This window comes from Nomascus leucogenys, chromosome 24, assembly GCF_006542625.1.
Source record: "Nomascus leucogenys isolate Asia chromosome 24, Asia_NLE_v1, whole genome shotgun sequence".
Lineage (NCBI taxonomy): Eukaryota > Metazoa > Chordata > Mammalia > Primates > Hylobatidae > Nomascus > Nomascus leucogenys.
In genome coordinates this window covers 22594779-22735119 of record NC_044404.1, presented here as the reverse complement: position 1 = coordinate 22735119, position 140341 = coordinate 22594779, and the positions used below count along the sequence as shown (strand labels likewise).

At 53.8% G+C, this 140341-nt stretch overlaps 4 protein-coding genes across 6 annotated transcripts; all 4 read right to left on the bottom strand.

Annotated features, from left to right (window-relative positions):
* Positions 1-11488: 11488 nt before the first annotated feature.
* Positions 11489-19651, bottom strand: C1QB (complement C1q B chain). The gene is made up of 3 exons (XM_003271583.4): positions 19551-19651; positions 13479-13682; positions 11489-12309 (listed from the first exon to the last, which is right to left on the bottom strand). The coding sequence occupies exons 2-3, from the start codon at positions 13663-13665 to the stop codon at positions 11735-11737; spliced, it is 762 nt and encodes a 253-aa protein (XP_003271631.1). The 5' UTR covers positions 13666-13682; positions 19551-19651; the 3' UTR covers positions 11489-11734.
* Positions 19652-24794: 5143 nt separating this feature from the next.
* C1QC (complement C1q C chain) lies at positions 24795-29621 on the bottom strand. 3 transcript variants are annotated; one of them, XM_003271580.4, is made up of 3 exons: positions 29513-29621; positions 29020-29216; positions 24795-25687 (listed from the first exon to the last, which is right to left on the bottom strand). In XM_003271580.4, exons 2-3 carry the CDS (start codon positions 29201-29203, stop codon positions 25131-25133), a joined length of 741 nt encoding a protein of 246 aa, XP_003271628.1. In that variant the 5' UTR covers positions 29204-29216; positions 29513-29621; the 3' UTR covers positions 24795-25130. The 3 variants fall into 3 exon arrangements, with proteins under 3 accessions (XP_003271628.1, XP_003271629.1, XP_030661159.1); XM_003271581.4 differs by having other exon boundaries at positions 29490-29597; XM_030805299.1 differs by lacking the exon at positions 29020-29216 and having other exon boundaries at positions 29513-29591.
* A 4073-nt stretch (positions 29622-33694) lies between these two features.
* C1QA (complement C1q A chain) lies at positions 33695-36804 on the bottom strand. Its single transcript, XM_003271579.3, has 3 exons — positions 36608-36804; positions 35528-35697; positions 33695-34471 (listed from the first exon to the last, which is right to left on the bottom strand). The coding sequence occupies exons 2-3, from the start codon at positions 35688-35690 to the stop codon at positions 33897-33899; spliced, it is 738 nt and encodes a 245-aa protein (XP_003271627.1). The 5' UTR covers positions 35691-35697; positions 36608-36804; the 3' UTR covers positions 33695-33896.
* A 33168-nt stretch (positions 36805-69972) lies between these two features.
* On the bottom strand, positions 69973-110537 carry EPHA8 (EPH receptor A8). Its single transcript, XM_030805395.1, has 17 exons — positions 110308-110537; positions 104676-104740; positions 97275-97938; positions 87601-87756; positions 84918-85253; positions 80690-80814; positions 80454-80616; positions 78639-78732; positions 77804-77871; positions 76506-76670; positions 76141-76326; positions 75790-75851; positions 74953-75162; positions 72758-72907; positions 72480-72670; positions 72095-72268; positions 69973-71931 (listed from the first exon to the last, which is right to left on the bottom strand). The coding sequence occupies exons 1-17, from the start codon at positions 110399-110401 to the stop codon at positions 71817-71819; spliced, it is 3018 nt and encodes a 1005-aa protein (XP_030661255.1). The 5' UTR covers positions 110402-110537; the 3' UTR covers positions 69973-71816.
* Positions 110538-140341: the final 29804 nt, after the last annotated feature.

Genomic DNA, 140341 nt, shown 5'->3' with positions numbered 1-140341 from the left:
CAGGGGCAGGGGTGGTGGGCTGACAGGGACGGACCTGGGGCCACAGGGAAGTTAACCCTTTCAGGGTCCTGGGATGGAGCTAGGAAGGGGCGAGGCCGTGGACCTGCCGTGCGCCAGATCCTGAGCCATGCGGTTTGGATGGCTTGAGCACTTTGAACCTGGGAAGGAAGGGTTGGCTCGTTGGAAAGGCACTGGCTTTGAAACGGGGGGACCTGAGTTTGGTTCTTGCTAGCTATGTGACCCTGGACTAGTGTGAGCCTGTGTGAGCCTCAGTTCCTTATGCATGAAATGGGGATGATGAAAATGATATCTATGCCCTTCCTAGCACGGTAAGAATTGAGCAATAATGAATACAAAGCACTTAATACAGTGCCCAGGACACAGCAGTCCCTCGATCAGAGGACCTGCCCTCACGACTCTGATGCTGTGTGAAGCTTGGCAGAACCCCTCGAAGCCCCCCCAGAGCCCCTCAAAGCCCCCAGACATCCTTCATAGGGATCTCCCCACCACCCAGCTGTGTTCTGGATGCCTTTTCTTGTCCCAGGACCACCTGACGGACTTTCGTACCATTCTACACAAGCCATAGCTGTGTCCTGTCTCCTGACATTTGCTTTAGCCTCTACTCAGAGTTTCTGCAGAGGGGGTCCTGTCCAGCCTGGTGGCATGGAAGGGGCCTGGGCCCTGGGTCAGAATCCCAGCTCAGCCATATTCCGGCTCTGTGACCAAGGCCAGGTGCTTAACTTCTCTGGGCCTTCATTTCTTCCTCTATGAAATGTGAGTAACAAAGTGCCATCCTCGTAAGAATGCCGTCTCAGTTAATGAAGATCATTTCTGTAAGGAAGCCAGCACAGCACCTGTTACATAGTAGGTGCTCATTAAATGGTGCTCTTCATCATTGATACTTTAAGAGAGTGGCTTCAGTGCCAGACTGTCTTAGTCCATGCCCCAGCTCTGTCGTGGGCTAGCTGTGAGGACTCGGCCAAATTACTTCCCTATACCTCACTTTCCATATCTGTGAAATGGGCATAACAATCGCACCTGCCCCATGGGGATTAAATGAGTGAAGATGTGTAAAGTGTTTGGAACAAAACCTGGAACAAAGGAGGAGCAAAGTTGGTGCCAGGCTATTCTCTTCTTCTGAGGTTCAGAAGCAATTTGTGAAAAGGCATCTCCAGTCCTCTCCCCTGCCCTCATCCTGCCATTGGGCCTGGGAGACAGGTCTCCCAGGCTACCTTTCTGGAGCTCGGGTTGCAGCATGGTGAGCTCTGTCCCTGCCCTGGGTTTATATTTCTGCCTCCCTGAGGGACTCCTCCAACAGCATCATAGGAATGGCAGGAGCACTGGTCTCAGAGTCACCTACGCGCTGTGTGTCCTCAGGTACATAACCCCACTCTCTAGAATGGCTTCTCCTGCCATGGGATTCTGCCCCTTCGTTAATCATGAAATCTCCCTTTTCCGTGCAGCCTAGTCCCGACCATTGTTTCACTTCCTGGAAGAAATTCCATGTGCCTGAGCTGAGGTGAGCCAGAGATCATCTGGTCCAGTCCCGTCATTTTACAGACTGGGAAACTGAGGCCAGGTGTTGGCCTCATCACAGTGCTCCAAAAGGAAGAGTCCGGCCAGGCCGGGGATTTTACAGATGAGGAAACCCAGTTCCAGAGACTGGAGTCACTGATCTGAGGTCACACCGTGAGTCAGTGACTCTGGGAGCAGTGCTCCTGCACCTTACTTTGCCCCCAATTCCCTACTTTCAGTGTTGTTTCACTGAGAATGTCAAGGTCTCTCCCCACTTGGATCCAAGGAAAGGGCCATTCATTGAGCACCTGTGTCTACAAAGTGGGCGGCTCCATTCCCCAGTGCGCCCCTTTTTGTGTTTTCCTGGTTGCAGTGAGTGCCTGCTCTGGGAGAGGGACTACCCTGGGCAGCTTACAAAGGTGATCTTTATTTCTTAAGAACCCATGGGCACATATATTATTGTCCCCATTTCATAGATGGGGAAACCGAGGCTCTGAAGGGGAGAAGTGACTGCAGGTCACACGATAATCAGGCCTGGCCTGGCTGGGGGTTCAATGGGAGACTGTTCTCCCACTCCCCACGCCTGGCGGGACCCGCGCAGGCTTCCACCACGGTGGACTCGCTCTGTATGAAGCCATCATGGCCTAAGCTGTAAAACAGAAGGAATGAAGACATATTTTTCAGGTCTCCTTCCCCGGAAACCAGCTGGGGCTGGAGCCCGGCGAGGCTGACATTTATGTACTGTCTTTAATCACAGTAGCTGACGTATTCCAAACAAGGTCTGGAGACACCTTGTTAACGAGGGCCCAGCTGTCTCTCCTGTGGATACCTGTGCTGGCATGGGGAGCCCGCCCTGAGATATGCTAACTCAGGCCTGGAGCCTGCGGACAGGCCCGCCCTGTGGCATGGCTCACGTGCTGCCGCCGCAAGCCCTGCAGAGGCAGGGGCTTGTTGGAATGGCTGAAATCCAGGCTGGAGGGAGAAGGGAAAATTTGTCCTAAGGTGGGCACAGGATTTTTGCCTCTTGTGGCTCACCTGAACCTCACAACAACCAATAGTCACATTTCACAGGTGAGGATGCTAACATTTGTTGAGGGCCTACTATGTGTCTGGGGGGGGTGTGTGGTTCTTTGTTTTGTTTTGTTTTGTTTTAAGACAGGGTCTTGGTCTGTTGCCCAGGCTGGAGTACAATGGTGTGATCATGGCCCACTGCAGCCTCTACCTCCTGGGCTCAACAGAGTTTCTCACCTCAGCCTCCCGAGTAGCTGGGACTACAGGTGTGTGCCATCACACCCAGCTAATTTTTTTATGTTTTGTAAATATAGGGTCCCATTATGTTGCCCAGGCTGGTCTCGAACTCCTGGGCTCAAGCAATGCACTTGCCTCAGCCTCCCAAAGTGCTGGAATTACAGGCGTGAGCCACCGCGCCCAGCTTTCTGTTTCTTTATAACAGCCAGATTTTATTTTGTGTCTACTATGTGCCAGGTGGGTGCTTTACATACACTAGCTCATGGAATGCTCATAACAATAGTAGCCAATAGAGTTCCATTTTGCAGCCAAGGATATAAAAGCTCAGAGTCGAGGCGACTTGCTTGTCAAGGTCATCCAGCTAGAAGGTGGCAAAGCAGGAATGAACTTGGTGGGGCTCAAGCAAGAAGCCAATGAGGGAACCTACACAATGCACCTGGCATGGCGCCTGTCACATCGGAGTTGCCTGGTGCATCCTGCTTGGTTTCCTTTGCCTTCTTTTTGCTGGTTGACTTGTTTACGTCCTCTCTTGCTCCACAGATGCTGTAAGGCAGATTATAGGGAGAAGTATGTGATGAAGCAGGGTGCCGTGGCTCACACCTGTAATCTGAGCACTTTGGGAAGCTGAGGAGGGCAGATTGCTTGAGCCCAGGAGTTTGAGACCAGCCTGGGCAACATGGCAAAATCTCATCTCTACAAAAAATAAAAAATTAGCCCAGCATGGTAGTGTGCACCTGTGGTCCCAGTTACTTGGGAGGCTGAGGTGGGAAGATCACTTGAGCCTGGGAGGTAGAGGCTGCAGTGAGCCATGATCGTGCCACTGCACTCCAGCCTGGGCAAAAGAGCAAGACTCTGTCTCAAAAAAAAAAAAAAAAAAAAAGCGATGAGAAGACATAAATGAGAAGAATCTGCAAAAGCAATGGGAAAATGTGGTGGGGAAGGCAGGAAGACATAGACAGAAATGAGAGCGGAGGCTACAAAGAAAGTATGGGCCAGACATGGTGGCTTATGCCTGTAATCCCAGCACTTTGGGAGAACGAGGTGGGCAGATCATTTGAGCTCAGGAGTTCGAGACCAGCCTGGTCAACCTGGTGAAATCCCGTCTCTACTAAAAATACAAAAATTAGCCAGGTGTGATGGTGCACACCTGTAATCCCAGTGACTTGGAAGGCTGAGGCAGACGAATTGCTTGAGCCTGGGAGGCAGAAGTTGTGGTGAGCCAAGATCACACCACTGCACTTCAGCCTGGGAGCCAGAGTGAGACTCTGTCACAAGAAAAAAAAAGAAAAAGAAAGAAGAAAGAAAGAAGAAAGAAAGAAAGAAAGAGAAAGAAAGAAAGAAAGAGAGAGAAAAGAAAAGAAAGGAGGGAGGGAGGGAGGAAGGAAGGAAGGAAGGAAGGAAGGAAGGAAGGAAGGAAGGGCAGGCAGGTCCCTAAAGCCCTGCACACTCTCTGAGCCCTAGTGGGTCTCTCTGGAGGTTCTCGGGCCTCAGTTGTCCATTGGGTCCTTGCCTCTGAACAGTGGTAATGATGCCCACGTCAGGGGCTGCTGTGAGGATGACATGGGCTAATGTCTGTACAACGGGCACGTTCATGAGGCTCAGTTTGGCTTCTCCCTGCCTGCTTTCCTTTCCGTCCAGATGCCAAGCCTTCCCCTGGAAATTGTCCCAAGGGCTTAGGAAACATTATTATTATAGGCCCTATCTTTCCAGGCAGGACATGATTTTGACAGTCCTTCCATCTTGCCTTTCTTCATTCCGTTTGGCAGCTATTCACTGAGCATATATTATGTATATCTGTCTCCAGGCCCTATACTCTCTGGAGTCGATCAGTCAATTAATTAATTAACTAATATAGCCATGCTTTCATGCATTCATTTGATAAACATGAATCTTCCAGGCTCTCCGGGCTGTGAGATGTCAGTTTCAGCTTCCTTTGTTCCCTCCCGGGGCCTGGCTGTGTTCTGCGTAGCTGAGGATTCTGGATAAGTGAGGTGTCATCGAGGGACTGGGCTACTGCTTTCTCACTGGTTGGTGACCTTGTCATCATTCATTGCCCTTTTCTTGAGGGCGTCACCAAGCTCCCCTAGTTCCTAATCAATAGGCTCGGGGTGGGCTCGAGACTATCACAAGCTCCCCTGGTGAGTCTGATGCAAGCCCCTCTTTCTGTGGGATAGTCTGAGGCTCAGAGAGGGTTAGCAACCTGTCTGAAGTTGCACAGTAAGTCAGGTTCCGAGACAGCCTAAAACTGGGAGCTCTTTACTTCCCATCCAGGGTGACTCCTGCTCTGCCAGGTCCCCTCGCTGCGGATGTCCCTCCCTGGGTGGGCTGCTGGGTTTCTCAAACAAACACCCCCTTTTCTCCTGCATTTAGTCAACAGGGTTGTCTATGAGAATGCCTCCTGGCTATGCACAAAAATAAATGCAGCTTGCTGCTTGCTCTGAAAGGATGGCATGTTTGTGTGTGTGTGTTGGGTAGGGGGGCGGTTTAAGGCAGGGCACCTGGTGCTCCATTGTCAGCAGGAGACCAGAAAGGCAAGGGCATGGAGGAGAAACAGGAGGGAGACCACAATGCTCAGTGTTGGGGAAATGATGATCCACTCTTTATCCTTTCTTCTGCCTGATCTTGAACTCCCACATCCTCACCATCAGAACATCATCACAATGAGCACAATAGCAACAATACCAGTAACGTGTTAATTACAGAGCACTTGCTGTCTACCAGCCCCTAGGCTAACCAGTGCCTGTGGATGACAGAATTCAACTTCATAACAAATCAAAATGCTGAACCACCGGTTCTAACTCTGGCTACCTAAAACGTGGTCCCAGCTCAGCAGCATCAATGCCTCCCAGCAACTTATTAGAAAAGCAAATTCTCAGGCCTCTATCCCAGACCTACTGAATTTGAATCTGCATTTTGACAAGACCCCAGGTGATTTCTGTGTACATGAAAATTTGGGGAACCTTTGCACCACCATAGCACCCTGATTCTAATAACAACCCATCACCATAACGACAGCTACTACTTATGGGGAGCTTTCTGTGTGCCAGGGGCTTTGCACACAGAATCCCATTTAACACTCATCAGCTTTCTGGAGTAGGTCTGATTATTGCCCCAATGTGACAGATGAAGAAACTGTGACCCAGAGAGGTTAAGTAATTAGCCTGAGAACACACAGCTTGTAAGTGGTAGAGGTGAGATTTGAACCCAGCCTCTCTGAGCCCCCTAGGCTTTTCTTCTTCGCTGCATTTCTCATCTTTTGAAGGTGCTGACAGACAAAAAGTCTTCTTCCCATTTTTCTCTCCCCACATAGCCACTGGATTCCTGGGGGAAGAGGTTGTGTCTACTGCTATTCAAGCTTTCATGTTCATTAGCCCAGCTCCTGGCTGGAGGTGGAGGGCCACCTTGAAATCGATGCAGGGTATTCGAGAGAAGTGCAGATTCCCAGGCCCCTCCAGATCTTGTCTAATCTGATGGAATCAGAACCATCAGCACCTCTGGGATGGTGGCTGCATGCTAGCAAGTTTCCAGGGGATCTCATTACCCAGTAAAATTGGAGACCCAGTGCCTCACATTGCACAGAGATTGCAATGCTCATTTTACTGTTAAAGGCAGTGAGACCCAGAGAGTTTTTCTGCCAGTGTCCCAAGATTGGGACAAACTTACAGGAAGGAGCACTGGCTTAGGAGTCAGGCAGTGCTGGGCTCAACTTCCTGCTCCTCTTTTCCAAGGTTAGAGCCATATTTGGGTCTACAGCAGGTTGGCAAACTATAACCCACAGGCTAAATCCGGCCCACAGCCTGTTGTATGCAGCCTGCTAGCTAAGAATGGTTTTTACATTTTTAAACGGTTGAAAAAAAACAAAAAGAAAATATTTTGTGACATGAGAATATTACGTAAAATTCAAATTTTAGTGTTCATGAAGATGTATTGGAACATAGCCATGCTCACTTATTTATATATTGCTCATGGCTGTTTTCATGTTACAAAAAGAGGGCTGAATACTTGCAACAGATGCTGTATGGTCTGCAAGGCCTAAAATATTTCCTGGTTGCTCACAGAAAAAGGAGGCAACCCCTGGTCTAGAGCAGTGATTCCCAAGCTTGGCTGCATCAGAATCACCTGGGCAAGTGACTGCTGGGCTCCTCCCTCCGATTTTCTGATTCAGCCAGACTGAGATGGGGCCAGAGAATTTGCATTTCTGACAAGTTTCCAGGCAATGCTGATGCTGGGACCCCACGTTGAGGACGCTGGTTTAGAAGGAACCTGGGTCTTCAAAGCTGACCTCAGCACTACCCTGGAAGTTCATAGCCCACCCAGAGAGTGGGAAGGCCTGGGGGAGAAGAGAGCAGGCAGGGAGGAGTTTCCACGGTCCCGTGTAACCACTGGTCCCTTTTCCAGGCAGTCCTTGTCTTGGTGTCTGCTCCCCCCTGGTGGCAGCAAGCCTGGAACAGGCCTGGCATGTTCAGCCTTGACAGCCCATCCCTCCATTTGGAAACACATTTCAAAGCCTTCAAAGGTGCATATCGTTTCACCTGGGGAGTCCACTTCTAGGGGTCTAATCCAAGAAAAGGATCAAGGATCTAGGCCAGGACATCACAGGTGCATTGCTTATTTGTATGGGGATAAAACAGGAGACCAGGGCAGTCACTTGATGGGAGCCACACAGCTAGTGAGAAGCCCAGGCAGGGTTCGGACTCAGGTCTAAGTCAAGAGCTAGTGCCCGCAACTGCCACCTGCACCACCCTTCGGGGATCCTTCTGTCTGCAGTGACAGAGCAGCAGCTCCAGAACTGACTTGCCGGGCGTTGAACGTGGTTCTGTTACTTAACTAATTGCAGAATTCCGGGCAAGTCATTGAACTGCTCTGCCTCCGTGTTCCCATCTGTAAAAGGGGAACATGACTGTAAAGGTTACACAGATTAACATGAAGTACATAGAAGCGTGCATGGCGTGAGCTGTTGTTACCATTGTGTATTAAGCCCCCACCTTCCTGCTTCTTTGCCGTTTCCTCTCCTTTCCTCTCTTAACTGACTCAAAGCATTGTGGGTCACTGGGAGGGGCGTGTTGGTCAGGATCAACAGGGGGTAAAGCCAGGACTCAGCACTGTAGTCAGAAGGTGACATGTTTAACAGGGCCTGCCAATGGTGTTCTGAGAACTGCCTCCACCCATTGGGCTCCCTGTACCTCAGTTTCCATATCTGTGAAATGGGCATAGCAATAGTACCTGCCCACCACGGATTAAATGAGGTAAGACTTATAAAGAACAAAGCCTGAAACAAAGAAGGGGCTGCCTGTAGTCTGGCCACAGTGCACAGGCCTTCAACACATGGATTAAATAGACCTGGATCGAAATCCCAGATCCTCTGCGTGACATGGGCAAATAACATCCCTCCCTGAGTCTCAATATTATTATCTACAGAATGGGAGCAATATAATGAGGGCAGTGGTTCTCAACAGGTCGTCTCCAAAACAGAAGCAACAGGCCGGGCGAGGTGGTTCATGCCTGTAATTCCAGCACTTTGGGAGATCGAGGCAGGAGGAATACTTGAGCCCAGGAGTTTGAGACCAGCCTGGGCAATATGGCAAGACCCCATCTCTATTTAAAAAAAAAAAAAGCAAATCCAGAAGCAACAGCACCCTATGGGAACTGTTAGAAAATGCAAATTCTAGTAAGCCCTTCTTGTGCCTGTGATGCTTGCTGAAGTTTGAGAGGCGCTGGATTAGAATGATCTACTCAGCTGACTGGGTGAGGAGTATCCTGATTCCAAGCAGGGGCAATTGCATCCTCTCTCCTGGGAAATGGGGATTGGAGATGTTAGGCTCTGTGTCACTTCTATGAAAGACAGGGGCTGACTTGGTGGTCCAGACGTCATTTGGGGACATCCACTTGCCTTCACAGTTGAGAGGGCAGTTCTGCAGAGAGAGATGCAGAGAAGAGAGGTCTCAGAGTAATATCACAGTCCGGGTCTGGGGGCACCCAGGCCTCGACCCTGTGTCCGAGACTGAGCAGCTCCCCTGCTCCTGGGTTCTTCTGATTACTCCCTTTTTTCTCCTAAGTTGGTTTGAAGGGGCTTCTGTCACTTGCGAGTAAAAGGGCTCTGGCATGTTGAGGGATGTGGGTCAGGATCAAGGGGGTGCATGAGGGTCAAGGGTCATAAGCCTGAGGAGAACCACTTCCCTTCCTTTCCCTGCCCAACTGCTAGCCCAGGAAGATTTGAGTCCCACTCCCTCTAAGAAGGGGACCAAGGGGAAAAGGAAGGTGTCTGGGCAGTGATAAAACAGGTGAGCTACCAGGACTCATCTCAGATCACCTCTGGGTTCCCACACTGTTCTTGGTCCAGGTTCTTGTAATGAAACTTCACCCATCTCCCCAGAGAGCTGTAGGGGCAACCCTATCCCGACTGGTTTGAAAAGAGCCATGATAAAGGTGAAGGCTGAACGCAGTGGCTCACACCCATAATCCCAGCACCTTGGGAGGCTGAGGCAAGTGGACTGCTTGAGCCCAGGAGTTCAAGACCAGCCTGGGCAAGATGGCGAAACCCCACCTCTACAAAAAAATGCAAAAATTAGCTGAGTGTGGTGGTGCACACCTGTAGTCCTAGCTACTTGAGAGGCTGAAGTGGGAGGATTGCTTGGGCCGTGGAGATCGAGGCTGCAGTGAGCCATGATCACGTCACTGCACTCCAGCCTGGGCAATAGAGCAAGACCCTGCCTCAAAAATAAATATAAATAAATAAATGTGAAGAGTTGAGATGCATGCACATCTGTGTAGAGCAAAGGATGCTGGACTGTGATGGCCATGGCTAGACACACAGTCAGATCCTGGATTTCTGGTGGGTCTGGAAGCTCCTGGGAGGGCCAAACAAGGGTACTGTTATGAGTGTCCTGACTGGGGGTTCTGGTGGAGGACAGGAGGCAGGGCCAGGGTTTATGGGTCAGGGGTCAGGGGAGGGTTGGTCCTGCAGAAGAGCCAGGCATCCTGACGGCAGCTCCCGAAACAAGCAGGCAGGAGTGTGGAGCTCTGACTTCTCAGACAAGCCCAGCTCCGCCTGGGTCTGTGCAGCAAGATAGGGTGCTCGGTGCATGCTCGCCACTAGCAGCCAGCTCTGCCTCTGGGTGCAGTGCAGCCTAGCATGGATGGACCCAACTGCAGAGGCTCGAGAATGGGAACTCCTGAGGTCAGATGGGTTCAGGTGAGAGGTCATGGGGCTGCAGAGGGGTGTTGCTGCAGAAGGGGTTTCAACATATGTGGGTGGCAAGGAGGTGATGAACTTTGAGGCAAACAGGAGCAGGCTCCAAACCTGGCTGTGTAGCTGTCAGCTGTGTGACCCTGGGCAAATTGCTTGCCCTCTCTGAGTTTTATATTTTTGTCGTGTAGCCACATGAGGATGATACTATGTTCCTCCTAGAGGTTGTGGTTGGGGATTCAATGAGCTGATGTGCACAAAGTACTAGACACACAGCAATTCAACTGTGGTGTGACCATTACTATCATAACCACTAGTATTAGAGTCAAAGGCCAGGCAGTTTGCATTGAAAGGGCTGAGCAGCAGAAATAAGGGCCAGCACCTGGAGAAAAGATTCTAGGTCTCGGTTGGACAGCCTGGGGTTAGGGCAGGTCATCAAGGCCAGGCCCCAGGCCCAGGAGATAGGGCAGAAGCTGCACCCAGTGAATGGAGTCCTGAGAGACAGGCCAGCCAAACAGGAGGCTGGACTGGTTGACACAGATGGGAATATCTTAAATCCCTCCCATCTCAGGTCAGGATTGGTTGAAGGTCTTGATGGTGGGGCTAGTAGGAGAGGCTGAGGAGAGCAGGTGCAGAGCTGGGCGGGACTCTGGAGTCCTAGTCCTGTGGTCTCAGCCAATCAGGCAATGAATCTTTACTGAGTGGCTGCTGTCCATCATGGGTTCTGTGCTGGCTCAGAGATGAGCAGGGTGCAGAGCTACAGCCTAGCTGGGGAGACAGGGTGAGGAGCCAAATGCTGGGCTGTGCATGCTCCGGGGTTAGAGGAGGCCAGAGGAGTGAGCGTGCGAGAGCTAGGGTGTTCCTGCTTCAGGGAGGAGGTGTGGCTTGAATGAGGATGGGTAGATGGGCAGAGTGGAAGACTTCTAGGTAGGGGAACAGCGTGAGGAAGGGCACTGAAGTGGGCTTGTTTAGAAGACAGAAAGGCCCAATAGAGTGAGGCTGGAAGGCCAGGTTCATGGGCTGGGACTGTATCTGGTGGGCAGTGGGGAGCCACTGAAGGTTTTTGAGCAAGGGAGTGACATTTGCTCTAACTGGATGGCTGAGCTTGTGCTAGGCTGGGAAGATACTGGGAGGAAGGGCATGTGGGGAGAATAAAAGAGGGAAAGGTTCCTGCTCCAAGGTCAGTTAAAGCCTTGGAGGAGGACCCCTTGATAGGGGTAATGGGAAGGGACAAGCACAGAACCCCTTTAGGGGCTGGCCTAGACATGTTGCCTTTAAAAAAGGTCTCAGGCCATCAATGGGCAGGCCTGCCCTTGAATCCCAGACCTGCTGTGAGATTGTGGACAATCCCTTCATCCCTTCTGATCCTCAGTTTGCTCTTCTGTAAGCTGAGCACGATGCGCCCTCTCTCCCAGGAGGAGTGTGAGGATTAATGAGAGAATCAGGAAAAGGTGTAGGCTACTGCTGGGAGCATAGTTGGTGTTGGACCCCTGCCTCCCACTGTGGCTGGCACAGAGCAGCACACGGACAGAGACTTCTTTCATTCACGGTTCATTCATTCATGTAACCAACACTTCTGAGCATGGCACTTCTGGTGTGCCAGGTGCTGGGACACAGAGTTGAATTAGACCACTGTCCCTTGGCCTTGAAGAGTTTATTTACTCATTCACTCAGCAGCATTCACCAAGCCCTACTCTGTGCATTGGCTGGGCAAGGGGTGGTGTTGGGGGTAGAGTGAGCGTTGCTGGCAGGGGGAGCTGGGGTGGGTGTGAAGCAGCCCACAGGTCAGGCCTCCACATCTGGAAAGAGCAGGAACCCGGAAAAGATGCTGTTGGCACCCTCCATGCCCAGTAGTGAGTTCCTGTCGGTGGCCTGCAGGAAGACGTTCTCCCCCTGCTCCAGCTTGAGGACCATGCCACCGGTGGTGACCTGGAAGGTGTTGTAGGCGTAGTCACAGAAGGTGACCACCTTCTGTGCACGCTCCCGGCCACGCATGAGGTTCACGCACAGGTTCCCTCGAGAGCTGGCGTGGTAGGTGAAGTAGTAGAGGCCGGGCACCTTGCAGGTGAACTTGCCGCTGCGGGGCTCATAATTGTTGTTCATGTTGGTGATCACGTGGTCGAAGCGGATGGTCTGCTCCCGGCGCAGGGGAATGTTGATGGTTCTTGTGGCAGAGAAGGCGATTTTCTGGGTGGCCTTGTAGTCTCCCGATTCACCTTTGGGGCCTGGGGCTCCAGGGGCCCCTGGGCCACCTTTAGGGCCCATGGGACCCTTGGGGCCGACTTTTCCTGGATTCCCAGGAATCCCTGGGTCTCCCTTCTCTCCGAACTCACCATGGTCTCCAGCCAGCCCTGGAAGCCCTGGAAAAGCAGAGGCCGAAGAAATGAGATCATTGAGACCAAAAGAAGGAGGCCTGTGCTGGGACCTCGGGCAGGGCCCTGCCTCTCTCTGAGCCTCAGCCTCCCATCTGTAAAACAAAGGAGGCAGTGTCAGGCAGGGGCTCTGGGTCTCCCTCCAGCCCAGCTTCCTGAGTCTGTGATATGCTTGACCTTCATGGGGGCTGTTGCCCGTGGGGAGGGGAATGGCTCCTTGCTGAGGAAGGTGCTAGGCCGGCCCTCCTCCCCAGCTTCTGTGGGGGTCCTTGTTCAGGCTAGAGCAGGGATAATGAGTGCTGTCCCCCTCTATCCCTCAGCCCTGGCAGACATCCCTAATCAACCACGGCCTTCACTCTTGCTGCTCCTGGAAATAGACTTCAGACTCCTTCTCACTCCACCCCCCAAGCAGCCACTACCCCTTGGTTTGGCACAACACAAGATAAAACCGATTTTCCAGTAGAGTGGCAGAGAATAGGGCCTGAGAAGATGGGATCTGGGGACAGAGAGCTGTGCTTTGCGTGTCACATCTGCCATTAGTAGTGGTGTCACCTTGACTGAGTCACATTTCCTGAGGCTCAGCCTCCTCATCCGTCAAATGCGGGTGAAGATATTTTGTGGGATTGTGAGGATTAGATGAGATTATGTGAGGAGAGTGACTGGCACAGAGGGTTGCTCTATAACCGTAGGTTAAATGAATGAATAAACCAAATTTTACAGAGGAGTTTTCACAGTGGGGAGTCTCATTTGAACCCCATGACAACCCCACAAAAGTACCATTGCCCCCATCTTACAGGTGAGGAAATAGCAATTCAGAGAGAAGTCACTTGCCCAGGAGGTAAGTTTAAACACAGGACTCTGTGGCCACAGCGGCACTCTCTCTCCACCTGAATTTAATGGTAGGAGATCTGTGGTCTGGTCTTAGCCTCAACATTTACTGGGCTACCTTGAGTAAGTCAGTAGATTTTCTAGATGCTAGTTTTCCTCTCTGTAAGACGGGAATCAGAATTCCCTCCTTGCAAAGTTACTGCAAGGGTTCAGCAAGCTGCTGGATTTTCCAGTGCTTTTGCAGTCTCAAAGGTAGGCAACTGTGACTTGGGAGGCAGGAGATGGGAAACTGGTCAGTATTACCAGTGTGCCGCTAAATCCCATGGTACCTTTCTCTCCTTTTATCCCTGGGGTCCCAGGTGGGCCATCGGGGCCAGGTGTCCCAGGGATACCCGGGATGCCAGGGATGGCTGGGGGCCTGCTGCAGCTGAGCTGGGCCCGGGAGATATCGATTAGGCCCAGGAGCAGGAGCAACATTAGTACCGGGATGCTGCCCCATGGGATCTTCATCATCATACTGTGTCAGACGCCTCCTGTGGAAGAGAAGACAATGTGAGAGGTTACCACCATGGTGATCCTATCATCCATCCATCCATCTCTCTATTCCTCCATCTGCATCCATCCATCCATCTATCCAGCCATCCATCCATCCATCTCTCTATCCTCCATCTGCATCCATCCATCCATCTATCCATCCATCCATTCATCCATCTCTCTATCCCTCCATCTGCATCCATCCATCCATCCATCCATCCATCTCTCTATCCCTCCATCCCTGCATCCATCCATCCATCCATCCATCCATCTCTCTATCCTCCATCCTTGCATCAGTTCATCCATCCGTCCGTCCCTCTGTCCATCCCTGCATCCATCCATCCATCCCCCGTCCATCCATCTATCCATCCCTCCTTCCATCCATCCATCCTTCTGCCCCTGCATCCCTCCATCCCTCTGTCCATCTATCCATCCATCCATTCATCTATCCATCCCTCTATTCCTCCATCTGTCCCTCCATCCATCCATTCCTCCATCCACAGTTCACTGATTGTCCCCTATCTACCAGACCCTGTGCAAGGTGCTGGGGATTCAGTGAAGAACAGGACAAATACAGTCCCTGCCCTCATGGTCTTGTGCCCCTAGTGGGGACAGATATAAACAGGTAGATATAAACGGGTCAGCATACAAGTAAATAGAAATAGTGATAGACTGTGATTGGTACTCTGAAAGAAAGGGAAGGATGCCGGGAGGCAGAGTAACTGGGCTGGAGGTGGGAGGTGGCAGGTTTTGTGAGGGAAGTCCTCCCACCAGGAAAGTCTCCAAGGGGAAGCCACTCTTGGAAGTGATGATTAGGCTGAGACCTGAAGGTCCAGAAAAGGTGGGGGCAAGAATGTTCCAGGAGGACAGAGAGTACAGAGAAGGCCCAGAGGCAGGACAGAGGCTAGGATGTTGAGGATCAGCAGGAGGCCAGTATGGCAGAGGGGAGCGAGGGTTCAAGTGACAGGAAGCAAGACTGGAGAGGCAACCAGGCTCCTATGAGTTTGGGGTTTTATTCCCCCAAAGCTCTTCTTCAGTAGAGCTTCTGAATTCAGGGTATGATGCTGCTTATGAACGGGCCACCTTGCATGCTTAGAGCATCCCTGCATTTACTGTGATTCCTACACCAAAGGGGACACTGAGGCTCAGGGAGTCCAAGTCGCTTGCTCGGAGTCATACAGGAAGGAATGAAGCCGATGTCCGTGCCAGCATACCAGGCTGTTTCTGCTGGTAGAATATTCTCAGAGCTGTGACTCTGGCAAGAGGGCAGTGATGGCCCCTTTTTAATCCCAAAGAACTAGGAAGAAGCTGGTGGGCTGTCTCAAACTGGTCAGCATGGCCAGTGTTCCATGCCATTAGCTCTCAGGACAGAGTGGCCTTAAAGTTCATCTAGTTTAACCCTTAGCCTATATATTTTTAACTGAGGCAACATTCCTACAACATAAAATTAACCAATTTAAAGCAAGCATTTTAGTGGTATTGAATACATTCACAGTCTTGTGCAACCCTCACTTCCATCTAGTTCCAAGACTTTTCATCACCCCAAAATAAAACTCTATGCCCGTTAAGCAGCTTCTTCTCAGTCCTCCTTCCCCCAGCCCCTGACAACCATGAATCTGCTTTCTGTCCCTATGGATTTACCTATTCCTATTATTTCATATAAATGGAATTATACAACGTGTGACCTTTTGTGTCTGACTTATTTCATTTAGGGTGATGTTTCAAGGTTCACCCATGTTTCTATGTTGTAGCATGTATCAGTACTTCATTCCTTTTTATAGCTGAATAATACTCCATTGTATGGATACATGTGATATTGCAAAGTATATATTTGGTCTTCTACCTCTTTCCTGGCAGACAACTCCTAAAACCCTTAGAATTTCCAAAGTGAGGTATTTTTGTATGCTCATGATTGATTGATGGCTGCCAGCCCCTAGGTAGCTTCAGGATGGGGCTCGTCACCAGGAAGACCAAGGCAGGCTTAGAGGGTCTACTCTCAGCCCCAACCCCCAACCTCTGGGGAGGGGAGTGGGGCTGAAGGTTAAATTGATTACCAATGGTCAATGGCTTAATCAATCGTGCCTACATAATAAAGCCTCCATAAAAATCCCAAAGAACTAGGTTTAGAGAGCTTCCAAATAGCTGAACACGAGGAGGTTCCTCGGGGGGGCAGCGTGCCCAGAGACCTGGGCATGACAGTGGCACGCCTCTTCTCTCATACCTCACCCTGAGCATCTCCTCATCTGTATCCTTTATAGTATTCTTTATAATAAACGGGTAAACGCGTTTCCCTGACTTCTGTGGGCCACTCTAGCAAAGAAACCAAACCCAAGGAAGGGGTTGTGAGAACCCCCACTTGAAGCTAATTGGTCAGAAGTTCTGGGGGCCTGGGCTTGCAACTGGTGTCTGAGGGGGAGCAGTCTTGTGGGACTGAGCTCTCAGCCTGTGGGGTCTGATGCTATTTCTAGACAGTGTCAGAACGGAGTGGAAAGACACCCAGCAGATTTGATTGCTTGCTTGGTGTGTGGGGAGAAACCTCCCACATTCGGTCACAGAAGTCTTCTGTGTTGATCGTTGTGGTGTGAGAGCAGAGGAAAATACCGTTTGTGTCTTTCCACTTATAGACCATATTACAATTTGGTTTTGGGGTTTTTGGTTTTTTTTGAGATGGGGGTCTCACTGTGTTGCCCAGGCTGGTCTTGAACTCTGGAGCTCAAGCGATCCTCCTGCCTCAGCCTCCCGAGTAGCTGGGATTACAGGCACGCACTGTCTCGCTTGGCTATTTGTTTATCCACTCATCATTGGTGGACATTTGGGAATTTTCCACCTTTTGGCTATTGTGAAGAGTGCTGCTATGAACATTTGTGAACAAGGATTTGAGTATCTTTTTGATTCTTTGGGGTTTATACCTAGGAGAGGAATTACCGCTTATGGCAATTCCATATTTAAGTTCCCGAGGACCCTTCAGCCTATTCTTAAGTTTCCTCAATGACACCTCTGCCAAGGTCCCCCGTGCGGTGCCTCATTGCACTCCCCTGCTGCACAAATGTTGTGTTCACTCAGCCCTAAGAACTAATCACAGCACTAGCTGCACATCGCATTATTTCCTTGGAAGAGTCAAGCTGAACTTTCTCAGCAGAGTGTGAGGAAATGACATCTCTGCCAAGGGCTCTTCCATCCATGGTTTGCACCACTTCAGTGATGGGCAGCTCATTACCTCTTGAGGCAGCCCATTCCACCTTTGCCCAGATCCAAATTTTTTTTCATCATTCGAAGCTTGGGTCAAAGCCTTCTTCCTCCAGGAAACCTTTCCTCAGAGGCTGAACTGTATCCTCTCTTAAAATGGGGGAGCAGAGTGGTCTCTGCCCACCTCCCAGAGTGGCCACAGGGACCCAGGTGAGACCATGGATGGGAAAGAGTCACAAAGCCCTGAGCCCCAAGCTCTCGTTGGGACTTGTGGCTGCTACGGCTATTGCTGGTGTTCTCTGATCCTCACAACACCTGGGGAAGTGGGTTGTGATGAATTTCCCGTCTTGCAGATGAGGAAACTGAGGATCAGAACTTAGAAAGCAACCTACCCAAAAATCACCCAGCAAACTATTTAACAGCAGGTTTGTGGCCAAATTCCTACCCTCTCTGCCTCATGCTGGCTGTACCAACCCCAGAGTCTGGCATGCGGAGGGCTCCCTGGGGCCAGACAAAGCCTACTGATATTTGGCTCCTATGCTCTGCAAACCAGCCTCAGCCCCTCAGCCTAGTCCTGATCAATTTCTTGCTGAAAGCCCTGAGTTATGCCAGACACTGTGCACCAAGGAAAGGAAGCTGTAAAGATGAGTGTGGCCAGGGAATGCTGGTGACAGCTTTAGGTTCTGTCAGGCTCCATGCTCTGAAGACAGGGTGGCTCAGGGGCATGGTCCTTCTTATCCATGAATAAGCATCAGCTCTCACTCTTGCTCTTGCTAAAGGTTTTACAAAATGGCAATTTAACAACTTTAATAAGTTGGGTACTTATGGGTCAGGCTCTGAGCCAGATGGTTTACATGCCATTATCCCATGTAATTTGATACTCAGCCCCTGAGAATGCACTCTTGCTTTTTCATTTTACAGATGAGGAAGCGGGATCAGAGAGGGCAAGCACCTTGATAAAAGTCACACAGCTCCTGTGTGGCTGGGAGTCAAACCCACATCCACTGGATCTTAAAACTCAATGTTATGTTAAGAGGCCACTGTACCTGGTGTAAAAACATAAACTTTGAAGGCAGACAGCCTGATAAAAGGACTAATGCATGGGACACGCCAAGAGTAGTGGTAGGCACATGGTCAGTGTTCGGTGAAAGTGGCTTTTTACCACCACGATGATTGCTGCTCTTGTTAGGCAGCACACATTCACCTGGTGGCGGGAGCCTGCAGTGTCACAAGGAAAGCGACACTCAGCGTTCACATAAGGTCTCTACTGCTTCTTAGCTAAGGGACTTGGGAAATCACTCCTTCTCTCTGGCCACAGTTTACCCTCCTATAAAGTGGGGATAATGCTACTGTCTCCCTCATAGGGTATGTGCGAGGACATGAGTTACAGGTTCCAACAGAACCTGGCATGTTGAAAATGCTTAATGAATATTAGCTATTTTATTATGATCACTGTCATCCAAGAATTCCTGAGTGGTCGAACAGAAGGGAAGATGGTTGGAGAAGTAAAAAAAAGACAATCCTTTTGAAAGGCTGGGCTTGCAGAGAGGGGCTCTGTCAGTTAGAGGCAGCCAGGGGTGGAGAGCTGCGACCAGCTGGTGGGGGGAGCGGGTGGGGAGCAGGGTACTGACAGGACTTAGGCTTCCTGGGGAAGCCAGGGGCAGGGGGAGTGGGAAAGTGCTGGTTCTAGCCCATTTCAAAAGCCACCGAGTTTCAGCCTTGGGTTAGGGCTTACAACTCATCTGGTTTAACTGCCTCCTGCCTGTGCCAGCCCATCATCATCGCCAGCCTGGTTTCTCCTGTCTTCCCCCCAGGCTCTGACCTTTCCATCTCCTTCGGTCCAGCAGTCCCCTTCCCCAGCGTGGAGTCAGGCCCACTTGACTTTAAAGCCCCATCTGCTACCGGCTGCATAACCTCAGGCAAGTGCCTTAACCTCTCTGAGCCTCTTGGCAATGCTGATTTCAACCTGACAGGGCTGCCAGAAGGATGACAGGAGAAGGCGCTTAGAAGAAATAAGGTCCCCCACTGCCCCGTGCAGTGCCACATCCCACTCCCCTGCTGCACAAACATTGCCCTCACTCAGTACTAGCTGAGAACTCATCGTAACTCTACCTGCACGTCCCCTTATTTCTTTGGAAGAGTCAAGCTGAGCTTTCTCAGCAGAGTATGAGGAAATAAGCAAGGTGTCGGGGAAATGCTGGGCTGGGCAGGAGTGACTGGGTTATAATCCCACTCCTGCCTCTGGTTTACTGATAAATTTTGAGCCAGGGCATGCGCTAAGCTTTTGTAAGCTTGATCTCCTGTAGGGCACAGCAGTGCTGAGAGGTTCTGTTCTCCATAGGAGGGCCGGGCTGCGAGAGGTTTGGGGACTTGCCCAAGATAACCAACACATAAGATGCAGAGCCGGACTCAGCTCAAGTGTCTGCGATGCCAAAGCTCCTATGTGCCAGGCTCCCGCTTTAGGGGGCCTGTCCATCAGCTAGGCCCTGGGTAGCAGCAGACTCACCAACTCACCCCAGAGAGCTGGGTCCCATAGGTCTGGGATTGGGCCCAGCTACCTGCACTGTTAAACAGCCCAGCTGGCTCCAAGGCAGGCAACGCAAAGCTCACACTTACGGAATCACCACTTTCTGCCATATTGGCCCTGCCAGCCTCCCCCAGGTGCCAAGCCCCGTCCTCACCTGGGAAGCTGGTGTCCTGTGAGGCCGCTGGGCTGAGCAGCAGCGGGACCAGGAGCCGAGAGCCTACTGCCCTCGGTCCGAAGCGGAAGTTCCCTTCCACAGAGGCGGGAAGGGCTTTCTCCTGACGGTCCCCTCCCATGGCCCAGCAGGCTGGCCCCTTTCCCGTCCCCCCACTGTCCCCCCACCCTGCTGCCCTCAGGCAGTTTCAGGTCCTATTTCTGCAACCCACCGGATTTACTGTAAATGAGATGGGTGGGTGGCAAGTTTGGTTTTGCCGACTCAGCAGCTGTGCGGCGAACACGCCGTCCTGGGGGAACATCCACAGCTCACCCTCCCAGGCTCTCTGACCTCGTGATCTTCTACACTGGGCAGGGGTGTTCCTCAGTGAGCATCACGTGGCTGGCCTGCTGCCTGAGCGCTGGCTTAGAGTCAGAGACTTTGATTCCAATCCCGTCTCTGCCACTTGCCAGTTTACCTGTTCTCGGTCAAGGGAGCCCCAATTTTCTCTGCTATAGGATGGGACCATAATTGTACCTGCTCTACAGATACGTATCTCACAGGCCACTGAGAGGATAATGGAGAAAATGATGGGGGAGGAAGTGTCTGGGGGTAAACTGTAAAGGGCTATGCACGTGTTCATTGTTAATATCACTTCATGTCCCAGGCTTCCCCTTTCTGGGCTCATCTCTTCTGCTTCCTTCCCATTCTGTGCCCCTGCTCTTTCCCTGTTCCCAGAAAATAATCTCATAATGAATTTTAAATGTGTTCATTATTTATTGATACCCCTCCCTCTGCTTCCAGCGGGGCTTGAAGCTGATGACAATAACAGGCCCAGGCAGGGGCCTGTTGCTTCTTCTCGATCCTGGAATCACGCCAAGTTAGGGCCGGAGAGGGGCTGAGGTCACTCAGCCCATCCTCCTCATTTTATATATGGGGAAACTGAGGCCCAGAGGAGAGATCCACCATTTAACGAATATTTAGTGTTTGCTTGCATGTGCTAGGCACTGAAGAGAGAGCTCTTAGCAAATCAGCCATGGTCCCTGCCCCCCCTGGGGCCTCCCTTCTACCGGGGGAGGCCGGTGTTAAACACAGAATGACATGAGGCGTCACTGCTCCTGTGATAAATGTCACAGAAAGACGGGATTGCTGGGGCCGATGCCTCATGGAAGTGGCAGATGCAGACCTGGAAGCTGGCATCCCTGGTACTAGGATATCAGTCTCTCCCTGTGGCTGCATCTCAGACGACATGATGACCAGCAAGCACCAAGAGCTGGAGGGCCCTCTTAACATCTGTGCTTGGAGATGGAAATTCACTGGGCTTGTGGATGCAGCTTGGTGGAAATTAAGTGTTAACTGCAGTGGATGAACAGGAGGGAAAGATAAGTTTGATAAAACCAAAAGGTCTCTGAGCTCAGTCAACTATAGTCCCAAAGGGACCCAGGCTAGGGTGAAGAGAAGAAGCACTGGATTCCACAAAGGGAGAAACGAGTTAGTAGGTTGCAAGTTGAGGGGTTCTGAGTGTTCCCAAAGCCGAGTGGCCCTGGGCCTCTAGTTCTTTTTTTTTCTTTTTCTTTTTCTTTTTCTTGAGATGGAGTCTCAATCTGTTGTTCAGGCTGGAGTGCAGTGGTGTGATCTCGGCTCACTGCAGCCTCTGCCTCCTGAGTTCAAGCGATTATCCTGCCTCAGCCTCCCAAGTAGCTGGGACTACAGGTGCATGCCACCAAGCCCAGCTAATTTTTGTATTTTTGTAGTAGAGACAGGGTTTCACCATGTTGGCCAGGCTGGTCTCAAACTCCTAACCTCAAGTTGATCTGCCTGTCTCGGCCTCCCAAAGTGTTGAGATTACAGGCATGAGCCACCATGCCCAGCCTCTGGGCCTCTAATTCTTAGGTGGCTAAGGGCAATGGGAAAAGAAGGATGTCAATTTGGGGTAGAAGCAGTGAGGCTAAGAACAGGAAGCAGCGGAGGTGGGTTAGGAGCACGGACTTTGGCAGTTTGAATCCCAGCTCTGCGTCTTGCTAACTATGTGGCCGCGGGAATGTTTACTGGCCTCAGTTTCCTTGTGTAGAAATGGGAAGCATGAACGCCTATCTCCTGGGGCTGTTTTGGGGGCCAGCGAGGTCTCCCTGCCATGTCCAGGGCCAGCTGAGTACCCAGCCCTTGGTGGGCACCCACTGCAAACATGGGAACAGTATTACTTATATGAAGAGAAGATGGAATTCTTGGAACCCAGGAGCAAAGAAGCCATGCCTGGATTAGGAGGAGGCCTGGACTTGGGGATCAGGAGCTGAGGGGTCCCTGGGCCTTGACCGCTAATGGGAGCCAGCTGGTCTCTGTACCCACAAAATTTTGGACTCGCATCCCTGATTGAGAGTGGAAAATCCCTGATCCCTGCAAAGAGTGGAAAAAGAAATCTACACGCCTCACCTTCCTGTGGTTGGAAAGGGGTTCCTTGCAGCTTGGGGTGCCTTGTCCTGGCTCCTGCCCCATGTCCACCCCTCCTTACCTGCCCCCCTGAAAAACTCTCCCCGCCTCCCCTCAGCAAGGCAGACAAGCTGGCATTTTCAAAGGCTTGCCTCCCCTGACAAAGAGAGAACAACAAGGAAACAATTATAGAAAATAAAAATGGCACAAAAATTGTCATTTCCAAAGTACAGGTTTCTGATCTGACACTGTGACCTACATAAACGGTGTATTGATTTTTTAAACAAAAGAGAAATGAGAAGAAAGATGTATCACTCACGGCTTCACCCGGTGGACGGCTAAGGGGTTGGTGGAGGAGAGCAGTGGATGCCGTGGCCGTGGCCTTCATGCTGTCCCCGCCGGGGGCGCTGGACTCAGTGAACCGTCCGGGTTCCTCCACCCCTGCCTCCCGCTCTCCCACTGTGTATTTCTGTATGTGTATGTGTGTGCATATATATGTGTGTATGTGTATGTATGTATGAATGTATGTGTATGTGTGTATGCATCTGTGTGTATATCTGTGTGTACATGTGCATGAGTGTCTATGTGTGTATGTGTGTCTATGTGTGTGTCTGTGAATGTATGTGGATGTGTGGATGTCTATGTGTGTGTGTCAATGTGTGTGCATGCATATGCATGTGTGTATGTGTTTCCGTGTGTATGCATAGATCTAAGTGTTGCGTGGATACTGTATGAGTATATATGTGCGTGTATGTGTATATATGTGTATGTGTGTGTATGTGTATACACGTGTGTATGTGTATATCTGTGTATATAGGTATATTTTTGTATGTGTATATGTGTGGATGCCTGTTCATGTGTCTGTGTATATATGTGTATAAATGTGTGTATGTGTGTGCAAATATCTGTGTATGTCTGTGCATGTGCCTATATATGTATGTGTATATCTGTACATATGTGTGTATATATGCATATATGTGTGTATATTTGTATATGTGTATGTGTTTGTGTGCGTATATGTGTATGTTTGTATGGTGTATGTGTGTATGTATGCATATGTGTGCGTGTGTGTACATGTCTTTACATGCGTGTGTATATATGCGTATGTGCATATATGTGTGTATGCGTGTGTGTGTCTTTCTCTCCCTCCTTCCCATCTTATACACTTTTCATGCCCCTGTCATGTGCCAGGTGTGCATGGAAGGGGCCCTGCCCCCACGATTCTTACAGTCTAAAGGGGAGGCAGACCTGTAAGTGATTAAGTGCACGAAAGCTAGTTGGTGGGCTGTGTGCATCAGATTCCCCTGCAAACCGCCAACTCATTTACAGCCTGGGCTTCCCCAGACCTTTATAAAACAGCCTGGAGTTGAGAAATCTGGTTTTGTTTGTTTTATTTTGTTTTAGATAAGTCTTTAGGTTAATTTTATTCACCACCTGATTTGGGAACCTGGGCTCTAAGGAGTCATGAATTTGTGCCCAGATTTGTGGAGGGCATTGTGGGGACCCAAGGGATAAATCGGAGAATGCTTCACGGAGGAGGTGATGTTTGTGTTGACTGCTGACAGTTGAGTGAATATCATGCAGGTGGATGGATGATTTGCATGAGTGGGAGGGACTGCATGGGCAAAGGCAGGGAGGTGTGACACAGCTCCTTTCCCAAATAGAGGAGCCAAAGTGAATGGAGGTGGTTGTAGAACTCAGCTTGAGCCACTGCTCTTAACAGCCCACGCCTCAGATGGCTGGTGCGTCCATGACTCCGTGGGGCTTTGTGGAACCAAGCTGTGATCATGGCCAGGACAGGCCAGGTTCTCCCAGGCTAGAGTGAGCCTCGAATCTGATTGGGTGCTGAGAATTGGACCTGGAGTCTGCATAGGAGAGTTAGACTTTTCATCTTTTTGTACCTGAAACATCAAATTGTGGGCTTCCATCATCCTCCAAGAAGGACCATGGTGGCTGAGTCCAACCACCAACAACCTCACAGTCAAAACTTGATGGCTGGTGGGCAGCAGTGGTTTCAGATTTCCTGGGAGTCCCAGAGTCTGTGAGTTATTTGGGGCAAGTCAGACATCTGCGGGGCCAATTTTCTCTCTCTGTCTCCCCCTCATACCCATCTCAGAGCATCTAGGTGCAGAAGAGAGAGCTCTTAGCAAATCAGCCATGGTACCTGCCACCGTGGGGCCTCCCTTCTACGAGGGGAGACTGGTGTTAAACACGGAATGACATGAGGCGTCATTGCTCCTGTGATAATGAATATTAAATGAGTTAATATGTGTAAAGTGCTTAGTGTAATGGCTGGCATATACTAAGTGCTCAATAAATGTTAGATATTGTGATTTTTATTCATTCACTCATTTACTCTGCTTTTAGTTATTCACTTACCCACTTATACATTAATTCATTCACGCCAATTTCTTATTCATTCAGCACAAATTCATTGCATATCTTGCCTTTGTTTGTACTGGGCTTACCAAAGCCCACTTCCCTCCCGTGGTAAATGCTCCTGAGGTTCAGCACAGGCCCAGGAGGTAAAACTGACTCCCATTTACCTGTGAGCTTGGATACCTTTAATGATGGCAGTGCCTCTCCCCCCAAAAAAGTGACAGCAGATGATCCCTTGGGGACCTCTGGCAGCGTGTAACCATACTTAGAACATCTCTTTCCCACCAGGCCAAATGGTGCTGAGTGTCCCAACACTGGCAGCCAAGCTTTCCTGAGCACCAACCAGATGCCTTGAGTCCAGAGCCCACAGACAGCTATGGCTGATGCAAAGTTGAAGATCCGAAGTTCAAGGAATCAGCAATGAGGAATCCAAGCCAGGCATATGTATTGTTTTCATGATTTATTTATATATCTCCCCACCCCTTCCAATACTTTAAAAAAAAAAAAAAGAAAAGAAAAGAATGGCAATACCAGAAGGCATTGGTTAAGTGTCACAGGAACCACACAAGCAGTGACTCCTAAAGAAGTTCAGAGGAAGGACAGAACCCATGGGGTGGGGGGTGCAGCGGGGGTGGGTCAGGGTGGGCTCCCTGGAGGAGAAGTCCATCTGGTGGGGAGAATGGTCTAGGCAAGGATGCAGACTCGCCGGTAAGGTGGGTCCATGCAGGAAGCTGAGGGAGGCGGAAGGCCCGTGGAGCTCGAGCCCATCTGCCCGCCCTAGTCAGGGAAGAGCAGGAAGCCGGAGAAGACGCTGTCGGAGCCCTGGATGCCCACCATTTCGTAGTAGTCATTGACAGCCAGCCACACCTCCTCGCCCACCTGCAACCTCAGCAGCACACCGCCCGAGTTGACCTGATTGGTTTTGGATGTGTGGCCACAGAAGGTGACCACCTTGACGCCGCTGCGGTACAGCAGCACGCACAGGTTGGCTGTATGCGACGCGTGGTAGACAAAGTAGTAGAGGCCGGGGACTTTGCAGGTGAACTTGCCAGTGCTCGTGTCATAATCTCCCTGCGGGTTGGTGAGGACCGCGTTGAATCTGATCAGGCTGTTGGGTGCAGGGGGCTGGTGGGTCTGCCGAGTGACCGTGAACACTGACTGGAACTTCTGCTTGTATCTGCCCTCCTCGCCTGGCTCTCCAGGGATGCCCATGGGGCCGGGCACCCCTGGCATCCCAGGGGGTCCCATGGGGCCATTTTTCCCAGGATGGCCAGGTAAGCCGGGTTCTCCCTTCTGCCCTTTGGGTCCTCGGATCCCGGGAATGGCTGGGATTCCTGGAGATGGAGAAGGCAGAGAGAAAGTGATAGGGTGGGGGACAGGGAGGAGGGACCCAGGACAGGGAGGGTGTCTTCTGGGGAACACAGCGCTGGCATTTGGTCTCTAGAATGTCCTTCCCATAGATGGGTTATCTCCCTAGGAGGAAGGTGCAGGGAGTTAGGCTTTGGCTAGAGGGGAGAGAGAGAGTCTAGTTCAAGTCCTGCTTCTCCACCGACCTGCCCTGTGACCTCGTCTAAGGCACTTCCCTGTCTCTTGGCCTCAGTTTCCACATTTGTGATGAAGCAAGTAGGGAGCTCAGAGCTGGGCGGGATCTCAGATGCCATGTCTGTCAGCCCACGGACAGATGGCATGTGGCCACAAATATCCTGTTTGGCCTGCACAATGTTTTTCAAAATTTTTAATTGGAGCCCAGCATGAACAAATTCAGAACTTATTTGAAATTTGAAATTCTCAGTCCTTCCTGACAAAAAATCAGAAGGTTGATCAGAGGCAGCTTAAGTTTCAGGTTCTGTCCACTTGCATCAGCCCCTTCAAGACCTTTTGCCGGCCGGGCGAGGTGGCTCACGCCTGTAATCCCAGCACTTTCGGAGGCCGAGGCGGGCAGATCACGAGGTCAGGAGATCGAGACCATCCTGGCTAACACAGTGAAACCCCATCTGTACTAAAAATACAAAAAATTAGCCGGGCGAGGTGGCGGGCGCCTGTAGTCCCAGCTACTTGGGAGGCCGAGGCAGGAGAATGGCATGAACCCGGGAGGCGGAGCCTGCAGTGAGCCGAGATCGCGCCACTGCACTCCAGCCTGGGCGACAGCGAGACTCTGTCTGAAAAAAAAAAAAAAAAAAAAAAGACCTTTTGCCTAATTTTGTATTTCTAATTTTTTTCAACTTTTTTATTTTGAAATATAGTCAAAGAAAGTTGAAGAAACAAAAGAACAGGGACTCTTCACCCAGTTTTCCCCAGTGACACAGCTTGCATGACTAAAGTATAAGGTCAAAACCAGGAAGCTGACATTCCTAGAATTCATAGAGCTTATGTAGACTTCACCAGTTTTATATACACTGTGTGTGTGTGTGTGTGTGGTTCCAATATAATTTTGTCACATGTGTAAATTTTTGTAACCGCTCTCACCTCTGCAATCAAGCGTATCTGTCATTTTGTATTATTTTTCATAGAGGACCCTCAACATTTTATAAGCTTCAGAGTCCCACAGGACCTATATCCGCTCCTGAGATGGACTCCCCAGGTTAGCACATGGGAACCACTGGATGGAGCCGAATAGAAGCCACCCCACTACAGGGCCTGCTCTCTCCAGCTCACCCTAGCCCCACTCAGCCCACGTCAGCCCCCATGACTGCTGGCCTGGTTCAACTTCGCTCATGTTACCCATGAGGAAGCCGAGTCAGAGACTCGCCCAAGGCCGTGCAGCCAGTTTGAGGGGGAGTCAGGTCTCTAACTCAAGTCTGGAGGAGCCCCCTGTCTCACTCCGTTCCAGCCCTGATGATCTGAGCCTCTGTGAGATTCTTCTCCCCTTACCTAAATCATACCCATCTTTTAAGCGCTGACTCCAGTTTCCTCTTCCAGGAAGCCCTCCTTGACCACCCCCATCAGCCCTCATGTTTCCTTTCCTCCTCTGACTTCCATCAGGCTGGGTGTCTGTGCAGACCCATTTATGACAGATCCTCTACGGCTTATGAACCTCTTAGGCTTCAGCATTAGGAGTGTGGGGTCGGGACCCAGCAGACCTGGCCCTCACACCTGTGACCCTGGGCGGGTGACCTCCCTCCCTGAGCCTGTATTTGCACAGTTGAGATACGGGCATAATAGAAGAGGGAGTCCCTGAAAGGGTGGAGTGGGAGAAGGCACAGTGCCAGGCACGCCACCGGAAGCGTGCTCTGGAGTGTCTGGTCCTCGTGATGGCTGCCAGAGATGCTGAGCAGAGCAGCGCCTCATCCTTCGTGATGTCTTCAAATCACCAACTGAGAGGGGGCCAGGAAACAGCAATAGAGAGGGGGCTTGAGAGGCAGCCGAGGGCAGTGGTGGAGAATGTGGACTCGGGAGTTGGACAGGATCCCACTGTGTGACTTTGGACAAGTTGCTCAATCTCTCTGAACCCCAGCTTTGACATTTGCAAAATGAGGGTCAGTCACTTCTTCAAGGGATTGTGGCCTCGGTTTTATCATTTCCTAAAACTGAGACCACACCGGGGACTTGGGGGCTCAATCACGGGTGGCCATCAGCTACCCTGGGCAGGGAGATGGTGAGAGGCAGCTGTGAAGTACAAGCTCCTGGAAAATGGCAGACCTGGAGGCCTCATTGAGCTTTGAGCTCACCCTAAGCTCACCCTAAATTGGAGAATTCCTTCTGGAATGTTGGTGCCATTCCATCTATCCAGGAGGGAAGATGATGGTGGGACCACTCCTAAGGACATTCCTCTCAACTGGCCTCCCTCCCTTCCACCGCCTCTGTCACCCCATCACCTCTGCCGCCAGGCCGGCTCCAGGCATGCCCAGCATCTGAGACGTGCCCAGCTCACTCACAGACAAGGCACTCACACCCCCCAGGGCTCCAGTTCCAGCCCCAGTCACCCATTCATAGCCTCAGCCCCCTTCTCTTATGCCAAGGATTGCCTGTGGACCTCCAACAGAAGTTTCTCTGGCTGCGATCCTGACCTCTTACTCCCCACCCCTCCAACTATCCTGAATCCTAAGGAGGGAGGTGAGCGTGGATATCTGCTAAAACCAATGATAAAATAGCCTGCACCTGTATAGACCTCCCAGGTGCTCAGGACTGTTTTATATTTAAGTTAACGTAATCCTCACGGCAACCCTGTGAAGCAGGTGATACCATCTTTTACAGATGAGGAAACTGAGGCACTACGAGGTTAAGTAACTTGTGCAGGTTCACATAGAGGTAATTAGTGGGGCTGGGATTTGAACCCTGGCAGTCTTGCATTGGATATATTCACTGTGTGGGCCCCAGCTTCCCCAGGTGCCCACGTTGCAGGGCAAGAAGACTTTCCCTGCACTGTCTCCTGTGAGCCTCCTGGCCACCTTTGGGGGCAGGCACTCTTATTCCCTCCCTATAATCGGGTGAGGAGGAGGAGGAACACGGAGGTGCACCGGGCCCAAGCTCACCTGTGGGGTGGCCTGAAGCCTGGGCTCTGAGGATAGAGGAGCCAGACCCACCATGAAAGTCCGACTCTGCCCTGGGGCAGGCGTGGCAGCAAGGGAAGCACTTCCTACTGTCCCCCGCCCCCTTGGTCAGCCCCAGACAGACACTCTGATCCCTGCCCCAGACCCAAACCCCCAAACCAGGCCAGCAGACTCACCTGGCTCCCCCTTGGGCCCTGGCAGTCCGTCGTACCCATCCTTCCCTGGTGCCCCGGGCAGGCCGGGCATCCCTGGGATCCCGTAGCAGCCTGTGTTGGCTTGGCCCCTGAGGGGCAGCAGCAGCAGCAGGAGCAGCAGCAGCTTTAGCCCAAGGTGGGGCAGGGAGCTGGGCCCCACGTCCATCCCGGAGAAGGCACTGGGAGGGAGAGAGCTGAGCTGTCCCCGCCAGCCCCTCACCTGCCCCCAACCCTCTCATTCCCCAGGGCCCGTCCTCCTCAGCCCTCAGGAGCTCGCCTTCCTGCCTCCCCCAGGAGCCTCACCATGGATGGATGGTGGGGCCTCTTCTTCAGCCCAGGCCCCGGGGCCGAGCAGGAGTGGGAACCCTCCTACCCCTCACACACCAAGCTGCCCCTGGCACCACATTTCGGGAAGGTGGCGGAAGGTGGAGGAAACGGCCATCTGCCCATACCTGGGCAGGGGTCCGGGCCTCACCTGCGGGTGGGCGGTTTCTGGCCTGGCACAGAGATGTCCTCAGATCTGCTTCCCCTCTCCCAGGCAAGAGGACACGGTGTCAGAGTGGTCAGAGCAAGGATTGCCCAAAGCAGGGCTGGGCCCCCTCCCCTTCTCGTGCCCTCCCCCAATCCCACATCCCCTTTCCCAGAATTTTCCCTGACTTGACACTTTCTTTTGGGTGCTGAGCCAGACTGACCACAGCAATACCCCGTCCACATCCCCCCACCGGCAGTCAGTGTCCGAAATGAGGAACTGTCCCCTGCCCCAGCATCTGGCTGAGGGTGTGTGTGTGTGTGTGTGTGTGTACGTGTGTGTGTGTGTGTGTGTGTGTGTGTAAACGCAAGCCCTCAGGGCACAGACGTCCCCCAGAGTCAGGTTCATCCCATCTGATGACCAATGTTAGCATTTGCTGTGCCTGAGACTCAGTTTTCCCAGAATCCCTAGGAGCAAGTTATTATCCCCCTTTACAGATAAGGAAACTGAGGCTCAGGAGGATGTACGCCATTGCCCAAAGTCACACACTGAGTGATCTCTTGGGGCCCAAAGCCTTGCTCTGACCCCTCTGCTCAGCTGCCCCCAGAAACAAGCCTCACATGCACTTGTCAAGTTGCAAGCCTTGTTCTAGAAACTTCCATGTGCCCCATCCCAGTGGCCACACTTGGAGGTGGGCCCCCAGGATGGACCCGCTTTGGCGGCAGGCAGCTGTTGTGGTGCACAGGCTGCCCCGGCTACAGAGTCAGGGCCCTGGCTTCTCCTTCCAGCCCTGTCACTCCATGGACCAGATGCCTTCAGCAAATCACTGATCCCTCTGGCCTCCCTTCTGTCTACTGGGGTGGCCTTGGCTTCCAGTATTGGTGCCTCTTTCTTCACTGGGGCTCCTGGTCTTCCCTGACGGTTCCATCTTCCCTGCCAACACCACCGTCCTCGCCTGCATCCTGGGGGTGCCCTTCCTCTGGGCTCGGAGCCCACCATGGCTGGTGAGGGGCTCCCCGTCAGGACCAGGCTGGCAGAGCTGAGAGGGCTTCTCCCCTCTCCCTCTTCTCCTCACATGAGATTCTAGGGATGAAGGGGCTGTCAGGCAGTAGCAGGGCTCCAGCCTCGACCCCACACCTGTCACCTGTGTCCATTGGTTTCCCCTCTGTAACATGGGGGCTTCTGATAGCTCCAGGCCAGTGGCTGGGATTCAGTGCACAACACACGTGCGATGCCTTGTCCCGTGCCAGGCATGGGCAGGTGTTCAGATCTCTTCCCCTGCCTCGCTGAGGAACCCTCAGGGCCTCAGTCTCCCCTTCTGTGTCTCCACTATGCGCCATGGGACTGCAGAGAGTGTGGGGTGAGTTAAGGGGCATGAACGCACTTGGCCCTAGGAGTCCCTGGCGGGTGGAAGCCTGGGACGAGAAGAAATGATGGACACTGCATTACGGGGCGGGGGGCCACCCAGCCTGACGGCACTGAGCTCCTCTCCTCCCTCTTCACCTCCTCTGCGCCTGGGTTCGGCTTGTCCAGCAGGTGGCAGCCTCGGCCCACGCTCAGCCCTCCCATGCCCCGCCCACTTGGCCCCGTTCCGGGAGGCTCCAGTTCATTCCCCTCCCGGAGGGATCAGGGGCCGGAGATTTTGCATTGGGGTAGTGGGTGGATGGTGGGGTATGGGTAGGATTTAGGGTAAGGGGGTGGCCGGGCACTCCCTGCACACCCCATTTCTCTAGCTTGGCCTCTACTGCCGCTGATGGGGCCTCCACCCCTGGCATTTTCTTTGCGTGCCCTAACCCTGTAGGGTCAGGTACCCCTGCTTCAGCCCCAGGGCCCTTCCCCTTTCTGGCTGTGTGTCCTTGGGTGGATGTCCGCTTTTTCTGAACCTCAATGTCCACATCGATTTTGCTGGGATTAAATACATCAGTGGCCGTGGAATGCCCAGCACGTAGGTTCCCGAAGACCTGTCTCTTTTCCCGGCGCCTGTTAAACAGTGTGTGTTCTGGGTGGGCGAGGCGGGGGGGAGAGCAGGGCCGAGCTGACTCTGGAAGGGAGCTGAGGGCTACCCTGAGGCTGTGGAGGCTTCGTCCTCTCCCTGGGCCCCCCTCACTTCTTCCCGATCCCCAAAGGCTGTTGGCAGGGCAGGGGCAGTCCCAGGAGAGGGTCTTGTGTTTTAGAGGTGGGTATTCAGGTTGTGCACTCGAGGACCATGAGGCCGTTTGTGCGTCAGGTGGTGGATGGGAGGGACAGCCCGTGTTTCTGAGGATGGCCCTGTGGGAGTTTGAGTGTGTGTGTGTGTGTGTGTGTGTGTGTGTGTGTAGTCCGTGTGAAAGAGAACACAGGCATTCTGAGGCTCGTGCATGCTGGAGTGGGGAGGATGTGTGTCCCTGGGTGAAAGGAGTGTGTCTGGGACACATGCGTAAGAGAGAGAGAACATGCGATGGTTCATGGATGTTACTTGTATGTCTGAGGCAGGGGCTGTGTGGTATGATGGCTCCTGCCTCCCTGAGTGTGTCTGTGGGTGTGAAGGCATAACTGGTGTGTGTGTGTGTGTGTGTGTGTGTGTGTGTGTGTGTGTGTGTGTGTGTTCAGCACAAAGCTAAACCCAGCTTCCTTTGAGAAACTGCATAGGGCATTGGACATTTTCAGATCTGAACTCCTGGCCTCCTTATTTCTCCCGCATTCGAGAGACAGGGTGGGGTTTGCTGCTTCGTAGTAGCTTCCAGACAGACAAGTAGGGCCCTGGCATGCACTGTGAGCATTCAAGACTCTCCCAGCCCCCAGCCCGGGCGGAATGTCCAGCAGGCAGCAGAGGCAGCAGCCCCGGTCTCCACACCTGCCAGGTGGAAGCCCAGGGCTGGACTCAGGAAACCTAGCTTCAGGAAGGACTGTGGAGTGCCCTTGGGCCAATTGCTTCCCCTCTCTGATTCCTGCCCCTGCCTTCCCAATACAGGGTTGGAAAAGCACCTGTGTGATGCGTCATGTGCCTCATAGAAGCCGGGGAGGGTGGTGAGGGTAGTGGTTAAACACAGGCTTGGGCATCAGTAAGACTTAGGTTCAAAACTCCACTCCTTCCCGCCTCCCCACCCCCCAATTTTTTTTTTTTTTTTTTTTTTTTTTTTTTTTTTTTTTAGAGATGGAGTCTCGCTCTGTCACCCAGGCTGGAGTGCAGTGGCGTGATCTCAGCTCACTGTAACCTCTGCCTCCCTGATTCAAGCGATTCTCCTGCCTCAGCTTCCCAAGTAGCTGGGACTACAGGTGTGTGCCACCACGCCTAGCTAATTTTTGTATTTTTAGTAGAGACAGGGTTTCACTGTATGTTGGCCAGGCTGGTCTCGAACTCCTGACCTCAAGTGATCTGCCTGCCTTGGCCTCCCAAAGTGTTGGGATTACAGGCATGAGCCACTGTGACTGGCCCCCAGATCCTCCCCTTAGCTGCTGATTTGCTGATTGATGCCTACTCCTCGCAGCCTCAGTTTCATCTTCTGTAATGTAGGGCCATCATACCATACCCAGAGCTTGGTCATAAAGATTAAATAAAATATAATAATAGCAAAAACTTCCATAGCCCCTGTTATAAACTGAGCACTACAATTTTCATATATTAAGTCATTTAATCCTCCCAATGACCCTTTGAGGTGGGCGTTATCATCAGTCCCACTTTACAGATAAGGAAACTGAGATCTCAGAGCTCGGTTAACATGCACATGATTAGACAGCTAATAAGTGGTGGCATCAGGATTCGAACCTGGGTAGATGAGGCTGCTAGGACCTGCTAAACACATCATGTGACATACTAAGAATGGGCCGGGCGTGGTGGCACACGCCTCTAATCTCAGCACTTTGGGAGGCTGAGGCTGGAGGATCACTTGAGGTCAGGAGTTCGAGACCAGCCTGGGCAACATGGTGAAACCCCTTCTCTACTAAAAATACAAAAAATTCACCCGGCATGGTGGCAGGTGCCTGTAATCCCAGCTACTTGGGAGACTGAGGCGGGAGAGTTGCTTGAACCTGGGAGGCGGAGGTTGCAGTGACCGAAGATCAAGCCATTGCACTCCAGCCTGGGTGACAAGAGCGAAACTCTATCTTAAAAAAAAAAAAATACCAAGGACGGACCTGACTCTGAAGCACTGGATTGTTACCATTCTTAGGCCTCCCTCTCAATGCCCCGAGTAGCAACTGAAGCTCATGTTCAGCAGACACAGACACAGATGTTTATTCCAGGAAGAGGTCTAAGAAACGAGCTTCTTACAGCATGTGTCACGGGGCAGCCAGTCCTGGGGCTCTGGGAGCCAGCCCCCTCCCTTCAGCAGCTGAAGCAACAGCGCCCCCATTTTACAGAGCAGAGCATGGAAGCCAGAGAAGTGGGTGGGAGAGGGGGTCCTTCCCTGGCTCAGGCAGACGGGAAGATGAGGAAGCCGCTGAAGACGCTGTCAGCCTCAGAGCCCTGGTAAATGTGACCCTTTTTGGGGTCTTTTTCCACCCAGACCTGGTCACCCTGCTGCAGCTGAAGCACCATGCCCCCTGACACCACCTGGAAGAGCCCGTTGTTGCTGGTGTCACAGAAGCCCAGGGAGCGTCGGACCTGGCCCCTTGAGGAGGAGATGATGGACAGGCAGATTTCCCGCTGGGACACCACCTGGAAGGTGAAGTAGTAGTAACCGGGTACAGAGCAGACGAATCGGCCCGAGTGGTTCTTGTACGGCTCCTCCTGGTTGGTGATGACTGTGTCAAAGATGACCACGTTGCCCCCCATTGGGGGGTTTCGCCGAATGGCCGAGAAGGCCGGCCGCAGCTGGTCCTTGACGTTTCCTGGGTTGCCCTTGGTGCCTTTAATTCCCGGGATGCCACGGGCCCCGAGGGGGCCACTGGGCCCCGGGTAGCCCACCTTGCCGGGGTTTCCAGAGGTCCCGGGTTCCCCCTGGTCTCCTTTAAGGCCTCGGATGCCTGTCCGGATGCCAGGGGCCCCTGTGGGGAGAAATGCCAGATTGGGAGTGAGAGTCCGATGCCTACTGGTCCTCAGGGAGAGAGCTGGAGCCCCTGAGTCTATGGGATAAAGGGCAATGAACCACCTGGGCCTTCAGGACATTGATTCTGACTGGCTGTGTGACTTTGGGCAAGTGTCTCAACCTCTCTGAGCCTCCACTTCATCTGTAAAGTGGAGAGAAGTGTGAACAGGCACTTGGGAAAGTGTCAGGTTCTGGGAAATGCATGGAACTCTGGCTGCTCTGCTGTGTTCCTGCCCAAGGCTGAGGACTCCCTACCCCTCTGGGGCACTGACCTTGACTTGGCTTCAGGTTCAGGGACCACATGTGGGATGCCCACATGCAAATTATTGCAAATATCTATGCGATCCTTCCGGTCTGCTTTGGACTAGGAGGCCCAGGGGGATTCCATGAGACTCCCTTTCCGCTTTGGTCGGGACCTCCTCCCTTTTCCATCACCCCTGGCCTTTCTTCTAGAATGTGAGTCTCTGAAGCCTAAAGGGGCTGGGGAGGCGGAAGCAGGGACAGTGTTGGGGATGCTGGAAGGAAGTGAAGGGACAGATGCAGTTATTTGATCCCTCTCTATGTGCCAGGCAGTGTTATTTTTCCATTTTACAGATAAGGCCACTTAGGCTCAGAGAGGGCCAATAACTTGCTTGAGGTCACACAGCAAGGCAGTGGCTCCTGAGTCTAAACTCTGAGTCCTCATTTTTCTGGCAAGAGAACCATGAACAAGGACTCAGCATTGCTGCCAGAACTTTCACTTTCACTGCTCAAAGCAAGTCATTCTCCAGAGGGGGAAGGTGAAGCCAAAGAAAGAGGACCCAGGCAATAAACGGGGAGTGGAGAGGCCTGAGGACACGGCCTGGGGAGAAGGCTAGGCCTCCCTTGGACCCTGGGGCCAAGTACAAACTGGAGAGGATTCATGGGGCATTGGGGGCAGACGGACTCCTGGTTCTCAGTGCCACCCCAAGCCTTCGCCCTGGAGGCCAAGCCAGGCCAAGATCCGAGGGGCTGGGCCCCGAGGGAGGGTGCTTACCCGGCTCCCCTTGCTCCCCCTTGAGGCCTGGCCGCCCCGGTCTGCCGGGTCTTCCTGCCTCCCCTTTCTTCCCGTCTGGTGCTCGGCACAAGTCCTCGGTCACCACAGAGGCCAGCGATATGGCCAGCACACAGACCGCCAGCCATCCCCGGGGGCCCTCCATGATGCCTCTGTGGAGACACGGGAGGGCCTGGGCAGGTTGGACATCACACTCACACCCAGCTCACACCCTTGAGTCCCATGCACACAATGATATATGCACAGTCCTCCCCAGAGCACCTGCACCCTCCGGGGCTCTCAATGTCCACTCTCAATCCAGCCCCAGGGACCCCACGCATATACACAGAACCACAAACTCACACACACCCACACATGCAGCCAAGCACACCCACATCATCACACACTCACACAAACGCAGCCTCTCATCCACGCACCTGCAAAACACAGTAGGCAATCTCAGAAATCCACTATACTCCCCTAGACACACAACTGATACCCAAATAGACTCTGTCCCTCACTTGCACAGACACACACATTCATACACTCCCACAGGTAATCGATTTCATTGAACAAATATGTATTGAGCGCCTGCTCCTTATTTAATTAACACTGGCTCACCCAGATGGTGGAGCTCTGCATACACACAGGAATTTACAAATGCCCAAAGCAACACCTGCTCACTCTTCCACATGCTCAGCGCCTTTCAGCACCCACCTGAGCATGGGTGGCTGGCTGCCCCCACAGTACCCTCTGCTGGGTCCCACTGCCCGCTCTAACACCCCAGGCTTTTCCTGGTTTCTTATGTGTTGGGGGACCAGGACCCAGGAACCCTGGTCTCACCCTTCAGTTGTTGGGTCTAACTCATGGCCTGTCACCCTCCCCCAAGCCCTGGCTCAAGGAGTTAAGGTCCCTCCACTCACCCATTCTGGGTCCCGGATCAGTGCTGCACCCCCATCCCTGTCCTAGAATCGGCCACAGTTATTTCCCCCCCCCTCCCTTCCTCAGCTGCCCAGCCTCCTGGGCCAGCTCCCCTTGGTCCCAGAACTCTGCAGCCCCCTCCCTCTGGGACTCTGGCCTCACCTGCCTCCCGTTGTCAACTCCAAATGGATGCTCCTGCCCTCCGCCCAGGGACCCTGTGGGCTGCCCAACAGGAGTGGCGCCAGGCTGTGGCCAAGTTTCACATCCCTTCCTACTTCCCCTTCTCCAGACCTGCCCCCTGAACTTCCCCAGGGGCCAGAAGCTCACCAGGGACATTTCAAGCAGACTTCAGCAAGACTGGGACATTGGGCGTCCTGCCCCAGCAACAGCTGGTGTGGGGGTGGGGGCAATGAGGCCAGTGCCTGTGAGGATGTGGGGTGGAGGCCGTGCAGGGTGAGGCTTTGAGAACCAGAGAAGCACAGAACACCAGAGCAGAAGGAATCTTTAAAAAAATCTGCCCCTTGTAGGACTTTTCATGATTATGAAAGTGACATGCAATTCATTGCCAAAAGCTTGGAACATACAAAGAAGAAAGAACAGTGCATTGGTGAGAAGGAAGCACAGCAATCCGTTTCTAGACTTGCTGCCTCCTAGTTGCATGTCTTTGGGAAATTACTTGACCTCTTGGGCCCTCAGTTTTATCTGTACATTGGGAATGGGGTTCTACATCATCTCATTATTATAACATTTTAATGACCTACACATACAAAACACTTGGCACATGGTGAACACTTAGTCACTAGCTTTTGCCAACATTTAAAAAAACAACAAGTCTAGGTGCTTTGGCTCACACCTGTAATCCCAGCATTTTGGGAGGTCAAGGCAGGTGGATCACTTGAGGTCAGGAGTTCGAGAGCAGCCTGGCCAACATGGTGAAACTCCATCTCTACTAAAAATTTAAAAAATAGCCAGGTGTGGTAGCATGCACCTGTGTAGTCCCAGCTATTTGGGAGGCCGAGCTGGGAGGATTGCTTGAGCCCAGGAGGTTGAGGCTGCAGTGAGCTTTGATCTTATCACTGCACTCCTGCCTGGGAGACAGAGCAAGACCCCATCTCAAAAAAAAAAAAAAAAGAAATGGCAATGGCAGGTCATCTGGAATGGCAGCTGTCATCACACCGGCTGCAGCAGGGAGGCACGGCCAGGGCTGCATGCTCCATGTAGCCAGTGGGAGCTGTGGACAGTGGGAACCCCGCCCTCCTGGACACCACTACAGCTGCCAAACCACAGCTGAAGACCCAGGCCTCCTGTTCCATGGAGCCGGGGGGGGGGGGGGCCCGCCATCCCCCATGCAGCTGCAGCTGCCTAAACTGCAGCTGTGGACCCAGGCATCCCTGCACTCTTGGGGGCCTGGGAAGGCCCCCCACCCCACCCTTGTCTGCTCCCGCTGCCTGGCTTCTCCCTGCTCTTGGCGCCCACTCTGATCTTAGAGCAAAGTTGGCGCTGAGCCTGGGTGCTGTCGCAGCCTGGCTGGGTGTGTGCATGCTTGGGGCAGTGCTGACACGCTAGCCCCCTGCTGCCTTGGCCCCCTCCCGACTTTAGGCACTGACTAGCATGGAAGGAAAGCCAAGGGGAAACTGAAGGCAGCTTGGCACTGGCCTGCAGACACCCCTTGGCATGAACAGCCTGGCACCATGAACAGCAGCAGGAGACAGGCTCCTGGGTGGAAGGGGATGGGTCCCTGGTAAGGCCCTACCTTCAAGCCAGAGAGGGCCTGAAGGCTGGGGGACCAGGCTGCCAGTCCCACAGACCAGAGTGGGAACTTATCGTATATTTTCTGGGCTTGCCTATGGCCACCCATGGACCAATCAGTATGCACTTCCTCCCCTCTGAGGCCCATGAAAGCTTCAGGCTCAGCCAGAGCTGGGCAGACATTGGGATGACCAGCTGCCGAGAGGAGCTACCTGCTCCAGGGCCTCCTGTCTGATGAGAGCTGCAGAGATGGCAGAAAAATCTGCCTGCAGAAAGGAGCTTCCCACTCCAGGGTCTTCCCTCTTCTGAAAGCTGGGAAGTCGACAGGATGACCTGCCTGCAGAAAGGAGCTTCCCACTCCAGGGTCTTCCCTCTTCTGAAAGCTGGGAAGTCGACAGGATGACCTGCCTGCAGAGAGGAGCTTCCCATTCCAGGGTCTCCTCTCTGCTAGGAGCTGAACACTCATCAGGACACCCTGGCTGTAGAAAGGAGCTGCCCCCTGAGGGAGGCTCTGCAGGAGGCTGAGCTGTTCTATCGCTCAATAAAGCTCCTCTTTGTCTTGCTCACTCCCCACTTATCTGCATACCTCATTCTTCCTGGTTGCAGGATAAGAACTTGGGACCCATCAAATGGTGGGGCTGAAAGAGCTGTAACACAAAGAAGGCTGAAACATGCCCCTTGCTTGCCACGGTGCAGGTGAAGAGAAAGAGAGAAGAGCTGCGGCCCTCCAGGGAACCCAGACCTGGGAGCTCCCCAAGCTGGGGCTGTGACTCCCTTTTCGGGGCCCTGTGGTTCCTGGCATCTCGAAGCTTCCGGGTGCCACCGTGTTCCCCGGTGCCAGCTGTGGAAGCTGCTTGTGGTGTACTTGGTCTAGCCGCAGCAGCCTCTCAGAGAGCTGGCACCCATGCTGGCACCTGGAGCTGCTCACCCCGCTGCAGCAGCCGGCATGTCTGACTGTGTGCAGTGTCCAGACCCCACGCTCACTCACACACCCCTCACTGTTCCATGCCTGACTTGCCCTGGGCAGATGTGGAACCCAGGCTGGTAAGGTGAGCTGAGTGTAGCCTGCCAGGAGGAATGAGTGAAATGAGCCCAGTAGGCCCGAGCAAAACTTGGGCAAAGGTGCCACCAGCCACAGAGGTTTCCGGCCAGAAAATGACACCCCAAAGATCCCGTAACACCATCTCAAAAAAAAAAAAAACGAAAAAACAAAACCCAGCAACAAAAGCCTGTGAATTCTACCATCTACAGACAATTGCTGCTAGTGTTTAAACAGATCATCTAGCCTTACTCACCTTAACTGATGGGGTGCTCATTACCTGTCAGCACAGCACACTGCATCATTGTCAGCTTGGACCCTGAGAATGCTTTTCTTTAGATAGAGAGGCTCTGTCTCTCCCAGACTGGAGACCAATGTGTTCAGGCCTGGGCTGACCACATCTGTCTGCTTCTTCTCATGAGCATGTTTTTGTTTGTTTGTTTGTTTGTTTTTTTGTTTTCTGAAAATTTTGCCAGAGGCAGGAGAAGGAAAAGAGGAGGAGGAGAGAGGAGATAAGGGAAGGCTGTTGTGAGTGGGCAGATGAAGGATGGTCTAGAGCCAGGGTTTTTGAGCTTTGGGGACTTCTTTTTCATTTGCAATCTTGTGTGGCATCTGATGTGTGTCAAACAGATAAAAATGGGGATACTGGGTTGAAGGGTGGGGGCCCAGAGCTCCCCCTGACAGTGCCTCCCATGCTCCCTGGATTCAGAAAGTTCGTAGAGCTGGAAATCTCACCTGCTCGGCCCATACCTAACTCACAGTGTGACCCTGGGCAAGTTATCTCATCCTTCTGAACCCCACTTTCTCCATCTACCAAGATGTGGGAGTGGGTGGGAGGTGGGAAGGCTGCCCCAAATGGTCTCTAACATCCCTTCTAGTCTCCTTCTCCTCCTCCTCCTCCTCCTTCTTCTTTCTTTGAGACAGAGTCTCACTTTGTTGCCCAGGCTGGAGTGTAGTGGCTCGATCTCGGCTCACTGCAACCTCTGCCTCACGGGTTCAAGAGATTCTCCTGCCTCAGCCTTCCGAGTAGCTGGGATTACAGGCATGCGTGCACCACCACGCCCGGCTAATTTTTGTATTTTTAGTAGAGACGGGATTTTGTCATATTGCCCAGGCTGGTCTTGAACTCCTGACCTCAGGTGATCTGCCCATCTCGGCCTGCCAAAGTGCTGGGATTACAGGTGCGAGCCACCGCGCCCGGCCCAGTATCCATCTTCTTTGTCTTCTTCTCCTTCTCCTTTTTTTTTTTGAGACAGAGTCTCACTTTGTTGCCCAGGCTGGAGTGCAGTGGCTCGATCTTGGCTCACTGCAACCTCTGCCTCCTGGGTTCAAGAGATTCTCCAGCCTCAGCCTTCCAAGTAGCTGGGATTACAGGCGTGTGTGCACCACCACGCCCAGCTAATTTTAGTATTTTTAGTAGAGACGGAGTTTTGCCATGTTGCCCAGGCTGGTCTCAAACTCCTGACCTCAGGTGATCTGCCCATCTAGGCCTCCCAAAGTGCTAGGATTACAGGTGTGAGCCACTGCGCCCGGCCCAGTATCCATCTTCTTTGACTGCATCACGTCAGCCCGCTTGCCGGCCAGAGGAGTTAGAAACATGACACGCCCGAGCCAGAAACACCAGCCCCACGTGCCTTATTTTACTCTGAAGACACAAAGGACCAGAGACAAAAAAAGACTTGCCCAGGGTCACACAGACAGGGGCAAGAGTTGGCAAGAGGAAAAATCAGATACTATGAAAAGCTTCTCAAAGTCTGGTTTTCAAAATATTGAATTATAGTTCCTATAGAAATACAGTGTGGGAATGCGTCAGTGTCTTCTTGTAGGTTGTTAATGGAGGAACCAGCTGGGTGACAAAGCTAGTTCAATGGATATGGAAAAAAAAATATGTATACCTATATACGGAGAGAGAGAGTCAGTTAAAACAACAAGAATTCTGGAATATTCATAAGATTGCTAAGTTAGATACAAAACTGATTAATGTTCTATAGGGCAATAAAATCATCATGTCGGGGCTATCTTCTCTATTGAAAATAAATCATTTGCATCTCTACTAGACAAAAATAATTTGCAACTTATCAGTTTTCTACCAGTTAACAGCTATCTTTACCGAATCTGGGCTCTAATCAATAGTAAATAATAAGTCAAGCCAAGTGACATCCCCCTAGAGTGTCAGATGACCCTTAGGAGGGCTTGTTAGATACAGCTCTCATTTGACTTTGAAAGGACACCGGTTATCTATTTGCCTTATTTCCAAGTGTTGGATGATTTTACTTATCAGGCTGTTACAAGAGTATAAACACTTCCCAAGAAATAAAAGACATCGATACTAATGCACATATCATTAGTGTGAGAAATAAAAGGGTCAGCAATGGCCCTGTGCGTGTCACAACAGGGACACCTTCAGGCGGAGAGGAAGGGCATATTCTTCCATTTCTCCAGAGCCCAGACTCCTAGACGGGAGGCATGAGATGTGGGGAAGAGAGGAAATTCCTAGCCATCATAGTTATGATCCATGAGGTTCAGTCTATGAGGTTCAGAGTGGGATCAAGGGTCAAATAAATAACCAAAAAATAATTTTTAAACGACTCGAATTCTTTATGGCGGAGTCACATCCCATTCAAGGGTTGGGTTGCAAAATCGGCATACGAGGCAAACATTGTAAATGGTGTGTATCACCATTGTAAATGGTGGAAAAATTCTTCGAACAGCGCCACGTGAAAGACTGTATTACCGTTTCACAATAGTCTTTTGCCGTCAGTTTTCGCTCCAATAGTAGAACAGATTTCTTGTTCTTCAGTTGAGTACCAGTTGGTGAAGGTTAACCAACTGCCCCACCACTCACACACAAAGGAATTTAATCTTTGGAGACTGGAGCCACCCTTGGAGGTGAGGTGTTTAGATCATGAGGGGTTCACAGGAGCTGAGGTAGACTTGGGGACAGCAGACCTCTCCCAGCCACGGTCCCTCCAGAAATAGGCTCTTAGAAGACAATATCCCCTGGCCGGGAGCGGTGGCTCACGCCTGTAATCCCAGCACTTTGGGAGGTCGAGGAGGGTGGATCAGCTGAGGCTGGGAGTTTGAGACAGCCTGACCAACATGGATAAACTCTGTCTCTACTGAAAGTATAAAAGTAGCTGGGAGTGGTGGCACATGCCTGTAATCCCTGCTACTCGGGAGGCTGAGGCAGGACAATTGCTTGAACCCAGGAGGTGGAGGTTGCAGTGAGCCAAGATCGTGCCATTGCACTCCAGCCTGGGCGACAAGAGTGAAACTCTGTCTCAAAAAAAAAAAAAAAAAAAAAAAAAAAAAGACAGTATCCCCTGCCTTACTTAAATTGCGATTTCTAGCTGTTTCTCTCTCTGAGTCCTATTAGGCAAAGTGGAGACAGTCAAGTGTGTATATAATGTGACTCTGAGGGGCTTGTATATCTCTTTTAAAAAAATTGAGGCATAATTTGCACACAGTAAAATGCGCACATCTCAAGCACACTGCTCAGTGGCTTACACCTGCACGCACAGGCCCTCTACCACCACTCGGATCAGAGTGCGGAGTATCCATCTCCCCAGCAAGGCAGCCGTGCCCCTCTGAGTCAGCAGTGTTCCCCTTCACCCGCAAAGTAACCAGTGTTCTGCTCTCCCTCACCATTGGTGCCTTCTGCCTGTTCTTGAACTTCATGTCAATGGAATCATGCAGCCTGTGCTCTTTTGTGTCTGGCTTCTTTTGATGAGCATGCCGGTGAGATGCATCTGTGTTACCGTGTGTCAGTTCGCGTGGTATTGCTGAGTGCTACTCCATTGCATGCATACGCAGTATCACACTTTGTTTACCCCTTGTATTGGTACAGAGTTTGGGCTATGTTGAATAAAGCTGCTAAGAACATTCTCGTGCAAGTCCTCTGCCCCACCCAGCCCTGTGAACAGATACACTCAATCCTCTGCTCTACCTCTGAACACCAGGAAAGATGCATAGAGTTGACACCAGTGCTCTTTGCTCTCTTCCATCCACTCCTCCAGACCTCTGTCTTCAACTTCCTGTCTCCACCAAAAAAAAATCCCCCGGCCCCTCTGCCCAGAGCCACTGTTCCTCCTTCTCCCCGACTCTCTTGCTCTCTGTTCTTTATTATGGAGATTGTCTTAGTCTTGCCTTTCTTGCAAAACCCTCCTTCTGGGCCTTTTGGGGTCTATCCTTCCATTCTCTGTCCCCACCACCCAATAAAATCAGGGTTTTGTTAGCAAGTGGTTGGGGGAGGCATTTGGAATTGGGTAGGGAGCTGTTGTGTGAGAGAACTGCCATACGTTGTCTGTGCACACTCTTTATTCTTTTCTTGGCAGATAAAAGCACTTCTTGGGATTATTTTATGAAACGCAGAGGGGATTGTAAACAACAGATCGTTTGTTGTGGAGATGGAGGCAGCGTGTGTTCAAATTCAGTGTCTGTCTCTCTTTGGCTGTGTGATCTTGCACAAGTAACCTCCTGTGTCTGGGGCTCTAGCACCTCACCTATAAACTGGGAATGATGACCTCAAACTATGCGAGGCTTCCAGGCAGCAGTGTGGCTGGTCTCTGGCACACAGTAGGCGCTTAACACAATGTTTTACCTCCTCCTACTCTCACCTGGCACTCAGAGGGCTGGTGCATGAAAGAAAATTTGGAAAAAAAAAAAAAAAAGACAAAAAAGATGTATTGGGGGGCAGAGTGAAGAAAAATAGGAAGAAATAAAGCCCCCCAGCTGGAAGCCAGCACCCTGAATGCCCGTGAGGGAGGCAGCCCAGCCTGGAGGGGAACTGGGAGGAGCTGCTCTGGAGACATTCCCCACAGGCAAATATAGCCGGAAGCCACCAGGCAGGTAAGATGTAAAAAGATTAAGAGGACTAAGAGAGAGTTTGGAAAACAAACAGATCGGGCTGTGGGAGCCAACAAGGAGGTATTACCTCCACCTTGAGAGGGCTGGGCCTGACGTCCAGGTTGCTGGGAGACGCAAGCTTCCAAGGAGCTCACGTAGGCACGAGGGTCGCAAGAGAGTGGCCAGGGAGAGCCTGGAGTGCAAATGATCTCCCTCATCTGCCCGTCACAGGACCTGAAATTCCTCCTGTAGCCATTCTTTCCACAGGGTAAGCCTTGTCCTCTCTGGGGTGTTTTGAGGTTGATGCTGCCCCGCGGCGTATTTGCAAGATGCTAACAGGCTTTTCCTTGTGAGCCCTACTGAATGCTGGACTTCCTACTGGGTGTTTAATACACGACCTCACTTCATCATCAGAATCCCAGGGGAGGTGGCATGGTGACAGCCCCTTTTACGGATGAGGTAACTGAGGTTCAGAGAGGGTAAGTGACTTATACAAGGTCACACAGCCTGTAAATTGAATAGTTCTTTCTTTCTTTTTTTGGCACGGAGTCTCTCTCTGTGGCCCAGGCTGGAGTGCAGTGGCGTGGTCTCGGCTCACTGCAACCTCCGCCTTCTGGGATCAAGTGATTCTGGTGCCTCAGCCTCCCAAGCAGCTGGGATTACAGGCTCACACCACAACACCTGGCTATTTTTTTTTTTTTTTTTTTTTTTAGATGAAGTCTTGCTCTGTCGCCAGACTGGAGTTCAGTGGCACGATCTCGGCTCATTGCAACCTCTGCCTCCCAGGTTTAAGCAATTCTTCTACCTCAGCCTCCCGAGTAGCTGGGACTACAGGTGCACGCCACCATGCCTGGCTAATTTTTGGGTTTTTTTTTTTAGTAGGGACAGGGTTTCACCATGTTGGCCAGGATGGTCTCCATCTCTTGATCTCGTGATCTGCCCGCCTTGGCCTCCCAAAGAACTGGGATTACAGGCGTGAGCCACCGCGCCTGGCCTGGAATAGTTATTTCTACCACATTGGGTTACCTTCCTGAGAGTGTGTCATTGGCATCCGTCCTGCAGATTGGGGTCTGAAACAGCAATCCTGAAAGGGGTGGGGAGGAGTACAGAGGAGATGAACGTGTTGAGTATGGGGACTCTGAGGGCGAGATCTGCCAGCTTCACACATTTACCTCCCTCATGCCAGGCATTTAACATCATCTCACGTAATTGACATGAGATCCTTACAGGGTGGTATTTTGGTTCATTTCCAAAGATGAAAAACTGAGGCTCAGAGAGGTGCAATGACTTGCGCATGGGTCTAGGTTTGCCAGATTTAACAAATGAGAATTCAGGATGCACATTTTAATTTGCATTTCAGATAAACAACAGTATGCATGGGATATACTTATGCTAAAACAATGATTCCGCCTGCATTTTATCTGGCAACCTCTGTAGGTGACGCAGGCTATAAGTGGCGGTTACCCCCGCTCCCTGTGGCTCTCTGGCAAGAGCCATCTAGGGAGGGGTGAGGGTGCGAGGGTGTTCCTGTCTGCCTCCCAAGGGGATGTGAGCCTCCCCCATCCACCTGGGGCCAAGATTACTGCTCCGGTGGGCTGGCCAGAACCTCAGCCCAGTTCCCCCACCATGGCTCCCACATCATGACCATGGAAGGCTGCCTTCTGGGGTGTCTCTAACTGCCCCAGACTTTTTATCAGCAGAGGCCACTGTGGGCTGGAGGTAGGGGACTTGGGTTCCATTCCTTGGACAAATCACCCACCTGGGCTTCAGCCTCTCTGCTGTAAAGAGGAGGGAGCTGTACCGAAGCCGTGGGTCCCTGGAGCAGAGTTACCTGGGGGAGCTGGGGAAGAACACCGCTGCCAAGCTGCATGCTCTCTACAACCTCAGAGGCTCGGGGTGGGGGCCTCTGTATTTAAACAGGTGCCCCGAGTGAGCTGAGGCTGGCAGCCCAGCCCCTTTCTGGGGCTTTGACAGTGACTAAGGGTCTTTCCAACCTTGGCACGTTAGCTGGGCCTGCCGTGGACCTTTGGACATGATATCTGACAAGTGGGGAGAGGCACTGGAGGGCTTAGAAATGACTTAAAGAGGGAGAGGCAGAGCCCAGGGGATTGGGGAGGGGAGAGAAATGCCTTCAGGGACGGGGCAAAGCCAGAAGGCCATGTTTGTTGGGTGGGAGTAGGAGGGAGGGCAGGTCCCTAAATCTTCCCAGAGGCTGAGACCATTTCCAATCTTGGAATTCAGGCCTATTTCTTACATCTAAGTAGAGATGTATGTTTTCCATGGCCCCTGCCTGGTTCCTGAGATTCCCCGTGCAGGGGCTGGTGAGGTTACTGCCATCATTCTTAATGAACTGATGGGGGATGCAGAGGGCTGAGTCACCTGTGTCACACAGAGGAGAGGTCCAGTCTCCAGCCCACCAGCCCTGCCCTAGGATGGTCCCGGAAGGGGTCCTGTCCCAGCCTTCTCCCAGAGTCCTGGGTCCATGGGGCGCTGCCGTTTTCATTGTGAGGCTCTGAGCCTCTGTCTGCCCTGCGGCGTCTCACTGTGGGCCTTTGTCCAATGGTCCCCTAACCCCAGCTCTAATCAACCCTTCTCCTTTCCTTGGAGCCCAGGGCATGGCCAGGGTCACATGGTGTGCAGGGCCTGTGCTGGGATTTGAGCTCAGGTCGTGTTATGCAGGAGCTCGCCCTCATTTTTTTTTCCCGTGGAGCCGCTCAGGAATTTGGGCTAATGACAGCTGCCACTGCCCTGTCTGCACCCCCTTCTCCCAGCCCTCTGCTGATTACAAATAAACACCCGGTCTACGAAGGAGAGTAATTAACTCTCCAACCTGGGGAGGACTAATCAGCCTGGAGTTTGCTGCAGGTGGGAAAAAGCGAAGGCTTTTCCTAAGTAGTATGCAAATGAGACTGTAGTATGCAAATGAACCCCTCCTGCTCCTGCGAAAGGCTGTCAGAGGGGAAGCGCTGCTGCTTCCAGGGACAGGCTCTGGGAACATGGCCCAGCTGCAGGGGCTTGGGCCTTTAGGTTTAGGGGGGTTGGGAGGTCAGAATAGGAGTAGGGGTGGGGCTCACCTTGAGGGTCTCCAGCACACCTGCAGCCCTTCCATGGAATACTGTGGGGATGGCAGAGGGAAAAATAGGTATGGGGCTCAGAGAAGTGGCTCTGAATCTGAATACCACTGTCCTCACCTGGGTGACCTTGGTCTTTGTCACCGTGCTCTTGCTTTGCTGCAGAGGTCATGGAGTCCTTGCATTGCCATGGTGGTTCAAGTGGCCTGGCTTGCTGAGGTTCTGCATGAGGGACAACTGCTCTGGAGAGACACCCAGACCCATGACAGGCTTTGCAGGAGTGGAGAGTAAGCCTTTGTGGTGTGTGTGATACAGTTGTTACTGCAGCATAACCGAGCTTCTCCTGACGGATACAGCAGAGGATGAACCCACCAGAGAATGATTATTACATGAACACTGTTGTCCTCATCGTCTTCCTCACCCTCCCCTCCTCCCTTTACCTTGTCAGGGCTGTCGTTGTCTCTGACAACATCCTCATAGAACCCTTCTGGCAACACCATTCCTAGCGGGTCCCGGTGGAGCTGTCCGGGGTCCTGTCCTCAGCCTGAGCGCTCCGCCATTGTCCACACTTTCATCGGTTCTGTACCATTGGGCTGGGTACCCAGGAATCTGAAATGAAAAACATCCAGATGTACCTTTGGAGAGCTTGCACGCTGCTGCAGAGGCAGACCCAGAAATAACTCCAGAACTGAGCAGGCCATGGGGCCCCAGAGACACGCAGAAACAAGCAGTGGTTAAGACGAGAGTCAGCCCAGTGCAGAAATCTTGGGAGACTTCTCAGAGGAGGAGGCAGGAGGTGGCAGCAGTGACTCACCTCCTCGGTGCTCATAGGCTCCTCTCACAATTCAGATCTGAGTCCCAGCTCCTCTTCTTCCCACTGTGTAGCCTTGGGGTGCACAGTGGAATCTTCCTTCCTGAAGCCTTAGTTTTCTCATCTGTGAAATAGGACAATAAAAGTACATCTTCATGGGATTATTGCAATGGCTGAGTGGATTAGTATGTGTGAGGTGCTTTAACTCAGTGCCTGGCATGCAGTAAAGTTCAGTAAACAGTTGTTCTTATGACCTCATTTGGCCTTTGCAACAACCCCGTGAGAGAATAGAAATAACTCGCGTTATCACTGTTCCACACATGAGAAAACTGAGGCTCAGAAAGGGCAAGTGACTGGCCTAAAACCACACAGTTAAGAGCTGGCTGAGCGTGGACCGGAAGCCGGGCCTGTATGGCTCTGAGCCTATGTTCACTGTGCTGGTTGGGGTTAGCATTTGTGCCCTCAGACCTTGGATCTCACCTGCTTATTCTGGCCTGGCCGTATCTCCCACTCTTTCCATGTCTCGAACCCCTAGCCTGACCCTTTGAGACCCCACTATTTTTTTTATTGTGATAAAATATACATACTATGACCATTTTAACCATTTTAAGGGTGCATTTCAGGGGCATGAAGAACATTCATGCGACCATTGTTATGCGACAATGGTCTTTGTCACAGTGCCAGAAAATTGTTATGCGACCATCACCATCATCCATCTCCAGAATTGTTATCATTTCATACTGAAACTCTATACCCATTAAGCCATAAGCCCCAACCACCCTGACAGCCACCGTCTCATTCTGTGCCTCTGTGAATTTGACTATTCTAGGCACTTTGTTTTTCTTCGACCGTGTGCAGTGGCACGATCTTGGCTCACTGCAACCTCCACCTCCCGAGTTCAAGCGATTCTCCTGCCTCAGTCTCTGGAGTAGCTGGGATTACCGTGCAAGCCACCACACGCAGCTGATTTTTTATATTTTTGGTAGAGACGGGGTTTCACCATGTTGGCCAGCCTGGTCTCGAACTCCTGACCTCAAGTGATCCGCCCGCCTTGGCCTCCCAAAGTGTTGGGATTACAGGCGTGAGCCACTGCGCATGACGGTACTTTGTGTAAGTGAAATTATGCATCCTTTTGTGACTGGCTTATTTCACTTAGGATAACGCCCTCAGGGCTCATCCATATTATAGCATAGATCAGAATATCATTCCTTTATAAAGCTGACTAATATTTCATTGTATGGACAGACCACGTTTTATTTATCCATCCATCCAGTGATGGACAGTTGGGTTATTGCCACATTTGGCCATTGTGAATAATGCTGCAATGAACACAGTTGTACAAAGTCATCACCTTCCTGAGACCTCCGTGGGGGCCACTCCCCAAGAGCTTTGCCAGGATCCACAGGTCCCAAACTGCCCATGATCCAGGAACCAGGGTCCGCCCAGCCCATCACCCACTGGCCGCCTTGCTTCCCCCTGAGCTCCACGCCTTTGCTTTCCCTGCCTGGCGTGTCTTTCCCCAGCATCTCCATCATCCAAAGCCACTCACTCATCAAGGCTCATCTTGAATGTCCCCCGCCCACACCCATAGCCTTCTCTACTTTCGTTGTACCGTCTCCTACCTCTAGCCCCCACCCTCTCTCTGTCCCTCACTTAGGTCTCTGATGATGATGATGATGATTATTATTATTATTATTATCATTATTATTATTATCATTTAGTAGAGACGGGGTTTCACCATGTTGGCCAGGCTGGTCTCGAACTCTTGACCTCGGGTGATCTGCCCGCCTCGGCGTCCCGAAGTGCTGAGATTACAGGCGTGAACCACCATACCCAGCCTCTGCCTCTGATTATTTTAATCCTTAGACTAGTGTTACCTTTGACTGCCCCCTCTTCCAGAATAGGGAATTTCCTTCAGAATATTGTTGAGAGGACTAGGCACAGTGGCTCATGTCTATAATCTCAGCATTTTGGAAGGCTGTGGCGGGGGATCCCTTGAGGCCAGGACTTTGAGACCAGCCTGGGCAACATAACAAGACCCCCGTCTCTTAAATAAGAATTAGCTGGTCCGGGCATGGTGGTTCACGCCTGTAATCCCAGCACTTTGGGAGGCCAAGGCAGGCGGATCACGAGGTCAGGAGTTTGAGACCAGCCTGTCCAACATGGTGAAACCCCGTCTCCACTAAAAATACAAAATTAGCTGGGTGTGGTGGTGCACACCTGTAATCCTAGCTACTCGGGAGACTGAGGCAGGAGAATGACTTGAACCCGGGAGGTGGAGCAGTGAGTTGGGATTGCACCATTGCACTCCAGCCTGGGCAAAAAGAGCGAAATTCCATCTCAAAAATAAGAAGAATAAGAAGAAAGAAGAAAGAAGAAGAAGAATTAGCTGGGCATGGTGACGCATGCCTGTAGTCCTAGCTACTCAAGAGGCTGAAGCGGGGAAGACGGCTTGAGGTCTGGAGTTTGAGGTTACAATGAGCTATGATCACTACTGTACTCCAGCCTGGGCAACAGAGTGAGACCCTGTCACTGAAAAAAAATATATATTGCTGAGGATGACTTCTTTTGAATATAAGACAAAAATGAAAAAAAATGAGAGTCCTCTTTCTTTGGAATGTGTCTATCTTAAGTGAATAAAGCTGGTCCCTTGTGCCAGTCCAATGAATTAGAGGTAATCTGGCTTCCTGAGTCTTGCTACACTTTCTTTTCCAAGTTAGATAAGGCAGTCACTTGCCAGAGAAGTATCCTAGACAGACTGGGTTCAAATCCTGGTCCTGCCCCTTCCTGGCTGTGGGGTACCAAGCAAGGTACTTTATTTCTTGGCACCTCAGTGTGTCCATCTATGAAATGGACATAGTAATATAATCTACCTCACGTGATTGTGACAACAATTGATGGAGTCAATAGGGTAATGTCTTCGAAACAGTGCCAAGTGTATAGTGAGCATTCACCAAATACCAGACACCATTTATTAAAGGAATACATAGTGTGGGCTCAGGGAATCTTTGCCAAATTAATGGGAAGAGTGAGACCCAAGAGGGAGTTTGGATCCAAAGTAAGCAGGTGCCCGGGTTCTGGAGAGAGCTGCTCAGCCTCCCTCCGCTGAGTGGGTAACATGATGCTGGCTGCCCTCACTGCAAGGCTGTTCTGGGCATTAGTGTGGGGCTTGGGGTGGAGGCCTAAGGCAAACAGGGCAAAGGGCCCTTGACCCAGCTCTTTCCTCCTCAGGGAGAGGGACTTCTGAGCAACCTTCTCGGGAGCCCCCACTCCCTGGCTTTCTCCAGGCAGACAGGCAGTTGCTGGGAGAGCCAGGTGGGAGTTGGCACATCTGGGCAGCAGCTGTGGGATAAGCCATCCTCCCCTCATCCCCCACTCTCCACAGTAACTGAGGCTGCAGGCAGATTTCTGAAGGCTGGGTTGACCCTGGCAGGAAGGAAAGGAGGCAAAGGCCCATGGGGTGGACTCTAGGGCCAGCTTGGGGTGATGGGCGTAAGTGCCAAGTCACTCTTGGAGCCAGGCCACGGTCAGCAGTTCTGCCCAGGCACCTGGAGTGGGCACTGGGACCCTGAATAGCCAGGTTCTAGGCCCAGCGGAGCCTGTGCTGCCTCAGCCTCCTCCTTCCTTCTTTCTCAGGGTTCAATAGCTTTGTCTCTAGCAGGTACTATCCTGCCTGCCCCATGGGGTTGTGGGGCGATGCTTCTAAGAAGATGCTCGAGGCCAGGTGCCATGGCTCACACCTGCAATCCCAGCACTTTGGGAGGCCAAGGTGGGCCGATCACTTGAGGTCAGGAGTTCAAGAACAGCCTGACCTCTACTAACCCCATCTCTACTAAAAATACAAAAATTAGCTGGGTGTGGTGGCGAGTGCCTGTAATCCCAGTTACTCAGGAGGCTGAGGCAGGAGAATCGCTTGAACTTGGGAGGTAGAGGTTGCAGTGAGCTGAGATCGCACCACTGCACTCCAGCCTGGGTGACAGAGCAAGACTCTGTCTCAAAAAAAAAAAAAAAAAAAAAAAAAAAATCCTTGTGAAGAGCCTTCCCCAAACCCAGGTAAATCTAAGGGCATCAAAGTCCTGCCAGTGGGTGACTCACTCAAGCGTCCCCCCTACCATCCGGCAGACAATGGAGCAGGTCTGAACATAGAGAGAGATGTTTACGGAGCAGGAAGAGGGCTGGCTGGGAGTCCTCTTCTCCCTCTGCCCCTCTGTAGCCCATGTGCTTGCCTTGAGTGAGCAACCCCATCTTGGAGCCTCAGTTTCCCCATCATGGGTGGCGCCATGCAGGGCCAGGCAGTTTTTTTTTTTTTAATTGTATCTAAATGTTCACAACTTCCCTGCATGGTAAAGATCTCATTCCTGATTAGGTGACATTGCTTGCCCTAGGCATTAGCACATGAGCTGTGTGGCCTTGAGCTGGCACCGTTGCCTCTCTGAGCACCAGTTTTCACATCTGTAAAATGGGAGTGACACTCTCTCCCTTGAAGGTACTAAGTATTGGTGGACAATGAAAATCCAAGGAAGAGCCGGGTGCAGTGGCTCACACCTGTAATCGCAGCACTTCTGGAGGCTGAGGCGGGTGGATCACCTGAGGTTAGGAGTTCAAGACCAGCCTGACCAACGTGGCGAAACCCTGTCTCTACTAAAAATACAAAAATTAGCTTGGCGTGGTGGTGCACGCCTGTAATCCCAGTTACTCGGGAGGCTGAGGCAGAAGAATCGCTTGAACCTGGGAGGCAGAGGTTGCAGTGAACTGGGATTGCACCACTGCACTCCAGCCTGGACAACAGAACAAGACTCTGTCTCAAATAATAATAATCATCATCATAATAAAATAAAATAAAATAAAAATCCAAGGAAGCCTCGCTGAGGTTTGAACCAAGGGCTGTCACACCTTCCCCTGCTGCACACCAGCCTGCCCCTGTGGATGGGGGTTGGACAATAGGACCTTCAGGAGTCTTCGCAGCTTGACTGGGACACTCCCAGGCCTTCATCTAAGCCTCCGGTTTCCTTGGAGCCCTCTGTCTCACTTCATTTCGTCTGTTGCCTGATTTTACCTGAGGGCTGTTTTTGATGACATAGCGGCCCTTGGTCCCCCAGCCCCATTTCCCAGAACCCAGGTGTGTGTGGGCGTCTTCCTTGGCAATGAGGTAGCGGCCGTGACTTCCTGAGGCTCTCAGCATCCGTGAGGGGCTAACTGGGGGCGCCACTCCAGAGCACCCTTCTTTGCTTCTCAGCAGGAGGGAGTGACTAGGTTATTTTTGTGATAAAAGTTGAATAAATTGAAAGGCGCGGTTTTTATTCAGTGGGTAATTAGCTGCCGCTGCTGCACTCCCTCCTAATTGTCTCTGTCACTCCAGACGGGTGGAGATCAATAGGAAGCGGCCGCTGTGCGGTGAAAGTCACAATTAATTAATTGCCGGGCGTGCATGTGTCTCCATCTCTGTCACATCAAAGGGCCGGGGGCGGCAGCTGCCCAAGTCTCGGCTCTGCTGGGCCAATCCGGCCCAGAGGCCCCAGATGCGTGTGACCATGAGCCACAGGGTAGCCTTCTGCCTCTCCCTCTGGCAGCAGGAGGCTCCTAGAGAAGGAGTCCCTTGAGACCTCAAGCTTATCATCATCGCACCACCCCCAAATGTCCACCATAGCATCCCTGCCTTGGATACCCCAGCCCTGGTCCTCTGGCTGCCCTTTGCCCATTCAGTCTATTCTTTTCCCTGCAACTTTGGCTGTATCGTTGATCAGGATAGTGGTTACCTCTGCTGGTGGAGGGGAGGTAGTGACTGGGACAGGGAATGTTCTGGGGTGCTAGAGATGCTCTACATTTTTTATTCAGGTGGTGGTTTCATGGGCGTACACCTGCATCATAAGCCATTTGACTCAAGAGCCAAAGGTACACTTAAGATGAATGCAAACAGTTACACACACACACAGCAGCCCTCCCAATTCAGTAATAACCACTTCCGTTTATGTGCCAGGCATGGAGACATCAGGATGACGAGGATCGCACGGCCAGTGAGTGATGAAACCACAGGCCCTGCTTAAACATCTCTTCCCTAATCTCCACCACCAGCCTTGAAGATAGGAAGCATTGTTTCCATTTTACAGATGGAAAAACAGAGGCACAGAGAGATGCTGGGAAGGAACAAAGGTGAGGAGAAGGGAAAAGAGGATGGAGGGTGGTGGGGAAAGTGGGAGGGAAGGGCTTGTGTATGTGGAGGGCTCATGTGCGCCAGGCATGAGCTTGAAGCTCTGCGTACCTCCACCTCTCCATGAAGGTGGAGCCATGCGTCCCATTTTACAGACGGGGAAGCTGAGGCTCAAAGAGGTGCAGTCCTTTGTCTGAGGCCACACCGCCCGGAAGTGATGGGCCACATCTGGAGTTGCCTCACTCCAACGTCCCTGTGATGGGAGAAGGAGGAAGAGCGGGAGGACAGAGATGGTGGGTGGGGCGGGCCAGAGAACCCATGGAGGCAGGTGGCCTTAGTGACTTACAGAAAGAGCTGGGGGTAAGACAGGGCCCGAGGCGGAATGAGTGAACCCAGCAAGGTGTGAGCATGAAACAGGTGCTGCTAAAAACACCACCATGTGGGTGCACACACACGTGCACACACACTTCAACACTTTTGCTCCGTTCCAAACTTTGCAGAGGGCTTCCTGCTGCCTCACGGGGGCCAGTGTGTTCAGCTTCTCCTCACCTGACTTCAAGGTTTGCTGTGCCCCACATACTGCCTGGCACAGAAATGGGGCTTGGCATGTGGGCTGGGAGCTGGGCAGGTCCATGCTGGACTCTGGCCACCCGGTCCCCTGCCCAAGGCCCTTGGCTGTGCAGGTGAAGCCTGGCTTTGGGAAGCATCAGCCTGCATGTCCCAAACCCCAGCCAGTGCTCCTTTGTCCTCCCTCGGCTCTCCCAAGCGGGCTTCTCTGCCCACCTGGAGCTCACAGGTTGACAAATATTGTAACAGCTTCCTGCTGGTGGGGGAGGCGATGGCTGTCCTTCGGTCTGCTGTTTCTCAGTGAGAACACCGCAGCGAGTCCAGCCTCCCGCTCCCGGCTGGTTGTCAGGAGAGGCCACCTCCATGCTCCCAGCAGCGTTGCCGCCTGTCACTGTGCCTTTGAAGTGACGCCTGATTTTCCAGTCTGTCTGAAGTTGCTCGCTGTTTATGCAGCAGCTGGTCTGGCAAGTCCCCCCGCCAGGCCTTTCCATGACGGTGCCGGCCGCTGGGGACTCGGGGAGACAGCCACCGGGCCTCCGGGGGGGATAATGGGAAGAAGCCGAGATGCCATTTCTGTCTTCAGGGTCTTCTAGACTGAGTTTGCTTATTTTTTGCTTAAAAGGACAAAAAAAAAAAAAAAAAAAGAGTTTCTATGAAACCCAATGTGCTATCTCTCTTCAAAGAAAAGGGAATAAAGATTTAAAGCAAAACAAAAAAACACACACACACACAAAAACAAGAGCTAAAGGTAAAACTCTTTACATTTCTTTGAACATTTTTATGGCTGCAACTGCTGCATGGCGGAAGGCGCTAGACGGGGAATGCTTTTGCAGATGCTAATGTGCCATGTGACCTCGGGCAAGTCACTGCGCTCTCTGACCCTCTGCTTGTCGGATCCCCTGATGAGGGTTCAGTGGGCTCCGCCCCACACCACACTGTGGGACTTTCTCACAGGCCGTGCTGTTTGCTGCCCCCAAGACTCAAACCCAGAAAATCAGAGCAGGGAGGTGGAGGGGCCTCCAGGGATCAGCAAGCAGGATGGTCCCTTTCAGACATGGATGTGCGAAATCTCCATTGCGAGGATGTCACAGCTGAGGCTCAGAGGTGTTAAGTGAGCAGTCTAGGGTCACACAGCAAGGGAGTCCTTGGTAGAAGCAGGATTATTGAATCTGTGTCTTCTGCCTCCCCAGCCAGGGGCCTCTTCTCCTGCCTCATTAAGCTGCAGAAGGAAGTTCCCAGAAAGCGGGGGCCACCTTTATGTAACTTACATTTTTCCATAGAGACCTTTGGGAGTGGAGTTTAAGGGTGAAGGCTCGGAGGTCAGACAGAACTCGGTCCTGCATCTGCCACTCCGTTCACGTGACTGCATGCAATTGATTTCACATTCCCGACCCTCAGTTTCCGTAACTGTAAAATGGGGCTGTTCCTCGTGCCTCCCCAGGCATAGCCATGAGGGTGAGGGAGAGGACACAGGTGAGGCGCTCAGCTCACAGCCCTCCATCAATGCCAGGAGCCACTCCTGTGAGCCTTCAGCATGGGGCAGGAGCCTCATCTGTTTCCTTCATCAAATTCTTGGGGTAGGAGAGCACCCTGGACTGTTCTCCCAGGCCTGCCTGTCACATCACAGTTGTCACCCCACAGCCCCTCCCACCAGAGCCCCTTCCCAGGAAAGACAGGCAGCCTCTGGCAGGATGTACAGGAAATGTCAGCCTCATCTTGCCCAGAGGCCACTGCTGACACTGATGAGACCCCCGGCGGGCGGGGCAGGCAGTGAGCGGCTCAGGGTTCGGCCTTACCCCCACTGGGCTCGGCCTTTCTTGGTCTCACTGTCACAGCTCTGGCTCCAGCCTGGGGAGGTGACCCCGCAGGTTGCTTGGGTCACCGGCCTGGCTGGGAAGCTGTCAGTCTCAGGGCTGGACTTGGAGCTGGTGGGCAGGCAGGCTGGGGGCCAGCCTCCAGCTAGCAGTGCAGAGGGCAGGTGCCTGGTGGGCATGGGCTCAGGGCTCAGATGCAGAATGAACTGGTTTGGAAGCCTGACTCTGGTTCACTGTGCGACCTGGGGCAAGTTAAGTCGCCTCTCTAGAGGAAGGTTCTTCAGCTGAAAACGTGCCCAAGGAGCCAGTGCTTTCTCAACAGGGCAGCTGGGAAAACTGGAACAATGGCAGCTGGAGATACACAGAATAGCAGCCTAATGAATGGGAGATGCTATTCATTGTGTTGTGTCTCCCCCTCCTCAGGTGGGCAAGAGAGTCATTCAGTCAGTCAGTCATTCACTTATGCAATAAAGCGGCTTTGCACACTTACTATAGTTTGCCAGACCAGTTGTAGGCACTGGGGAGACAGCTGTGAACAAAGAGAATGGGCTCCTTGCCTTTGTAGAGCTGACATTCTAGTGCAGAAGGAATGGGGGGCTGGAAGGGGAGGCTGCTGGAAATCAGAGGCCCAAAGAGGACAAAGAATGTGATGAGGCCACAGTAGAAAGAACACAGAAGACCTGTATTCAAAGCCTGTCTCAATTGCTAACATGCTGTGTGACCTTGGGCAAGGCACTTCCTCTCTCTGGCCTTCAGTTTCCACATTTGCAAAAGGAGACTCATCACCCTGCCTCGCATCACTGAGAAGCAAGTCTCCAGTGAGGCCAGTCTTGGAAAGTCACCAGGAGAATGGGTTCCTCTGCCTGCCTAGCTCCCCTCCCCTGAGAATCACAGCTGGGCACCTAGTAGAGGAGTAGGGTGTGACCTGTGGCTTCTCCCCAGCCTGTGAGCCCCAGTCCAGCATACCCAAAGCTACAAACCTGAAAATGGCCGCTCCACCTTTTGAAGTCTGGTGCTCACCTGAGGTGGAGGCAGGAACTCTGCACGTCTTCTCCAGCCCTATGCCTCTGGACTAAGACCCCTTCCTTGAGATCCTGTTTATTCCAGTCACCCTCCAGGTGGGATTCTGGGGATCAGAGTAGCCTTGCAGCTGGAGAAGACCAGCATTCATTCATTAATTCAGTCATCCATCGTCAATCAGTTGGTCAGTCAACAAACACTCACCTAGCATTTACCAGGTGGCAATGCCATGCTAAGCACAGGTTATTGGGGTGTGTCAATTTCTTCAGCAAACACTGAGCATCTCCTCTGTTCTGGGGTCCCATACCTGGAACTGGGGATGAAGTGATTAATTGATTTATTAAATGTTTACAGGCACCTACCATGTGCCCTGTGGTGAGTGTCAAAGTAATATGGAGGTGGCTGGGTGTGGTGGCTCACGCCTGTAATCCCAGCACTTTGGGAGACCGAGGTGGGCGGACCACGAGGTCAGATCGAGACCATCTTGGCCAACATGGTGAAACTCCGTCTGTACTAAAAATACAAAAATTAGCTGGGCGTGGTGGTGCGTGTCTGTAGTCCCAGCTACTTGGGAGGTTGAGGCAGGAGAGTCTCTTGAACCCGGGAGGCAGAGCTTGCAGTGAGCAGAGATCATGCCACCACACTCCAGCCTAGCGACAGAGCGAGATTCCGTCTCAAACAAAAAAGAAAAAAGAAATATGGAGGCCTTACTCTGTGCCAAGCACTACGATGGGCCCAGGGCGCAGAGTCATGAGCTCCCTGAGCACCAGCGCTAAGCCAGGCACCATGCCTGGAGAGCAGTGGCTGGCGTTTTGTATGCGGACATGAAACCCGGAGTCTCCCTGTGGCTAATGAATCATGGAGCTTCACAAGAGAAGCGTGAACGGACCCCCTTGTCCATGAATTTGCTAATTGAGCTCCTCGAACTCAGACATTAACCTGCATTACCATAAATACTGCAGAGAACAGCCGTTCTCAACTGCTGCTCAGTGGTAATGGAGAAAATCAGTCGAGGGATAAAACTGAAATGGAATCAGAAAACCTGATTTTTACCATTAATTCAAACCTAGTCTCCCCCAAATACCTTCAGCTAAATCTTTCTCTAACACTCAAGGGCTGGAGAGAGGAGCATGGGGATGCGGGCTGGAAGAAGGGGGAGGCTTGGCCATGGAGGCTGGGGAGTGTAAACTGGGGCAGGGGCTTGAGGGTAGGAGTGGGCCTGTTCTACCTCACTGGAGGCAGCCAGCCCTGGCCCATGGCCTAGAGGAGTGACCTTGGTGATGAAAGAACTCAGTGCCATACATGAAAGAAATGGGCAGAGAGCTGGGGATAGCAAGGGCCAAGAGTGGGGACAGAGAGACAGAGGGGGCAAGAAGTGGATGGACAGGCAGACAGGCAGCTAGAGGGACTGACTGACTGCCAGGTAGAGGAAAACAGGCAAACAGAATGACAGATGGACAGCCAGCCTGACTGACAAGAAGCCTGACAACCCACGGGTAGACCGACAGAATCACAGGCAGACAGACGGGCCCAGAGACAGTCTGAGCAGCAGGTCCAGGGAGAGGCAGACGGCCAGGCTGTCCATTGAGCGGACCATTGCATGGGCTGACACCAGGCAACAGGGACTGGAGCCTGGAGCTGGGGATAGAGGCTGGAATCGCTGAGCCCTCCCTAGATAGGTTAGTGGGAGGAGACCTGGCAGATGGCTTCATATTTCGTGTTAAGCCCCTTTCGTGATGAGACTGGCGTGCGGGGTGCTCCCCTGGGCCCCAGGCTTCCCGGCTTCTTCCCCCTCCTCCTCCTCTCCCTCACAGCCACGTGCACGATCTGGCACGCAAGGCAAGGAGGCTCAGAGCAGCCGTGACGTCTGCTCCATGGTTGGGCAGTGGAGGCACTGCCTGGACCCCTATGTGGGCCCAGTTTTCTGTGGTGTCTCAGACCCAGTTCTGGGTCCTAGCCCTGGGGACATGGGCTTGGGGGGTTGGGAAGTCCTAAAGGGAGCCTGCTGTGCCGCTGCCCCATTCCTCTGCCTCATTCATCTGTTCCATCTGACCCTGGCTGCCACACTGTGTGGTAGATTCTGTTATTGCCCCCATTTAACAGAGCAACAAACTGAGGCTCAGGGAGAGGAGGCAGTTGGGCCAAGGACTTTCAGCATCGGGGGGTGGAATCTTTCTGTATGGGGGCTGGACTGCTCACAGGAAGCTCACTTGTGCTCTGCTCTTCCATAGCTGATGTAGCTGCTAAGTCCAATGTACTTTGGCAGGGCAGTGACTGTGCCAGACCCTAGAATTCCCTTTAGGAAACCTACTAGCTCTCAAAGGGAAGCCACGTTGACAGCATCAGCTTCTTCAGTGATCCAAGTACTTCTGGTATCCGTTGGGAACTGCCATCTGTCTCTTATCTGGTCACAAAGTCAGGTAAGGCAAACCCCCGACAGCTGGAGCTCCGGTCACTCGACTCCCTGTTGCCGACTGCCCCCCATCCCTGACACCAATGTGACAGGAGGGGAGGAATTTGGGGCTCCCTGAGGAATAAATGGGGCCTCAGCACCAATCACCTTGATTTTCATCCATTTCTCTCTTTGGTTGTGAGTCATCAAAACTCAGGACAAGAAATACTTCCATTCGTCAAGATAACGATAGCAGCGGGAGCGGCAGGAGCAGTAATGGTCATTTATTGAGTGTTACCCAGAAGAGGTAAACTGTGTTCCAAGCCCAAGACACATTAGCTCACACCTCACAGTGACTCCGTGAGGCAGGCATCTGCCCCATTTTACTGGATTGGAAGCTGAAGCCTCCCTGGCTTCTCTCAAGTCTCTTGGTGAGAGGCAGAGCCGGGATCTAGACTCCAGTCTGATTCTAAAGCCTGGGCTCATTATGCTGCCCCAGGCTGTCTCAGAGATGGTGCAGGAGCTTAGCGGGGCTTCTGAGAGCTGTGGCTGGGCCGTGGGGTGGGAGGGAGGAGGGGAAGGTGGTGGCAGATGGTGGGCGGGGCAGGCCATAGAACCCACAGAGCTAGGAGGCAGGTGGCCTTAGTGACTTACAGGCGGCTTATTCCAAGCCCTGGGCTGCTGCAGGTGAGAGGCACCGTCCCATCCCTCATGAAAGAAACATCAGTGTTAATCGGATCAGGCCCCACACCCTGGGCTGGGTGCCTCATCCATTTTTCATTTATTTCTTCCTTAAAACTCAGCCCAAGGGGAAAAAGGGGGGAGAGAGCTGAGAGAAGGCTGCAGGGCATGGGGGAGGGGTAGAAATGCTCTGCCTTCCGGATTGGTTCAGGGAGTCTTCGTAGCACAGAGGTTAACAGCACAGGCTTGGAGTGAGACACACCTGAGTGTGACCCCAGCCCAATTACTTCCTAGCTGTGTGACCTTGAACAAGTTGCCTTTCTTCTCTGAGCCTCGGTTTCCTCATTTGTATGATAGGGTTAATAATACATATACCTCTGGGTTGTGGCCGGCACATAATACGTGTTCAATAAAAGGCAGCCATTGTGCCTAAGAGCTGGTCTGCTGCCATGAGAATCCCAGAAAAATAATGTTTTATCTTTGTCATTGTTGGGAAGCTCACTTCTTTTGGAGGCAAAAATGATTCCTTGTTGAGAAACTCTGACAGTAAGAAAGGGTTTCTTAAGTGGAGCTGAAATCTGTCTTCCTGAAGCATCCACCATCTGGTTCTGCGAAGACCTAGCCTGGGTTCCTTTCCCAGGAGAGATTCCAAGGGACCTGAAGACAGACAGCATTTGGTGATGCTCCCGCATCCTCACCAGGGTCTTGCCACCATCTCCCCATGCCGTGGCTTCCAGACCCCCCTTCACCACGGTTCCATCCCCTGGACACACCCAAGGCCCTGTTCTTTCCCTTCAGCTCAGGCCAGCAAGTATTGCAGCCAATTCCTGGGTTGCATCAGCCTCACCCTGCCCCTGAGAAGCTGTGTAAGGGGTGTTCAGGCTACAAGAGAGGCAAGGCTCTAGATGTGCTAGGCCAGCATAGAACACAGTGGGAAAATCGTGAGTTTCTGCTCCCAATAATCCAGGCTCAGGTCCTGGGGACTTCTTGGGAACAATGTTTGCAGCCTCTCGAAGTCAAGAAGTAGCCCATCCCAGCCCAGGACCTAGAGGTAGGAGCCAGCGGATGCCGCTTCAGCACCAAGGACAGCTCAGCCATGCTATGGATCTATGTGTGTCCTGCTGAGTTGGAGGCTGAGGGAGGCCGAGGAAGGTGGTGGCTGCATCCTCAGAGACTTGGTGATGAGCTGGCAGCCCAGGTTGTGTGGTCACAGGATGGCAGTGCTGACTAACTGATAAATGAATGACTAATTGAATGTCTTGGTTTCAGCCATTGCTAAATTGCTTTCTCAGAAAATTAGGGAACCTTCAGAGAAAGCAATTGGACTTGAAGTTGAAGGCAAAGTCTTAACTTGTCCGAGCCTCAGTTTCCCCAGCTGTGAAATGGGGAGAAAGATATACAGTATATAGTATATCTAACGTCCTGGTGCGTAATCCTTCTGAGATTTGGCCTTTCTTGAGGATACAGCCAGGAGTGTCTGCCTGGCTGGGAGGGACACTGGGAGGATCTTGAGGGAAACATGTTAAGCAGGACTCTGGGGCTCTGCTGAGTATCTGCAGTTGAACACTCCATGTCCAGGCTGTCCCTGCAAGGATCCTTGCTTGAAGGCAAAATGATTCCTATTCTGAGCGTCTCAAGAGACATAAAATTCTCCTGGGGGCAAGATGGGGGTGGGGAGAGAGGAATCAGAGGTGATTTTCCTGGCTTGGCATGTGCACAGACACACACAGCTCTCTGTACACATAGGCACACAATTCACACCCAGTCACAGCCTGGCCCATGTCACAGTCATGGAAACACATGTACACCAAGCACACACACATACAATTGTGTATATAAGACTATACTACACCAGTCTCACACACACACACACACACACACGTACACGTGTTTTTTGTTTTTTTTTTTTTGAGGCAGGTTATCGCCCAAACTGGTCATTTTTAAAATTATTTTTGTAGAGACTGGGTCTCACCATGTGGTTCAGGCTGGTTTTGAACTCCTGGGCTCAAGTGACCTTCTTGCCTCAGCCTCCTAAGTGGCTGGGATTACAAGCACATGCCACTGCATCAAACCCATTTGTGTATTTTATATATTTTAGTCACTGGATTTTACACACAAAGACACACCCATGATCAGCCACTCTCATGCTCATAGCATATACTTACCCATCACAGCCATACTCATATGGATACACACATGCACAGTAGTACACCAAGAGTCATATACACACGTGGAGATAATGCCACACGTACCCTTTGCACAGTCACACACCACGACATGCACAACTATGTCACAACCCCTGCTAGTCATCTACTCACATATAAGCACAAATCCATAGCAGTGAGGTGGGGTTCGGTGACTCACACCTGTAATCCCAGCACTTTGGGAGGCTGACGAGGGAGGATCACTTGAGGCCAGGAGTTTGAGACCAGCCTGGACAATGTGGTGAGAACCAGTCTCTACAAAAAATTATTTAAAAAATTAGCCAGGCATGGTAGGGCGCGCCTGTAGTCTTGGCTACTTGGGAAGCTGAGGTGAGAGGATCGCTTGAGCCAGGAGTTTGAGGCTGCAGTGAGCTGTGAGGGTGCCACTGCACTTCAGCCTGAGTGACAGAGCAAGACGCTGTCTGAAAAAAAGAAAAGAAAGAAAGAAAGAAGAGAGGGAGGGAGGAAAGAAGGAAGGAAGGAGGGAGGGAGGGAGGGAAGGAGGGAAGGAAGGAAGGAGGGAAGGAAGCAAGGAAGGAAGGAAAAAGAAGAAAGAAAGAAAGAAAGAAAGAGAAAGAAAGAGAGAAAGAGAGAGAAAGAACGAACGAAAGAAAGAAAGAAAGAAGAGAGGGAGGGAGGAAGGAAGGATGGAGGGAGGGAGGGAAGGAGGGAAGGAAGGAAGGAAGGAAGGAAGGAAAAACAAAGAAAGAAAAAGAAAGAGAGAGAAAGAGAGAGAGAGGAAAGAAAGCAAGAAAGAAAGAAAGAAGAAAAGAAAGAAAGAAAGAAAGAAAGAAAGAAAGAAAGAAGAAAGAAAGAGAGAGAGAAAGCAAGCATCCCTCTACTCATCACTCATTATCACTGGCCAGTGGGCCTGGGATGCTCTCCCCCAGGAGAAATTGGAAGACAGATTCAGGTGTGACCTGCTGGCTGGCTGGGTGACTCCCAAACTTCATACAGGGCCCACATTCTCAACCCTCCTCCCAGCCCCAACACACACCAACACTGCCCCTCCCCGAGGGAGTCAGCCTGACCTGTGTTTGGATCCTGATTCCCACTCACCTGCTGTGTGACATGGAGCAAGTTACATAACATTTCTGTGCCTCAGTTTTCTTACTGGTGAGAAAGGGATGGTAATAGCAACACCCTGCTAAAGTTGCTGTGAGGACTGAAAAGCACAGTGCGCAGAAAGCACTCGGCACCGTGTGTGGCGCCGGATAAAAGCTCGGTAAATAGTGACTCCCCATCATTAGTGACAATCATGACAATCAGCCACCCACAGAGGCTCCTGTCAGAGGCCATACAGACAGCCTTCCCTCCACAGCCCCTCTCATGTGAGTGCGTGTGGGGATTATTACTTTTAGCATCTGAAGAGGGCGTCCAACCTGGGAGGGAAAGGGCTGCACCAGGACGCCCCTCCGTTCTCCACCCTGGCCCCACCCATGGGTCACCTTGGCCATGCATCCGTGAACTTCTCTCCTCAGGCTTCCTTCACCTGAGTCTATGACCCCCCCGGCCCCTCCTGCTCCCCACCAAAGGCCCCGGGTGCCTTCTCCTTCCTTGGGTTCTACCACTTCACAGCAGAAAGGTGGCTTTCTGGTTGATTTTGGTTGATTTTGCACTGGATGCTGAAACCTGCGTTCTTGGTATTCAGGGAGAAGTTTTGCGCTGATCTCCCCACTCTGAATGCTCATCACATTTCTCTTAAAGCCACAGGAGCTCCCCCCGTCCCCATCTTTTATTCATCACCTTCCACCATCCCCAACACGGGAGACATGGAAATGCAAACCCTCTGAGGACTGCAAATTCCGTCCAGCAGCTGACCCTTCCCCAGCTGCCCAGCGCGGGGGAGCTGGAGAGTCATACAGAGGTTCTTGGGCTTTGGGGATGGAGTAAGAGAGGCAGCCAGCCTTGGGTCCAGGCCACCAGCCCCAGGTGGAGTGAGCGACAGAAGAGCAACAGTGGGGCCAGGACCCGACTACTTGGGCTGCCCCCGCTCCTATTCCCAAAGACTCATCCATGCTTGCCAGCAGCTTTGCTCTCGGCCCCTTCATAGAGACACCCAATCCCCCCCTCCCCCAGCAATAGTGACAAACACTGTCCCCTGCATGCTATCCTCACATTACCCTTCAATCCTCATGGCGAGCCTGTGGAGTAGATGAAAGCGGTGGCTCCATGTTACAAAGGATGAAACAGGGCTCAAAGAGAAGTGACTTCCTCAAGGTCACATGAAAGGGAAGGATGAGTAAACTGGCCCTGCTTTAGGGCAGATCCTCAGGGCCCCAGTAAGGACGATTTGCCTGTGCATTTATCATTCACTGAATTCTTACCATGTCCCCCTCCCCCTGGGCTAGGCACTGGGGTTTTCTGACCAAATGGAGACAGTTCTGGCCTTAATCCATTCACGACGAAAGTGAGAGATTGATGACAGTGGAATATAAGTGCTTCAATGGGGGCAGCCCCAGAATCTGTGGGATCTCAGAGAAGGGAGGCATCTAACCTCGAATTAGGAGAAGGGAGCCAGAGGTTGAGATCTTCAGTGTGAGTTGAAATTGGCCAGGGGCAGAAGGGACAGGAAGGACATTCCTCTGGTGGAAAACACACGCCACAGCCATGGGAGAGAGGTGAGAGTATTGATGGGCCTGCAGGTGTTTCCTCCTGGATGGAGGTTTCCTGTGGGCTTGCTGGAGAGTAAGGACAGGAGGCAAAGCCAGAGATATGGATGGGGCCAGATTAAGAAAAAAAATAAATAAACAAAAAATAAAGGTATGCTGGGGCCAGGCACCATGGCTCATGCCTGTAATCCCAGCACTTTGGGAGGCTAAGGTGGGCAGATCACTTGAGCTCAGGAGTTTGAGGACAGCCTGGGCAACATAGCAAAACAAACAAACAAACAAAACAAAAAACAAAATTAGCCAGGTGTGGTGGCACGCGCCTGTGGTCCCAGCTACTTGAGAGGCTGAGGAGGAAAGATTGATGGAGCTCGGGAGGTCCATCCAGACTGCAGGGAGTCGAGATCATGCTACCCTGGGTGACAGAGCAAGACCTTGTCTTTAAATAAATAAATGAAAGAAAGGAAGGGCACTAGAGAGGGGAGGATAGTTGCAGAGAGATTGGAGAGGCCAGCAGCAGCAGATGACGGGGGGCGTTGCAGGTCGGGGGAGGATTTTCGATGTTATTGTAAACATGATAGGAAGCTTTTGCAGGATTGTAATCCAGAATGTAGCATGATCTGGTTTATGTTTTTAAAAGATCCCTTTGGCTGCTTGTGGAGAATGGATTATGGGGGCCAGAGAGGAAGAGGGGAGGCTACTGATGAGGCTTCCGCAGTCGCTGAAGGAAGGGGAGGTGGCAGCAGAACCAAGGGCAGGAGGAGATGATTAGACTCCGTGTACATTTTGGGGAGAGAGCTAACCAGATCTGCTGGTCTGTTGCAGCGCAACCAGCCCCCGCCACCGGGGTCCAGGACCCTGGACAGCGTCAGTCCTCCCCACAGCCCAGAAGAGCCAGTTCTTCGAACCTCCCCACCCCACCATCCCCCCACTTCCCCACCCCCATTTCTGAGACCCCAGGTTTCCTGAGGGCAGCCTGTAGAACCCCTCCCTCCCTTGTGGGTGTTTAAAAATAATAAACTTTATTTTTTAGAGGAGTTTTAGGTTCACAGCAACATTGACCAGGAAGTACGGAGACTTCTCATATAGCCCCGTCCCCTTTGTGTTTTTTAAACACTCTTATTTAAAATTATAGGCCATTTCAACATATGAGAAAATCGAGAAAGAATGTAACAGGCACACATCGAGATTAAATGGATATTCACATTTTGCCATACTTGCTTCAGAGTCCTCTATTTTTACAAAAGAGCTATCAATGAAAGACAGATACAGTTGTGCTGACCTGGTGTTTATCTGTCTCGTGAATATTTTTATGCTGTCATTACCTAGTTATGCAATCAAAACCTGTGTATTCAATTCTTACATATTTTTTTTAAAGTTTACATAAATGGTGTAAACCTGTGGAGGTACTATTGTTATTTATTTTTTTCATTCCATGTTATGTTTGGAGACTTATCCCTATTGATGGATGTTGATCTAGTTTGTTCATTTGAACTGTGGTTGATTATTTTATTGTACTTATAAAGCAGTTTATTTTTTGTTTTCCTGCGGAGAGGCAGTTAGGCTCCTCTTTGTCTTTCTATTACACACTAAGGTGCAATAAATACCTGTGGGCATGTATGCTTCTGCATATGAGTGTGCTTCTCTGGGACATGGTGGAAAACTCTGCTGGTGTCCCACTCGGATACCTTTTACCTGTAGGTGTTTCCACCCCCTAGCTGTGAGTGTTGATGCTAAGGGCTCAGAGCTACTCGCTTCTTGGGAACTCCCTTGCCCACAGTTGCTCCGCTTCCCCATCCTCCCCATGGGGTGGCCGTAGCTGATGGCTGAGTGACATGGGGGTAGAAAATCTTGGCTCCCTTGCCTCGAGGTAGACCGACTCTGTGTTGTCACTCATGCCCCAGAGCTCCCATGGGATCAGATTGAAGCTAATCTCCAACCGAGAACATATCACTGCCTAGAGCTTCCACCGTATCTGCCATCCCATCTCCCTTTCACCTAAGAGCTCTGCTTCAATAAATCACTGCACAAGAATCCCTGACTCAGGCCCCGATTAGGAAACTTAACCTAAGAATCACACATCAGTGGTGAAGTTGGCTGGATCATAGATTTGCTTGTTTTAAAGTTTATCAAGCATTTTCAAATAGCTCTCCAAAGTAGTTGTGCAAATTTAAATTCCCATCAGTTTATAAACATTGGTATTTCCCCCATCTCTTCATCAATACTCCCGTTAAACACTAATTTTGCCAATCAGATTGGTGTAATAAGCCATCTCATTATTGTTTCAGTTTGCATTTCCATGTTTCCTAGTGAGACTCTTTTATATCTTGTTTGGCCTTTCAAATTTCTTCCTCTGGTATTTATTCACATTTTTTGCCCATTTTCCTACTGCTCTGGAATGTTTTGGTAGATTGATTCTCTGGAGTCTTTTAAAAAAATTCTTTTGGAAACTAATTGTCTCTTGCTTATATGGGCTGCAAATATCTTCTCCCAGCCAGTGGCTTTAACAAATCTATTCATCTTTTGTCAAAGAGAAGTTCTTAATTGTAATAAGATTTATCACTTTAAAAATCATTTATGCTTTTTGTGTTTTGTTTCGTTTCTACTCTAAGATCATAAAGTTACTTTCCTCTGTTTTCTTTTAAAAAGTTTTATAGTGTGCTCTTCTCATTTAGGACTTTAACCAACCTGGAACTTATTTTGTGAATGTTGTGAGCAGAGATCCAATTTTATGTTTTCCAGTAGGGGTATTCAATTGTTCAACATCATCTGTTAACAAGACCATTTTATCCTTTGTCGTGTTTCACACTCTCCTATATATTTTGATCTGCCCCTAGGCATTATTCTCTGTTCTATTATCTGTTGGTCTATTCCTGGGACCAAATCACACTATTTTAATTATTAGAGCTCCATAGTGCCTATTGATACCTGCTAGGGTGAGGTTCCCTTCCTCTTCCTCTTTCTTTTTCAAAATTGTCTTGGCTATTCTGGGTTCTTTATTATTCCATGTACATTTGGGGATGACTCTGTCAAGTTGCCGGGAAAACCCCACTGCAATTGTTATTGGGAATAAAATGTATAGATTAAATTGGAAGGGCATAGCCAGCATTGTGGCGGTGAGGCGCGCCATCCATGAACATGGTTTGTTTCTGCTCTGGCTGTATTCTTCCTCTCCTCTGCATTCCATACCTTGCACAAAGGACTGCCTCAGAAATCAACCTCCAAACCCTTCTCATTTTTCAGTGCCCAACTGAAATGCTTCCTCCTTTGTTAAGTCCTCCATGACAGACCTGCCTGTCAAGGCTCTCTCTGACCCTCTAGAACACTTCTGTGTGCTCCATTTTTTGGACACTTAGCACATTGGGTGTGATTGAGGGAACCATTTTTGTGCAGTCTGCAGCTCCACCTAGCCTCTGAGCTTCTGAGAAGAAGGGCTGCATCTCATTGTCTCGTACCCCCAGTGGCGCCCAGCACAGAGCAGGTGTTGATTAGGATCTGATGGTTGGATCCTATCGTCCAATAGGATGTTAGGGTCTCTTCCCCTTAAGAGAAGAGAAGTCTGTAGTAACAGATTCTTCCTCATAGGAAACAACTGGTTTTGTGGGGAAGGGCCTGGCGCTTAGTTTGGAGTCTCAGGGGAAGCATAGCTGGCTTGAAATCAGACAGATTTAGCTTTACATGGTGGCTCTGCCATGTGGGACATTGGCCTCTCCGAGCAAGCTTTTGCCCATGTGTAAGTGGGGGATGATATTCTCAATCTCATAGGGCTATTGTGATTCTGAGTGAGACAATGTAGGAAATGCAGCGTAGGTGTTTTCTTCCTGTTCCCACTTCCCCAGTTTGAGGGAGGTTCAGGAGCGAAGCCCTTCTCTCAGTTGGAGATCATCCACTCCCTCATCTCGAAGGCCCTGGAGCACCTTTTCCAAATGTCTGAGCCACTGGCACAAATGGATGCTGTTGTTATGTGCTCTGCCTCTGTCTCTGTCTCCTGCCCAGAACCCCTGTTGCTGTTCCCTCTCCCCATGAGCAGAGGGAGTCCTCGGCTCCCTGACGTAACTCTGGAAGATGCTCGGATCCTGTCTTCCCCGTTCTGCCTCCCAGCACCCAGGTCTCCCAGTGGCCCCCCTTGATCCTGAGGAAGTTGTTCCCAGGAAATGTCCTTTCCCTGTGTACTCCTCTTCCAGGGGGGCATCTTTCTCCCCCAAGAGAACTCAAGGGCAATGCCCAGCTGGGACTGGACTCTATGGTTAAGTACCATGTGCACCCCTTGGAAGAGAGAATTTGGGGCTGTGGGGTGCTTCCTAGCGGAGCCTGGGATTTGGGGTGTGACAATTCTAGGTTCTGATTCATCCCCCAGTCTGTCCTTGGCTTTAGGCAGGTTGGCTGAACCAGGACTCAGCTTCCCCGTATGTACAATCCATGCACTAATCCTACCTCCCCAGACAGATGCGAAAACCAGAGGGGAGAAAAATGGATGGGATGCAAACAGTAGGCGCTCAGTATGAGGCCGGCCCTTCCCCAACAGGAGATGTCAAGCTTGTAGCGATGGGGAAAAAATGGGGGACACAGGCAAAGATGAGGCAGAATTTATTCTTCTTGTGGGTAAGTTCAAGAGTCAGGATGGAGACCACAGAGAGGCAGATCCCCGGGACCCTGAGAGGGACCCCACGCTAGAGTGAGGGGCCACACTTTTGCAAGTGCCAGGTCCACGGTGCCTCCATGACTGTGAGGATCCAGAGCCCAGAAACCGGGTAAGAGTGGGGTGGGGTGGGGAGGAAGACAGGATCCCCCCCCAGATCGTGTTCTGACCATGTTTCCGACTTCCATAGGAAGGAAGAACAGCTCGGCTATATAGTAATATAATATATAGAGGTGTAGAGAGCTGGCCGCGGCACCTGGATGGGGCTGAGACTCCCCAAATTATTGCAGAAGGGAGAGGGGGCTCAGTGCTGGTGTCCCCGCGGGATAGCTGTGCTGGCTATGGGGAGGGGGGACAGGGCTGGGCAGCTGGGCTCGCCGCTCCCTCTGGGGCTGGCAGGGGGCACACAGTGGGGTTCCTGCTTCCCTGCCTGCCAATGGCCCCCGGGATGGGGCTTTCTTACCCTGGGTGCTTTTTATGTGCTTTGAAGACCATTTTTGCATTGTCAGGAGTGAGGAAAAAATATTCTGACATGGTAGAAAAGAGATATTTACATACCCTGGTGGGCCGTAAGGGGGAGGTCGGTGTGACAGGGGAGGGGCTTCCAGGGCACTTCCACCCCCAGCGCCCACGTGGGATGGTGTATGGGGATGACAGCCTTGGCGGGAGGCCGGAGCCCTGACTCTGACGCTTGGTTGTGGTGTGACCTGGGACGGGGCATCACCCCTCTCTCCAGGCCTCAGTCTCCCCATATGCTACAGGAAGGGGTGGGTTGGGGGCTGAGAAGATAGGATCCTCTGGTCCCTGATCCTAGGCCTGGGGGAAAAAGGGCAGGTGTCAAGGCTGGGCATTGAAAGGTTGGCGAAGGGACTTTGAGTGAGGAGACCTGGGCTGTGGAGGGAAGGCATCAGAGGCTAGAAGGGGCTGCTGAGCCCCTGGCCCTGGCCAGGCAGCCAAGCCCAGCTGAGGGTATCTCATGTGCTCTGCCGTGATGCCTCCATGAAGGCCGCCAGCGGGACTGGCCGGGAACCCTGTTTTCCTGTTGAAGCAGCGGTGAGAGCCGGGTGGAGGCTGCAAGTGGCCTCCTCGGCTAGAGGGAGGACCCAGACCTGAGATACAGCCAGGGTGGGCTCACCCAGGCAGAGACGAGGGTGGGCCTGGTGCTGGTGCAGTGCAGAAGTGGCCCCTGGCTCCAGCCTCCAGGTGTGGGGGGACATAAGGGAGAGCCTCTCCCCTGCCCCGTGGGTGTTGGACCTGGCGGTGTCACACTGAGTTCCCTGCTCACACACCTCCTCATTCATTACACACCATCCACCATCACCCACATGTGCCTCCAGCCTTAACGGATTAGCACACACTCATAACACGCACACGTCCATGCTGAGACCCGAAGGGGTGGACACACTTGATCACACACTGTCGACATGGGATCCCATGACCTTGTGAGAACACCCCCCACCACACACACACATGCACGCACACAGAGGCAGGCGAGTGATGTCCCTGTTGGACTCTGTGGCGTGGAGGCCCCAGGCTCTGGAAAAGAGAAGGTGCCTGCCCTGGGGGACAGGTGTCCTGGCCAGGGTGGCCACCAAAGGCCCCTTCCCAGGCACCTGACCCCGGATAACTCCAGGTCCTGTGGCGAAGCCTTCAGCCCCTCTAGCGCCCAAGAGGAGGGCAGAGGCCTGGGGCCGCCCTGCCTGCTGCCAGCCCCTCATGTCCTCTGCCGCTGGCATGACCTGGGGTGGGCTTGGTGGCCGCCTGGGCCCTGCTGGCTGTGCATCAGAGGTGCCGGCGGGGCCCCTGGGTGCTGGTCAGCTGGGCCCGCATGGTCTGAATGCTGCCCAGGATCTTCTTCTGGTGGCCCATGAGGGTGATGCCCAGGGCACGCACGTCCCTGTGAAGGAAGGGTGCTGCTGGCCAGCTGGGCCTGGGAGGCTAGGAGCCGCGCACGCAGCCGGGGCCATGGATCTGGTCCTATAGCCTCCCTGGAGGCCCTGCCTCTGGGTCCCCGCCCCTGCCCCCACACGCATGGGCCCCCAGCCCCACCCGTCACTCACTGGGCGTTCATGCGTAGCACCATGCCCAGAGAGGAGTAGCCGCCCGCAGCGAAGTGGTCTCGGTACCGGCCCATGCGGATGGAGTCCAGCCAGTCCCCCACGGTGAGGCCCCCACCGCCACCGCTGCCCCCTCGGAGGTCAAAGCAGCTCCGGGCGAAGGCAGGGGGTGGGCACCTGAGGCACAGGGGCTCTTGGTAAGTGGCCAGAGGGTTCGGGAAGCTGGACCCCCAAAAGAAGCAGGCTGAGGAAAGGGTTAGGCAGGGCAGGGGCCAGGGGCCCAGGCTGGGCCTGGTCCTAGTGTCAGGGCCAAACTGTCCCAGGGACAGATCTGGGGCAATGCTGGGAGGCAGCTGGGCCTCAAGGAGCTGGGGTGGGCACAAGGCACCTGCTGACAGTGGCGGTGGCCCTGAGACTCTCGGGGCTGCAGATCAGCGCATCGAGGACACTGACAATCTGGGAGAAGCGAGGCCGCTGCGCCCGGTCCTTGTGCCAGCAGTCGAGCATGAGCTGGTGCAGGGCTCGAGGGCAGCCCATGGGCGCGGGCAGGCGGTACCCCTCCTCCACGGAGCTGATGACCTGCAGGGGATCAGCGCTGGGCTCAGCCGTCCCTCCCTGCACCCCGAGGCTCCACCGCCCGCGGCCCTGCCAGGGCCGGGCACTCACATCCCGATTGGTCATGTTCCAGTAGGGCCGCTCCCCGTAGGCCAGCACCTCCCACATGACCACGCCGAAGCTCCACACGTCGCTGGCCGAGGAGAAGGTGCGGAAGGCGATGGCCTCTGGGGCCGTCCAGCGGATGGGGATCTTCCCGCCCTGCGACGGACACACAAGAGTCGAGGGGCTGCCCAGGCCTGGCAGGGTGTCCCCCGAGCCATCTGAATCACAGAGCTAAACACTGGGGTCCTGTTTCCCAGTCCAGGGGGACAACACAGCCCCCACCTTCCCAGAGCACCTGTCCTGAGGGAGGCCCCACAAGAGCCGCTGTGAAGATGAAGGAAGGAAGGATTGAGACGCCTGGTACAAGCAGGTGCTCAGCCAATACCAGTCACAAGCCAAGGGGGCTCAGGGGCCACAGCCTAGTCATTTTCTAACTCTTGCTCTTCCTTCTCTTCCCCCACTTCCTTCTCCTTTCTCCTCCCTTCCTCCCTTCCCTTCTTCCTTTCTCCCTTTTTTCCTCCTCCCTTCCTCCCTTTCCTCCTCCTTTCCTTCCTTCCCTTCTTCCTTCCTCCCTCCTTCTGTCCTTCCTTCCCTCCTTTCTTCTTTCCCTCCCACCTTCCTCCCTCCCTCCTTTCCTTCCGCCCTTCTTTCCTTCCTTCCTGCCTCCCTCCTTCTCTCCCCTCCCTCCCTCCTTTCCTCCCTCCCTCCCTCCCTCCTCCTTCCTTCTCTCCTTCCCTCCTTCCTTCCTCCTTCTCTCCTTCCTCCCTCCCTTCCTTCCTTCCTTCCTTCCTCCCTCCCTCCCTCTCTCCCTTCCTTCCTTCCTCCCCCACTCCCTCCCTCCTTCTCTCCCTTCCCTCCTCCCTCCCTCCTTCCTTCCTTCTCTCCTTTCCTCCTTCCTTCCTCCTTCTCTCCTTCCTCCCTCCCTTCCTTCCTCCCTCCTTCTCTCCTTCCTCCCTCCCTTCCTTCCTTCCTTCCTCCCTCCCTCTCTCCCTTCCTTCCTTCCTCCCCCACTCCCTCCCTCCTTCTCTCCCTCCCCTCCTTCCTTCCCTCCATCCCTCCTTTCCCCCTTCTCTCCTTCTTGTCCTTCCTTCTTTCCTCCCTTCCTCCTTCCCTTCCTTCCTCCCCACTCCCTCCCTCATTCCTTCTCTCCTTCCCTCCCTTCCTCCCTTCCCTCCCTCCCCCCCTCTCCCTCCCCTCCCCCTTCTCTCCCTTCCCTTCTTCCTTCCTTTCCACCTTCCTTCCTTCCCTCATTTCCCTCCTCTTTCCTCCCTCCCTCTCTCCTTTCCTTCCCTCCTTTCTTCCTCCTTCCCTCCTTCCTTCCTCCCTCTCCCTCCCTTCCTTCCTCCCCTACTCCATCCCTCCTTCCCTCCCTTCCTCCCTCCTTCCTTCCCTCCCTCCTTCCCTCCGTCCTTCCTTCCCTTCATCCCTTCCCTCCCCTCCCCTCCTCTTCCCTCCCCTTCCCTTCCTTTCTTTTTTCTCCTTCCTTCCCTCCTTTCTTTTCCCTCCCCCTTCCTCCCTTCCTCTCTCCCTTCTTTCCCTCCTTCCTCCCGCTTTCCCTCCTTCCTCCCTCCCTCCCTCCTTTCCTTCCTTCCCTTCCTCCCTTCCTTCCTTCCCTCCTTCCTCCCTCCCTCCCTCTCTCCACTCCCTCCTTCCTTTCCTTCCTTCTTTCTTTTGTTGTCACAGGATCCTTTCTCCACGCGAAACCTTACTCAGAGGCTGTGGGACAGAGGCTAAGGGAGGGCTCCTATTGGGGCCAGGGTGGAAACTGGCCCCTGTGCACTCAGCTCCTGCCTTTAAGGCTGCCCCTAAGGCACCTCTAGAGAGGTCCAAATCCCCATGGAACGTGTTTGAAAACAGCTGGGTTTTAGGCAAACTTTAGAGACAGATATGGAGTCTGGGTACAATTCGGAGAGATTCCAACCCTCCTGAAGTCTCCTGGTGAGTGAGTGAGTGACCGTGGGGACCAGCCCTGGGGTCTCCCCTGGCCACCTGGTGACAGAGGAAAGGCAGGCAAGGCTGTTCCCATTTCCCAGAGGAAGGCACTGGCGTGAAGAGGAGAAGCAGGATGTGCCCCAGGTTGAGGGCCACCCCGAAACTGCCAACTTCATTCAGCTACTTGCAGAAGAGTTGTTGGGCCCTGGGTGCCACGGGCGCCACCTCCCCACTCCCCAGTCTAGCCGGAAGGAGTGTGGGCGACGCACCGTGGTGGTGTAAGCAGCATCCGGGTCGTCCTCCAGCACCCGTGAGAGCCCGAAGTCAGATACTTTGCAGACCAGGTTGCTGTCAACCAGGACGTTGCGGGCAGCCAGGTCTCGGTGGACGTAGCCCAGGTGTGAGAGGTAGCGCATGCCGGCACCCACTCCTCTCAGCATGCCCAGCAGCTGCATGATGGTGAACTGCCCGTCGTGGGTCTGCAGGGGGACACGGCTTGGGCTTCAGGAAAGCCCAGTGAGGCGCCTGGTCCGTGAACAGGAACCTCTCCCATCTGCAGGATGCTCTCGAGTTGAGACGGCGCTTTGCAATTTACCAAGTGCTTCACTACTTCTGAAGCACCTTGCAGTTAAGGGTTATTCTCCTGGTCTCATTTACCCTCACAGCAACCCTGGGAGGTAGGTGGGGCAGCAATGACTGCTTAGCCATTTTGTGTAACGAGAGATGGAGGCCCAGAGAGGTTAAGCTCTGTGCCTAAGAGCACCCAGCAAAGAAACTGTGGGCAGGAGCTGGGAATCCAGCCATCTCCACCACAGCCAGCATGCCCCCCTGCTGGGTGGGGCCTGGATTCCCACAGAGGTACCCCCCTCAGCCTGTGTGCAGGGCAGCAGGATCCCATGGAGCAGAAGGACTTTCATGCAATGGGGGCCGAAAGGCAGTTCGACTGGGTGACCTCGAAGACCTCCTCCCTATACCTGCCTCCCGCCCCCGCCGGCCTGTGGTGTCCAAGCCAGGGAGGGGGCTTAGAGGGCTTTGCACTATCTCCCAACACCCAGACTGGACCTCCCTCCCCAAGCCCATGCGAGAGGCAGGGGTGGGACACGCACCCTCAGGAAGGCGTCCAGAGAGCCATTCTCCATGTACTCAGTCACGATCATTGCCAGGCGGCCTGGGCGGGCAGTGGGGAGAGGGTGGCTCTTGGTTTGGGGCTCAGGGCTGCTGATCAGAGACCCCAGGAGCACACCACCATCCCAGGACCTGTGCCAGCACTGGAAGCCCCAGGGTGCCTCGGGTTTCCACTGGGGTCCCACGCTCTGGGCACCCCGAGTCATTCGGGGACCTGAACCAAGAAGACAGGGTCAGGTGGGGCAGAGCAGGATGGATGAAGGGATGGACCCAGAGGCCTCTCCAGGCAGGAGGGGCACTGCAGGGGGAGGCTGTCCTTGCCTGGCACCTACCACGGGTGACGACACCCTCAAGGCGGATGATGTTGGGATGGTCGAACTGCCCCATGATGGACGCCTCGCTCAGGAAGTCCCGCCTCTGTCTCTCCGTGTAGCCGGCTTTGAGGGCCTTGATGGCCACGGGCACATCCCGCTGCCCTGGCACCCGCAGCCTCCCGTAGCAGACTTCCCCGGACTCTCCTGCAAGCCCCGAGAGGGGCAGGTGGGGAGGGAGGGCAGTGGGACCCTCAGACTCCCCCAGCCTCCCAGGCCCTTGTACCCCCTGGGCCTGCCAGAGGCCTGGGTCACACGCTCCCTCTGCCCTGGGTGCCTCCACCTTGCCCCGTGCTGGCCCCGCCCTCACAACCCCTGAGACTCACCAGAGCCGATGATTTTCTCTATGTGGATCCTAGAGGCCTCGATCTCCCGAGTGAAACTGCGGCCCGCCCGGCCCGGCTCCTCGTAGGTGTGGGGTTCCGCATAGAACTGGGGCTCTGGGAGCTTTCCCGGGGGGTGGTGCAGAGGCAGGAAGACAGGTGGGGGTGCTGAGGGGCAGGAGGAGGGCCTTCAGGGGGGCCCAGGAGGCATTGCTCTCTCCTGGCATTCCCTGGGCCTGGGATAGGTCTGGGGTGGGGTGAGGGGTGTCTCTGGGAATCTCTGGATGTGGTAGCAAACAACACGCACCCCATAAGTACTTCCCAAGTGAAAGTGGGGTCTCTGGAGTCGCTCTGGGGTTTCTATGGGGCTGTGGAGTCTCCGGTGAGTTCTGGGCGTGTCTGTCGTTTTCTGGGGTCACTTTTACAGTCCTTGAGATCTTTCTAAACTGTTCTGGAGTAGGATGTAGCAAAAATAAGTTTTTGCCACAAGGGTCAACTTTGATTCATTGAAAATAGTTTCTGGCCGGGCGTGATGGCTCACGCCTATAATCCCAGCTTTTTAGGAGGCCGAGGCGGGCGGATCACTTGAGGTCAAGAGTTCGAGACCAGCCTGGACAACATGGTGAATCCTCGTCTCTACTAAAAACACAAAAATCAGCAGTGTATGGTGAATGCTTGTAATCTGAGCTACTTGGGAGGCTGAGGCAGGAGAATCGCTTCACCTCTGGAGGCAGAGGTTGCAGTGAGGTGAGATTGAGCCATTGCACTCCAGCCTTGGCAACAGAGAGAGACTCCGTCTCAGAAAAAAATAAAATAAATAAAATAAAATAAAATAAAAATAAAAAGTAGTTAAGGAGGAGTCTGAGGCTGCACCCAGGCCCAGTGGGAATCAGCACCATGCTTGATGCTAATGTCTGCCATGGGCATAGGAGCGGGGCGCGGAGGGAGGGATCTCCAGATTCACCTTGTTGTCTGGGATCTCTACAGGATCCTGAAAATCTCTCCGTAGTAGGGGTTCTTGTCCAAGAGTATATGCACTCCCACCCCGAAATCATATACAAATGGGTGCCCTTCCCTGGGGAGAGGATCTCTAGCATCCCGAATGGAGTCTGAGAGTCCAGGAGGCATGAACGGTGCTGCCCTCTGGGGCACCAGGTCTCTGTGACACCCTGGAATCTGTCTCTTGGGCTCCGGTTTTTTCACTGGGCACCTTCCTCCTTCCCATCTATGCCACCCCCAGTCCAGCACTGGGTCCCCTGTGGCCTTCCCTCTGCCCCAGACCTCTGAGCCTCTGCACTCACCCTGTCCATTCTGATAGTGCATCTTCTCCTCGTCTGAGTCCTGGAAGGCCTTGCTGTAGCCACAGTGCCTGCAGAGGAGGGCACCGCCCTGCCTGAGGCCAGGCCATCCCTAGCCCAGGAGCTGACCCCAACCAGGGGACAAGTTCATGGCTTCTCTCTTCATGCCCCTTCCCCTGACAGGTCAGCTCCTGCTCCTTACGAAGTCTGCAGGGGAGAGTCCCTGACTCCAGGCTCTCAACCCAGCTAAACCGTGACAGCCATGATGGTCACAAGCACTGTGGGATCCCCAACATGTCCTCGAGTCCACCTGACCCTCTTGGCAAAGTCTACGATGCTGCCAGCCCCATGTTATATGAAACCACCCTTGGTGGGGGCATTGGGAGATGAGGCTTCTGTGGCCAACTACACTGGGGGACCTTGGCCAGCCCCTTCCCTTCCCTGGGTCAGCATTTCTCCATCAGTTAGAGGACCCTTACAGTTCTCATTGTCTGGGACCCCAAGCCCACACACTATCCTCTCTCCACCTCCCTCCAAAATGGAGCGGGAGAGGACAAAGTAACCGAGAGTATGGGCTTGAGTTTGACAGACTTAGGCTCATGTCCTAGCTCTGACATTTATCAAGAAGCCTAACCTCTCTGATCCCCAATTTACTCACCTGCAAAGTGAGGTCAGAATCTCTACATCACTGGGATGTCATTAGGTTAAATGAGGTGGTGTATTTGTAAGTAAGCCAGCCCCAGGCACACGGGGACCACCGGCTTGGTGGGGCTGGGGGCAGGCAGGAGGTACAGCGCTTGAGAGGAGGGGCTGAGTGTGGCTGGGCCAGACCACCCACCTCTTCTTGCAGATGAGCAGGAGCAGAAGAACCACCAGGCCCGTGATGAGTGTCAGGCAGATCCAGACAATGGTCCTGGTGTCATAGCGGGGCCCTGCAGGGGAAAGCCAGGGTTGGGGGACCAGGCTCTCAGCCCTGGCCTTGGGCCCAGGGGTCTGGCAGTCCTCTGAGCCTACCTGGCTGGGACCCTGGAGCCAGTGGGGAGCCTCCTTAGCCATGAGCCAGCTCAGAGTCAGGGCGCAGGCCAGCTCTTCCTCTGTTCCCACCCCACCCTCTACTAAGCTTCCTCTTCAAGCTCCTGAGACCTGGATGCCCGGCTTCCTAATGCTGGTACCGCTGCTTCTTGGGGCTGTGGGACCGGAGAAGAGTCGCATGTCCTCTGAGCCAATAAATGCCTGTCCTTCCTGTTACCCCGACAGTGACAACACGGAGTGTGCTGAGAGCTGTACCTTCAAGCCCCAGTAAACCCTCCCCATGTCCCTTCCAGGGTGACCCCAGCACTATCTTCAGTTTTCAGATGGAAAGAGGCTGAGAGAACTCGAGGAATTGACTCGAGGCCACACAGTACATGGGATGGAGGGCTCAGGATTCCCATCCAGGTGGTCTCGAGGGAGTGTCAGGCCTACGAGCACCGGAGGCACTCAGACGCACTAGGGAGCACCAGGTGGGCGGTCACTAGCTCTGTCCTAGCTCTACCACGTAGTGGGTGCACATACAGGAGACCCTGACTCAGGCTGGAGATTGGGGCACGGGGAGAGTGAAAGGGACAGCCTCGAAGTCAGAGGGTCCCAAATGTGACAGTGCCTGGGGATCACCGAGGGCTTGTTAAAACCCAAATGGCTGGGCCCCACCCACAGAGTTTCAGAAGGGCTGGGGTGAGGACTGGGAATTCGCGTTTTTGGTAAGTCCCCAGGTGAGACCAATGCCGCTGGTCCCAGACCCTGACACTCATCTCAGTACCAGCCATTGTGTGTTGCGGGGCTGTCATCATCTCTGCCGATGGCAAGATGCCTTAGGCAAGCAATCGTCCTTCTCTTAGCCTCAGTTTTTCATCTGTGCAAATGCCAACAGAGGCCGGGTGCAGTGGCTCACGCCTGTAATCCCAGCACTTTGGGAGGCCAAGGCAGGCAGATCACCTGAGTTCAGGAGGTCAAGACCAGCCTGGTCAACATGGTGAAACCCCATTTCTATTAAATAGACAAAAAATTAGTCTGGCAGCGGTGGCTCATGCCTGTAATCCCAGCACTTTGGGAGGCCGATCACAAGGTCAGGTGTTCCAGACCAGCCTGGCCAAGATGGTGAAACCCCGTCTCTACAAAAAATACAAAAATTAGCCAGGTGTGGTGGTGGGCGCCTGTAGTCCCAGCTACTTGGGAGGCCCGGGCAGGAGAATTGCTTGAACCTGGGAGGTGGAGGTTGCAGTGAGCTGAGATCGCACCACTGCACTCTAGCCTGGGCGACAGAGCAAGACTCCATCTAAAAAAAAAAAAAAATTAGTCGGGTGTGGTGGCTCAAACCTGTAATTCCAGCTACTGTGGAGGCTGAGGCAGAAGAATCCCTTGAACTTACTCGGGAGGTGGAGGCTGCAATGAGCCGAGATTGCGCCACTGCACTCCAGCCTGGGTGGCAGAGTGAAACTCTGTCTCAGTTAAATAAAAAACTCCAACAACCCCACTTGGTAGGGCAAGGAGAGCAGAAATCCTGCATTGGCACCAGCTCAGCCCGCACTAGCTCTCTCCTGGCCCACTCCCCCAACCCCAGGGTCCTGGCGCCTGGGCTGCTCCGCGCCCACGCCCGCCCCCTCCCTGCACTCACGGGGTTTCCCGGTCTCCACCTCCATGGCCTGGCTGAAGCGGCCACAGCCTGCTGAGGTGCGGGCTCGGACCTGGAACACGTAGCGTGTGCCCGGTTTGAGGCCGGAGACGGTGGCTCTGGTGGTGACGGCCTTGAGGGTGGAGTAGCTCTGCATCTCCTTGTCCTGCCACGGGATGGTGGTCAGTGGGCCCTGCCCTGCTGGCCCAGCCCCTCCCACTCTGTCCTGCCCCTGGTACCTTCTCGTAGTACTTGATCTCATACTCCAGGATGATGCCGTTCGGCTGCTCGGGCTCCTGCCACAGCAGCGAGACGCTGGTCTGCCCCGCCCTCTCTTGCCGGATCACCACCACCTGGGACGGGGCTGGGGCGGCCAATCCCGTCAGATGGGAGGACAGGAGACAAGGGGTGGCCTCTCTCCCACCCCTTCCCAGGCTGCACCTGGGGATCCTGGTTCCAGCCCTGCTCAGCTTCCTGACGGTCCTGTTCCAGCCCCAGGACAGCCAGCACCCTCCAGTTCTTCCAATAAATCGCTGGTGGCCACTTGGGGTCAGTCCCCTGGGGTTGGTGTGGCCTGGCATAGTCTGGGATGCTGGGGTTGGCTTGGACAAGAAGAGGTCTGAGCCCCCTCCCCAGCCCAGGGCCCGGCATGGACCAGCTGCTTGGGAGTGCTTGAGGAAGGGGAAAAGGTCAGGAGAAAGAAGTGTAGAAAGAATGGAGGAACTGGCCCCTCACTGCCTGGGTTTGGAGGGTGTAGCTGGGACAGCTCTGGATGCTGAGGGAAGGGGGTGAGCCGAGCCCCAAGTATTCTCCCAGTCACACTTGGTTGCCCACCCACCCCTCCCTCCTTGACGGAGTCACCCATGCCTTTATTCATGCATCTCTCCCTCCTGGCTCAGGTGCGGTCAGCCCTGTTGGGAGGCTGCTAGGAGGTGTCAGACACAGCTACAGCCACAGCCAAACAGAGGGAACTGCCCTGTCCTCCCTGCCCCTCCAACCCTCAGGCCTCCTCCTCACCTCTGCTCACCCCGAGTTCTGACTCTCTGCCCTACGTGACTAAGTCTTCCCTCATGTCTGGGCATCCCCAGCACAACTGGGAGCTCCCTGAGGGCAGGGACTGCACACAGTAGGTGCCCAATAAATGCTGCTGCTGATTCTGGCATGAGAAATTAAGAAGCAGCTCCAGAGTTGCACTGGAAGGGTGTGGTCCAGGGGAAAGCCCACCAGTCTGGGAGCCAGGCATGGGTTTGGGACTCGGCTCCCTCTCTTGCTAGCTGGGACCCTGGGTGAGTCACTTGCTGTCTGTGGACACCTGGTCCCCTTCTATAAAGTGAAGCTAGTGAGCACCATCTGCCAGGGGGAGGGGAGGATTCCATGAGGCCACTGTTTGCAAGGGACACACAGGGTGTGTCTCTTAAAAACCAAGGCAGGAGGTGCTGTGGGATGGGGGCAGACAGAGTGAGACCAGGGCCCAGAGCGGGAGGGGAATGGGGCTCGCGTCTGAGAGGGCTCCAGGGAGGAGTTGGTTGTAGAGAAGTGGCGATGGTGAGGCAGGAGGGGCAGGTGGTCTTTGAGCACAGTCCTCCACATTTGCTTAGAGCTGTCACTTGATCCTCTAGGACTCCTGAGTGCCTATCACATGCTGGGCACGGGGCTAGGAGCTGGGAACTCTGCAGCGCCCAAGATATCCCTCAAGGAGCTTCTGTCCCAGGAAAGGAGACAGGGCGTCCAATAAACAGGAGAATGGGGGTTCTTTTGGTGCTGGGAAAGTAGGAAGGGGTGCTGTGATGGAGAAGACCTCTGCAGGGCCCGGAAGGGCACTGGGACGTTTCAGCTGAGGTGGTCGGGGGAGCTTCCAGGACAGAGGCGCCAGGCATGGGAATGTCAGGGGAAGAGCGAGTCATTCGGAAGGAGAAGCCAGGCCATGGCCTAGCAGCAGGGAAAGACCCAGTGTGTTCAAGGAGGGGCACCGGAGGCCACTGTGGCCAGAAGAGAGTGAGCCAGGGAAAGAGGTGCTCTGGAGAGGCAGGCAGGGTTGAAGCCATGTGGGTCCGCAGGCCATGAGAATGTCTGAATTGCATGTGCACTCAGCCTGGGCTGTGAAGGGCTTTGAGGACAGCTTGATCTCATGTTATTTTCATTTAAAAAACTTGGGGGGACTGGGCACGGTGGCTCATGCCTGTAATCCCGGCACTGTGGGAGGCTGAGGCAGGAGGATCGCTTGAGCCCAGGAATTTCAGATCAGCCTGGAAAATATAGGGAGACCCCATATCTACAAAAAAAAAAAAAAAAAAATCACTGGGCATGGTGGTGTGTGCCCTTGGTCAGCTACTTGGGAGGCTGAGGTGGGAGGATCACTTGGGCTCCGGAGATCAAGACTGCAGTGAGCTGTGATTGTGCCACTACACTCCAGCATGGGCGACAGATTGAGATATTGTCTCAAAAAAAAAGTCTTTTGTAGAGATGGGGTCTTGCCATGTTGCCCAGGCTGGTCTCAAACTCCTGGCCTCAAGTGATCCTCCTGTCTTGGCCTCCCAAAATGCTGGGATTACAAGCATGAGCCACCATGCCCAGCCCTCACTTCTATTTTTAAAGCTCACTCAGGACTGGTGTGGAGAATGTCTTGTAGGGGTGAGGCAAGAGGGGTCTCCTGTGGTGGTCCAGGCATGGACTCGTTGGGGGTGGAAGTCAGTTGGTCATTTTGAAGGGAGGCCCCTGGGGCTTTAGGGGGGATGGATGTGACATGCATGGGAGTCAAGGATGACAGCTTGAGTTTGGGGGTGCCACGTCCTAGGGCGGGGCAGGTGCAGGTGTGGCAGGGTTGTTTGTTTTTCACACAACCGAATGGAGACGGGAGTGGGCAGCTAGGTCCCAGGGGAGAGGGCTGCACTGGTGAGTTGGGGGTTGTTAGCATGAAGGTGGAATTCAAAGTCATGGGCCCTGAAACAGCCACCCAGAAAAGATGGATCTGGGCACACAGGAAAGATAGGAGGGCCCAGGACATGCCTGGGGACCCGGGGCCTTTAGAGGCCATTTAAAGGAGGTGGGGCTACAAAGACAGAGAGGGACAGGCCACACAGGTCGATGGAAAATGGGGATGGGCTGGGACACAGGAGCAAGAGAAAAGTGTTTCCAGGAGGAGGAAATGAAAGGGGGAGAGGTGCCCATGGATGTGGCCACAGGGGGCTGCTGATTTCTGTGGAGAGGTGAGGAAAGACATGGAGAAGCCCCGCAGGGGAGAGGAGGAAGTAGATACGCCAGGCACGGACAGAGAGGGTCATATGGGAAGAGAAACGGTCTGGTGGCCGGAGGGGAAGGCAGGTTCAAGGCAGGGTCTAGTTTCCTCTTTAATGTTGGGGCATCCTGGATGCTGCCTGAATGCTGTGGGCTTCTCTTGCTCTCCCCTCCACTTGGGACCAGCCTGCCAGGGGCCTCAGGTGCCTACAGACAGGTGGGTCAGGACTGGGCTCTACCACAGGGCACATAGCTCACTCTCTCTCTGTGTTGCCGACACCTGGCACCACGCTTGGCATTTAGTGGGTGTTCCACGAGGGCTGTTGAATGAGGGAATCTTCTGAAGGGCTGAGGCCCTGGCGCCAGGGAGCAGCATGCCCTGGATTCAGAGTTGGGGGGACCTGCTTCACTTGGGAGTGACACAGACCTGGGTTTGAGCCCTGCCTCTGCCACTTCCTATGTCAGGTGGCCCTGGGTGCTCTCCAGGCCTCAGTTTCTTCCTCTGTGACGTGGTGGGCATAGTGTCTGTGGGGCCAGGGCTGCGTGGTTTGGGGAGGAGATGGTGGGTGGGGGCCTGAGGCACAGGTGAGGGTGGCTGTTAATCGGAAGCTGCCCTAGGAGGGCTCTTGAGTCAGGCTGTCACTTGACAGGCAGGATCCTCCAGAGTTTGGGAAGAAAGAGGCTCCGGGGATGAATTCAGCCCACCAACTGGCCAGAAACTGATAGATAAACGACTGTGGTCCAACTAGTGCAGCCAAGTCTATCCCAGGGGCAGCTGTAGGAGCTGTTCTGGAAAATGATCATCAGAGTGATTTTATTTTTTAATGACATTTATTGAGCATTTACCACGGGCCAGGTGCTGGGCTAAGCAATTTCATTCCTCTCATTTAAGCCTCCTGAGAGGACCTCAGGTAGGTACTATTATTCCCATTGCACCAGGGAGGAAACAGAGGCACAGAGAGGGAAAGGGAAAGTTCTGGAACCTAGGCTTTCGACGGCCACACTAGCCTGCCTCTGAGCTTTTGGGATTTCTCTTACTTATAGAGCGTGTTCCACTTTTCTAAAGGCAATGAAGAGCCTCCAGCTCTGGGTCCTGGTGAGAAGGGCAGGGCCAGAGAGGCATTTGCCTAAAGGCCCACAGCATGTCCCCGGCAGAGCTCTGACCCCTGGATGGGCCTGGGGCAGGGGAAGCTGGGGGACCGGGAATCTGCGGGACAGAGTTTCTCCGCCTACCTGCCTGGTTCGTGGTGATGTTGACCACAGCGGCCCGGCGGGGCTCGGGGCTCAGGTCGGACACGCCATTGACGGCCTCGATCCAGAAGGAGTAGTTCATGTGGGCCAGCAGGTTGGCCACCAGCAGGCTGGCCTGCACCAGGCTTGTCTGCTGGGGCACAAAGCGGGTGCCGCTCCCACATGCCTCGCAGCGGCTCAGTGCCCAGGGGCAGCGGCGGCACACAGCGTTGTAGGTGACGTCACTGCGGCCACCTGGGTCCAGGGGAGGGGCCCACTCCAGAGTCACCGATGTCCCATTCACACTGGAGATCAGGTTCACTGGTGCCGAGGGTGGCCCTGAGGGCAGAAGATGACAGATGGGGCAGCGGTTATTTATTTGGGCTGTCCTGTCTTCCTATCAGACCTGGGGCTCCCCAAGGGAAGGGCTCCCCATCATATTTAGGGCTCCGTAAGGATAAGGTCACATCTACTCCAACCTCTGGAGCCTCCCTAAGGGCAGAGTTTGTGTCTCTGCCATCAGACTAGGACCCCAATGTCAGAGTCTGGGCGCAGAACCCTGGGACCCCATCTCCCCCGCCCATCAGGACCATCATGATCCCAGGGTCTGGGCGTCCCAGTGCTCACCTAGAGCAGGAGAGAGACCGCACAGTCCTGGGGGTGCTCACAGCTGCCACCCCGTGTGTAAGTGACCCAGGCATTTGCAGCCACATCTATTCCTTGACCTTCCTGTGCTGGATCTGATACAAAATGCCACTGAGCACGCACTGTGGAATGAAGTGGAGGCCCCGGCAGCCCACCGTGTATCCGCACGGCTGTGTGCACCAAGCAGCCGCTCCCCAACCCCGGGCATGGGAGCCTCTCTCTGGGCAGCACAAAGACTTTGGAGAGAGAGAGGGGTGACCCCTTGGTTGAGGAGACCAGGACGTGGGGCTGGGTGCCTGAGGGGCTGGGGTGGGGGTTTGAGCCAAGAGGGCATGGGGGTCTGTGGGGACTCCTGGCCTCAGAATTCCAGTTCTCAGAATCCCAGGCAGAGAATCTTAGATCTTCAGAAAATAGAATTGTAAGATCTTGGAATCAGAATCTTACAATCTGAAGAGAAGAGAATTTTAACATCTGAAGGGTATAGAATACTAAAAGCTCAGCCTTTATGGTCTTAAGCTTTCCAGAACCTAAAGGCACTGAACTGTGGGTTTGGAAAGAAACCAGAGTCCAGCCAGCTTCGCGCAAGTGTCCATGACCTGGGGCTGGACTCGCCTTGCCCGAGGAGCCCACGCTGTCACCATGTCACCCGGCCACATTTTCTGCCCCAACAGGTCCCACGTGGGGAAAACGCACAGATCTGGGCAAGGCAGTGGTGGGAGGGTGGGCGTGTGTGTCTGTGTGTATGTGCACAAGCATGTGGGCATGAATGCACCTGGGCCCTCGCCTGCCATGTGCCAGGAGGCTGGGACTGGGTGGTGATGAATGTATGGGAGGGGGAGATGCGGGTCGATGCTTGGGCAGATTCGGAGTAAAATCAGGACAGTCTGAAGTGCCTCTTGCCCTACCACAAGAGCCTAGGGTTGGCAACTGGGCTGGGCTGGGCAGGCTGTGGTCCCTCCCCACACCTGGAATGGGAGTATGAGTGGCCCATCAGGACAGATGAGAGGAGAGAATCCAGGCGCTGCATCAGCAGAAGGTAGGACAGTCACGCGGCCCTGCAGGCATGGGCGCAGAATCCCTCCCACACCTTCAGGTCCACAGGGCACGTGCACATGCAGCCACACCCTCTCCAGGCACATGCACCCTTGCAGGGCCAGGTGTGCACATGAGCATACACACGTGCTGAGCTCACAAGACACCCTCATTCAAGCTTTACAAGGACTTCTGAGTCCCCTTCAGATACCCAGATGTACACACACCTACACACACATACAACTCCTCCTAAGAATCCTTAATATATGTGACGAATCCTTTATATATGTGAGCTCAACTACACGTCGCACATTTACACGCAGGCATCCAAACACGATACAGGTGTCGTCTGTAAGAGCAGCTGCCCACACAGACACATGCAACCACACAATCACTGCAGGGGTCCCAGGGCACACACAGAATCAGACATGCGAACTCCTCATTTATTCCTTTCCCCAGCATTTCTTCTCTGGATGTTGATCGTTATTTATTATAAAAGCTAAAACCAGGTTCATTTGTAAAATTCTACACACACACACACACCATACACACACTACACACACCATACATACATACAGCTCTCAGCATTCCGCGGTTCCAACAAGTTCATCAAAGATGATGGTGATGGAGGGGTTGCTGCCCTAACCCTCACCCTCTCTGCACAGGCGAGCACCCTGGCTTGCCCACCTGGCCCCCAAGACATCGGCATTGCCGCTAGATCAGAAGATGACAAAAACTGCCCAGTGTGGAGAAAGAAGTGAGGCCAGCTCCATTCTGCCCTCCAGTGTAGGTGACACAGGACAGAGGCTGGGAGCCCAGAGAGGTCTAGGTCACCGTGGAGGGGTCAGAGTCACCGGCCCCCCCACCCCAGACTGACCTCTGGCTCAAGAGAGCCACCTGCCCCTGCACCACCAGCAGAGAACTGGCTCTCTGAGGCCTGGAGGACCAAACACAGGGGCCTGGCCCAGTCTTGGGCTCAAGGGTGCTAGCATCTCGGGGTGGTACTCACGGGTGCAGGCTGAGGACGGCGGGTCCAGGGCTGCGCGGTAGTAGCTGAGGTCACAGTGGCAGGCTTGGGCGGCTGGAGCTGCGGAGTGGCTGTGGGGAGGGCAGCGGGCACACAGCTGGTCCCCAGGGGCTGACTTGTAGAAGCCCAGCTCACAGGCTGTGGAGGAGAAGGTGGCTGCACGTGAGCCAGCAGGGCCACCCTGGCAGGCCTCAGGGACAGCTCGCACTGTGGCCCACAGCTTCCTGGGGGGTCCCCCAGAGGGACGGAAGTGCAGACCTTCACACTGCCCAGTGCTGCCCTCATTTGCAGGGGGCAAAACTGAAGCGTAGAGGGGGCCTGTGTCTTCCACAGGGTTCCACAGCCAGTCAGGGCAGAGCTGAGGTTAAGACCCTGACATGGGAGTCCCAGCCTCAAAGTCAGCCCCATCCCTCAGCGTCTCCAAATTCCCCAGCCCTCCTCTAACTGATCCCTCCCCCAGGCCCTGTCTCCAGCTTTAGGGGTGGAGATGCTGTCCTTCTCTCCTTTATGGGACACTGATCCTTACACGGGACGCCAGCCTAGGGGCCAGGGCCATGGGACTGAGGATCTAATGCCCTGGAAGTGACTTGGGTGGGATGAGGAAGCAGGCCAGGGAGGGGGGTGCTGGGAATGCGACTAGAAAGGGGGGGACACGTGGTAAGACCCATCGCTCCCAAACACGGGCAGACATGGAGCCACCTCCATAAAAATACAAATTCCTGGCCCCACCACAGACAGCTGAGTTAGAAGAGCCAGGGCCGGTACCTGGGGTCTGTTTTACAAGCCTCCCTGGGAGGGTGACTATCCAAGAAGCGCAGGCTCCTCCCCTCCCAGACCCACACTGTCACTGTCACTGTCACTGTGGCTGGGACTGACCCTCTCTCCAGCCACTGCCACACCCTACCTCATCTCTCACCCACAGCAGCCTTCAGACTTGGCTTCCAGCCCTGCCTCCCCCCACCCAGCTGCCTGCATGATCATGCATTCAGTCAACCACTGTCTATGAGCACAACTCTGGACCAGGCCTGTTTGGGTCTTGGAGGGCTGTGAACCAGAGCCACTGGCTCTCAGTGTGATCACTGCTAGGAGGGAGGGAGAGAACAAGGGGGCTAAGGTGATGGAAGGGTAAATGGTGGGAGGAGCTACTTCCCAGAGGAGGAGATATTTAAGTTGTGGCCTAAAGAATAAGAACGAGTCCACTGTGCAGGGAGGGGGATACCCTAGGTTGAGGGAGTCTCCAAATTGCACATCTCACTCAGTCACTGCCTGTTTCATGCCTCACAGGCTCCCCAGGGCTTAGACAATGAAACCTGGTGTTCAAATCCCTCCCTGCCTAGCCAAAACCCACTTGGAACCTCCTTTAGTGCTGCCCCTCACCCCCATCCTTAGGCCAAACTAAAGCACTGGCCGATCCCCACACCCAGCAGTCTGATTCCTGCCTCGGGGCCTTTGCACACGCTGTGCCCTCTTCCTGGGATGCCTTTTCTCCTTTGTCCACCTACTGAGCTCCTCTTTTAAGATTAATTTTGACTGTCCCTTCTGGAACTCTAGACACACACACACACACACAGAGAGAGAAACGACCATTCCCCGCCCTGCTCCTGCAGCCCCTGCTTGGCCTCACCACCTGCAACGCTATGGCTGTACTCGCTTGTCAGTGTCTGACTCTCCTTCTAGACTGCGAGGCCCCTGGGGGCAGATCCTCGCAAACAGAGTAGGACTCCCTCATTCATCTCAGTGTCCCAGAACCTGGTCCAGTGCTAGCCCTGGGCAGATGCTGTTAAACTCCAGGCAGGAGTTTTCAAATTGAATGGATCCCACCATTATCTGCTCTGGGCAGAGACCCCAGAGGTTCAGGTGGACCAAATGCCACCCAGCCAGGCAGCTCCCGGCTCCGTCCATGGAACTGAAGTCCTTTGCAACAGGGACCACCGGGAAGCTCACTGTGGTTCTCTCTCCACTAAATCCTGTTCTGGAAAACTCAGTGCCTGAGAGAAGCTTCAATTACAAAGACATCACGCCATGGCAGAGCATTTCTCCTCTGGACGTTGATTGTATCTCTTTATTATAAAAGCTAAAACCAGGTTCATTTGTAAAATTCTACAAACTTGAGAGAAAACCTGGAGTCAGGCGAAATGGTAATGCCCTGAAGTTGCTTCACACTCTAGAAGGCTGCAGAGCCGGAAAGAGCTTGTAAGTTGCAGAATGGGGGAAAATACTCCCCAGTGTTGCAACATCTTTCCCTCCCTTCCAGAGGATCCCAAGAGGGCTCTGGTCTGCCTGGGGGCTGAGCTCAGGTCTAGGAGCTCGGAGTCGTGGGGAGTCTTGATTGACACACTGTGATCTTGCCTCCTCTTCACAGAAGCCCCCCGGGAGGCTCAGTCCTGGGGCACAGCCTCAGGCACAGGCTCCTTCTGAGCCCCGGGGGCCGCTGGGGGTGGCATCATCAGAAGAGGGCTTTGCATTTTGTCAGCAAATATTTGTTGAACCTGTTATTGAGCTGAATGACAGTAATCCTCACTGTAATGATGCAATCCACAACGATTAGCATCTCAGAGACCGTTTGCTTCTTCCCTCCCTCATTTATTCCTTTCCCCAACATTTACTGAGCTTCTACTACGGACCCAAGAGAAATAAGAGCTGGGCCTGCTCTTAGGGAGCTTCCAGGGCATTGGGAGACGGACAGGCAAAGCCTCATGGCGTGATGCGGGGCCTGAGGGAAGTCAGTAGCACGGCTGGCCCTGCAAGTCTCTGACCCTTTCCAGGGCCCACCTGGTCCCTGTCAGGCCCGAGTCGAAGCTCGGGTGTAGCACCTGGGTTCCTGTCCTCGTCTAACCCTCTTTATCTGAGCTCGGTGACATCAGGCAAGTTGCTGGAAGTCAGTTTCCTCGTCTGCAAGATGGAGATCGTAAATCTACCCGCCTTAGAGGGAGATGGCAAGGATGACATGAGTAAAGACACATGAATTCATGCCAGGGCAGTGCCTGGCACTTGTTGTTATAACAATTTGATGTAGTTGGAATTCTTACAATTGCTCGACAGAAGAGGAAACAGAGGCTCAGGGAGCCTGAGTGCCTTGCCCCAGGTTCCCAGCAGAGCCAGAACGTGCAGCCAGGCGGGGGAGCCTCTGGAGCTATGGCCTTTGCCCCCCGCCGACCCTGTCCTCCCAGCACCGTCCCAGAGCTGAGAGATGGCTGCGCTGCTGTGGCTCACCAGTCGGCAGTTCTCACACGCTCGGCTAATACCCATATGGCTATAACATGTCAAGGCCAGATTAATCCACGCAATGAAAATAAAATAATCTTTCATAAGAATACTAATCACCAGGCCTCAGGGAGCTCAGAGACCTGGAGGCTGTGCCGGGAATTAATGGCTGAGACAGATGGAGCGGCTCTAGGCTGGGGCCCGGCCCTGCCTGTCGACCCAGGGTGCTTCCGGAGCCCGCACGTGCCCGGGTGTTGGGCCGCGAGCCAGGAGGGGCTCCTGCCCCTGCCGAGGGCACCTTGCCCAGGCCGCCTGTCAGGCCAGCAGCTGCCTGTGGCCCTGGCCACCTCTCTGCTCTCCCCCGCAAAGAGCCGGAGATTTGACAAATAAGGTGTCCGCTGGTGGACAACCAAAGGAAATTAATTCTAAATCTGATTTTAAACACAGTCAGGAAGGCAAAAGAGCTCGCTGTTCCTGCTCCCCCTCCGAAATGAGACTCTCTGATATTTATAGAAAGATGATTAGGGCCGCAACGGGTGATTTATATTCTGCGTCCAGGTGACAGGAAGGACAGCAACCAGGACTTCAGGCTCTGAGCTGCTGCTCCGTTGGGTGATGCGCTGAGAGGCCCCTTCCCCTTTCTGGGATGAACCGGGGTGCGGAGGGGTGCTGGGAAGTGCAGCCTGGTGTGGGGAGGTCACTGAATCCGGAGTTGTGGAGTGTGGGGAGCTTCCTCTGGGCAAGGAGTTGGGAGATGTGAGATTCTATCAACCACCCCTCGCTGTGTGCCCTTGGGCTAGTCACTTCACTTCTCTGGGCCTCCAATTCCCCAGTGGTAAACTGGACGAGCCCCACATGGCTCTGACATTTTTCCGTGGGTCTCTAAGGTCTGAGTGCAATCTAAGCAAGCCCTCTAAAGAGTCATGGCCACCTTCTGAGGGTACCTCTAAGGGCAAAACCCTAGGCAGGGAGGGCAGCTGTCGAACGAGGCCCGGCCCCTGCTGTGGGTCTCAGGCTCTCAACCCCTGCTCCTGTCACTAGAAGGACAAGGGCTCAGGACTGGATGAGCTGAGACCCCCTGACTCGACACCCTTCCTCTCCTTAACTGTTTGCTGAGAGAATTGCCCAAAAGGGATCAGGATGCCCTCAAACCAGGCAGGGGCCCCATGGACCTCAGCAGGTCTCCTGAAGACTCCCTCAGGCTGGGCAGGGGCAGCCCCAGCTTGCAGAAGACATCTCAAGTATCCCAGGAATGGTACCCCACTCTGTTCCCAGCCCTTCCTTTGCCCCAGGCCATCCACCAAGGAGCCGGGCAGCTCCAAAGAGGTCAAGGGCTTCTCCAGGGGTAGAAAGGGGGACAAGGCGGGGCTCTTGGACCTGGCTCCCATTTGTGAAGGCCCTTAGTTTGGGACCTGTGCTGACCTTCCCAAATGAGCTTACACAGCCACAGAAGCCACCAACGGGGCTGAGAAATGTCTTTTCCTCGTGCGACTTAAAACGGGCTTTCCATTCCCAAATCTCACTGCCTGCAGTGCACTATGAATTAATATTTTTTATAAAACCTGTAATTATCTTGCAACTGGCATAATTATGTTGTATTATGATTTAAATGTAAAATTCAAAATATGCTGCAATTCCCTAACCCCGCTTTGGCATTTCTTTTTGTTATTAATGTGGCAGCAGTGCCAGGAAATAGGAGTGGCCTTGGCCTCTTCCAGCCCCCGTGAGGTCCTGCCACTCAGGCCCTGGGGTTTCCACTCAGAGTCCCGCCCCGATGTGCTGTGAAAATTGGACAAGACACATTCCCTCTCTGGGCTCCGCTTCCCTCTTCTGCCACACAAGGAGACTGCGGCATTACCTGAGACCTCCAAGCGAGGTCTTGACCCCAAAGACAGGAGGGCAGGTCTCCTTCCTACAGACAAATGTGGCTCAGTTCACCAGGGACAAATGATTGGCGTATTTGTACTCGCTGGCTAAATCCAGAGTTGGGGACGGTGGCTGACCCTGAGTACGTGTGCACGGGCCAACCAGCCAGATTGTTATGACTTATGCTGTACCAGTTGCTAACCGTCCATCAGAATGCTACCCCAGGGAGGAGGGAAGTGGTGCTTTGCAGAGGGCTTTGCGCACAGAGGAAGCAATTGAAGGTGCTGGATTCAGGCAACCTGGGATCAGATCACTACTCTGCTACTTAAGTTGAGGGACCTCAGTTTTCTTATCTGTAAAATGGGACTGTAATACTTAGCTTAGAGGACTGTTGTAAGGATAAGACACTGCTGAGTCCCCAGAGGCAGGGACTCCCTGTACCCGTATCCCCAATGCCGGGACACAGTAGATGCTCAGCAGAATGGATAACTATTACAACATCAAAGACGAAAAATCATCACCAAGGTCCTTCATTATCCCCACCTGAATGAGGGGAGGTTTGGAGCAGCTCTGGCGGACAAAGCAGCCCGGGGCAGGCCAGAGAGACGCTAAAAGCCTGTACCTGGCTCTGAGCAATACAGACCTGTCTTCAGGCCCCGAGCTCTCACTAGCTGTAAGGCCTAAGCAGGTAACACTACCTCTTACACCTCAGCTTCCCCATCTGTAATATGGAATTGTGATACCTGCCTTGCTGCAATGAACAAATGAGCTGGTATGGAATGCACCCCACTATAAGCTGTGAAGGCAATAGGGCTGTTGTTTTTCTTCCCCAGTGCAAAGCTGAGACATACAGGGCTGTCTGTGATAGTAACTATGAGAGGCTTGTAGCCTGGGGAGCCTGGCAAACCAGGCTGCAGAGGGCAGAACAAATCCAGAAATGGGCAAATGCCACAGAAGGTGCTTTGGGGTTTAGAGCTCGGGACAGGAGAAGACTCAGAAATTGGGGATGTGAAACAAGATTTCTTAAGAAAACCAGAGAGCAGGTTGGATGTGGTGGCTCACGCCTGTAATTCCAGCACTTTGGGAGGCCGAGGCAGGCGGATCACTTGAGGTCAGGAGTTTGAGACCAGCCTGGCCAACATGGTGAAATCTCGTCTCTACTAAAAATACAAAAATTAGCTGGGCATGGTGGCAGGCGCCTGTAATCCTAGCTACTCAGGAGGCTGAGGCAGCAGAACCTCTTGAACCCAGGAGGCAGAGGTTGCAGAGAGCTGAGATCACCCCACTGCACTCCAGCCTGGGCAACAAAAGTGAAAACTCCGTCTCCAAAAGAAAAAAAAAAGAGAAAGAAAGAAAACCAGACAGCCTCTGGGAAGGGCTTCAAAGGGCCTAGTGGCTGTGGGGAAGATCCCGGCCCCAGAGATCTCTGGGCAAGACGGCTCCTAAGTGGAGCCAGCTGGACTCCGTCCCTACCTGTTATCACCTGAGGCTGTCAGCCTATGTCATGCCCAGTCCTGTTGGCGCTCAGGGGCCTTTCCTGCCTGCCTGCTGGGGGCAGAGGGATGGGTGATCAGGACTAAAGGTCCCTCTCACTGTGGCCCCAGGGCCTGTGTAGTAGCAGCAAAAGGCTAGGAGCATACTCCCAGCGGCTGACAAGGGCTCTGTTCCAGTTTTCACTAAGGGTATCTGGGGACAGGCTCTTGTCTCTCTGATCCCTGCACAGGAAATCCTCCTCCCTTTCACCTCCTCTGTCCAGGGGATCCAAAGATCTCAATAGCCAGGCTTCGCTGTGCCCAGGGGGCTGAGCCACCATGTGCCCAGCCACTCGTGAGACCAAAGAAAACAACAGAGAGTAGCCGGGCCAAGACCAGGAACAGCTGGGCACCTGCTGTTTGTCCACACAAGCTTGCTTAGTGTTTCCCACTCTTGGGGTGCCTGGTTGCACAGACTCCCCCACAGGCACACACACACACGCACACCATGCATACACTCACGTATACATGCACGCACACATGCACACATACACTCATGCACACATGCAAACACATGCACACATACACTCACGCACACAAGCATACATACACTCATGCACACATGCACACATACGTGCACACATATACTCACGCACACATGCACACACACACATGCATACATACACTCATGCACACATGGACACACATGCATACACTCACGCACACATGCATGCATATACGCATATATACACTCACACATGCACGCACATGTACACATACTCACATGCACACACATGCATACATACACTCACACACATGTACACACGTACACATACATTCATGCACACATGCACACACATGCATACATACACTCTTGCACATATGCACACATACATGCATATACACATGCACACACACTCGCACACATGCACACACTAACGCACACATGCACACAAATGTGCACTCACGCACACATGCACACATACACTAATGCACACATGCACACACACGCATACACTCAGGCACACATGCACACACATGCATACATACACTCATGCACACATGCACACACACTCGCACACATGCACACATGCATACACTCATGCGCACTTGCATATACTCAAGCATGCACACATGCACACACACGCATGCATACATTCATGCACACATGCATACACACGCATACATACACTCATGCACACAGGCATAGACTCGCACATGTACACATGCACTCATGCACACAGGTATACATACACTCATGCACACATGCACACATACGCACACATGCACACACGTACACATACACTCACATACATGCATACGTACACTCACACATGTACACACACGCACACATGCACACAGGCATCCATACATACTCACACACATACATGCACACATGCATGCATACACCATGCATACACATGCATACATATGCCACAGGCATACACATGCACACACATGCATACATACGCCACAGGCATACACATGCACACACATGCATACATACACTCATGCACACATGCACACATACACTCCGCACACATGCACACACACATGCACTCATGCACACATGCACACAAACGTACACATACACTCACGCACACAGGCACACACTCACACATGCACACACATGCATACACTCATGCACACATACACATGCATACATACACACGCACACATGCACACAGGCATACATACACTCACGCACACATGCATACACACGTACACAAACATGCACACACATGCAATCATGCACACGCATACACATGCATACTCACCACATGCACACATATGCATACAATCACGGACACATGCCCACACGTACACATACACTTATGCACACATGCACACACAGGTATACATACGCACATGCACACATGCATACACTCGCACACATGCACACATACACTCACGCACACATGCACACACACATACACATGCACACACATGCACACATGCCCACATGCACACAATTGGTACACTCACGCACATGCACACAAACGCACACATACACTCACGCACACATGCACACACATACATACACGTGCACACATACTCGTGCACACAAGCATACACACATGCATACATACGCACACATGCACACATTCACGTACACATGCACACATACACTCACATGCACACACATGCATATATACACTCACGCACACGCACACACACATGCACACATACACTCACGCACACATGCACACACACATGCACACATACACTCATGCACACCACCTGGGCCTAGGTTCCCTCGTCTGCATGCCCTGCTCCTGCTCCGACACAGGAACCCAGCAGCACCCCTATGGGTACAGCTGCCACCCTAAGTCATGGCCCAGGGGCTCTCTGCTCACTGTCCTCCTCCACAAGGCCCTTGCCTGTCTTCTCGCACAGGTCCCTGATAAGCTCCCCCTGAACAGAAGCTGCCTGTTCAGGGCCCCAGGGACAGATCCAACCCAGACTGTACTCCCTGGGTGCCCCTGGCTTCATACCTCTCACTGTGCTCATTCACCCAGGGCCCCGGTTCCACTCCCCTCTACCCTACAGGTTAGAAGTTCAGTGGTTTCGAGCACCAACTCTGGAGCCAGACTTCTGAGTTGAAATCCCAGCTCTGCCATCCCCAGCTGCATGACCTTGGGCAAGTTGCTTTGCCTCACTGTGTCTCATCTATAAAACCACGAGAATAGTAGTTCCTATGTCATAGTGTAGTGGCCAGGATTCAATGAGTTAATACTCGCAAAGTGCTTAGAACTATGTCTGACGTGAGTTAGCCAGTGGTATCATTCCCTAATCCGGGTAGGAATCCCATAGCATACCCAGTTGCACAGGTGCCTTTAGCTGTACCCCCCACAGAAGGCACCACCTGGCTGGAGTCTGTTTCCCTCCCTCTCCCCTCCCCCATCTTGCTTCCACGTCCTTCCCCAACACACGGACACAAGTGGCCTGGCTATTTGCTGATGTAGGAACACTGGAGGTTTATCCATCTTCCCAGGGGCTGTGTGGGCCACCCAGGTGCCTGTGGGCTCTGACGTCCCCCCTTACACCCTGGCAGCCCTGCCCAGACCAAGCGCCGCTGCCGGCTGACCCATGCCCAGGCCATGGCGCGCTCACCCACACAGGCATCCCGCCGCTCCTCGTAGCCGGCACTGCACACGCATTTGCCAATGGGCACGAGCCACTCGCCCTCCGCGCTGCAGTACATCTTGGGTGTGTCCCGCTCCTCTGAGTGCCGCACGCACTGGCCCCGCACCTCCACCAGTGAGGATGAGTCAGCCCCCGTCACTGCCTCGGAGAAGGCAGCCAGATTGCGCACCATGGCGGGGCACTTCTTATAGTAGATGCGGAGAGAGAGGATGGCTAGGCAGGCACCTATGTCCTGGAAGGCCAGGTAGAAGCCGCGCTTGCTGAGGGGACCCACACCACGCACTTCTGTGTTGAGCTTGAGACGCCGCACACCAAGGTCGGCACCTGTGAAGCTCTCGTCAGCCGCAATGGTGTCGATTTTGAGGAACTGGCTTTCTTGTGTGCTGGCCCCCAGGTCGCGGTCCGACTCCAGGTAGTAGAGGTTGAAGGTCTCCTTGCAGGTGCCCAGCACGCCGGGCATGCTGTTGCAGTCGCGCAGGGTAAACTTGATCTCAGCATAGACGCGCCGGGCGCCGTCGCGGGGGATCCAGCTCGTGCGCAGCCAGTTGTTCTGGTTGGGGCTCATGACATTGCACACCTGGTATGTGTGGATGGGCTGGAAGGACTCGTCCACCTCGTTGATGGAGTCCCACTGTGGGCAGAGAGAACACAGCCACTATAGCAGGGCCAGCACCTCACCCTCTTTTGCCAATGACCCTGTGTTCTGTGCTGAGGATGCTGGCAAAAAAAGACAAAGGAGCTGGCCTCCTGGTGGACTGTCATAGCTACTAGATGCCAGGCCCCCTGCGGACATGATCTCGCACAGGGTCACGATCTTCAGGGGAAGTGTTATTTACTAACTCTTGAGATGAGGAAGTAGAGGCTCTGACCTGTGAGCCACACGTCTGAGGTCATGTCGTTATCAAGCAATGGCTGGACGGGAATCGGGCCTGTCTAATGCCAAAGCTCTGCCCTCATTTCTCTATGGCGCCTCCTATCTTTCTTAGAGTAGGAGGACTTGCCTGGGGAAGTCAGCAAGTCCAGTTTCCGTATCAGCTGCCAGAGGAATCTTTCTAATATATGAACCAGACTATGCCTTGCCTCCACCTCAAATCCTTCAGCAGCCTCTCCTGCACTGCTGCTTGTTGAGTGACTGCCTGATCCACAGACTCCCTCCACCCTGCTCTTCTTGCTGTTCCCCTGGCCTGGCCTGGGTCCCACTCAAGGGAATCCCAGGATGTGAGAAAGTTGAGTGTTAATTGCTTCTGTGCTGCCTGCTGGCTGGGCATCGGTGATTCCGAAATAAACCAGACACTCTCAACAGAGTGAAAAGGTAACCCATGAAATGGGGGAAGCTATGTGCAAATCATGTAGCTGATAAGGGATTAATATCCAGAATACATAAAGAATTCCCGCAACTCAACGACAACAGAAAAGAAACAGTCTGATTAGAAAATGGGCAAAGGACTTGAACAGACATTTCTCTAAAGAAAATATTCAGATGGCCAAATGGTACATGAAAAGATGCTCGACATCCCTAATCATTAGGGAAATACAAATCAAAACCACAATGAGATACCACTTCATACCCAATAGGATGGCTGTTATTAAAAATAATAATAATAAGGCCGGGTGTGGTGGCTCACGCCTGTATTCCCGGCACTTTGGGAGGCCGAAGCAGGTGGATCACCTGAAGTTAGGAGTTCAAGACCAGCCTGGCCAACATGGCGAAACCCTGTCTCTACTAAAAATACAAAAATTAGCCAGATGCAGTGGCGTGTGCCTACAGTCCCAGCTACTCGGGAGGCTACAGCAGGAGAATCAGTTGAACCTGGGAGGCAGGGGTTGCAGTGGGCCAAGGTCGTGCTACTGTACTCCAGCTTGGGCAACAGAGCGAGACTCCCTCTCAAAAAAAAAAATAATGATTATAATAAGTGTTGGCAAGGATGTGGAGAAGTTAGAACCCTGTGCATTACGGGTGGGATTGTAAAATAGTGCAGTTGCTGTGGAAAACAGTATGGCAGCTTCTCAAAGTGTTTAAAATAGAATTACCATAAGATCTAGCAATCCCATTTCTAGGTATTTATCCCAAAGAATTGAAAGCAGGGTCTCAAAAAGATATTTGTACACCCCTATTCATAGCAGCATTATTCACAATGGCCACAATGTAGAAGGAACCTAACTGTACATCAATGAACCAGTAGATAAGCAAAATGTAGCATATTCCTACAATGGAGTATTAGCCTTAAAAGGGAAGGAAATTCTGATACACCTTAAAGACATGCCAAATGAAATAAGCTAGAAACAAAAAACAAATATTGTTAGGATTCCACGTATACGCAGTACCTAGAGTAGTCAGATTTAGAGACAGAAAGTAGAATGCTGGCTGCCAGGGGCTGGCAGGGAGAGGGCAGTTACTGTTTAAGGGTATGGAGTTTCCGTTCTGCAGGATGAATGGAGTTCTGGCAGTGGTGGTGGTTATGGCCACACAGCAATGTGAATGCACTACATGTCACCGAGATGGGCACTTAAAAAGGGTTAAGACGGTAAACTTTACATTATGTGTATTTCACCAGAATAAACAAGAAAGAAAGAAAGATGCCTGGTCGGGCGCGGTGGCTCACGCCTGTAATCCCAGCACTTTGGGAGGCCAAGGCAGGCGGATCACGAGGTCAGGAGATCGAGACCATCCTGGCTAACATGGTGAAACCCCGTCTCTACTAAAAATACAAAAAAATTTGCCGGGTGTGGTGGGGGGGCGCCTGTAGTCCCAGCTCCTCAGGAGGCTGAGGCTGGAGAATGTCATGAACCTGGGAGACGGAGCTTGCAGTGAGCCGAGTTCCCGCCACTGCACTCCAGCCTGGGCGACAGAGCGAGACTCCGTCTCAAAAAACGAAAGATGCCAAAAACACTCCCCGTCCTCAAGTGCCCCGGGCCCACCAGACTAGGCAGTGCGGGGTGATGAGCTGAGGGAATCCAGGTGGGCAAGACTCCCAGGCCCCTCCCCAGCCCTCCTGGGTGTGGGCATCTGTAGTTTACCTGTCAACCTGGCACTGCAATGAAGCAGGACCCTCTTGCAAGGGTGGAGGTCTGCAGAAGACAGGGGAGGGGACAGCCCTAGCTTCCTCGGCTGCTGAGCACCGGCTGGCCAGGAGCAGTCCTTGTTGAGCTGACTTCAGGGACTCATGAGGGCTCTGAGGAGGTGCTGGCGGACGAGGGCAGAGGGAGGGGTTGGTCTCTGGGCCCCTGTCCTGGTTCCTCCACACATGCAACACCTTGACCTTCTTCAATTGTCCTTGAACTAGAGATCCTATTGCTTAAAGGGGGAGGGGGGCTTCATGACCAGATGCTCTGAGAACCTGTGGAGTTCTGGGCTTATTCCACAAGTGCCAGAGAGAAGGTCATGGGCATCTCAAGTCTTTTTCTGCCCATCCCAAGCCCCTCCATCTAATCTCATCTTGATCCTCAGTGCCCACATCTGTAAAATGGGACTCAAACAGGCCCCACTTCAGCGAGATCTGAGAGGATGCAGTGGGAAAATTTCTGCAAAATGCTTAGCTCAGGCCTGGCACAGGAAGGCCCTTGACGAATGGCCCTAATATGATACTGAACTGGCAGCATCTTCACAACCCACCGCGCCTGCTTCCAGGGACCATGTGGGAAGATTTCCTGCTTCCAAAGGGGCCCCAGGGAGTGCCAGCCTCACCTGAAAGAGTTTAGGCTTCCGAGTCTCCCCGACCCAAGAAGGACCCCTGCTCCACACCCCGCTTTGCTGTCAGAGGCTCCAAGCAGCGCAGCATCACATCTGGGGTTAAAGTCATTGTCACAATTAATGGAGCACCAAAGAGCCAGCCAGCTGCTCCCTGTCTGTTTCCTGCCAGGGACCCGGATAAATTAATCAGCTCAATCCGAGTCTACTCCAGCTGCCCCGCCGGGGCCAATGGTCTGGCCTAGCCCTGCCAGCCCCAGGAGCTGCTGATGCCCAGAGTGGCACAGACTCCTGGAGGTCTGGTGCAACGGCAGAATCAGCCCTGTTCTCTGCCTAGGGCACCCCCACCCCACGATGGGTGCCATTCTCATCTCCGCTGCTTCTCAAGCCCAAGAACTGACTCTGGCATGCTGCTCCCCCAACTCGGTCCTCCCAGATCAGAATGCAGCGAACCAGCTGTGCAGCGCTTGGTGAAGCACATCCCTTCTCTGGGGCTTGGGCTTCTCTTCTGTAAAATGGGGTAGCGAACGCCTGCTCCTTCCATCTACTCCAGGAGGTGGTGAGAATCCAGTGAGACAATGAAAATTAACCTGCCCACTTACCTAAAGCAGCATTTGTTAGTCCATGTTAATTAGCCAGAGCAGGCGGAGCACGTCCCAGCGTGCGGAAGTTCCTAGGAGCAGAGGGAAGGACGCAGCCTGATGAAGAGCAGGGGGTCTGGGCCAGACCTCCCCCAGTCTTGGTAGAATTGCGTCGCCTCTGAGAGCTTTCAGTTTCTCGTTGGTAAAATGGCCTTTTCATGTATAAGCCCATTGATGGCACTGCACGGAGCAGTTCTAAGATTGTCCCCACGTTATAAATGAGGAGGTGGAGGCGAAGTAAGTGATCTGCCTGAATCACACTGATCACAGGAGGCGGAGCCCCCGTTCATCAGGACCCAGTGCCCTGGCCCTTCAGGCTCTGCACCTGTCTGATAATCGGGTAACATTTCTGAGACTGGAGACTGCCCTGGGTGACCCTTGTCCTCAAGCTACTGAATGGACTCCAGAGTCAGAGGGGTGGACCATCTCCAGAGGTTCCCCCTCCCAGCTGGGCAGGAGAATCACCTGGAAAGCTTATTCTTTTTTATTTTTATTTTCTGAGACAAGATCTCTGTCACCCAGGCTGGAGTATAGTGGCTCACTGCAGCCTTGACCTCCCAGGCTCAAGCGATCCTCCTACCTCAGCCTCCTGAGTAGCTGGGACCACAAGCGTGCACCACCACGCCCAGCTAATTTTATTTTTTTTTGTAGAGAAAGGGTCTCACTATGTTGCCCAGGCTGGTCTCGAACTCCTGGTCGCAAGCAAGCCTCCTAAAATGCTACGATTACAGGTGTGAGCCACCATGCCTGGCTCCCTGGAAAGCTAATTAAACAGAAGATTCCCAGGCCTCTCTGCGGACCTCCTGGATGTGGGACTCTGCATGCTTCACCTGCTAGCCTGGCACAGGTTCAAGGTCTAGAGTTTGGGAATCAGGCATCTCATTCCGGCCTTTCCTCCTCTCCGAGAAACCCCAGTCTCCAGGTTCCCTGAAGATGGCAGGTGGACCCTACCTCAGCAGAGAGTGCAGGCTTGCCTCCTCATCTCATGAAACGGTCACAGAGTGGGCCTTACTGCCTGCAGTTCGAAGGTGGCGTAAGGGACTCACCGCAGGCTCTGGGCCCAGAGAGACCCAAGTTTGAGTCCCAGCTTGCCATCAGCTGGAACCTGCTTGATGATGGGCAAATTAGTCCTCACTGCCCTGAGCCTCAGCTTCCTCACCTGTGAAGTGCGGTGGCTGCACCCACCTCAAGGATTGGTTGTGGGGAGTGATGAGATCATGCCTGTGACCTGCTCAGAGCTCAGCGAATCTAAGTTGCCTGATTTGTTCTAACTCGCGAATGCAATGCCAGAACGCTGAGCTATGCTTTATAGCGCCCTGCACGAAAACCCACCTGAGACTGCCAGTGTGAGCGTCCAAAACACGAGGCCAGCCATGCTCCCCACCTGCTGAAAACTCTGACAATTCCTCGCTGCCCTAAACACCAAGTCCGATGCTCTGAGTGGGATAAAGACACCCCGGAGCCAGCCAGGGCCCAGGCATGCCCTCCTAGCTGCTGCGACTCAGGGGAATGCCATCTCAGCCAACTGCCATGCAGCGAGGGAGGGACCAGGACCCACCTCTTCATGGGTGGAACCCCGCCACGGGGGGCGGGGCCAGCTCACTGCACCAAAGCCCTTCCACACCACACTCATGCGGGGAAGACAGCCACACCAAGGAGTGTTTTACAGAGTGGGGAACGGACGCGCCAGGAGGTAAAGGGACACCTCAAGAACCCGGCGTCCATCCTCAGGCAGTGGTGCTGGGTCAGGTGACGAGGGCTTCCTCCGGGCTCGGGGACCTGGAGAGCCAGGGCCATGTGGCCTGCCCCCAGCTCCCGGGAGCCCGGTGCATGAGGGCTGATAACAGGCTCAGCTCACTGCTGCCTGGTGATCAGACCCCCAGAGACAGGGGAGCGGGGCCGTGTCGAGACTTCCAACCACAGGCCCCCCACAAAAGGCCCAGATGAAAACTCTACCCAAAGTCAAGAAAGGCCCTTCATAAATGTTAACTTTTGGTGTCATTATCATCATCATTATTAATATTATTATCCCTCTGTCCTCAGAGCCATAGAAGCTGAACGTGTACATGAAAGAACTCAGGTATGCACGATGTGCTCGTGCCTGTGGCAGGGATGTGTGCATGTGTGTGTACACACGCGTGTGTGTGTGTGTGCATGTGTGTGTTTCTGAGCACACTGGTGAGAGGAAGTTCGTGTGACAGTAACCATGTGAGATAATACACATAACAATGTTAATGATCATTTAAGCCTACGTTCATCGACGGCTCACCCTGTGCCAGACTCGGTGCCAAGACTGTGTCATCTGCTCTCACCCTGGTGCAGACCTGGGAGGTCATCACAGACTTGTCCCTTTCTATAGATGGGGAAACTGAGACTCAGAGAGGTGAAATGGCGACCCAAGGCCACCCGCTTGTCAAGGGCAGAGCCGGGATCTCACCAGGCTCGCGGGCTCACTCCTACTCTACTGCCCTGCCCCGCAGGATTAAGAGAAGAGAAGCAGAGGGATGGGGCAGTGCAGCCTGCTCACTGTAGCCCCTCCCCAGGAGGATGGGGGCACAGCCTGTGAGCACATGACCCACAGCAACCTGAAGGCTGAGTCCAGAGTCTGTGGCCAGGCCCAGGAGCTTGGCCACACTGGGAGAGAGACAAGCAGAGACTCCAGAGGTCAGAGGACTGGTGAGGCCAGGGCAGCTGGGAGGGAGGGAGCAACCCAGAAGGCAGGAAAGCCTGACTGGCCTTCTTTAGTCCTGGCCTGGCACCTCATGAATCTGTAGGATGCAGCCATGGGGATTCCCGGACCTAGGGCTTCAGACTTGAAGAATCAGGGACCTGCTGTCAGGGTTGGTTCTGTAATCTCAAGGGTCTGTATGCACTAAATTGTTAAAAGATCAGCAGCACTAACTGCTGTGTGCCCTTGGGTAAGTCCCTTGACCTCTCTGGGCCTCTGCTTCCTTTTGATCTATCTCATGCAGACTCTGTGAGCGGCAGCCTCTCTCTGCTCACAGAGGGATGACGTTGTCCCCAGTGCCCATCACTCACCCCATGAGCCGGATAGGTGAGCCAGCCCCAGTCCCCGTGGATGGTCGATGTGTCCAGCAAATTCACTGTAAAACAGGAGACAAGAGGGCATCAGGCCCCTGTGACTTCTCCCCAGATCCTCAAGAGCAGCCTGACCCAGCTACACTGGTCCACACTCAGCCCCCAGCACACAGCTCACACGGGTCCCTCTGCCTGAATGCCCTTTCTCTCTTCCCCTCTCCTTGAAGGCCCAGTTTAAGTTCTTTCTCTTCCCCGAAGCCTTCCCCTCACCCTCTTGGCCAAAAAGTAATATTCTGAACTCCCAGAACACAAGCTGTTCCAAGTGCTAGACATCCTTGGTTGGTGGCACAGTGGGATAGTTAAGAGGTGGGCTCGAAGCTGGCAGGCCTCAGAATCCCAGTTGTGCCACTTAGGAGCTGTGTGTCCCTGGGCCAGCCCCCTCGCCTCCCTGAGGCTCAGCTTCCTCCTCTGTAAAATGGGGTGATAACGATTCTGGTCCCACAGGGCTTTTGTGACGATGACCCCACCCTTGTCTCCTGTAAGAGCCACGATGGCATTCAAGGTATGCTGCAAAGTCATACCTCCCATCTGAGGACTGGCCCCAGCTTCATAATTACCCTGTTCCCCCAGCACGGTGCCTGGCAGCTAGCATGTCCTCTGTGCACATCTGGTGTGGAGGGGCTTAGGGGGGTAAGAGCTGCCTCTTAGTGAGCACCTACTATGTGCCAATATCTGCAAGGGGAGCTTGAGATGCCTCATCTGCGCCCCGCACAAAAACCTAAGAGGCGGGCATTATTACCTCCATTTTACAGATAAAAGAACCGAGCCTCAGGGAGGTCTGGGAATGCGCCAAGAGCCCCACAGGTGTAGCTGGCGGGGCTGGCATTCAGAGCACTTGCTGTAGCAACTGCAGGCCATCCACCATCCCTGGATGCTCAGGCCCGAGAAGCAGAACCTCTGGGTAGTCTCCACGGCGGGGAAGGAGCACTGGTCCAAAGGGCAAGTCACTCTAAGTCAGGCCCTCTGCAAAGGGGACCCTGCAGGCTCAACATGGTAGGGAAAAGAGCCCATCTTGGGGGTCAGACATTCCTGGGCCCATGTCTCAAGGCAGTTACTTATTAGCAGGTGACCCTCAATTTTCTCATCTGTAAAATGGGTTCATAGTACCTAAGGGTGGGATGAGGGTCAGGAAGGTATGTGAAGCCTGGAGCCAGGGCTGGTCCTTACCAACACTAGTTCCCCTTCTCTAAGTCCCCCGCCCCCCACCTCTCTCCATGTCCCTTGTGGTCACGCCCTCACTTAAGGTGATACAGATGCATTACACTGTTTAGAAATCAGGGCTCCGGCTTCAGCCGTCTCTAACTGCTGTGTGTCCTTGGTTACGTCCCTTCACCTCTCTGCTTCCTTTTGATCTAGCTGGTGATTGCTGTATGAGAGGGCTTTTGGCTCCAGAGTCCCACAGCTTTCCCTTTCACTCTGCCTGCCATGAACCTCCTCTACCAGCCAACAGCCATGGGCTTTTAACCATCCCAATCAGTGGGCTTGGGCAGGTGACGGGGGTTAAAGGTGGGGCTCTCCTGGAACTTTCCCGCGGGGAGGCTGGGTGTCCTTCTGCCTGAGATTTGCATAGCTCTAAGCCTGCCCCTCAAAGACGGAGACAAGTGTCCTCAGGAAATGCTGGAGTGAGGATGCTCTTATTTGCTGATTTTCTCCTGCCTTTCACCCTCCCCACCCCACCGTCAGGGACCCTGGAGGAGGCTGGCTGGAGTGGGGCTGGCAGAACTAGGGAGGGAGTCTCCATGCTCCTCCCTGCATTCCTCCCTGGGTCCCCAGGGGCCACCTGGGATCAGGGGACACAGCGAATGTCCGCAGAGGGACCTCCCCCTCCCCAAGCCGGCCCCACACCAGGGGCAGAGGCAGAGAGAAGGCTTCCCGCCTCCTTCCCTCCCTCCCTCTCAGGCAATGTAGAGAAAACTGGGTCAGGCAAGCTCTCTCCTCCTGCTGGCTGGTGGGAGGGGGAGGGGGCCGCACTGCAGTTTCCCCCAGACCAGCAAAGGCGAGTTTGGGGAGATGGTGAGGGAAGGACATGTATGGGTCCCTCCGCCCCACCCCACGTCCCAGACACAGGTCTCGGGGTGACGGGGCCCCTTCTGTGACCTGGCCTGGAGGCAGCCCAGACCTGTCCCTACCCCAGAGCCACCCGAGTGGATGTCCACCGCTTAGGATTCTCCCCCTGGAGCGTGCGGGCTTCAGGGCCTGCAGACACCACTCTCCAGGCCCTGCCCTCCTGGGGGAAGCCCCACCTTATCTGCTGCTGATTCTTGATCAACCAGCCGGGGGATCAGATAATCCAAAGATAAGTCAAAAGTCGATTCTGTCGGACTCAGGAAGGGCTACAGGATTCCAGGGCTGTTTGTTCCAATTCATTCCAGACCCTTCTCTGTCCCTCCCCTCCCTCCTCTTCCTCTGTCCCCATCTCCACCTTCCCCATCCATGTCCCCTTGAATGGGTGAGAACGCAGAGTGTCCCTTGAAGGAAGCCCCAAGTCCATAGGAGGTTGGATCAGCAATGAAGAGATCGCCAGCATTAGGCCCACCCAGCCTGGGCCTGGGTCCCCTTGGGAATTCAGACCCTCTGGTCACCGCAGCTGGCCTCTCTCCTGCCTCTTGCGCTGCCGGACTGTGAATCCAATTCTCCTCTGTGGGCCCATCTCGCCGCTTACAAAACGCGGGGATTGGACTCCATGGTCTCCCAGGGCCCTTCAGTGAAGCGAAGCACTTAACCCCCTGCCTCAGTTTCCTTATCTGAAAGATGTCCATAGGCATCCCTCCTAGGCCTATCTGCCCGGGCTGTTCTGGGGGGATCAAATGGGTCCCTCTCCTGCTCTGGAAAGCACAGATAACTCCTAAGCCGTTTCTGTTCGACTGTGGAAGGCATTATGCGATTTCTTTTTTTCTCCAGCACCGTCACCTTCCCCCATTCCATTTCGCTGAGACTAATACTTAAATTGATTTACATTCCCTGAGGACTCAGCGCATGATGGTGAGGCTGGAGAATTCGGGGTGGCCAGGGGACGTCAGCCAGGATTCTGAATGCCTTGGACATCACCTCAAAGTGGAGGATAAGCCACGCCGGAGAGCAATAAGGGGCCGTGGGCCTGGCAGGGGTCGGAGGGTGTCTCTGCAGGTGCAGGGCCCTTCCTGGGCCCACGGGCGCCCCAGCAAAGGCTCTGAGAGTGGCCTGGTGTAGGGGTATTTGGCCAGGCTAAGGTCCTGTCACCTTTGCTAGACCCAGCTGGGAGTAGAGCCCCCTCCCTGAGTTCCAACAGTCTCCTCGGCTGGCTCTGGTTGTTCTAGACCAGCCCAGGGACAGTGCTGTAGAGGACTCCCAGATGCGCCACATGGAACTCAGGTCCCAGGTCTCCACCCCATGGCTGTCTGACTCGCGTGGGTAACCTGTGCCTGGCTGTGGGTACCCTGCTGCATTGATCGGAGAGGGGGTGGACCCTCGCCCTTGGGCCATGGCTCCCTTCACCCTGGACACAGACTTCCCCACCTGCCTCTCTCTCTAGACCCTACCTCTTCCTCAGCTGCTGGCCCCCACCCACTGCACAGGTCCCCTCCCCAGACCCATGGTTTGTCCTCAGCACATGAGCCTGGTCCAAGCCCCCTCTTCAAGGGGCTCTGGGGCTACCAGTCTGTGATTCCAGAGAGTGCTGGCTCCTTCCCAGAGAAGAGAGTTGAGGCAGGGGGTTGGGGGTGCACCACCTGACTCCCAGTGCCTCAGTGGAGGGGTCCTCGGAGCCTGCTGGGCAAACGAACTGTCCCCTTCCTTCCACCCACCCTCGGAAAGCTGTCTTCTCAGGTTCAGCTCCCAGGGCCCCAAGGCCTCTTAGATTCCAATCCTGCCCCCTCTCCTACTCCCCAGCACTCCCCAACCTCAGACCTCTCCCAGTGCCCCGGGAACCTGTGCCTTGTTATACCCACCCGGCCCTGCTCTGCCGGCATCTCACCTCTCGGCCACCCTGCCATGCCCCTCCTCAGTGCTGGGCCCTGGGCTCATGGGAGACTGATTTTATCTGTGTCTGTGTGTGTTTCTTGGTGCACATGCATTTCCGTGGGCATGGATGCAAACGACAGGCTCCTTACATATGTGGTGTGATGTATATCTATGTAGACACAGAGTTGCGTATTTTCATGTGCATGCATCTGTACGTGCATGTACATGTGTGTTTGTGCTCATGCATACTGGCTTCATTTCTGTGTGTGTGGCTGTGGATGTTATGTGGGGTGGGGAGACTGACCACACGTCAGTCTCTACAGGCCTGGGTCACAAGTGTGAATCCCAAGTAGCCTGTGTGTGTGCTTGTGTGTAGGGTGGGACCTCTGTGAGCTGTGTGTGAAGAGCAGATGTGTGGTCTGTCTGGGTGTGGAAGAGCAGGACCGGCTCTGGAGTTCGCTCACACCTGGAAGTTCATCCTGGCAGGGTGAGGACCCAGCTCTGGTCCTTGGACATCAGCCCGGGAACCTGCATGGAGATGCTCTGGCTTCCTTGGGGCAGAGCTGTAGGAACAGAGGAAGGTCAGGGCAGGGGTTGGGGTGTGGGGAGTGGGACCCAGGGAAACCTCCTGAGCTGGATGGAGCTGGGGTCTCCAGGGAGCTAAGGGGTGTGTGAGCTAAGGGGTGTGCGGATATGAGGCTTCGGTGCTCCCTCTCAGCTCTTCTTGTGCCCCCACCACCAGAAGTCATTTCCCAGACCTTTTTGGTCCCAACGACTCAGTGCACCTCCCCACCCCAATCCTTCCTCCCACACGGGGCCCCAGAGTGACCCTGCCATCCCAGCCTTCTCTGACAAGACTTTGCCCTCCGGGGCCTGCCTGCCTCAATCTCTCTGTGGCCTCCCCATCCCCCAGCCCTCTCCTCCCCAAGCCGTTCCCGCTGCCCACGAAGCTGCCTCTCCTCCAGCTGGAACTCCCCTGCCCTCGCTTCTCCCCAGTCCGTCGCCAGACTGTGGCCCTCGGGCCCTGACACCTCTCCCAGACTTTCATTCCGCACCCCTCCTTCCTGCCTCCCCTCAAAGCCAGCCCTGCTCTCCGGGGTCCCGTTTCTCAGCGCCTGGCTTCTATCTCTCAATGCCGTCCCCACCCCCTTTTCCTTCTGCCCTCTGAACCTCCTCCCCCATTCTCCTGTCCCTCCACCCCCAGTGCCTACCCCCCTGTCCTCTGTCCCCAACCTTGTTCCTTGCCCTACCTCACTGTACCCTCTCCTCCTTACCTCTTCTCTTCTGTCCAGTCCTGTCCCCTTGTCCCTGGCGTCCGACCCTCAGTTTTCTGTCCCCAGCTGCACATCCCTCAGTCCTGTCTCCTGTCCTTTCCCACTGTCCCCCAGTCCCCGGTACCTGTCCGTCTTCCTCAAGCTCGCGGGTTCCCATGTCCACCGCTCTGTCCCTTAATCCCGGGTCTCTTCCGCGGTGCCACCCCGCCCCCCGGGCCGAGGGATCCCGGCCGCCTTGGAGCTCAGGGTCGATGCAAAGGAAGTTGAGCCGCAGGCAGCGCGCGCCGCGCCCAGCGCCCCTCGGCCGCCCCCGCCCCGCCGCCGCCGCCGCCGCCGCCGCCGCCGCTGCCGCCGCTCACCTTCGCCGCGCGCCGCGGACACGCAGGTGGCCGCCGCCGCCGCGGCCGTGACGACCCAGAGCGCAGGGGGCAGGCGGCCCCGGGCGGGGGCCATGGCCGGGCCGGGCGGGCGGGGGCGCCGCGCACCCTCGGGCTCGGCCGCGGCGGCCCGCGCTTCGGGAGGGAGCGCGCTCCCTCGCTCTCCGCACACCCGGCCGGGCGCACACCCCGGCGCACACGCGGCTCCCAGCGCACACGCGGGCACCCGCGCCCGCCGCCGCCGCCGCCGCCCCGGGCGGGGGCCGGCCCGTCACGGCGCCGAGCCAATCAGCACCGAGGCGGGGGGGTGGTGGACACGGAGCCCGCACCGCGGCCACCCGGCCCGCGGCCACCGCCGCCGCACGTGCGCACGTCCACACTCCCCCGGCGGGCACCTAAGGGGGCGCGCCCCGCGCTGCGCACTTGGACTCAGGGCCCCAGTGCGCGAAGCCACCATTGGGACGTCCCGGCGACACCAGGACCAGACCCACCCAGGGATTCCCTCTGTGGACACACGCGCGGGCCGCACATCCACCGCACGCTCGCTCCTGCATGCATGACCCCAACACCGCATGCATGACCCCAACACCGAGTGCTTCGCGTGGTGACACACTCCGATGGATACACACTAGTGTATCCATCCAGAGGCTCAGAGATAGGCTCAGCGGCAAACTCAGAGGCACTTTTAGGTGAAAAAACAAAAAAAACACCAAAACCAAAACTCTCTTCTTTTCCCCACCCCAACAACTTGGCATTTAGGGACCACGGGATTTTAGGGAGGCCTTAGATTGCAGTGGTCAGGAGGGCAGGCTCAGGGACCAGGAAGGCAAGTGGCCTGCTGTGTGGCCTTAGGCAAGTTTCTTAACCTCTCTGAGTCTAAAACTTCATGTCTGTAAAACAAGAATACCAGTATCGATATCCTAGGGTAGCGTGAAAGGGCTCAGGTGGAACTCCTGGCAGCCGGCCGGGCACACAGCCAGGTGGTCGGTCATGGCAGCTGTTCTCCAGTAAGGGGGACTATCATTCCCTGCTTTTCCCTCCCCTGACCTTCCCTGTCTCCAGTTCCATCCCCCAGGACTAGGGGTCTCACCCAGGGATGGCTTTGGGCTGTGAGGGGAGGACAGGGATATAGGGCTGCATCCTGGGGCCTGCTCTGCCACCCTCAAGTCCCTCACACACCTGGTGGGCCAAGCAGTCCGGGAAGAATGCAAGAGACCTGCAGCCTCCTGAGAGGGTGGATGCCCACGGGAGCAAGTGCCTAATCGCTTCCCACTGCCGTCTGGCACAGACCATCGTCCAGTCCCCTCTTCCTTCGCTCCCAGCTCCCATGGTCCGTGGCGGGGAGGGGGCGGTGGTGGGGGGAGTTGGAGCCATGGCTGCAAGTTACATAGGATGAGAAAGGCCATTTGGGGAACATGTGCCCGAGTCAGAACCTGCTCTAGGGGCTTTATAAACTCGCTCCAGTTTAAGCCTCACACAGCCCTGCAGAGGTGGCACACCTAAGGAAACAGAAGCTCAGAAAGGCCATCATTTGCCTTAGATCACACAGCTGGTTGAACGCTAGAGAGGCACTCAGATCCACAGCTGCTTGACTCCAACACCCATTTCTTTCATCTGTGTCTTTTTTTTCTTACAGAAAGGGGGAAGACAGTTCCATAGGAGCCCCTTCCTCACAGCTCAGGTGGACTGCCTCACTCATGTAGTGAGCCACCTGTGACCAGAGGCATTTAAGCAGATACTAGCTAGAAATTGTTCAGAGACGCTGTAAGAGGGCAGGTGAGTACAAAGCAGATTGGACTAGAACCAGAGTGGCAAACTCAAATGCCTACATGAGATAGGCCAGCACCCTTATAGATCCTGCTAGGAGCGTGTACCCAGATCCAGCCAACATTGCTGGTGGAGATGTGTGCCCAGTTTTCTGCATTTTCAAGAAAAAGTTGTCTATCTGGAACTTATATGTGATACCTCTTGATTTTTAAGGTTGGCAGCTAATGTAAACATTTTAATAACACCATAGTGTAGGCAGACCTGTGAGTAGAGTGGCTGTAGCCCATAGGCCTCCGGGCTGTGCTTCAAGGCTCATCAGATGGAAGAATCCATGGCTGGGAACTCACTCCTGGGGTGTCAGAGAAGTGGGCAGATGGGAGGCAGAAAAATGCAGACAAGGTGAGACACGGTGGCTCATGCCTATAATCCCAGCACTTTGGGAGGCAGAAGCAGGAGGATCGCTTGAGCCTAGGAATTTGAGACCAATCTGAGCAACATGGCAAGACCTCCTCTCAACAAAAAAATTTTAAAAAATTAGCTGGGCGTGGTGGTACATACCTGTGGCCCCAGCTACTCAGGAGGCTGAAGCAGAAGGATTGCTTGGTAGGCTGAGGCTGCAGCGAACCATTAGTAAGCTGTGATTGTGCCATTGTATTCCCACTGGGGAGACAGAGCAAGACCCTATCTCAAAAAAGAAAAGAGAAAGAAAAAAGAAATGCAGACAGCATGCAGAACACAGTCACAAGCACTCCTGGGCATCCCCTACTCCAACCCAGGCTCGCAGAAAGATTTGTTGGTGGAGAGAGGCTTTGCTGGGGGCTGGGGATCTGCATCCCCACGTGTATGTGAAGCCAACCAAACCTGGGTTTTGCCCATTTTGTAGGTGAGGAAACTGAAGAAAGCCAAGTTTTCTAGACCTGGGGAGTCCTTGAAGGACTTGGTGGGCATGAGGGATGGTTCTGAGTCAGGAGTCTGCTCCACATTCCAAAGCTCTTTAGCAAAATAAGGAATTCATTTTGCCAATGTTCCGTGGAATGCTAAGAGCAGCATGCTTTCAGCTGTCTCCCTGCCCCCTGTGAAACTCCCAGGATGCCCCAGCCCAGGTGTGCCCTCTCCCCGGGGTCTCTCCCTCCCACCCCTCCCCTTCGCTGTTCTGGGTTTCAAAGGGGCAACTTGCCCATCTGCCAATGGGAAGGAAGAAACTCCTAGAGGGGCAGGTGATCTCACCGGGCTCTTGGGGACATGACAGTTCCACAGGAAGACAGTTGACCTTGCATCTGTTGACTTGACCTTCCATCCTCCCTGAAGGGTCAAGCAGTACAGGGCTGTGGGGAGAGCCTCAGAGGGGGACTGGGGCAGGCTCTCCGCTGGGGCAAATCTTCCCCAGCTCCGCCACAGCACTGCGAACACCATCCAGGCTGGACTCAGCATGCCTTTTCTCATTGAATCCCCGCAATGCAGAGATTTCACCCATTTTAAAGAGAAGCGCAATGAGATTTGAGAGGACTGACGGACAGGGAGCCCTTTGAGGTGCATGGGCGGAATCCCTGATGCTTGTGGCTTCTTTTGTCTCCTCTCCCCAACTGGATTCTGAACTGCTTGAGGGCAGAGTCCATGGCAGGGTCCCGGCTGGGTCCTGCTGGGTCCTCCTGGTGCACTGTAGATGCTCCGGGAGCGTTTGCTGAATGACTGAATGGGCAGCTGTCCAAGAGGGCCACACTCCGCAGACCAAGTATGCCAGGTGAGCATGGCTAGAGTTACAGGACAGTTGGATAGCTGTTCAGGTGTGCTAGCCGTACCTGCCAAGTGGGCTTGGCCTGAACCCTAGAGATGAATCTGAACAGTGCTCTCCCTCTCCCATCAGCACATCGGGACCTTGTTCTACAAAACAGGGAAGCTGGGGGCAGCAGCGGGCAGAGCTGGGCTTGGCAGAGCAGGGCAGCCTCTGGGTCAGTCCTTCCCCACTTTCAGACTCCTCCCTGACCCATGTCTTTTCCTTCTGGGAGGGGGAAGAGTAATTGCAAAGAACATCAGACAAGCCTCGCCTATGCGTGGACCCTCCCAGATGTATCTCTCCTCACTTCACCTTTCTGAGCCTCAGTTTCTCCAGTTACAAAATGAGGATAATGCCAACAACTCACAGGGTTGCTGTGAAGCGTAAGTGAGTTCACAGATGCAAACGTGCTTGGAAACCTATAACGAGATCTAAGATTGGAAGGCACGGTTACATGCTAGAGGAGGGGACTGAAGCCCAGAGGCTCTGCGCTCTGCAGGCGAACTAGGCCGGGTGCCATTTTAGGCCCAGGTAGAAAAGATGTTCTGGCAGAACACAGATGTGTAGGAGTCTGAGGGGTCAAGTCGGGGCAGTGACGAGTGGTTAAATCTTCACCCATCCTGAGCCACCCTGCCCCCGGCCTGGATCTCTTATTGCCCACCCAAGCTGTCTCAAAACTCCCACCCCACATCTCAGAGCAGGCTTGGTTCACTTTGTGAGGGGTCTCAAAGGGGACAGGGCTTTCCGGACACTTGCATCTAAATCTCTCCCTCTCCTCTGGCTGGAAGGTGGAATCACTGGCGATCTTGGAAGAGTCCTATTCCTAACACGAGGCCCATGTTGCTTTCCCGCTTAGGGCCTCTGTTTTTCTACCTGTAAGGTGCCTCCTCCAGCTGTTTTCCAGAGTTGCAAGGGGAATGGAGCTTGGCGCTGGCACTCCACCGGGCTGCTGCTGGGGTTCCCTGGTAATAAGAGCTGACCTTGCCCTTGAAGGGTCCCAGCCAGAAACAAGTGAGGAAGTAGCTTATGTTGCGTGGGAGAGTTTCACGCAGACCACGGGGAATGTGTTTAAACTTTGTGCTTTGCCTCTAGAGTCAGAGCAGAAGGGTCTAAGACTGCCCCGTCTGATGGAAAGACAGTGGTGTGTGCCACATACGTAATTTAAAATGTGTTTAGCATCACCTTAAAAAGTAAAAAGAAGGCCGGGCACGGTGGCTCACACCTGTAATCCCAGCACTTTGGAAGGCTGAGGCAGGCGGATCACCTGGGGTCAGGAGTTCAAGATCAGCCTGGCCAACATGGTGAAACCCCATCTCTACTAAAAATACAAAAATTAGCCAGGCGTGGTAATGGGCATCTGTAATCCCAGCTACTCGGGAGGCTGAGGCAGGAGAATCACTTGAACCCAGGAGACAGAGGTTGCAGAGAGCCAAGATCGTGCCACCGCACTCCAGCCTGGGTGATAAGAGTGAGACTCCATCTCAAAAAAAAAAAAGTAAAAAGAAATAGGTGAAATTAGATGTAAGAATACATTTGTTGATTGAGTGGTGCCTGGTATGTAATATTAATTTATTACTAAATTCATTCATTCAACAAATGTGCACTGGGCACCCCCTGTAGCACCGTGCCAGGTGCTGGAAGAAGACAGCGAGCCAAACAGACACAGGCATTGTTCTCACAGTGTTTCCGTCTAACAGAATAATTAAATAGGCAATTACAAAACCCCCTTCCACATAAGGGAATGCTTCAGAAACTGTAAGGCACCAAAACTTAAAATGTACAATTTAAAATATTATCTCCAAAAAAGTCCTTTTTTTTTTTTTGAGACAGAGTTTTGTTCTTGTCACCCAGGCTGAAGTGCAGTGGCATGATCTGGGCTCACTGCAACCTCCACCCCCCCCCGGGTTTAAACAATTCTCCTGCCTCAGCCTCTTGAGTAGTTGGGATTATAGGTGGGTGCCACCATACCCGGCTACCTTTTTATATTTTTGGCAGAGATGGGGCTTCACCATGTTGGCCAGGCTGGTCTCGAACTCCTGACTGCAAGTGATCCACCTGTCTTGGCCTCCCAAAGTGCTGGGATTACAGGCCTGAGCCACTGCGCCCGGCTCAAAAAAGTCCTTTTTAAGTGTCAAGTACTGAATGTGATTTAGCCTATTCTTAGCGGTTGAGAGTCATCATTATGAACCAAGAATCACGAATCTTGATGTGGAAAAAGACCTAGAGATGAGTTCGTCCAAGCCCCTGCTTGTGGAGTATGAGACAGAGGTGCCTCCAGGGCCACAGGGCTGGGTGGACTTATTTGCCCTGGCATGAAACGCCCAGGCTTGAACGAGTTTCTGTCTCTTCCTTCTCCCTCAGGCAGTCAGCTACCTTTTCTGTCTGCCCCAGGTCTCCTGCCTCTGACAGTTTCTAACTGCCTCCTGCATTGTGGTTTGTAATCTCTTGTGGACTTTGAAAATAAAAAGGAATGCTTGTTAGAATTGTTTGTAGAGTAAGAGTCAATGGGCTGTAAGCGAGCAACTGCCCCATGGGTAGAGTGTGAGGTTAGGGCGGATGGTGTGGCTGCCCAGAAGTCTCTTCTGCTTATTCCTGGCGGTTCTCCAGACATTTGTTCCCGGGTTGAAGGGTAAGGGAGGTGTTGTTCTAAATACATAAGAGGCTTATTAATGGCCAGGCATGCACAGACTAATTGCTTCCTGCTGTTTACACATAATCAATCACGTCCACAGTTTGGAACCACTAAGCAAGCAGCAGAGTAGAGTGGAAAGATGACTGGATGGGGAGGGGCCTCAGAGGTCTGGGCTGCTCCATCCTTCATGTTCACGTCTGTCCTGTCCTAACAAACCATAATGAAAGCCTCCCTCACTCCCCTGCCTTCTCCCTCTCTCCTCCCCTTCCAGCAAACTGCTGTTCTCACGGCCTCCCATTTCCTTCTCTCCCGGTCTCCCCTCCACTCCGCTCATCTCCCAGTCCCTGCATAGCCCATTGTCACCTCCATCACAGTCCCTGCACAGCCCATTGTCACCTCCACAGCCCTTCAAACACCACCTGCCCCTGCCCCAGATGACGCCCTGGGCCTCTCCCAGCACCATGGGCCACCCAGTTGCACAAGTCAGGAAACTGCGCTTTGTCCCTGAGCCTCCTTCTCCAGCAGCCACGTGGCCAGGACAGCACAGTCCTGTTGCTGATACCACCTGGACGTGTCTGGAGTGTGTCCATGCTTCTCCATCTCCACCGCCATCAGCCTGCTCTAAGCCTCCCTCACCTCTCACGGGGACAGCTACAGTGGCTGCATCCCTGGTGGCCACATCCCTGGCCTCTGTGCACACCCTCTGGCCCCTTCCAGCCGCTAGCCACACTGCAGCCAGGAAGCCATTCAGTGCACAAGGTCATGATCAGCCCTGCCCCTGCCCTCCCCTCCTCTGACCTGATTGGAGCTTTTCCAGAGCTTTCCATCACCCTCTCTGGATAAAGACCCAAATCTTTATCACACCTGCAAGTGCAGGGAGAGAGGGGCGGGGTCTGGCCTCTACCACCTCTCCAGTCCCCGCCTCCCCCTCCCCAAGCTTTCTGGAAGGCACTGTGCCCCTCCTCGCACACGGTCTTTGTCTCTGCTGCTCCCTCCTTCAGCCTCTCCTCCCCACCACCCCTCACTCCTCCTTCAGCTTGGCTCAGGCCACTGGTCCTCAGGGAAGCCACCCGTCCCCCACCCCGCCCCCCGGCCCAAGTCAGCTCTGTCTCAGAGCCTCGTCTGTCTCAGCGGCACTCTTGGCTGGGGCTGGAATCCTACCTGGATTCCTCCGGTGGCTCCTTGATTTCCACCACCCTCCTGGGGAGCAGGGGCCCCTTCTTCTCTCGCTGGACACCAGCTCGTCAGTGCCCGGCCGGCAGGTTGCCCTCCACAAGGGAGGCCCTGGCTCCTCCTTGAGGCCTGGCCCAGCCCCGGAACTGAGGCTAGATTGTCTTTGCCACTGCCTGCCTGTGTGACTTTGGGCAAATCACATTACCTCTCTGGGGTGCTGCTCCGCATGGGGGAGGGCCTCCAAGGACTCTCTGCATCTAGGATAAAATGACAGAATAGTCACTATTCTTATTAATCTCAATAACAATCCTTTGAAGTGAGTTCTATTATTATCAACATTGTCTCTATGTAAATGGGGATCAGGCCGGAGGGGGGAACGTGACGTGCCCAAGATGCCACAGCTATTAAGTGGCAGAGTCAGGATTCGCACTCACATCTGTTTGGTCCCAAAGCCCAAGCACATAGTCATGAGACAGCTGGGGCCAGGCAGCAGGGGGAGACTCCGAGCGTGGAGAAGGCCTGGGCGAGGGGCCAGGTCGGCAGTGAGGACAGAGCAGGTGCCACGTGGGTGCTGGGTTATTGCTTTGGGGGTTACCAGGTGGGTTGGCTGACCCTTCCCTGGCCCCTCAGACTTCTATGGGGAAGGTCAAGGAGCTCATGGCCCCGAGGAGAGGCCAAAATCTCAGTGGGTGGAGCAGGGAGGTTCTGCCAAGTCCACGGGTCAAAGCTGGGCTTGACTTCTAAGTGTGAACACGGGGTGGTGCAGGGGCCCTCCCTGGGGACAGCCAGGGTGACAGGGCTCCCAGGAAACGGCTGAGGAAAGTCTCTAGAGTGTTGGGAGGCAGCAAAGAGCTCTGGAGTCAGACCTGGTTTAATAAAAACCCCAGGCCTGACCCTTCCCGTGTGCTGTGTGGCTTTGGGAGCTCACTCTACCTCTCTGAGCCTCAGTCCAGATATGCAAAATGGGGCCACCACCCCCTGTCCTTTAGGGTTGTGAAGATTAAAAGGATGCCTGGCACAGAGTAGGTCCTCGGGCTTCACAGGCCCTTTGCCCGGCTCTCCCTGCCCAGCCCCAAGGCCGCCCCCAGGGAGCAGGAGGGAGAAAGCCTCGGCTGCATATCAGAGAGAGGAGCATTAATGTCCCTGATATTCAAAAACAACCGTATCACCACTCTGCCTTGTTGGGGGGACAATGCATTGGCATTCTCACATATGGGAGGAACTCTGTGCATGCCAGTGTTTTCTAGAGAGACAGACAGACAACGAGAGGGAGGGGGAGAGAGCGCACGCGTGTGTGTGTGTGTGTGTGTGTGTGTGTGTGTGTGTGATGAGACAGAGAAAGAGCATCCAGTGCCTGGGTGACAGTGACTTGTGTGTGGGGGCGGGGATTGCGTGGGTGTGAGTGGGTGGGTCGTGGTGAGGGCACCTCTCTCGAGCAGGGGAATGGTTTAAGGAGAGTGACTTGGTAATGCCCAATACCGAATGTATTGAGATGCTAAGCAGCTCTAAAGATCTGTGTCTGATTCTCATTCAAGCTGCCGAGGCAGAGGGCGTGGTGGGAGGGGCGATGGCTCCATCACTGCAGGGGAGGTCTGATTTCAGGAGCCAGAGCCAGGGTCATGGCCAGCACCGGAGCCACCCCCACCCACACCACGGCGGCCGCCTTCCCAGCCACTGACACCATTGTTGTCACCACAGCCAGTGCCACACAAGGGATGCTCTGGCCCCTGTGTCAGGCCATGTTGGTTGCTGGACATCTGGGCCTCAGTCCCCAGTGCTGCAAACGAACGGAGGGAATGCCTGCCCAGTGCTCTGCGTTCGGAAGTCCCCCTCCCCTGCCTCCTGGGCCCATGTGCTCATCTGTCACATGGGCAAAGAAGACCCCTGTCCCACCTCCATCCCGTTCCATCCACCCACGTTTTCTGAGGCCTGACAGTGTGGGGGCCTGTGCGGGGTGCCAGGTACTGGTGACACATAACCCCCTCTGCGGACACTCCTAATCTGACGGTTCAGACAGACTAATGTAGACCATTTCCTGGCAATGAACAAGCTACTGTAGGCTCCGAAGGAGGGAGAGCTGAAAAGTGGTGTGGGAGTGGCATGTATGGAAGGACGAAGGGAGTGATTGCCGGGCCCAGAGAGGGAAGGTGACTTCTCCCAGGTTGCACAGCCAGCAGCAAATCTGGGACCAGAACCCAATCTCTTGGCTCCTCATCCAGGCCTCTGGCCGCTACCTTGGGCCATCTCACCGTGGAGCAAGCAGATCATGGAGAAGGAGCCAGGCTGTGGGTCTGTTCACCTGTCAGCCTCGGGGAGAGGAGAGGTAGGGGAGTCTGTGTGTTGATCCCCAGCAGGGCAGGTGGAACGCAGCAGCCAGAAGGGGCTGTCATCTATGCGGGGCTCAACATGAGCTGGGTGCTTTGCAATTCCCCTCCTCCACTCACCTCCGACCAAGGCTGCTGGGGCATCACATCATTAGGCTGCCCAGAGTCTCAGAGCAGGGGAGCAACCTGTCCAAGGTCACCCAGCCAGGAAGCAGCCAAACTAAGATGTGAACCCTCCAGCCCGCGTATGTCCCCTTGGCCAGAGAACTCCCTGGGGCAGGTTTGTTGGGAGGGAGATAGAGGGTCACTTGGACACTGGAGACCCATGTGGTTCAGGGATCACCTAGGAGCAGTTCTCAGGAGTCTAGTTTAATTTGGATTTGTCCCAAATGCAGGGTTACTCCCTTGGATGCGAGTGCAAGAGGGGATGAGAGCCCTTTTCTGCCCCCAATGGGGCACCCAGGGCCGCTGGGGACCCAGGCTGTCTGGATCCCAGCCGAGCTGTTGCGGGTCCTGGCCCAAGGTCATTTGTTCCAGGAAGAAAGGCAGCTTCTTAGTCCAGCGTGTCCCGCCCTCCCTGGCTCTGAGCTGGGAGCTGGGACGAGGCTGAAGGACGTTTCTGGTGAAAACCGATTACCTGGTAAGGGGGCCGGCCGGGTGGGATGGCACTGTGGTGGCAGGTCCATCAGACGTATCTCCATGGGGATGTTTCCTGGGGCTGCTGGTGACAGGCTCCCACCTCGGGCTGTGGAGGGACTGCTGCTGAGGTGGAGACAGTCTGGCCCCATGCCTGGGCTCGGCCTGCCTCCCCTGTGGCCTCACAGGCGGGGGCCCAGCCTCGCTGATGGCTCCTCCCAATAAACCCCAGAAATCGCCCAAGGACCAGCCTTGTTCTAGCTCGAGCCCATCTATTGAATCTGTCCCCTCGTTAACTCCATCACCTCCCTTTCTGCTGGCCACTGCCTCTGGGTGGGGGGTGGGTGGGGGGGTCTTCCTACCTCTAGGTGCCCCACCTCCAATTTCGCCTCCAACCACAGCCAGGGCCATCTTTCCAAAGCAAGATACTTCCCTTGGCATCACCTGCCAAGGTGATCCCACTGCTTTAGGAGGAAGCCCCGGCTATGTGGCCTGAGAAACGAAGCTCTTAGTGGTCTGGCCTCTGCTTCGCTCCTCGCAGCATCTTGGACTCCTGTCCTCTCCTCTCTGCTCTGGGCTTGGCGTGGGCTACTCCTTCCGCCTGGCACCCTCCTCTCACCCCGCCACTTCCCACAGGGCCTAACTTCTACATCTCCTGCAGATCTCAGCTTGGACATCACCTCCTCCTTGAAGCCTTCCCCGAACTGAACCTCTGAAGTCTGGATGGGTGACCCCCAGGCCCCCTGGCCCTCACCCCTTGGTCATCCCATCATCATAATGGCTCACTGCGATCAGACTCTCAGGGGGAGTGGGCTGTGCCAGGCGTTTTGCCCACACTGCCTAATTCCATCCTGGCACTGACTGCAGTGTGGAAAATGTGATTGTTCATCTCACCCACCGAAGTGGGAGTGCCTGATGATCACCCCTTAATGAAAGAGGGAGTTGGGGAGGGATGGGCTCAAAGGCAGGCAAGTGGCTGCTGTGGCTGAGTTCAAGGATCCCGACTTAGCCAACACCCAACCCCCACATCCCACCCTGGATACCTTGGCTTCCTGGGGACTGTTCCCAGGTTCTGGGGATGCCAGCTCTGTTCAGATTTTAGCCTGAGACCAGCCCTCCCAGCAACTCCTCCAGGCCCCAGATCTGAGCGGCTTCCCAGGGAATGCAGCCAGGCTTCACAGCCCTCTCCTCTCTGGTTCTCCCCACTCCACTTCTGAGTCCCTCTGCTGGCCCCTAAAGTTCCTGGCCTTCCCCACTCATGACCTCCTGGCTTTCAGATGTCACCTCCTGCTGGTCCTGGATCGCCATCCACACTTTGGAAGCAGCCTCTTGGTCCACCCGGCCTCCAGCTCGCTGGCTCTGTGGAGTGGTTTCAGAGAAGGGTTTCTGACCTTGGACCCTGCTCGAGGCCCCACCCTACCCTCAGTCTGCACCTGGGCTTGTTCTGTGGGCCTGACCCCCTACCAGAGCTTATGAACTCAAACGCGGGAGCTCAGCGCTCTGGCCCCACCCCCTCTCCCCATCACTGCCTAGGGGCTGGGGACGCTGGGGATGATAAAGTCGTCTGGGAAGAAGGAAGCTAAAGATGTACAGGAGCCCGTGAAATCCTCAGTGACAGCCGTGACCACTGTGGCTTCAGCCATTAAACACGGAGCTTTAACGGCCCCCAAAATACACCTGGGGCACTTGTCAGCAGCTCCTGCTCATCACACGTGTACATGCGGGCCGTGCACACGCGCGTGCCTACACAGGCTCAGCGAGCGGCACAGAGGGTAGGATGGGAAAGCCCAGGAGGTGGTGCTGCAGCCCCCTTGGCTTAAGGATGGGATATTGGGGGCGGAGAGCAGACCTCCTTCCATAGTCTGTCCCTCGTGGCCTCCCCACTTCCACGTTAACTTTATAGTTGCATAGCACTCGCTCACTCCCTGCATCCTTACAAAAAGGTTTTGATGTCAGTCGGATACTATTTAATATCCGCTTTCCTCTTGTTCCTTGGCATAGCCCCTGAGGATGCAGCACGCACCTGGCACACAGCAGGCACGGGGCCATGGCTTGCTGCCCTGGTACATCCTGTTGCCTTGGCCATCAGTGAAAATCCCTAAACCAGACCCTCAGGCTTCATCTGAGTTCCACGTGGTCGTGTTGAAAGCCCTGGATGGGAAGCCGGGGCTCTGGGTCCTGGCCTTGCTGCTAACTTCTGTGTGACCGAGGCCTCCCTGTCTTTGGGCCTCGGTTTCCTTATCTGAAAAGTACCTGTCCTGCCCTGGTCATAGAAGCATCCTGCGGATGGCTGGCTGGAATCGAGTGGTGGGTGTGGGCAGCCTGTGGTCCCTGCAGCCTGGGCAGAGATGGTGGCCTGGCAGCTGTGGGACCCCAGAGCCCGGGGTGCACTCAGGGCTGAGGAAGCCCTGTGGGGGCGGGGTGCTTCCTCTGTGGGCAATCGTTTTTGCTCAGACAGCGCTAGGCTCAAGGCATGTGGTAGAGACTCAGAGAAGGTTTCTTAGGCCTGAACTTAGCACCAAATCCTGTTAGAGAGAATCTTCAGGAAACATTCAGGAATCCCTTCTGGGCCATTCTCCACCAAGAGGGTACCGTGGCCCAGTTCTTGCTTCTCTCTCCAGCTGAGGGTCTCACCACTCCTGCCTCCCCAGCTCCAGGGAAAAACCACTCTGAACTTCCCGCTCCTGTCCACCAAGGCCTCTCTGCTCCCCTCAGCTGCTGCCCCAGCTGGCACACTCCTCTCTGCTCACCCTGGCCCTTTGCCTGTGAACTCCACTTCAAACGACCCTGACTTCAGGTCTCCACAGCCTTCTCTGCTTCCCCTATCTGGGTCAGTGTGTCCTTAGAGCTGCCTCAGCCTCCTGAATGTCCACATCACAGAACTCATCATAGTGGCACAGCCATGCTGGGTGGTGTCTCTTCTCCAGGCCCTGGGGACTTGAGGGGGGCCAGGTGGTGACTTCTTCAAGGCTTGGCCTGGCACATGGTGGGGGTCCACACAGGCTTGCTGAGTGAATGAAAGACTCCAGGGCAGCTCAAAGTTGGCAGGCTCTGGCACAGGCCCCGGTCATAGCAGCATCCTGTGGATGGCTGTCTGAAACCGAGTGGTGGCTGGCTGGCTTCCCACTGGCTCCACAGCCACCCAACGCCTGACACGTGTGGTCATTTCTAGGGCCGGGGCCGCTCTGTGGGGCAGCTGCTCTCACGGTGTGCTCCACTGACTGTGCCACAGGCATGCTTGCTCGGGGGCCATCCTTCTAAGATGCCAGGCACGGGGTCAGGTGGGACCCATGCCAGCCAATCCCTCCTGGGTGCCTTTTCCACACACAGCGGGCCTTTCCCTCACGTCCCTGAGGGCTGCAGGGCTCAATTCTTCCATCTCAGTGTGGGTTAACTTTGCCCTTTCCAGGGGTCATCAGTCACAGATAACAGGAGGCAGGGTGTCAAGGACTTTCATGCTTAAGTTCCTGAGTAGAAAACTGCCTGTCCTCGCTCGGTGGTGGCCTGTAGTAAGACCAAACCCCCGCTGGATGATCTGTGATGGAAAAGGTCAGACTAGGGTGGGTGACAGGTGATGGGGGAAAAGCAGGCAGGCCTGGCTGGAAGGGATGGAGACCCCAGGCAGGCCGGCCATGTGGTGACAGCCCCGTCTGACAGGCCACCCCCTTGGAAGGGACTGACTATAGGGTCAGGGTCCTGGAAGGGGCAGGCAGAGATGACCAGAAAAGATTTAAGTGCAGGCAATTGGCAAAGGGCAGGCTCAGCACAGACCTCCAGGCCTGGGGTTGGGGACCCAAGAGGAGAGACTGGAAAAGAGGCTGGGGAGACAGTAGGTGGGGGAAGAACCGCGAGCCAGTTACTTAGCTTCTTGGGCTCCATTTTTCTCATCTGTAAAATGGGGATAATAAGAGTAGCTTCCGGCTGGGCATGGTGGCTCATGCCTGTAATCCTAGCACTTTGGGAGGCCAAGGGAGGTGGATCACTTGAGGCCAGGAGTTCAAGACCAGCCTGGCCAACATAGCGAAACCTTGTCTCTACAAAAAATAAAGAGTAGCTTCCTCATAGGGTTGTTCTGAGAATGGAATGAGTTAACATAAATACAGCTCTTAAAACAATGCCTGGCCAGGCACGGTGACTCACACCTGTAATCCCAGCACTTTGGGAGGCTGAGGCAGGCAGATCACTTGAGGTCAGTAGTTCGAGACCAGCCTGGCCAACATGGTGAAACCCCATCTCTACCAAAAAATACAAAAATTAGCCGGGTGTGGTGGTGCGTGCCTGTAGTCCCAAATACTTGGGAGACTGAGGCAGCAGAATCACTTGAAGCCGGGAGGCAGAGGTTGCAGTGAGCAGAGATCACACCACTGTACTCCAGCCTGGGCGACAGAGCAAAACTCTGTCGCAAATCTCTGTCACAAAACAAACAAACAAAACCAAACAAACAAAAACAATGCCTGACACATATTTGCTGTGCCTGTTGTTATTAATGACTGCATGTGTTGTTGCAACTGTTACTATTGCACAAACAATGGTGATTTATTGAGCAGCAAGGATGTGCTGGGTGCTTTTCATGTAATACCTTACTACACGCTAGGGATAAATACTCATATCCCGGTTTGCAGAGGAGGCCTAGAAGGAGGAGGTCAGTTGCCCTGGGTCACACGGCTAGGCAGCAGCAGAGGGATGGGGACCTGGAAGCTGGTGTTTGACCCCACAGCCCAGTCAGACCTCTACCCCAGGGCTCCTTTCTCTGTGCAGCGGTGGGATCTTGGTCTGGCAAGGCTGGGGGCTGACCCAGAGAGCCTGCTGTGAGGGAGCCCCCAGATAGTAACCATCAGTGCTGGGCATGTCTGGGAGGGTGGTTGGGAGGAGGGGCCCTCACTCCCAGGCCCCAGGATAGATGCCCTGCCTGAACCCTCCTTCTACCATCTCATTTCCAACAGGGACTCTTTTAAGAGCAATGACCAGCTTGCTAGCGGACTTCAAAGATAGTATTTGATGAGTTTTAGCAGCTTCAGCAAAACTCTAATTTGAATTTCAGGCGCTGGTGTGTGATTTCCTCGGTGACAGCTCCGAGGGATGCTTGGGCTTGGCTGTCATCCAGTGGGGCTTCTTGCTGGCTGCCGCAGCGCCTGCCTTCCCAAGGAGGAAAGGCGGGAGGCTGAGAGGAGCGGGGTGCCACTGAAGCTGGGGAGGAGAGGCGCAAATAAGTGACAGGGAGAGAGGGGTGTGGAAGGGAGAGGGACATGGGAGCAGATGCAGAGGGACAAGAAAGAGGGAGAGAGAGAGAGATGGAGAGAGAGCAGGGGAAGAGAGAGAGGGAGAGAGAAAGAGAGAGAGATGGAGAGAGAGCAGGGGAAGAGAGAGAGGGAGAGAGAAAGAGAGAGGGATGGAGAGAGACAGAGGGAGAGAGAGAGATGGAGAGACAGCAGGGGAGAGAAAAAAAGAGAGATGGAGAGAGGAGAGAGATGGAGAGAGAGAGGGAGAGAGAGAGAGAGATGAGGGAGAGAGAAGAGATGGAGTGGGGAGAGAGAGAGAGAGAGAGAGGAATGGAGAGAGAGAGGGAGAGAGAGAGGGAGGGGAAAAGAGAGAGAAGGAGAGAGAGAGGGGGAGAAAGAGGGAAGGAGAAAGGGTTAGAGGGGGATAGAGAGAGATGGAGAGAGAGAGGAGAGAGAAATGGAGTGAGAGAGGGAGGGGGAGAGGGACAGAGAGATGGAGATAGATGGAGAGAGAGAAGATGCAGAGGGACAGAGAGATGGAGAGAGGGAGAGGAGGGAGAGACAGATGGAGGCAGGGGAGAGAGATGGAGAGGGAGAGGGGGAGAGAGAGATGGAGATAGAGGGAGACGGAGAGAGATGGAGAGAGACGGGGAGAGATAGATGGAGGTGGAGAGAGATGGAGAGGGGGGAGAGAGAGATGGAGATAGAGGGAGAGAGATGGAGACAGAGGGGGAGAGAGATGGAGAGAGAGGAAGAGAGAGACAGATGGGGAGAGAGAGAGAGAAATGGAGAGAGGGAGAGATGGACAGAGAGAAAGAGATGGAGAGAGAGAAAGAGATGGAGAGGGAGAGATGAAGAGAGAGGAGAAGGCCAGGAGAGAGTCAGAGGATGAGGGTGAGGTTGGGGGCCTTGGGGAGAGACAGCAACAGAGAAAGGAGATGGGAAGAGAAGAAGAGCCAGAGGAGAAAAGGCAAGAGACGTGTGGAGAGATAGAGAGAGACAGGCAGCCAGAGAGAGGCCAGAAGAGACTGACCAGTCAAGCTAGACTGAGGGAGAGGGCAAGAGAGACCCAGATAGACAGAGGGATCCGCAAGGAGCTGGAGGGCAGAGGCGGAGACAGGGATTCGAGGAAGGCTGTGGGGAGCAGTAGAAGGACCAGGAGGGGAGGGAGGCAGAGAGGCAGGCTGAGGACAGCAGGAGCACCTGCTCAGTGCCAGCCCCGTGGGTGCGGGGCCTGGGGTCCCAGCAGGAACCAGACAGGCAAGATCCAGAGGGCCGTGAGGGGGCCTGGGCTCAGGGCATCCAGTGAGAGAAGAAAGTTCCGCCTTCCAGCCCCCGTTCCCTCCCACAGCCCCACTCCCATTTCAGCTGTTGCAGAGTCCCGCTCAGCACAGGTCTCCCCGCCACCTTGACCCCCCAGCATCAGGCAGTTTGCAGGCAGGGGTTCTAATGCCCGAAACCAAGGCTGTATGCGGGCAGGGAGTTTATTTCCCAGGTAGCCCTCCCGCTCTGCCCTACACACACACAAACACACACACACACACACACACACACACACACACACACACACCCCTGGGAAGAAGGGAGGAAAGGGAGCGACTGAATGAAAGAGGGATCTGGGAACAAGGAAAAGAGCCACTTCTTTTTCTGCGCCTCAGTTTCCTCCTCTGTAAAAATCAGGATCTGAATAGTGTACATTTATTTATTTATTATTTTCTCTCCTCCTCCTCCTCCCAAATTGGATTTTTCTTTTTTTTTGAGACAGGGTCTTGCTCTGTTGCCCAGGCTGGAGTGCAGCGGCAAATTCACAGCTCACTGCAGCCTCAAACTCCTGGGCCCAAGTGATCCTCCCAACTCAGCCTCCTGAGTAGCTGGGACTACAAATATGAACCACCAAGCTCAGCCTCGAGTATTCAGGTTCTGAGATTGATTTTCCTCACGATGTTGCCTTTCCTGGGGGAAGAGGGAGGCAGTGCCCTTCTCCCCTTCCATCTCCTCCTCCCACTCAGGGCACGGCGAGAAGCCTTCTGGAGGCTGCGCATACCTTCATGACCAAGACCCCTCACCCTCAGAGCCCAGCTCTTGGTGTCACAGGCTTTGTAACTGCCATCCAGGCTGGCACTCAGTCAGGTGGGTAGGGACTGGGAGAACGAGGGCAGCCCACAGCCCCAGGAAAGGTGAGAGGAAAGGTTGAGGGCAGAACAAGACAAGAATTCTAGAACAGTATTCTCCAGTACGGTAGCCACTAGCCACATGTGGCCAGTGAACGCTTGAAATATAGGTAGTCTAGATAAAATACATTATTGACATTAATCTCTCCTGCTTCCTTTTACTCCTTTAATACAGCTATTAGGCAATTTAAAATGACACGCGTGGCTCACCTTCTATTTCTAGGGGATGGCACTGTCCCTGTTCTGGAATGTCTGAGCTGGAAGAGCCCTTCCATACCGGAGACTCCGAGCCTCCACTGCACAGGCGGGGAGACTGAGGCCCAGAGGAGAAAGGGAAAGGAGTGTTCAGTGTTCGGAAGGCTTGAGCTTCTGCCTCAGGGACAGAGCCGGGAAGAACAAGCACTCTCCTCTGGCCTTAACTGGGCTTATGAGTTCATTAGGACGAGATGAGAAGGCATAATTTCTGAGAGTTCAAACAACTGCCAAGTGGATTAGGAGCTTGAAAAGGCTCCTGCCAGGGCCATCAGAGGAGCCCGACCTCAGGCCCGAGGCCTCACCAAGGATGGGGCCAGAGAATTAATGACGCCGCAGCTGCTGAAGGAGTGTGTTCATTTTAAAAGCTGCAAAGGGGGAAAAAAAGGCGAAGCTGAACTGTGGACAATTATGAAGTCTGCAGAGCCCTTACATGGCTTAATAAAAGGCAGAATGAAAGTACTGAAAATATGACCTGCTCCAAGCCTAAGCCCTCGGGGGACCCAGCGGAAAGCGGTGTGAAGAATGTAGCCACCGACTTGAGCAGAAGCTGGCTGGGTGACTTCGGGCCAGTCTGTGAGCCTTGCTGGGTGCAGCACCCTCATTTGTGGCCCAGAGTCTAAGGGTGCAAGCTTTGGAATCAAACTTGACCACCAGGCTCTGCCACTTCTCAGTGACCCTGAGTCAGGCCCTTAACTTCTCTGGGGCTCCACTTCCTCATCCAAAAAATGTGCAGAATGCCTAGCTCATGAGTGGCTGTGGCGACCAAGAGGATGATGGACTGTGCTTCGCCACCACCGCCAGGCACGTGCTCAATGCTCTTTCATGCAGCAAACATGTATTGGGCACCGCACTGGTCTAGGCACTGGGAACCCAACCGTGAACAGTGAACAAGACGGGCCAGGTCCCTGCCCCTGCCTCAGAGACAGGCCAATGAGTAAAGAAATTTATAAAACTTTTTTTTTTTTTTCTGAGACAGAGTCTGTCTCTGTCACCCAGGCTGGAGGGCAGTGGCGCGATCTCAGCTCACTGCAACTTCCACCTCTTGGGTTCAAGTGATTCTCATGCCTCAGCCTCCAAAGTAGCTGGGATTACAGACACATGCCATCATATCCGGCTAATTTTTGTATTTTTAGTAGAGATGGGGGTCTCACCATGTTGGCCATGCTGGTCTCGAACTCCTGACTTCAAGTGATCCACCTGCCTCGGCCTCCCGAAGTGCTGGGATTACAGGCGTGAGCCACCGCACCCGGCCTATAAAACTTTCGATCCTGCTAAGTGCTCTGTAAAAAACTAAGATGGTGAGAGGATGGGGAGTGGCATGGGACTATTCCGGGGAGTGTAGACAGTGAGGGCTCTGTCCACACTGTCGGAGAAGGTGATGTCTGAGAACCCCGGTGTCAGTGAAGGTCTCTAAAGACTGCAGACCTCAGACTCACCTCACCCCATGAGTGCTCTGATGCCAGACTCAGGGCTTTGATCCCTGCTCCACCTCCTAATACCTGTATGACCTTGGGCCAGTTACTCTCCAAGACTCCATCTCTTCACTTGTTGAATGGGGAAAACGGCACTTGACTTGGCTGCTCTGGCCTTCCTGTGAGGGCAGCCACGTGGGCAGTCCACACCCAGAAGCTGACTCTGACCCGGCCTGTGCTGCTGAGGCAGACACAGATGACCGCAGTAGAGCCTAAGTTCAAGGATCAGAAGGATGGGGCACAGGAGAAGCACACAGGAGGCCTTCCTGGAAGAGGTGACATCTGAGTCAGGGCTCAAAGTGTCAGCAGGTGTTGGCCAGGAAGAGGCCAAGGAAGGGCCCTCTGGCCCAGGGGCAGCACATGCAGAGGCTCAGTGAGGGAAGTGCCACGCTTCCTTCTTGCCCCAGAAATGGGGCTGGGCATAGCTGGTGCGAGGATGGAGGCTGCTGGTAGTCTGCTGACCTGAGAGTGAAGTCCGAGGCAGGGGAGAGTGAGTGACGAGGCTGGAGAGGTCGGGTCTCAGAGGACACTGTCTGGCTAAGCTACCAGGGTTTCATCTCAGGCGCTGTGGGGGGTGAGGGTGGGCCACAGCGTGGTCAGATCTGTGTCCTAAATAGATCCCTCTGACAGCTGAAGGCCTGTGAAGACAGCTCCAGGGCCCCATGGGCCTTCCCTTTCCCGGCTCAGGGTCTCTAGGGTCCCCAGCTGCCACTGAGCCATCTCCTCAGCGTGTGCTCTGCTTGTAAACAGCCCCCTGGAAGAGTGATGGATTGTGGCTCTCGGGTGGATAGCCCAGGGCCACCCGTGAGACAGCTGAGCAGAGGGCCTGTAGGGCCAGCACATCCGCCTCCCCTGAACCACCCCTGCCTCTCCCCGCTCACCCCATCAGTGCCACTGGGATACGATCCTGGCTCCCTCTTACAACAGGTGTGATCTTAGGCAAGTGACTCACTTCTCCATGCCTCAGTCTCCTTGCCTGTAAAATGGGGCAGAAACCTCTCATCGTAGGTGTGAGTGAGCTCACAGATCTACAGGCTGTGGCTGATGGCGTCCGTGGGCCTCTCCTGCCCTCTCCTGCCTGACCCCCATGCGACGTGGTGGGGGGAGGAAGCGATTTTAGAGGTAGGGAGTCGAGACTGAGAGGGAGCTGGCCTCTCCCAGGATACTCCGCACATCAAGGGCATAGCTGGGACCGAGACTCCGTTCTTTTGGCAGCTGGTCTAGAATTCTTTCCATTCTATCAGGTTGCCATTAAGATATATCTCTCAGGTTGAGGGACAAGGCTTTAACGGGAAGATTCCAGCATCTTCCAGGCACTGGCAAGAAGGTATACTGAGCTGAACTTGAAGGCCTCCCTTCAACCCCCTCTGCGCCCCACCCTGCCCGAGGGGATCCGTCTATGGAGGCACCTGCAGACTGCATCTAGACGGGGAGCTGGGCTCAATGGGCGCTCAATGGGCTGGCTTTCCCCGAGCTATCTAAATTCACTTGCTGCAACCGTGCTTGGCCCAGTCTCGGGAGCCTCCCTGATGTGAAGCCCCTCCCCTGCCCCACTGCCCTCCCTACCCCGGCCCTGGCATGGCTCTGTCATTGGGTATGATTGCCTGTTTTATTGACTGTCACTCACTAGATGGTGAGCTTCTTAAGGGCAGTGTTTCTGAGCTTGGTCACCCCTCTGTCCCTAGTACCAGGACTGTGGACAAATGAGTGTGGCTCCCAGCCCTGATCCTCCTCTCCTTCCCTTAACGTGGTGTTGCTCACAATTTTTTCCCAGTATTATTCCCCAGGGATCCTTTTAGGACATCTTCTCCCCCAAACATTTTTATTTTTATTTATTATTATTATTTTTTGAGACACAGTCTTACTCTGTTGCCCAGGCTAGAGTACAGTGGTGCAATTTCAGCTCACTGCAGTCTCCACCTCCCGGGTTCAAGTGATTCTCCTGCCTCAGCCTCCCAAGCAGCTGGGATTACAGGCATGCACCACCATGCCTGGCTAATTTTTGTATTTTTAGTACAGATGGGGTTTCACCATGTTGCCCAGGCTGGTCTCAAACTCCTGACCTCAAGTGATCCGCCTGCCTCGGCCTCCCAAAGTGCTGGGATTACAGGCGTGAGCCACCACACCTGGCCTCCCCTAAACATTTTAATACTACAGACATACAATATATCTATATATGTACTACGTATCTACTTTATAAATAAAAAGGGCAAGATTTTTCTTCCCCCAATAGCCAGCCCCCTTGAGAGTCCACGCCTCGACCCCAGTCACTTACTCGTGAGTCCTGCGCACTGCAAACCTCACTTGCTGGGTTGACTTAATTGCTTCACCCAGTTCATCACCTCTCGGAACATGACGACAGCAAAACTGTTGTCAGGGCACGTTTGTTGGTCAGATGGGTGTTCTGGGAGCAGGAAGCCAACACAGATCCATCCCCCAGCTCTGACCAGGCTGTGGGGGCCTGGCCCAGAGGAGGGCGGGGATGGGCAAGTTGAGGTTATGGGAGGGCCAAGTTGGTGGGGCACTTAAAGACTGTCTGATCCAAAGACGCTTTACAGATGGAGAAGGACTGAGGCCAAGGGAGGAATGAGGGGCAGAAGCCGGAGGAGGAGGGTAGAGAATTTGTAACCAGACTGTGGGCCTGTGGAGGGGAGAGGCCACGTCTTACTCATTCCTGTATTTGGTACCGTGCCCGACATAGGTGGGATGAGCAGGGCGCATTGGATGAATGGATGGATGGATGGACGAAGAAGGGGCACATTGTGACGCCTGGTCTCTGCCCCACGCCGAGGAAGGAGTGAGTCTGAGCTGCAGCTCTGGTGATGCCAGGTGCCAGCCCGGACCCAGAAAACGAAAGAGGAACAGTGGACAGGGTGACCTTACCACCTGAGTCCAGACTCGCATCTCTCCACCCGGACATGCAGTAGGCTCTCGAGCTCAGCCCGCATCCCCCGTGTGCTCTGCCCGTCTTCCCTGCCTTCTTGAGGTTGTCCCCAGCACAGCACCTGGCAACTTCACGCTTCCACTTTCAGACCAAAATTCTTGGGAATCATCCTTGAACCTCTTTTTTCTTAAATCCCACATCTAGTCCATCCGGGGACCCGGTGGGTGCCACTTGATCACTCCTCACCGTCACCCGTGTCCACATCATCATTTTCCTTGCTTGGCTAACAAAGGTGCCACTCAGAAATATTTTCTGGCTGTGGCTTCATTTTCATTTTTATGAAATTCTGCTGCGATGAGATATTGCAATGGCCCCTTAAGTAACCTCCCAGCACCACCCCCCAACTCCCTACCTCATATTTATTCTCTGCACAGCAGCTGCGGCACCTCTGCTCAAAACCCTTCACTGACCACAGCCTTAAAATGACCTAGAAGGCCCTGCATACTCTGGGCCCTGACCACTTTCTCGCTTTCTCTCTTACTACCCTCTCCCATGCCCACTCTGCTCCAGCCACCCTGGCTTCCCAGGCATCCTCAAGCAGGCCATGCATGTTCCTGCCTCCAGGCCTTTGCACTGGCTGTCCCTCTGCCAGGAACATCCTCCCCTAGACATTCACACGGCCACTCCCTCAAAGCCAGCAGGTCTTTGCTCAAGTCATTGAATCAGCGAGGCCTTTCCTGGCCACCCTAGAATTTCAACATTGCCTGGTACTTCCTGTCTGCCCCCTGCCCTAGTTTAATTTTTCTCCCTGACGCTCACCATTATCTAGCAGACTATATATGTATTTACTGTCTCGACTCAACTGTGAGCTCCGTAAAGGCAGGGACTGCAGTCTGTTCTGTTCACTGTGGGGTCTCCACATCTACAATGCATCTGCCCATCATAAGGGAATGAATGAATTCTAGGAGTTTTGGAGCTGGGTGAGGCAGGGGACTGTGCCTGTCTCAGGAAGTTTCAGGCATGGTGGTAGCATTCTTTGCCTCTTCATTTGCTCTTTTTGCTCAGTCACTAGTCACAAGGCCCTGTGGAGGATTAAGACGTGAACACAGGCTGGGTGCAGTGGCTCACATCTGTAATCCCAGCACTTTGGAAGGCCAAAGCAGGAGGATCACTTGAGCTCAGTAGTTCAAGACCAGTCTGGGCAACATAGTGCCACCCTGTCTCTACTAAAAATAATAATTAAAAAAAATTAGCCGAGAGTGGTGGCTCCACCTGTGGTCCCAGCTGCACAGGAAGCTGAGGTATAAGGATCATTTGAGCCTGGGAGATTGGTGCTGCAGTGAGCCACGATGGCGCCGCTGCACTCCAGCTTGGGCGACAGAGACCCTGTCTCAAAAAAAAAAAAAAAAAAAAGACATGAACACAGACAAATACTGTATGATTCTACTTCTATGATACACCTAGACCACTCAATTTCCTAGAGACGGGGTAGAATGGTGGTTGCTGTGGTGGGGTGGGGGTGGGGGTGGTTCTGGGAGAGGAGAACGGGAAGTGACTGACAACAGACACGAGGCTTCTTTCTGGGGCAAAGAGAACGTTTGATGGATACAGAGCTTCAGTATGAAATGATGAAAAAGTTCTGGAGACAGGTGGTAATGGTGGTTGCACCAGTAAGAATGTACTTAATGCTACTAAACATGACACTTAAAAATGGTTAAAAGGGTAGACTTTGTTACATATATTTTATCAAAAAAAAAAGTAATAAAAAGACATGAACACACATGACTACATGCTCAATACTGTGGGTTGTACAAAGTATGGGAGGAGTCCAGGGAAGGCGTCCCTGGCTGAGGTCATAGAGGCCGCTTTCTGCAGTGGGAGACATTTGGGCTGGGCCTGCAGGATGGGGGGAAGCTGGGTGAGAAAGGCTGGCAGAGGGTGTGGGTTGGTGGATGGGGGAGGAGGATGGCCCTCAGTGTGTGTGCTTGGCTGGGGGTACTCACAGTTCCATGGTGGGAACCTCGAAGCTCTGTGCCCCCTGCTCCCCTGGCAGTCTAGGTCCAGGCTCCCAGGAAGGCCTGTGAGAAAGGTTCCGGCCAGGAGACGGGGGTGACCCACGGTGTCCAGGGGATCCTATCCTCAGGGTTCCTGATGAGGAGGCCCTCCCCACACCTGGGGTTCTGGGCTTGTTCACTCGGCCAGCCAGGCCTAGCCCGAGAGACTTGGACCCCAGCATCCCCAGACCTCAGGCCCTGGTTCTCCCAGCTGGCGCCGAGGTCACAGCCTTCCCGAGGTCAGCAGTGGGGCTCCCAGCAGACTCACTCCTCTCTGTTGCCTCATGGACACCAGAGGCCAGAGCACCCAGCACAGCCTTCTCCTGCAACAGCTGGGTCAGGCCCCAGGAAACTAATAACCACTACTGAGCCCACTCTGGCTGGCATCACACAGGGGCCTTCATGGGTATTACATTCTACCCCCTACCCTCCCCATTGCACAGAAGAGGCAAATAAGGCTCAGAGAGCTTAAATGGTGTGCTCAAAGTCACAGTGCTGGGCAGCAACAGTGCTGACATTTGACCATCTGACTCCATATCCCTGACTGTCAGCCTGGGGGCTATCCTGGACTCTAGGCTTGCTTCAGACCAGGGCTGGCAGGGATGGCTGAGCCATTGTCCTCGTGCCCTGCTCCTCTCTTGAGCCATGCCCTCCCCTCAGCTCTGGGAAACCTCCCTCTTCCAGGACTAAATGCTTTTGTTACCTGTCCCTACCAGATCCTCCCAGCTGTGCCACTGGTGGGCACAGCCCCCAAGGCCCACACGCACTAAGGTGAGGGGGCAAGGCTGCCCTGCAGTGAAAGTTGCCACGGGAGGCTCTTTGGTGCTGTTCTCAGCACTGGTGCCACCATCTTGGCCCGAAGAGGGCATGTTTCTCCTCCCGTTGAGGACAGAGACTTCTTCCAACATCTCTTCCCTGTTCCTTGAGATGGGGCCATGGGGTATCGCTGGGTCTTGTGCATGCAGCACAAAAGCGTTATCAGGACCTTCACTGAGCACGTGCCCCATGGCAGCCCCGTGCCAGGCTCTTCTTGTGCCAGATCTTGCTCGGCGCTGCCACTCCACAGGAATGGCATCCTTACAGATGAGGAGCCCAAGGCTCAGAGGTAAGTCACACACCGTGAAAGTGGCAGTCCGAGCCAGAACCCTGGTTTCTCTACTTCCCACGCTACCCAAGGAATCAGAAACGTTGGAGGAGGGCTCGTGGAGGTTATCTAATCCACTTGCGGGGGTGGGGCTGAAAAGACTTGACCAAGGTCACACAGCTCATGAGTGACAATGAATTGCGTCTTCTCGTGACTTGCATTGTAAGTGTGCTGGAACTAACCCATCTTGTTCCATGATGAAACAAAAATCTTATTTAAGATTATGTATGCTTTTAAAAAAAATGTTTACTTGAGGCAAGTGCTTTCTAGAATAGTTGTGAGAAAGCTGCAAATACACAGGCGAGGCTGCCCCCCAGGAGTGGCGTGCCTGGCCCTCTGCCCACTCTCTGGGAGCAGTGGCTGCGCCCAGACAGCACGCTCAGTACAATGCTGTCTTCTCAAAGATGGGGGCCAGCGAAGTGTGTGATGGGAAGTGGGAAGGCTTCCTGGCTGCCTCTGTGGCACTTTCTAATTTCGCTTTAGCTCTGGTCTGAAGCTGGTGAGAAACAGGAACAAAAATAGGGTATTTTGTATTTATGCCAATGTGACTCTTCCAGTAAAAGCTGGTGACCTTGGGCAAGTTTCTCAATCTTTTTGAGCCTCTATTGACTCCGGGAAATGGGGTCAGAGTAGTGTTATTGTAGATTCAGTATCAGGCTCAGTCCTGATGGAGGTAGAGCCCCTGGCGCCCAGCCTGGGGGTGACGGGTGGTCAATATAACAGCATCAACACTGACGAGGATGAAGACGCAGGAGGGTACAGCAGTGACGTGGCTGTCCGAGCGCACAGCCAGGGAGCGAGGGGCCGCCTTCACAAATGAAATGAAGCCTTCTGAACCTCGCAGCCAATGTCCACCACTCGCGCGCATCTCCCTCCCGACGCTGGGCGCCAGTGGAAATGCCACAGGCTTTGCAATCTCACAAATCCGGACTTGAATCTGGATTCAGCCACTTCCTGTGTGACCCTCAACCCCCTGAGCCTTCATCCAGTTCTACGCTGTCCAACAATAGCAGCCACGAAGCTACATGGGACTATTTAAATTAAAACTATGATTCCTCAGGTGCACTAGACACATTTCAAATGCCCAACAGTCACACATGACTAGTGGCTCCCACACCGGACAGTGCAGAATGGACCACTGTCGCCATCACAGAGAGTCCTACCGGCCAGTGACTGTGGGTGTGGCACCTGCATTGGGGATGAGGTACACACGCTATGGCCCAAGGCAGAGGTCAACAAATGGCGGCTCTCACCCATCCCTGCTGCTAGGACTTGGGCTATGCCCGAGTCTCCTCACTTGCCTGGCCTAAGAGGCACTTCTCCTTGCCAAATGGATATAATGCTGGGTCCAGCTGTTCTCACTGCAGTTCTGCTACTGATTCACCATGTGACGGAACAACCAACTGTCCTGAAACCTCGATTTCTTCATCTGCAAAATAATCATCCGCACCCCTCCAGCCTCAGAGCACTGCTGCCAGAACCAAGCGTGTAAATGACTGAAAGTGCTGTGAAACGCAGGGAGGTGTAACAGGCAACACGGCGAGGTGGAGAAAATCCTGCGTTCGATGTCAAAAACCTGGACTCCAATTCCACCTCTCACTAGCGGAGAAGCCTTGCGTCTAAGGCTGAGGTCTTGTACTGTCTGAATCCCTTTACTGTAAAAAGAGGTAACAATAAAGATACCTAAACTTTCATGTGACTGTAAGGATCAAAAGAAATAATGTATATGAAAGTATCTAAAAATAGCAGAGTGCGATTCCAGAATAAGGCATTATGGGACTACTATTATCCATGCAAAAGGGAGGGCAGGCCGGGGGGGGTCACGCTTCTGCCGCCTCCTTTCTTTCCGTGCTCCACCTGCCCCACAGCCCTACTCCTACCAGGTGAGGCCTCTGCTACTCCAAGTCAACAGACCGCTGCTTGGGACAGAAATGCGGACACCATATGGGTAAGACGACCCACTCCTCAGCCACAAAAAAGAATGAGATCATGTCGTTTGCAGGGACATGGATGGAGCTGGAGACCATTATCCTTAGCAAACTAACACAGGAACAGAAAACCAAATAAATACCCCATGTTCCCACTTTAGTTAGTGGGAGCTAAATCATGACAGCACATGGACACACAGGGGGTACAACACACACTGGGGACTTTTGGAGGGTGCAGGGTGGGAGGAGGGAGAGGATCAGGAAAAATAACTCATAGGTACTAGGCTTAATGCCTGGGTGATGAAATACTCAGTACAATCAATTCCTGTGACATGAGTTTACCTATATAACAAACCTACACTTGGATCCCTGAACTTAAAGTTAAAAAACAAAAAAGACAACCCATTCTGCTGATGCCAGAACAAGACACCAACTCCACTGGGGCCACATGGCCCAAGCCGTTGGGGAGCATGAGGTCCAGGAAGCCCCCTGCATTGACTATGGGCCCCCTGGGCTGCAAGAGCTTGTTCCAGGCAGGCTCCACAGTGCCACTGCAGCAGTGGGAGGAGCGCAGGTCTCAGGCCTCCCTCCGCAGAGCCCAGACCTACTCCCGATTCTGCTGCTTACCTGCTTATACGAGACGTGTCTCCTGAGCGCCAGGATCTCTGGCTGTCCTGCATCTCAAGGAAGAGCCCAAGTGAGCTGTCAAGTGTCAACTGAGGACCGGTGAAACTGAAGAGCATAGGGGTCCAAAAAAGTGACAGGACCCAGGCCACTGATCCCACACAAAGCAAAGGACATGACCCTTTGCTCCTGGACATATTTCTGGCTGATAAAAGCAGAGTTTTAGGCCTGCTTGGCTGTTTCAGGCAGGATGGACGGGGGGACGGGAAAGGAGAGAGAGCAGGTGGAGAGTCCTTGGCTCTATCACGACAGTCCAGGTGTGACAGCAAGGCTGCTTAAGGCATGGGAAGTAGGGATAAGCCACGTTTTCTGGCTGATTAGGTATTAAGCAAGAAATGCTTAAAAATAGCAACAGATTTAAGAGCAGACTCGAGTCAGACACCTGGGTTCGGACCCCACCTATGCTGCTCTCTAGCTACATAGCAACTTCACCTCTCTGGTGTTGGTTTCCTCATCTGTAATACAGGGATAATAACAGCACCTACATTGTGGGGTTGGTGCTAGAATTCTAAGAAATAAGAATTACTGGGCCGGGCACGGTGGCTCATGCCTGTAATCCCAGCAATTTGGGAGGCCGAGGAGAGTGGATCACCTGAAGTCAGGAATTCAAGACCAGCCTGGCCACCACGGTGAAACACTGTTTCTACTAAAAATACAAAAACTAGCCAGGTGTGGTGGTGCACACCTGTAATCCGAGCAACCTGGGAGGCTTAGGCAGGAGAATGGTTTGAATCCAGGAGGTGGAGGTTGCAGTGAGCCGAGATCGCACCACTGCACTCCAGCCTGGGCAACAGAGTGAGACTCTGTCTCAAAAAAAAAAAAAAAAATTACAAACAGCTCTTCATCTAGTATCTAATGCGTGGTAAGCACATAATAACACCAAATATTAATTAGGATATTTCTTTTTTTATTTTTTGAGATGGAGTCTCGCTCTGTCTTCTCCAGGCTGGAGTGCCGTGGCGCGATCTCAGCCCACTGCAGCCTCCGCCTCCTGGGTTCAAGTGATTCTCCTGACTCAGCTTCCCAAGTAGCTAGGACTACAGGCATGCACACCACGTCTGGCTAATTTTATATTTTTAGTAGAGATGGGGTTTCACCATGTTGGCCAGGCTGGTCTCGAACTCCTGACCTCAGAACACCCGCCTCAGCTTCCCAAAGTGCTGGTATTATAGGCGTGAGCCATCACGCCTGGCCTATTTCTAAAAAATATGAATCCTCCCCTTCCTTTCCCTACCCATGAAAAAGACCAACCAATCAACCAACTAACCAAAACCCCCACAGAATTTGTAGCCACTGGGATCTTTACGTCTTGAGTCTGGACAGGCATGAGTGTTTTGGTACCTGTTTCTCATATATAATCCTTACCTGGCCGATGAGTCCTGTAGGAGCGGGAGCCAGGCACCATTTTAGCCTGGTAACAGGACCTTACCGAGTCTCAGAACTTCAGGTCGAACACACCTGTGCAATCGGGCACCTGATGTGCCAGGCTAACTGCTGGGTACACACGTGTGCATGTAAGAGAGAGAACGAGGATAATGCACAGTCCTTGCCCTTGAAGGGGTCGCAGTTTAGCGAGGGAGGGTCTTAAGTCATCCTGTGACAATCTAATAATCCCATGTTCCCAAACCCACATGTGCTCTTACTTGATATCTCTGTCACCCCCACATATTCATACGTGCACACACAGCTCCCGTCTCCTCAGCTCCAGCTCTGCCTTTCTGGAAATGCTGGCTTGGTGTGGACCCTGCGTGGAGCACAGGGGTTTCAACCTTAAACAAAATGAAAAGCTGTTTGGTCCTGTGCCAGCCCCACAGGCCCCCTTCCCCGCCCCCTGCCCATTTTTATCAGACCCTCCTGATGGCAGGGCTGTGAAATCTCCCCTGGAGGGGACCGTGGGTC

What these genes read in the sequence shown, in the direction of transcription:
- C1QB (XM_003271583.4), bottom strand. Translation starts at nt 13,665, where the DNA reads ATGATGATGAAGATCCCATGGGGCAGCATCCCGGTACTAATGTTGCTC. An exon ending in AGGGATAAAAGGAGAGAAAG is followed by an intron (nt 12,310 to 13,478) that starts GTACCATGGGAT and finishes CTGCTTTTCCAG; the next exon opens with GGCTTCCAGGGCTGGCTGGA.
- C1QC (XM_003271580.4), bottom strand. Translation starts at nt 29,203, where the DNA reads ATGGACGTGGGGCCCAGCTCCCTGCCCCACCTTGGGCTAAAGCTGCTG. An exon ending in AGGGCCCAAGGGGGAGCCAG is followed by an intron (nt 25,688 to 29,019) that starts GTGAGTCTGCTG and finishes CTCCATCTCCAG; the next exon opens with GAATCCCAGCCATTCCCGGG.
- C1QA (XM_003271579.3), bottom strand. Translation starts at nt 35,690, where the DNA reads ATGGAGGGCCCCCGGGGATGGCTGGCGGTCTGTGTGCTGGCCATATCG. An exon ending in GGGGGAGCAAGGGGAGCCGG is followed by an intron (nt 34,472 to 35,527) that starts GTAAGCACCCTC and finishes TTCTCCCCACAG; the next exon opens with GGGCCCCTGGCATCCGGACA.
- EPHA8 (XM_030805395.1), bottom strand. Translation starts at nt 110,401, where the DNA reads ATGGCCCCCGCCCGGGGCCGCCTGCCCCCTGCGCTCTGGGTCGTCACG. An exon ending in TGAGGGTGTCGTCACCCGTG is followed by an intron (nt 75,852 to 76,140) that starts GTAGGTGCCAGG and finishes CTGCCCGCCCAG; the next exon opens with GCCGCCTGGCAATGATCGTG. An exon ending in ATGCTGCTTACACCACCACG is followed by an intron (nt 72,908 to 74,952) that starts GTGCGTCGCCCA and finishes TGTCCGTCGCAG; the next exon opens with GGCGGGAAGATCCCCATCCG.